Genomic DNA, 105,920 nt, shown 5'->3' with positions numbered 1-105,920 from the left:
CAATACACTCACTGCCCCACCCTGCCCCAAATTACTACTTCTGTCAGATCCTATTCATTTCAATGTAACTTGTACAACAACTAAAGAGAATGTGGAACATCTGAGGGTTCACAAGCCATTTCCAGACTTAGAGTGTTGGTCACTTTCAGTTTTCTAAAAAAGATGTTTTCAGTCTTAAAACAGGACTAGCAAACCTTGAAATGAGACTAAAATGGTTGCCGGGGGGGGGGGGAAGAGACCGTTGGGCCAATCTGTAGGAGGCTTGACTGGGAAGTAACATTTGGTCCATGCCGTCTCTATACTATTCCAGATGTATTCTGCTTAGGTTAAACATCCTTTCAAAATCTTCATGGCCTTAATACTATCTTCGGTTGCTCTGAGTTATTCTTACTGCAGGAGGTTCCTCTGCTACTTTAGGATTTTTTAGGATTCATCAGAATTTGTGTCCCTGCTCACACACCTGCCTCCACACAAAGTTCAGCTAAAACAATGAATCCGGACAAGCTTTGGGATAATAGTAGCTTATAAATATTCAGATGTAACTTTGAATGGACGGAAGTGACATACTGTAAGCAGATCTCCTTTCCTAGATTACTATGATCATGTGTAAGATATAACAGCGAGCAAGACTGCAGCCAAGAAAATCAGAAGACTGAAACTCATAAAAAACTAGAAAAGACCGTCAAGTATAAGGATGTGTCACGGGAGAGGAAGTTCAAGAATATCCATGCTATTTTCAATCACCATGTATGGATGTGCAAGTTGAGCTGTAAAGAAAGCTGACAGGACAAAAATTGATTCATTTGAAACGTGGTGCTGGAGGAGAGCTTTGCAGATACCCTGGACTGCCTGAAAGACAAACATGTAGGTCCTAGATCAATTAAAACCTGAACTATTTCTGGAGGTAAAAGTGTTGAAACTTTTGTTTGGCTACATCATGAGAAGACAGGATTCTCTGGAAAAGACAATGATGCTGGGAAAGGTGAAGGCAGCTGGAAAGGAGGAAGGCCCAATACAAGATGGAATCAGTTCTTAAGGGAATCCACAGGCTTGCATCTGCAGTAGGTGAATAGGGCTGTTGGAGACAGGATATTTTGGAGGTCACTCATTCATGGGGTTGACATAAGTTGGGGACAACTTGATTGCACATAATAACAACAAATTAATAATACTGTTGTAGCAAAAAAAATTTAGCTAGATACAAAAAGAACAACTCTAGTAAATTGGACTTTAAAAACAGCAAGGAAAAGCAGCAATACATTTGCAACTGTTTTACATTATCAGCCATCACAACATTCATCTTTCACTTTCTTCTCAGGTTTTGAGGCCTCTTTCCTTCAGCCAACATATTTGTGAACTACATATTTCATAACATTTGTATTGAGTGTATTAGTAGGTCATTTGTCTGATAAATGCTCACTGTGGGCAGTTGTTACACCAGATAAAAAGTTGTGATCATATGCTGCTGCTTACTGTGACAGATGGATGCTCCTTCCACTGTTGCTATCTTGTTCTGGATAAAATTTCTGTTCAGCAGAACAAATATGAAATATCTGACAGAATATGGATGAAACAAGATGTATTTCCTCAAAGTTGTGTAAAAAATTTTTTAACAATAATAATGTGATTATTTCATCTTTTGCATCACTTGATCTTGACTTCATCAGCAGATGCAAAATAAGATGAAAAAACCAGGCTGATTAAGAGAGGTTGTGTTAGTTTTGCTAATGTGCTACACATTTTTTGGTTCTTAAAGATCTCTGAATCAAACTTTTAACCTGCATTTCTTGTTCCTGCGAAGCATTTATGAAACTACAAGTATGAAACAGCATGTGAAGCAAGGATAAAACCCAGGCCTGTGTTGCTAGGGAACTCTTGGTTTCAGGACCCCATCCACTGGCAACCTGTGAAGCATTCATAAAGTGCTGTGGATACCTATTTAATTTAACATAAATACGTCAGCCATATACCCTACAAGTGGACCAAGTAAACTTGAAACTTAAAAGATTACAACACAAATGATTTAGCTTATAGAGAATAAAAATTTATTTGCTATAAAATCAATTTTATTCTTTTCCTTCCACCCCTTCTGTTTTTTCCCCGTAACGTTACCCTTGAGTGTCTGAACAAATTTGTCATTAGGTATTTGATCATGGGTGAGCATAATTCCAAAGTAACAAGAAGCGAGATTCAATAAATCTGACAAATTCTGAAGGGCTAAGTGAAAAAGGACTTCTGTTCCCAAGTCTCCATTCTGATTAATAACAACACTCTAGGTAGCTTGCCTTTCTGAATCTGTCTTAAGGAACATGCTTGTTGCTCTGATGTCTCAATGGCTTACCAATTCCGGTTGCTGCATAAACTTATAATGATGAAAGTGACACAAATGGAGGAAAACAATTCAAAGCTAGCATTCTGCCTTATGAAATGACAGATGGAAACTGGGAGGTGCATAATGTTGGTAACACCATAGTCGCCATTTTGGACTGGGCAAAATTATGCAATGGCAGATAGGCCAAGAGAAAATGGGATTTGTACCTTGTACCTGGCCATTGAGAAAAGGAAGGAAAATAGAGAAGACAATGCATTCTTAATGATGCTTCAAATATATCAGTAGCTCATTGCATTTGTGAGTTTTAGTCCCAGTTCCAGGTGATGTTTTCTTTTTCCCAACTCTGATGCCATTGGCTCAGCATAGCTTTCTTATATGCCACTCTTCAAGGCTACATCTTGTTGGTTCTGTGTTTCATCAATTGCCAGAAATTCATCATGTGAGCCTGTTTGGTCTTCTGGCTTCTCTTTGTGTACCAGATGCACCATTTCTTGAGATTTACTGGCTTCTCCATTCAAACCACCCACGTTTTTCTCATCTATGCCTCCTTTGCCATTGTTGATCACAAGCTTCTTCTTCTGTCCACATCTAATAAAAAGGGGGGAAAACATGGGGAAAGTCAACTATGCAGTGGCAATCTGAAGTAAATATGAAGTGAATTCCACTGATTTTATATGGAATTACAGGCGTTAAAGCTTTACTTGATTGCTAAGGGCCAGCTTTATTCATTGGGAACAAATTTGAATCAAGGGGGGGAGTTCTTAAAAATGTATGAAGAATAGGACAATTTTAACAGAATGTTTTATATAGTACTTTCTTTGGTTTATACAGCCACAATTTATGCACTGAAGAGTATTATTTGTTCATATAATTCCCTAGGAAAATTCCCTTCCACAGATGTGTGGAATCCTTTCTCTCCATGCCCTGACAACTTCATCTGATGTTTCCCCTCAGAATTTGCCTCAGTATTTTAGTTTAGAGAAATAGCAACAGCAAATCAAGTTGAGGTCTTTTCAGTTTTGATGAGAATTTCTTCAGTAGACTGCAATCCTATAGGACTCACACTACTAGTGAAAAGGTGATGCAGGGCAGGGAACTCATGGTTCAAGCAGGGAAACACATCACTTCAAAATCCTCCACCCTGCTTAGATCATAAGCTGCATCTAAGGCATATGGCTGCAGTATGAGATTGGAATGTCACCTTGCGCTTATTTTGTTCTCATTGCTTAGACCAAGAAATTCCCAATGTTTTCTCCCTGATGGAACATACTAGGGAATTTTTGGTGCATTTTTTTCATTTTTGCCCTCGCGTCTCCTTTCCTCTTCTTTGGGTAAAATAATTGTGCTTTTTTGCAGGGGGAAAAATAGTCTTTTGCACAAAATACAAGGTTGTGTTTTTCCCTAAGACAACCCTCTGCTCCTGATCCAAAAAAGTGCTCATGTTTTTGCTCTTGTGCAGAAGCAAAAAAATCCTTTGGCTATTTCTTCTTAACAAGTATATTTCAATTCATTCTTCACACTAAATTGTACTTTAATTCTAATATCATCATCAATGAGTGGATAGTGTTCTGGCCCATTGAAGCGGCTCACATCACGAAATTTGCCTGAACCAGAGGTGTGCCTATTTGTGGTTTTAAGACTACAGCAATGTTACCTGGAGAATTTAGTGGGCTGCAGTCCAATAACACTAATTTGTACATCTCTAGTTTATCTTAGTGGTTCCCAACTTCCACAGATGTTCTTGGACTAAGACACGCGGAAGCCTTCACAACTAGCTGTGCTGGCGAAGATTTCTGAGAGTTGTAGTCCAAGACCCAAGGGGCTAGGAACTAAGGTTTGACATAAGGAAGACCAAATGAAAAAAAAGGGGATGTAGAGGAAAATCAAAGGAGGAATAATCAAGGAATTAATATGCATAATTCCTGTTAGTTCTTAGTTACAGTTTAATCCATTCAAACAAGAGTGGGTGCAGGAGGTATTAAATCAAATGCCTTCAACTATGATTGTCACAGGATCACCCTCTGTTATGACCTAACAGTAGTAAGGTCATCAGATCACAGGATGCATTAGCAACAAGAATCATGTACAGTAGTTTGACCTCTGCATTCTGATCTTATCGCTTGATCTTATGATTGCTTCTCCACCCTTTTCTTTATCTTTTCATAGCTTATGCTTGGCTTTAACTTTGAGCCAAATGCCCTCAGGCTTAGTGAGATGTTTCAGAGATCAAATCAGGGGCTAAAATTTGTAAATAAAAAAAATAAAACTTCATTTGTCGAAGATGATTTTCGGCATCAGAGAGCATCCTACATACATAGATGTTCCATATACAATTGAGGGCATCAGGCTCTAAGATTATAAAGAAGCATTGCAAATATTCTCATCCTTGACAAAAAGGAGGTCTTCACTTGTCAAGACTCCCCACTGAAAAAAACAGTCAACTCCTGAATTATTTTTCCAGTGCTTTTGCATGTGAGGAAACAGATCAGTGGCTTTGTCATCATTAGCAGCATAAATAAATAAATAAATAAATAAATAAATAAATAAATAAATAAATAAATAAATAAATAAATAAATAAATCTACTTCATAGGAAAATATTGTATTTGTGATGAAAATTTGTATGTTGTATTAAAAGGGGGTACACAAAATACAGTGGTGCATGTGCAAAATATACTCTTTCTCACAAAAAAACCTTCTGCTTTTTGTACCAAAGGTGAAAAAAATAGCTTTTGTCTAAAATATAATTGTTTTTCTTCCACTCTCAGCCCCCTCCCAAAAAACCTAATCACCTCTGCCAATGGGAAGAGAACCTGGGGATTCCATCCTCACTTGCAAAGACAACATTGACATCTATATTCAACTTTGCTGACAGGTTCTCTAATGCAGTGGTCCCCAACCTTTTTGACACCACGGACTGGTTTAGTTAAAGACCATTCTCCCAAGGACCGGGGGGAGGGTACTTGTTATGATGGAGGATAGCTTTGAATTGAGCTCATAAAAGAAATGGCAAGCAGGAGCAGGAAGTGAGCTGCAATTGACGCTCCACCTCCTGTTAGATCAGCAGCACCTTAGAACATAATAGAAGTGCAGGCTCCTATTAGATTCTAATGCCACAAGCATAGCTGATCTAGCAGCAGGAGGGGGGCAAAGCTCTGCCTCCTGTCAGATCAGCAGCAGCATTAAAACCTAGTAGGAGCACGTTGACAGGAGGGAGAGCTTCATTCACCACTCACTTCCTGCTTGCCGCTCGTTTGCCCTGGCAGCCCGATTCTTCCAAGGCCACAGACCAGGGGTTGGGGAACCCTGCTCTAATGTCTATACCTGCCCTTAATAATAATTACATGCTGTTAAGTCTATTCTGATTTGCAATGAACTTTTTCAGGGTTTTCTTGATGTAGACTATTTAGAAATGGTTTACCAGTTATCTTCTTTTGGTATCACTTTAGGACTGTACAGCTTGCCCAAGGCCACAAAGGCTGGCTCTATTTGCAGGAGGCACCGTGGAGAATCAAACTTTCAATCTCCACAGCCAGGTACCAAATACAGTCATCCTAAAACCTTAGAAAATCATTTTCTTAATAGTTTCCATCTGCAGATGGAGGAGAGTGAGGACTCAACTGAAGGGACAGTGTGACTCCACCTAGCTCCCTCTCTTCATATGGAGAGACCACCTCCAATAGGAAGACACAGAGAGAGCCAGAACCTTAAATGTGTGAGAGTTTTAAGAGTGAACTGCAGTTTCCTCACTTTTGTGCCTTACAGGATGCTTTTAGCTGAGGGTGCCATAAAGTAAGGAGCTGTTCCCTTCTCTGCATTCTCTAAAGATGTCAGATCTTAGAAGATGTCAGTGAAAAGATCAACAGAAATAATTTCCTGGCATGAAGTCATGGAAAACTTGGAAAACCATTCCTTACCTCCTCCGACTGTTCACAGCAATACATACACCAAGTATCAATGCCAGTGCCAAGAGAGAAGCAACTACGATGAGCCAATCTGTGGATGCAAATGGGAGAAAAAACATGGGAAAGTGTGTTTGCTTGTCATTTGACCACACAGCTGACACAATTTCTTTAATATCCCACTTCACTTCCTCCGTTATTTTACTTCTATATGAAACAATGGAGCTTGAATACTTTATGAGGGCTGGTTTACACACAAAGTAAAACCGTATTTCCTCCTTCCCTACCTACAACTATCTTTATGGGTTATGACTATGTTCCCCTGCCCCCCAAAAAATATGTTATTAGTTGAAATTTAAGAAGCAAAGAAACACAATACTTCAGAAGAAAATACAACAAAAGTAGAAGTGTAGTAATGATATGTTTCAAAAGTAAAGGAAAAGGGGGGGAGAGAGAGAGAAAGAAAAAAGTCTGTACATAAACTTCCATAAAAGGGTTTTCAAATATCTAAAACATAGATATGTGCATACTTGTTGGTGATAACATTGTAATGCCCTCTATCCATTGAATTATGGGGGTAGGCATATACTTTTCCAATGCTGTAATGTTAATTTTCTGGCAACAGTAAAAGCACAGGGAGTCCACTTAGACAAACCAATGGCTAATCTCCAAGAATTAGGCAAGTAATTTAATAGCATGTTGCCTACAATTTTCTATATGGCTGGCTATGTATAGATAATTGTCCACATCTACCCTGATTTATATGAGGAAGGTTTCTAGCTAACACAATTATGGTCTTCCATTTACTTCCATTTGAGCGGTGAACATGTGGCACATCACAGCTCAGGCATGTATGAGAAATAGAGTGGCACGCAGTTGAGTAGCAAGATTTAGCAACTGTTCTGATATGTGAAGGAGGACTGTAATAGCCTCAGTTTGGGTGTGATGCACTTCACATGGTTTCACCCTTAAGATGACAAAATATGAACAAAGAGTATTTTGTGGGAAATAAGTATTTTAACAACAAATCAATACATGTAACTTGCTTCTGTCAGCTTCTGTGATGGGGCCTTGTTCCCTTCTCCCCTAGAACCTTCCATGTCCACCGAAAAATGTGCTCTAAAGGTTTTCCATGGCCTCAAGAAGAAGTTTTGAGACTGCACCGGGTTCCAGTATACTATAAATAGGATAACCTCTCTCCCTAATTGCCATACTGTATCCAGACAATCAAAATAATGGGGTTTGATTCCAAGTCAATATACTAAAATAATGGAATTCCTCAGATGTTTACTTTGTTTCCTGCTATTCAGGACCTAAAGATATATCCTCACACAAAGGGCCTCAGCAAATGAGACACTGGCCCTGTATCTAGAAACAGTACTCTCTCAAGTGGAGAAACTAGTGTAATTATGAAAACATATTAAAAACATAAATGTGCTTCTTTTTTAAATTATCAGTGGAATATGTCCATTAGACACAGGACTTCTCATTTCATGGATTTCATCCCCCAGAATTCACCAGGAATTTATTCAGCTTGAATTCTGGGGACTTTAGCCTAGAAATCAAAGTTCTCATAGAAATTTTATGCACAGATGACTTAGGAAGTTTCCATCAGCCATTTTGTTGTAGGAAAAGAGAAGAATTGGGTGAGAGTACCAATTCTTTGCATCAAGGAATTAGGAGACTGGTAATTCTTTGAAAGTCCTATTGGGCAGAGAGACCACCAGTTCCTTAATTCCTTACATTTCCCATGGAATTCAGCCACTCCCACCTATTTCCCCTCTATCTGCTGTGTGAGAGTCCTTAACTTAAATTCCCTGAGACAGAACTTTCTGTATGTTAAGCATGTGTTCAGAATCTGAGCTATATGTACACCCATTCCAGTGATAGTAGGAAGAAGTGCAGGCATGAACCAAGATGACTTCATGCTAGGTATAAACGGCACCATTCAAAAACCGACCTGGTATGTGAGCCTTTCGTGGCTGGCTTTTTGGGAACTCTCCTGGTAAAGGTGTGACATTCTTTCCTGTATGAGACACTCCCCCTTCACGTTCCTCAGGGTTAATACCTAAATTGAAGACATGCACTGTTTTTAGCTGTGTTATATAAATCTAAAACCCATGACCTTAAATTTTCACAGAATAGTGTATGGCATTCTGAAAGGAAATGAAGGAAGTTGCTAAGAATCATTTTCACAACTCAACCATAATCTCTTGCATAAAGATAGTAAAATGCAGCAGCACCTGGCCCCATATAAATCATAGTTCCTAGCTGAGGAGTCAACCAAGATTGAACAACTGGGTTACTTGCTTATTTTGCTCCCCTCCACAGTAGGAACTTCAGATCAGCAAACCATTTTAAAGCATTTACAGTATTTATTTTCTCTCCCCGAATATGAGACAACTATAACAGCAAGAAGGAAATGGAGCATTCATATAGTGAGATGCAGTACTAAATTCTACAAGCCCTTTGTGGATAAGGGTCCGTCTTTCATGTCCTTTGCAGATGAAGACTGTCTATATCATTTTAATTCTGAAAAGTTGAATGCAAAGAACATTACCTGTACATTTAAGTAAAATAGCTTTATGTGACATAATCAACTCATGCCCCAACATTGCAGTGAAAACAACTTTCATGGTTTTAACAACTGTTTTCAGTGTTGGTGATTCAAGTAATATCCAAAATACAGTAAGTACATCTGATATTTAAAATAGGTGCACAGATTCCACATCACTGCATGTTTTAGTCTCTATAAAGTCACTATATGAGTGCCTAGAGGTGACAGTTGAACCAACAGTGTCATTACTTACAAGCCACAGAACTCCATTTAATCAACAAATCAAAGTGGATCAGAACACACCATCCCATATTACATACTGATTGCAAAACTCAATGTGATTACAAAATTCAGAGAGAAAGTCCAGTACCATTTGAATTCAGAAAGAGTATATCGCAAGACAACATCTACAGCAGAAAGTAAAGCAGCATTTATTATTCTGTTTTTGTATTATCTTCTCCCATTAAGTTCATAATGATCATCCACAAATAAAATGTGTACAACTCACACCACTTCCATGACAGTATGTATCCAAAAGCCAAAGGTTCGTTAGCATGTTATGCTATGACAGGCATCTCTTGCTGCCCATGTGCTATGGGCAAATATTCCTTACTTAGAGTAAGGACTTAGAATTCCCAAGAGGAATAGGCCTTAGTTCTGCTCTCCACCATTATCCCACTCAACTGCTGTCTCACTCTGTCCTAAGGACTTAGTAGGTTGAAATCCAGTAGTAAGTCACAACTAAAGTAGGCCCAATTTATCAATGGGGATTTGGTGAGTTATCTCCTTTATTCTAGTGATTCAATAAGCCTACTGTAGTTGCTACTTATTACTGGACTTCAGCCAGCAGAATACCTGTACAAATGCTTCCTTTCACTTCAGCCAGTCCTTATACTCTTAGAAAGGCAGAAGGGACCCTATGGATCATCAAGTCCAGCCCTTGTCAGAGAGGCACATTGGGGAATCAAACTCCTAACCTCTGGCTCCATAGACAGATATCTAAATCCCTGAGCTATCCATCAGTTATGATGAGAGTTTTCTCCATGTACTTCCTCACTTCCACATCAGAAATATTTAACAAATATGAGTAGGTGAGTAATAAATCCAAACCCAAGAATAATAGAGAGAGCATGCTAGGAGACTGCTTTGAATGTTCCACTGGAACATCTCAGAAGGCTTTATCACTTTTGGACTAAACGGGATTGTTATCCATTCAAGAATTGACTCAATGTATCTAGTCTAGCTGGGACTAACTGTTGGATTTAGGCCAGTGTTCTGGGACCATATTTGTTTTTAATAGACTGCTCTCTTGGCTTACTTGGTTAGATCTATTTAATTAGCTACCCTTTATTTTGAATTCTTCTGCAAAATGTTTCAGAGAAAATTTTAAGCCAAATAATGACTCCACATCATACATTTTATATAGGGCATGTCAGTTAATTTCCCAAGGAATGTAAAGCTATGTGGATGTCAGCCGTTCGGTCTGTAGCCATATTTACTTGAATATTGGAAAAGTAGCCACCAAAGTGAGCAAAGGGAGAAACATTCCCAGTCCACCTGCTCCCAATTAAATGTTTGTTAAGAAATAATGATACGCCTCCTAATGCAAAAATGTTAATTAAAATAGTGTTGCAACAGCTTTGCAAGACACTGTGTAAGAGAAAGAATGCGCTCATAGTAAGAGATGTACCTAAAATCTAGTAGTTTCCATACCCTATTCCCTCAGCATTTAGAGGTATGAACAAAGCAAAGAGATAGTTGAAAGCCCTGGAACACTGAACTCTTACTGGCAGTAGAAGTCGAGGAACGTCTGTCAGAATCACTGCCAACTTCCGAAAAAACTCCAGGTACTCTATAATCTTCGGTGTTATTTACTTCACCGTTATTGCTCCCTCCTGGATGCAACCCATGCATTGGTGGATGTTGTGTTGATTCTTCACCTTTGGCTCCATCACTGGAGACCCCAACTGTTGTAATGATGATTGAACCAATTGTGAAGTGGGATATTTACAGAACCAAAACCTTTTCTACTAAATTCTTACTACACTGAAAGCTTAAAAAGAAGAAAATTGTGATGGTGTATATTGGCTGTAGTACAGATAAACTTCAGATTTTGTTATGTTCTTTAAATCAAGCTTTCCTCCAGTTGCAGAAAGGTATGGTTTACTAGAGTGTCTCCAGTAGTAATGGGCAAGAAGCAAGCTAAGGAAGTATCCTGTAGTTCAAATCTAAGCAGCACAGGAGCAAAGAATCATTTTCCTTGTTAAATTTGGCAAATGGTGACATTGTTGTGCCTGTATACACGTGGAAATATCTTAGGAGATGGACACTTGTGTGCAGCAGCTCCTATCTGTCCCATTAACTCACTCACATGCTTTAGGAAGTATTGTTAAAAGATATTACATTAAAAGCTATTGCATTTCACCTGCATTTTCATTCTTTATCTTTAAAAACTCAAAACACTGATTCAGTTGCATTCGTATTTTTGTTTTCACAAATAGTTAGTGTCACTGCTCTAATGGCTACAGATATTACTAATGCTCCAGTTATTAGATACCACTGTAGCTTGAAAAAACACTAGCAATTGATAGGAGGAAGCAGCTGTCTTATAGAGTACAACTAAACGATCTCAGCACACTGCCATCTTGAAATATAGGGTGATCTTGTCATTAATTGTGATAAAAAGGCACAAGTTAAAGGACTCTTAGAAGCATGGAACACACAAAAAAATATGCAAAGCAATACATTCATTTTGAGAAATGTTATGAGATAGTCTAATAAAGGGAAGAAATATGTGGTGGTAGAATAAAAAACTGAACATTGACAATGATAAGAAACTAAATGCAAAAATTTGATCCTTAGTGATGAAATGATTGTCTATTTATTTTATTTTAAAATATCATTATCTACATATGCCACATAAATTTCACAAGAGTCTGTAGTGGGAGTATTTGAAAGCCATTTCGGTCAAATTAATGTGAGGTTCCAATGATGCATTTACTTTTGTATTTTAGAAGGTCAGGCACACATACAGTACATGAGATTCTCAAATTTTCAGTAGCCAAAAGCCATTGGAAAGCCATGGCTATTGCATTCAAAACAGTTAGATTATTGTTGTACACTTCTTCTCATTTGTATGATGCTTCGACCACAGAAACAGAACAGTTATAACACTGGCTCAAATCCTGGTGCACAGCTATGCAAATAGCATAGCATAAGAAATCTCTGTATAAATTATCTCTTGCTTACTTAATTGCCCAGTTTGGTGTGCAACAGATATAATATCTATGGTTTTTTTAGCTTATGGAAACTCACCTTTATTTTTTTTCTTTTGTGTAACTACACAACAACACTTTATTAACCACCAAGTAATAAATTAAGTAGTGAATTCTACACACTTTAACATAAAAATATTAGTTTAGGAATCTGACTGGATAATTTCAAACCTAATATGCCATGAATTCTGTTTCCTTATTTTAGCTCTATGATGTCTTTTTCACATTATATAGTCAACTTAAATGCGTTGAGCTAAAACTTGGAAAACACAGCTTCTAGTCCCACTGTCAGTGTTCTACTGACAGTTCCTCAGTAACCTTAGATTAGCCATTTTTTCTCAAGCAGAAGCACAGTGCTGTATGATGCTCGTGAAGTCAGTGGAAGAAAGGTGACATAACTGTAATTAGCCAACCCACAAACCAACAAAGAAATCCATGTATAATGTATGTCAAGCAATAGGTTATGAAAGAATCCATATCATGGATATGGGGTGTTTGGGACTGGCCTAAACTGAGCTACTGACTTAGTGGGAGGTTCTTTGCAAACAAAAATCTCTCAAATTCAGCCTGTCATTCTGTCCAATGGAAAGAATGGCATACCCCATAGAGTATTCTTGGGATGCATGAAAATTTGTATGTACTCAAAATAAACACAGAAATTAACAATAGACAATTATTTGACCCAACAGAGAAAGGGGGAAGAAAAGATCCCACCACCATTGTACTGGATACCTGTATGATCAGTTTTATTTTTTTGATTTATTCCTCTCCGAGGAACAATTCCAGGAACTAAGACATCCGCTGGGGACTGTGTAGTGTACTGGTCCTCACTACCCCATTGACTCACTGGTTCAAGGGTTGAATCTTCTTTGGTCCCATGAAAAACCACATCTATGGCAACAGTAGAGTAATGAAAAATGATAAATTTTCAGAACTATCACCTGTGTTTAACTTTGACCCATCAGTCTCCCAGCAGAACAGGTCTAATGTGCTTGTCCAAATAGAAGACAAAATGAAAGTGTGTCACAGTCTTGCTTGAAGGGATTTGTTATAACTTTGGATGTTCTCCAAATAACTCTTCTGATTGTGCATAAGTCCCACTCTATCCATCTGCTGCTCGCTTAATTTTCTTCCCTTGCCACCTAGGATCATGGATTGACACTGAGAGTTGAAATCCCCATGACACACGTGCCACACACTTTGGACTGATAAGAGTACAATTCAAAAGCTACAAACTACCTCCCTGCTTGTTGTGACTGATCATTGACAAATTATGCCCAGCTTTCAACTTTCTCATTTTTTTACCTCCTTCTGTCTCCCATGCACCGTAAATTTGTTACAAGATTTAACCTCTATCTGTTCCATTTCAAATCACATCATTTCTAAATGTCCCTTTCAGCAAAAATCAATGTATTCTTTCAGTGGATGCTAATAATAAAGGATGAGTTAGTAAGAATGTCAAAAGGTAGAATGCAAGATACAGATTCTGAACAACCTCTTGCTTCTTTTAACATGCTCAGAAATTAATAGCCATGCCCTATAGACCAGTATTCAGTCTGCAGATATAAGGCCCTTGATCATGGTATGGGTACTAGCTTAGTTCAATAATTTGGACATTAATAAAATATATCATCAGTAAATAAAATGCATATTGAAAAGCTGTATTTTTATTTCATGTGTCAAGTTGAACTGAACACATCATTCAGAGCAATACCTGTAAATGAAAGATCATGTTCATTTTTACTATCCGTATCAACTTCCACCAGCACATCATCTCTAGAAGTATTAGTGGGATATTTTTCTTCAGGGTCCCAGCCAGGCTGATGGGTAGGAGGTAATGGCTCCTGAGTTGAGTCTTCAGGATCATTGTGTACAATAACTGTTTGATGAACCAACAATGAACTTAGGTTTGGATATTTCAAATACACGTTGGTGTCTTATCCAAACCAACCACCTCCCCTCGACTGACCACCCATTCTTTGTTTATACTTCTAAGAACTTCCTTTTAAAATAGAACCTGAACAGATTTTATGCTCAATATACGACTGTCTGTATTATTTATTTATACTGTCAAGAACTTTCTTTTTAAATAGAGCCTGTGCAGATATTGTAGACTGTATATGCTGGACTTCATTAGTTGACCAAAGGTAAGAATCCAGGAATGAAGAGAAGTGGAATTACCCTAAGAGACTCCCCCGGCCCCATATGATGAGAAACTGATTTTTCATTACTCCCTGTATGAAATATTTTCTCATCACTACTGTATCCAGTTGGTGGAATATTTTCCAGAAATATGTCATCTTCTGTGTTATTTGTGTGATAATTATCTTCTCTGCCTTGTTCTTGATGTAACATTGGATCACGCATAGCATCTTCATGTTTGGCATCATTGCTGGAACTTTGAACTGTTATAATGGGCAAATGTTTGGATATTACGTAACATTTGTACAGCCACTTCCCACATAGTACAGTTAGCAACCTTTTGAATTTTATTAATATGTTCACTTCCACTCTCTCATTCAGGTTGCTTGTCATGAAGTAATGGTCCTTTTGTAACATCTGCATGCCTGCTACTATCATTGGAGGCAATAGATGTTGCAATAATGGGTTGAATATTTTCAAGCGGTAGGTTTGAATGGTTATATATCTCAATGTTCACTAATCCCTACATGGTGTTGAATATGCTACCAATTTTCTGACATGAAACCTATGGCATATAGTTGTAGACTGAATAATCTCTGATATAGCATAAGAAGTATTAAAATTATTAAAATTCCTTTACTTAGCTGTTACTTGGTGGCTAAAATCCTATTTAGTATAAGGCAAACCATGACTTTTGATCAGTTTCTCCCCAGTAAACAAACTGTCCCTGATTTGATAACTGGGGGGTGAGGGGCATGTTCATACTAGTTTGTTGCATGCATGAATATGCCCCAAGTATCACAGCAGAGATGCTTGGTTTACTAGGAAAGAGCAGATTGAAAATCATGATTTGGCTTACACTAAATGACAGGATTTCAGCCAATGAGATGTCTTCATGATTGCTTCAGATTTCAAGAATTATTTCAGACAGGAAATCATTTCTAGATACTTTACAAGAACAGCTTTGACAATCACTATTTAAAAAAGGTAAACAAATGTTTTAAGTAGAACATTTGTTTTCATTGTCCCCTATTAAGGTACACAACATACCCTGTACGCTATTAAGGTACACTACATACCCTGTTCCGCTGAAAATAAGACCTAACCTGAAAATAAGCCCTAGTACGATTTTTCAGGATGCTCGTAATATAAGCCCTACCCCCCAAAATAAGCCCTAGTTAAGTGAAACCCCACCCTCCACCATTGTGCAGCAACCAGAAGATGACATGACGGTAAAATAAAACATCCCCTGAAAATAAACCCTAATGCATTTTTGGAGCAAAAATTAATATAAGACCCTTTCTTATTTTGGGGAAAACTCAGTATATGTTTTTTAATATTGTAATTTGTTGTGTTTTAATTGCACCATGGATGAAGACATGCCTGGCAAAATCCATCTTGCCTAGAACATTTGGTCTTTAAGTTCTCCACACTGGTACTAGCCTGATGGTGTTTGATCCATGAAAGCTTACATATTTATAATGATTTTAGTGGTCTATAAAGGTATCACCTATTTTTGCATTTGTATTTTATTTTGTATTAACCATACAGCTCCCCTTTGTTTCAAGAAAATAAAAAGTTTACAAGCATCTATATTTATTTATTTTTATTTTTCTGGCTGGTACCTGTATGTGAAGATTCCTTTTCATGATCACTTTCAGTTGGATGTATAATTCCAGGCAACAAATACTCTCCAGATGTGTTTGTGAGGTATTTTTCTTCACTATCCCATTCAGAATGTTCCCTGTGCAACACTGTGTCATGGGATGAGTCTTCGTAGTGAGTGCTACTGCTGGGAACTACTGTTGTTACAAAGATGGTTGAGTCAATGTTACATACTGTACTGTGCTTTTCCTACTGCTTTACTAATTACTGTTCTCACTGAAGGAAATGTAAGTTGACTTAGAATTACACTCATTCTCTTCTATCTGCATTCTATCTCTATATAATCTTGAAGGAAAACAATATCTAATCTAGGTAGGAAAACTGATAAACAAGTGTCCTCTCTTTTCCTTACTAGTATCCGTATTTGACGTTTAAAAAATCCCTGCTACCGAATGAACTCTAGACTAATTCACTCTCCCAGGAAGCTTATCTTCCATCCATCAAATTGTATAGCCTGTCACCCTGGAGACACAAGCCGTCATGATTATGGTTGGGGCTATATAATATGCTTTTCCTTCCTCTGTGGTCCACAACATATAAACCACCACATGGCATCATACACTAGTCAATTGCTATGGTCAGCTGCCATAGAGTCACGTGGCTCCACCTCTGGTATAGTACATCATTTTATACAGCTTTATAAAGACCTTCCCTAGATCTATTCCAAATTTGAGTGTATGTCAACAGAACTTAGCGACTGAATTTAGTTTACTATCATACTGCATTTAACACAGTTCCTATCTGAGCAAAGGCCTAAATCCAATTGTTACTGTCCAACTCCATTAAGTTAACGACCCTTCAGTAAGCCAACACCTATATGGTTTTCATTGACATAATAGGCCCAATCTGTTGGGACTAAAATTGGATTTACCCCTAATTGGATCAAAATTGTTATTGTCCATCTGTCATTGGAATGCACAGTGTTAGCAGAATGGATTCCCTCTCCCCATTCCCAAATCTGGTCTGCTGGGTGACAGGACCCTCTAGAGCAGGTGCAGGGAAGCACATGGGAGTAATGGTTTCCAGGAAAATGAAATTCCAATTTATGAGCAATATTTGGAAGAATGCAGAAAAAGTCTAATCTAAACTCGTATATGTGAAAAACAAAAAAGGTGCCATCTTTTAATGTTTACTCTCAGTCTGATAAACAATTCAATGTAAAAGATCATATCTACCTGTGCTTATACTACAGTGGCTTTCACTGCTGGAGACAAGGGTAGCCTATTTTATACCTCCCTCAATCATAAGAAACATTTTTGTCATCCATACAGTTGACTATTACAATGGCGATTGAATCTGTTTTAAAGGTTATGTTTGCATAGCCTCTCCCTTCTCATTCACTGAAATCCATTTTATTGACATTTTATGGTGCTTTATGAACACCATCAGAATTCTAGTGAAATGGCTGAGAAAGGAGAGTGTATGTACCCAGAGTAGACCTTTGGTCTAGATGGGCGGGATAGAAATCCAAGAAATAAATAAATAGATAAATAGATAAATAGATAAATGAATAAATGAATGAATGAATGAATGAATGAATGAATGAATAAACAAACAAACAAACAAACAAACAAACAAATAAATAAATAAATAAATAAATAAATAAATAAATAAATAAATAAATAAATAAATAAATAAATAAATAAATAAATAAATAAATAAATATGTGACCATGATCTAACAGAACTAACTCTTTGGATTCCCAAATTAGAATTACATCCTAAAAATACATTCTGAATGTACTAAGAACATCTGGAGAAATAAAAATACCATCCCAACATTCAATAGGAATTCTGTCTATAAAAAGAAGTACACTTTTATCATACGCCGGGTTGGCAGTAGCTGGTAGGAACTGGGAGGGGGGGTTGACAGGTTCCCCAGTCCTGATATATAGTCTAATCTATATTAACTTTAACCTTTCAGAAAGTTTATTTCATCTAACATTTTATTGATTCACTGTACATGAAGTGAGTGACTGCTGTTTTCATCTGGGTCTTGAATTTCTTTAATTGCCTGCAGATTATTGTTAACTCTTTTTTTAAAACTGTAAGCTACCAAGGGAGGTTCTGTCTTAAAGGCAGGGGAGGGGTATAAATTATTCAAAGACATTCAGGCATTTTGAAAGATGTATTATCTTTTCTTCCTTGTACCTGTATGGGATATTTCCAAATATTTGTCATCTTTGCTTTCACTTGTAGAAGCAATGCCAGGGCGAATCCCATCTCTAGATGTATTTGAAGAATGTCTGTCTTCATGGCTTCCGACAGAATGGACCCCATGGATCAACGTATTATTCGTAGAATCTTCATTGTTAGTCTCATCGGTGGCAACCACAACTGTTACAATGATGGTTGTTTAGATCAGAGGCATGATTTTACAAGCACATCTCGTACGATATAGAGTCAACTACTTCTACTAAGATCTGTATATTAAAGGAGGTTAGCCCAAGCCCTTTTGATTTGAGTGAAGCCAATATGACAACTTTTGTAGGAAATGGTATAACATGATTTGGGGATGAGCAGAATTATGTTTTTCTAGAGAGTACCTGTATAAAATGATTCATTTTTATGCTCGTTTTCAACTGGAGGAACAATTCCAGGGGCCACTTCTTTGCTAGATGTGTTTGAGAGATGGATTTCTTCACTGTCCCATTCAAGATGTGTACCATATGACACTGGGTCTTGAGTAGATTCTTCATGTTTCATCCCATCATTAGATCTCTCATCTGCTTTGATGATGAAGCATTTTGAGAATTTTATGTTTATAGAATCAGTGCCTATAATCTCTTCTGCACTTCTGTTTACACTCTTATCTTGGAAAAAGAGTGGCACTTGCTGTGTAAGCACTCTTATTTAGGTATTTATCTAACTGCTTAGATAATCAGTGCTTTCACAACCCTATTAATGCCAGCAGAAATACTTTAAGCCATCAGGTTTTGTAAATGCCAAATAATGCAGTTAAAATATATGAAAAGGACAACAACATAAAAAGAGAGAAGTGGTATATCCTAGCTTGTTTATTTCACAGAGTCCAAGCATGTTGGCTGGGTGTTTTTGAACCATTCCAATGAATAAAAATAATGGTTCTTTAATTAAATATAACTAATCCACACAAAAAGGGACATGGTGGCGCTGCGGGTTAAACTGCTGAAGCCTCTGTGCTGCAAGGTCAGAAGATCTGCAGTCGTAAGATCCCCGCCAACCTAGCGGTTTGAAAGCATGTAAAATACAAAAATGCTAGAAGATAAATAGGTACCACATTGATGGGAAGGTAAATGGTGTTCCGTGTCTAGTCACGCTGACCACGTGACCACGGAGGATTGTCTGCAGACAAATGCTAGCTCTATGGGTTGGAAACGGAGATGAGCACCGCCGCCTAGAGTTGGACACAACTGGACAAAATTGTCAAGGGGAACCTTTACTTTTACCTTTACCTAATCCACACGACCTGGCCCCATTAATGATTCCCTTTTTTATTATTGTCAGTATTTCTGAACAAAATAATATTTCTGTTTAGCTAGACAGCCCCTACTCCATTATTAAAGGAAGCTTCTGTCACATTATCCCCCCCAAAGCTGATTGGGGTTGCTAGGAGATGTCATTCAAGCCAGTAACCTCTCCAAGTGACTGCTCTCACACTAAGATGCACTTAGTGTGCTAATATCTCAACATTCAGAATATACTTTAAATTAGGTATTCATAGGCCCAAGCCACATATGTGACTGATGGAGACATGTGGATGTATTGCCAATATGTAAAACTTTTACAAAAACAGTACAAGGGAAGAGATCATCTGGTTTGAAACACTGGTGCAGAACAGGGATTATCCATTTCCTCCTGTTCATTTTCCCCCCAATAACAATCTTTTCACTCCTTCCTAACTATGTACTTAGCTCACCCTGCTAGGGAAAGCACACAAACTCTGTCCTTTACCTTCTCATCCAGCCTGCTGCCCTTAAGTGTGGCAGAGGCAATGAGAGAGTTCTAAAAAGAGTCTACCTCCCTGGTATTGATATGCACATTTCCTCTGTCTTATGAGGTGCCAAACTGAAAGTAAAAGAAATATAGCTTTCTTTTAGGATTATATTTAATTACATGAATTAATTAGCCCGACTAACAATACCTGTCTGAGAAAGCTCATTTTCACGATCACGTTCATTTGGAGAGGTAAGTATATTTACGACATCAGTGATTGTTCTGTTTGTGGTAGAACCTCCTTGACTCCTCCGTCCAGGTTTACCCGCAACTGACAATGGTTCCTCCTCTGCTTCTGCATGTCCAACACTCTCATTGGAGAATGTCACTGTTGTGGTGATGATAAATAAGGCAGGAGTAAATACCTCCCCTGCTTTGGCTTTTCAAGTCCTTGGCAGGTAATGGCTCAGAGCCAAACTCCTGAAGATGTTTTAATAGCCTCCTAGGCATTCAGATCCCCCTATTCACTTCAAATTAAGTGAATTAATTAAATTAAGGGAAACCCATGCTTGCTTCTTTTATACACAATTGTCATATCCATAGAAATGTACACAAAACCTACATCAGAGCACAGAAGAAGAAAAATTCAACTACAACTGCCAGAATCCCCTGGACAGAATGGCCAAAGGCTGGCTGGGGCATTCTGAAAGTTATAATATCCAAAAGTAACTTTTCCAAACTCTGTTCCACAGCCAAAAGCAGTGACTATATCGAAGTGAGTCTACAATTGTTGTGCAAAAGATTCTAGCCAATATTTAATCATGACTTCAACCTTTAAAAATTATTAAAATATTTTGTTAAATGGAAAATGAATGACTAATAGGCAACTAATGATGTTTGGATGAAATCAGTTAATTCTCTTCATTGACAGGTTTATATCAACCTATTATTATTATTATTATTATTATTATTATTATTATTATTATTATTATTATTATTATTATTATTATTATTATTATTATTATTATTATTGAGACTGTGTCACACCTCATCTATGAATGTCCAAAGATTGCACAAACACATTACAATGATAGGAGTGGCAAAATTAATGCACTGGTCATTATGCAAAACCTATAACTTGCCAGCCTCCAAACACCCATGGAAACATCAGGCAGAGAAGGTGTCAGAAAATGAGGAAGTCAAGATCTTGTGGGATTTCTGGATTCAAACTGACAGATACCTTGAACATAACACACCAGACAGAGTAGTAATAGAATGAAGAAATGTCTGGATCATTGACCTTGCCGTTCCCGGGGATGCCAGAGTACAAAGTACAGAGACCTGGCCATTGGAACACCTCGCCTTTGGAAGAAACATACTTCAGTGGTCCCTGTAATCATTAGGGCTATGGGACCAATATCAAGAAATTTCACACAGTAATATAAGCAGTTGCAGATCCCAAAAATCACTCCATCAGAGCTACTAAAAATGGCAATATTAGGAACAGCATACATAACTTTGCCAATATTTAACAGATACTGAGGCTTTTGGTTAAAACTTGTATCTGTTATATAATACCAGTCAATGTTTTTATAATTTTGACTGTGCCTGGTGTTAATAATAATAATAATAATAATAATAATAATAATAATAATAATAATAATAATAATAATAATAATAATAATAATAATAATAATAATAAATTCATTTTGTATACCCAAGATCTCAAGTTGTACTCATTTGTGTGCTGCAGGAAAAACCTGGCAGTTACCAAATCCATACTGCTGTTTTTCCAGAACAGTTATAAAACAACAAAATGCTTCAGAATGACCAAAGAGGAATGAGGGCAGAATTCATTTCCCTGCAAGCATTCACTCTGGCTTCAGAACAATTGATGGCAGCAGACAGCAGATGCTTTGCGTACCCATGTACGAAGCCTCCATATAGTCATCCATCCTGCTGGTCCTTCTAGTTCAGTACTGCCCAGTTTCAATGGAAGTAACCTTCCATGTTGTTAGCAGGAGTTTTTTCACCCCTTGCTATTTGCTGCCCTTTAACAGTGGATACCTCCCATTTTAATCTACCACTTTTGCTGTCTTTTTTATTCTTCTTATAAAAGGTTACCATATACAGTGGGGTCTCTACTTAAGAACGTCCCTACTTAAGAACAATCCAACTTAAGAACAGCTCCATTTGCTAAATTTTGCTTCTACTTGAGAACAGAAATCCAAGATAAGAACAGGAGAAAAAACCTTTCCTGCTCTTTTTTTAACCTTAGGTCATCTTAGGTTAAAAAAATTCTCCCCCTAGTGGTAGAGTACGTATTAACCAGCTTTGCATTAGTTCCTATGGGAACTAATGCTTCAATGTACGAACGCACCTCTACATAACAAAAAAAACAGCCAGAACGGATTAATTGGTTTTCAGTCCATTCCTATGGGAAATTTTGCTTCAACTTAAGAACGTTTCAACTTAAGAACACCATTCCAAAATGGATTAAGTTCTTAAGTAGAGGTTCCACTGTAGTTTCTATGGACAGAAAAGAGCAGATACGGATTAAATGGTTTTCAATGCATTCCTATGGGAAATGCAGATTCAACATAAGAACTTTTCAACTTGAGAACCACCTTCCAATACGGATTAAGTTCTTAAGTAGAGACCCCACTGTAAATGAATCAGGAGATGAAAAGGTTGTACTAGTATGTCTCTCAGACATTATTAGAATTGTTACCCCCTTGGAAAACAGGAGAACAGCAGAAAGTAACTCACTCTTTCCCACTATCTAGAAGGACTAAGTAGCGATGTGCCCTTTTGTCTAGAAACCTGGATCTGGAAATGAAAGCAGATAATGCAAATAAAATATAGTTCTTGTCATAATGTGATAATTCATTATGCATATTGATACCTGTATGATGAAAATCTCCTTTTCCCAGCATACTTTCTTTTTCACTTGAGGGAACAAGTCCCGTGGGCAATGTATCTGATGTGGTGGTTGCTGTAGGTACTGTGTCTCCAGTCTCCAATCCAGAGTGACCACCATCCTGCGGATGCTGATTTTGGTTTTCCTGGTTGAAGAAATCATCACTGGAGGAAGCAGCTGTTATGATGATGTTTGGAATCAGTTCCAGTATTATATTTGCTGAAGAAACCATCCAGACTGTTCTCTTTGTCTTTTTAAAACACACATGCCTTGCGGTCTCAGTTGTGTACATTACCAGGAGGAGCAGAAGGAAAGTAGATAAAAATTTGGACAGTATTGCTGCATTCACAGCCACCTATTGTCATCAGCTCAATTTGCAGAAGCTGGCTGATGACAGTGCCCCAGAGACCAGTAGCAATAACAGAAGGAAATGTAGCAGCAAGAGAGGCGGAAAAGAAGGGACAACAGCTTGCACCCTTAACTGATCTATCAAATGTCTTTGATAGATGCCAAGACTTGGTACCATCTGGATTCTCAGTAGTATCTCCAGTCCATCAACATGATCTCTTTTTGTCTTCTTTCTCAGCTTCTTTTTTTTAAATTGTGCTTCTTGGAATATTTTTTTGACTTGGTTCCAGACATGAGGCCACACGCTTCAGTTAGATAATACAGATTTGCACTTTCCTCTCGAAAGTTTATTTGGGTTGGCATTCTGTGACACAAAGGCTGTTCAACCAGTTTGAGAGATGCAGCTTTATTCAGTGCTAAAGGTGCTGCTGTTTAAATCCAAGGAAATTAAGTCAGGAAGATCGCAGAGTACCACCATCAGCCCACTACAGATATTCCATGCGAAGCCAAATCTTTTATCACCATTCACCAGAAAACATAACATATCAAAAACGATGATGATTGTCTGAGTTGCGTCTAAAAGAATGTGCTTTAGATGTAGAGAAGTACTGTCACCAACACCAGAAGACAAAACACCGCAACCAGTGAGACCACAACCAGTGAAATCGCCATTCAGTAAGAAAAGTAAGTCCCCTTCCACAAGAGAAGACAGCAATCTATTTCCATAGTAAAGAGAAGAATGTACACATCTGTACGAAGTGCAATTTAGAGTTCTTCCAGAGAGGGAAGACATTCCACCACCCTGCTTCTCCTGATTTGACCCAGTTCTTTACAAGAGTATGAGCTTGACCAGTTTTAATGGCCAGAATGTTAAGTGAAAAAGAGAAACAAACAAACAAACAAACAAAAACCACAAAGTGGATAGAGGGCGGCAGGTGGGACAATGGTCTGATGTGAGGAGGAGGAGGAAGGCTAGATACCAGGAAAGGCTAAAAGGCAACTGCTGGTGGTGGTAGTGGTACCAGAAGTAGCAGTTCCTTCACTGTCACATCAGGCAGTATTCTGCTTTTGCCAACGTTGTGGAAAGACTCTGCAGCTGAAGAGAACTGCAGGGAGATGGCATGAGCCCGTTTGCTTAGGATCTCAGCTGCTGGGGTGAGGGAAGGAGGGAAGGAGGAGGGCCTTTTAATTTAGCTTTGATATTTTAAGAAATACTGTACAGGCCTCAATCCAGTGCACCCAACCATTAGCACAACTGAACTTTCTCTACCTCATTTCCCCCTGCAGCCTTATGTGCCACACAGAAACTGGCTTTGGAGAATCCTCCCCACTGCTGGAGCAGGTTTCGGAGATGCAAGAAGGTGCATGGGGGACGGATGGTCCAACTCCCAGTTCTGCTGAAGGAAACAATTATATCAGGAAGATCACCATATCAGATACTGGAATGGCAACTTGATTTGATCTGGGTGGATATCTGTCAGTTTTCAAGTGAAACTTTCATGGACTAAGCAGACCATTGCAGTACTATTTTGAGCAAGGAAACTAGCTTTGTAAAACTGCTAAGAAGCAGTTTTAAACCTACTCCTTTAAGAGAGGGTTGGATATGGGTGACACATCCATGCAGAATTTCTGCAGATTTTAGGGAACCTCATGAGCCTGAAATACTTTGTGGCTCACTGTTGCTCATCCAAAGCTAAGTTATACTTGAGTTTTTGGTTTCATGGTTTTGGTAAATGAAGCCAAAAGAAATGCCTTTAAATATGTGGCCCTGTTTTCCTTTTTCTATTAAAAATGATCACAGTATATTATCTGCATATGTTGTATCAATACAAACTGGATAGTATTTCCAAATTTTAAGTCAATGCTAGGCTTGATATTGCAAAAATAATTATCACTGTATATTAATATAAGACAGATAGTGCTTAATTACTCATACCAGTAGTTGTTGGGTAATGTTCATCATCACTAAGAGGACCAATTCCAGGAGGCACATCCTCCTTTGTGCCATTTGTTGAGTATCTGACTTCACTGTCCTTTTCAGAGTGTACACCATGCAGAAAAGAGTCATGGGCTGAGTCTTCATTTTTGATATCCTTGCTGAGGACCACGGCTGCTGTGACAATGGTTGAATTGACATTGATTTGCATATTTGGTTATCATTTGTCTTCATTTATTTCATGATCCTAATTATCATGGGTCTTAGTTCACAACTTGTATATAACACTAACTGGAGAAAAGTCCTTCATATTGTACAGTGGTGCCTCGCAAGATGATTTTAATTTGTTCCACAAAAATCATCGTCTTGTGAAAAAATCATCTTGCGAGGTTCCCTATGCATCGGTCTAAAAAAAAAGTCTTGCGAAGCACGGTCATAGAAAAAAAATCTTTTGAGGCACCATTGTGATCGCAAAAACCAATCGTCTTGTGGGTTTTTCATCCCATGAGGCAATCGTCTAGCGAGGCACCACTGTACAGGTATTTGATTGTGCAAGCAACATGTCATGTCCTTCAGCCTTTCACATAGAGGAAGGACTTACATACGTGAGACAGCCTTCAGATAATCATGACCATCAATGGATCTCCAACACAACTCATTGTTAATTCGAATGCATTATTTTCCACTCTAAACAGTTAACATATCAGACTGAGAGCTATTAACTATCAAGCAATCAAGCATCTGTGAACCAGCTGTATCTCCTTCTTCAGGGCCTGTAAGCATTCACTCTGGCTTCAGAACAATTGATGGCAGCAGACAGCAGATGCTTTGCGTACTTTTAAATATGTCTTCTGCATCAACTATGAAATATGCTAAAAATACACCATTCTTATCAGCTGAATTTAACCCACAGCAATAGTATTGTCACCAGATTTCTGTTTTTGCACCTTCATGCAAAATGTGCTAAGATGGCCATGGATGTGCTGTGTATAGAAAGTTCTTTTGTGACAGAGATAGCTCCATATGCACACAATAAATCACATGAAAAAAAGGTGTGGCTGAGCAGAATTTTGTTACTGCTGTTAGACCTAGTCAGATAAGAGCAGAATGGCATCACCACATTAATAGCATTGCTTAGTCAAATGGTACTCATGAGTTTTAGAGAACACCACAGAATCCAAGCAACACCTTTGCACTGCATGCCCACACCTCATGAATATGAACTTTTCCACCCATGATCCAAGTTTGCCAAAAACATTGGATGGTTTTACTTCTGTGCTTTGGACATCGGTTTTATGCACAATATATAAACACTTAGGCCAGTATCCTGTTGCATTATTCCACTCACAGAATGTTCCCATTGAATGAGGGCTTGGACAGAAACAGACCGTGCATTATGAGGGTCTTTCCCTGGTGTGACCCTTAAACAAAGCATAACTCTCCACCCACATGCAAACAAGATTCTGGCCTTTCTTGGGATGATGATACATGATGGGAAAATCTTTGCCTGGTAAAATTCTGTTTTGGGCTACTAATAAAAGCACAAGAAAGAGATAAATTAGAAAGTTAGCAACCCTAAAATTAGAGCATAGAAATGTATATATACAATCACTGTAATGAAGGTATTATAGAAAACACTGCAGGAGAAAAAAGATACAATCATCTTTAGAATGTATCATTTGGATTGATTTTACTTTCTATGGGAGAGTATGGCTGAATTTCTGAATATTATTCACACGGTGTAATCACAACACAATTTCCCATGCAAGCCACTATCAGCTACAGCAAAACCAAAATAGCAAAACTGGTAACAAATGAATACAAGCACTTAGGTTTATTCTACCAAACTGCATTTTCACCATTAAGAGAAGGCAAAAGAATCAGGTTATGCAAGAACCATCATGACCAGCATCACCAGCACTAGCACCACCAGCACCAGCACCACCTAATCAATCACCAGCGCCACCTAATCAGCACCAGCACTGCAAATCAATCACCATCCTGTTGAGATGAGGCCATTGCAGAATATAAGCCTGTCTTCATCTACAAAGAGTACACAAATGAAATTATTTAGTGAAAAGTCAGATCCTGATAGTTTCAGCCTAGCTTATGGGATGAAGATGTCTTTGATCACATCCTATGTTGAGAGCTGGACAGGGTGTGTGTGTGTCCTTATTGGGTCTGGTAGACCTTTCAGTGGCCTTTAGTATCATTGATCTTGGTGTCCTTCTGGGCCATCTCCCTAGGATGGCACTTGGGAGGGGCACTGCTTTACAACGGCTGGAAGGATAAGTAGAGAAGACAGAGACGACTCTTTTCATGACTGGCTGTTGGCCTGTGGAGTTATCCATGGTTCTACTCTGTCCTCCAACCTACTTAATCTATACGTGAATACTGAGGGAAGTCATTCAAAGTTTCAGAGTTCAATAGCACCAGTTTGCAGAGGACACTCAACTCTATCTCTTCTTGCCATCTAAATCTGAGGAAGCTGTTTCATTTCGAAACCAATGTCTTGGGTCAGAAATGGACTGGATGAGGGTGACCAAATTGAAGATGAATCCAGACAAGGTAGAGAAGGTTCTGGTTGGAAAGTAGATTAGGAAATAGAATTCAACCTGTATTGAATGAGATTGCTGTCCCCATGAAAACTGATTTTCACACATTGGCTCAGTTTTGAGCCAGGGTACCCAAGTTTCAGCAGTGGGCAGGAGCATATTTGCATAGTTAAAGAGAGTGTGCCACTTATGACCATTCCTGAAGAAGTCCAATGTGATGAAAAACATCAGATACAGACATTATAAACAGTCCACAATTAGAGACTGAGAGCATGTTAATGCTGCAGAAGAGTAACTGATGCAGTCTTTTGATATTTGTAAAAATCAGACTTTAAAGGAATTCTGTGCTTAATTTACATAATACCAGAGGTGAAAGAAGATCACCTCAGATGCTCATACTAATTAAGAACTTCTCTCTTCCAGTCGGAGGCTATCTCTAGTGTTTGTTTCTGGCCTGAGTTGCACCCTATTTAGATTACTCTAATGCATTCGTTGTGTGGATGCCTTTGGAAAGTGTTTGGATTCTTTAGGAATTCAAAATGCTATGCCCAGGCTGTTGTCCAGGGCCAGTGACAAATGGCCACTACAACACCTTCATTGGCTACTGGTCTATTGCTGAATATAATACTAAGTACCAGGGATAGCCTATCATGCTTTTTACAACTTGAGCCAAGACTTTCTGAAGAATTGTGTTTCCCTGTATGAGCCTGCCCGGGTCTTGGGAACTTCAGGAGAGGTCTTGCTTTCTGTTCCAGTGCTTCAGGACATGTTTAATGTGGATACAAGAGAAGCCCTTCTTGGTGTCTTAACTCAGGCTATGGAACTCACTTCTGAGAGAGCTAGGGGGACCTTTCCTCCTCTTTGTGAGCAAAGATGTTTTACTTCAACAGGCTTTGGCTAAGATTTAAGACCTTTTGGTAGAAGATGTGGTTTTGTTGTTACTGTTTTCAAGTGGTATTCAGTTGTGTTAACTGAGCGAGTTTTAATCTGATAATCTACTTAATATTGTTCTAATACTCTAATTTACTGTGGGTTTAAGCAGGATCTCTCTCTTTTTTCAATTTAGGTTGCAAAATGCCTTCTTTCCTACATGGGAGAAAAGTGGAATGTAAAACCAATCAACCAGCCAGCATGTTTACAAAGATAAGGATCATATCCTCCACTGGTGCTCCACGTGAAAGAAACTGAAATATGGTAAAGGCAAAGTAAAGCAAAGGATTGTTATGCATAATCTCAGTGCAAATGCCTAACATGCCCCAGTGCATGGTGGATAAGCCAGGTCCAAGCTGTGCCCCCCATGCATATTGTGTAAAGCACAAAGCAGGACTCCCTCTTATCAGTACATTCAATTTCCATTTCCAGGATAAACTGATGGAATTGTCTACAATGCAAAAGCAAACACCTACCCCCAGGTTAGAACATGGTGGAAGAAAACTGACACAGCAGAACAATTCAAGTGTATTCAGTTAAACCTCTCTGCTATTTGGTTGTGCAGTATCATGTATTGTACCGGCAGTGTATCCAGAATAGCGTCATAACAATAGTAACAACTTACTATTTTTGAATTATGTATCTTATTTCTGAATCATCAACCACTTTTTGCAAACTGTCAATATTTATTGCTAAAGTTTTTAACATACATGCATATGTCTAAATCCCATCTTTTACTGAGATATACCTACTGATGGTCACTGTAACACACTGCAAACAAATATTGGAATGAGTTCTTACTGGTATTTGATGGCGGAGGTTCCTGATCACCACTGTTGTTCCATTCAAGAACTGTTTCACGATTAATCTGGCCAGACCCTTCTTCGTTATCATCATCACCATCATCACCACCACCATCATCATCATTTTCTTCAGTACTCTCATCTAGTGATTTATTGATGTAAATCATTGGTAAGCTTTTGATAACTTTATCTATTTCTCCATCATCCAAACGAATATTGCCACTGTTTTTGACTTGTCCTTTGCACTATTTCACAGTTGTTAAAGATTTTAAAAATGAGCATAGAACTTAACTTGTGGGAAGAAGATTCAATGACATTGGTGAACAAGAAAATCTGGATTGTGCCCTGTGGCTGTGGTCTAGTCTAGGAGAAGCAAGAATGTAGTTGAGCTAGAGTTGTTACACAGAAGCACAGTAATCTTCCTGCCATGTACTTGTTTTCGCTAGAGTTGTCCTCTGTGGTTGCTGCATGTCAGTGACACACAAGGTACTATGACTAGCACTGGTAATGGGCAAAAGGGAGAATTTATGAGGCATTCGGGTTATCAGGAAACCTTCCTGGTGTGCATCACAACATATTTCAGCTCCTGATGGAAAAGAAGATAGAGCTTTTTCTAATAATATTTGAAAAGTGGCTGACTTGCAGAGTGAAAGAAATGCTGTGTATCCCAGTTGATCATGTTGTATTCCTACATCATACTGTGGCTGCCAGGTTAAAATATGTACTAAGAATGTCCTATCAGAAGACTGCAACTCGTTGAGCCAACAATAAGAATAACAAATGAGTAGAAAAGAATGAGATTATTCACAAAACATCGTGCCAATAGAATTCTTTGGGGAGCCATTTTAAGAGTAAGAGCAACAAAGAATGGAACATTAATGCAGATGAATAGAAGACATGCCTAAGCCATTTTGAGAAGCCATTATAAGAGGAGGAAATATTATACATATACCTGCAGCAATATAAAATGAATGATTAGTCCAAATGAATAGAAGAGACATTACAGAGATGTCTGAGTAAGTGAGCTTCAGTCATGCAGAGCAGAGGTATAGGTACAATTGTACACAAAAGGTGATGCCTTCTGATATGCAGCAAACCAACTCTTCCCCCCTCAATTATTACAGCACCTTTTTTGCCTTCTCTAACAGAAGCACTCCTCTAACAGAAGTGGTGCTGGAGGAGACTCTTGAGAGTCCCCTGGACTGCCAAGAGAACAAATATCCATTTTGAAGGAAATCACCCCTGAGTGTTCACTGGAAGGACAGCCCCTGAAGCTGAGGCTCCAATACTTTGGCCATCTCATGAGAAGAGAAGACTCCCTGGAAAAGACCCTGTTGTTGGTAAAGGGTGAAGGCAAGAGGAGAAGGGAACGACAGAGGACGAGATGGTTGGACAGTGTCATTGAAGCTACCAACATGAATTTGACCAAACTCCGGGAGGCAGTAGAAGACAGGAGGGCCTGGTGTTCTCTGGTCCATGGGGTCACAAAGAGTCAGACACGACTGAACAACTAAACAACAGAAACAGACGCACAAAGGTGCTTCTTTTGCTCTGCTGTTTTATAAGTTCACATATGCTTTGATAAAATTCCCTGTCTGTCTTTCACTACATTTTCACTTCTTTCATAACTTATAAACACTATTTACTACTAGTCTCTACAGAAAACAGAATAAGAAAGATAATTCCTTTTCTTGCATATGTATTTGACAAGCCCTTTTAAAGGAATGCTATATTTACTGTTTTTAGAGCTTTTTTTCAATTATATTTACAATATTTTTATTTAATCTTGGTTTTAACATTAACAAATGTTTAATAGTTTGTTAAAACAGCTTTTACAGTATTTTAAAAACTGTAATCATTCTATAGTTTTAATTGTTGTGAACTACCATGTGTCCCCTAGGGAGAGAAAGGTGGCATATTAAATAAACAAACAAAGAAAGAAACAAACAAACAAATAAGATTTAATTGTCTTTAGGGTTCGTTTTATAGAAGAGAAAGGTAAACAATACCAAATGTCATGTCAAGCCCCCTATTTTTAAAACTATACTTTCCAGTTAGTCTCTTCCAAGAATATTATTGAAAGACTGACTAAGTGTATTTGGATCCTGAAGGCATTTTGTGTCTCTTCCCCTCTCCTGTAATTTCTTACTGCTAATTTGCCACTTGCTGTTTTTTTACTGTTGATTGCTGTTTTGATTTATTTTAAGAAGAATGCCATGCTTCACATGGTCTAGAAATCTTAAGCAGACATAAGTAAGCAGAAAATATTGTCCTTCTGTTGGGCACTGTAGAATGAGAATTACAATAACTTCTCTCTTGAGTCATGGGGACTCGGGTATTTTCTGAAAGCTTCATAATCTGCAGCCTCCGCCTGCAATATCACAGCTGTTGGAAGACATTTAGTTGCATGACTTGAAAATGTAAGCTTATTTCTGTACTGTATTGAGAAGAAAAGCTTCGCATAAACAGTATTTCTGAGCCTGAGAAAATTCTATTCTGCTATTTCTTCTTTTACAACTGGGTTTGTTTTGAAGAGGTTAAGGAAAGGATAATTTAAGAAACAGCACACTAATGTTACAGTAGATGTTCAGCACATACAGTGTGAAAGGGAGGTTATCTGAAAATACCAGGCTAACAAATTGAGTAAATGAATCAAGTGCCCAATCCACTGGCGAACCACGCTCTGGCAGCGCAATTAACCATTGCCTTCTTCCCTGGATAGTGCGAGATCTCTGAGTCTCGCGTGAGCGACCTGGGAAGAGACAGGGAACAAGTCACTATTTACCCCTATATTCTAGTGTGAGTTTATCTGGTCGCCTTTGGGGCCACATAGGAATTTTTGACCCGTATCCTGATTGGTTTTTTGTACACGGGGATTTTTCGCCTATCCCACACTGGAAGAGGTGTGTTGGCTTGTTGAAAGGTGAAAGCTTTTGGTCACACAGGCAGGTAGTGTGGATAGAACAGGTTTTGATGCATCCCAAAGCAATCTCAGGTAATGTATAGTTCATCTGACTTCCCAGCATTGAGGATCATGCAATTACAGTGCTTGGGGAGAAAGGTGTGCCGGGGCCACACCCAGACCAACAGCCAACAAGGAGAAGGTGGCTTGAAGTTCGGAGGTGGTCAAATTTGAGCCAGCTGGGTTCTTGCTGTCTTCACAACCATGAAAACGTAGGGGCAGGGATTTGTTTGTTAAGGGGTCCGTTGAGATCTCTGTGCTTAAACCTGATTCCACACTACGGCAGGACCCCCCTTTGCCTAAGGATGCCAACAATGATTATTCAATAAAGTGTGGCCTGTGTTTATACCACAATTCTTGTATTGCATCTTTATTCCGGGGTAAGGAGGCAATGAAAAAAAATGTCAAAACAACACCATTCAACAATGAAAAATGTTTGATAAGATAATGATTTCATGTCAGCACACTTTTGTTATAGTTCTCTGAAATGTGCAGGCATGAAGGTTTAATTAGGTCCTTTAAAAAAGGAGAAACAGAACTAGACAGTCATGACTAAAAATAATGACTAAAATAATGATAAAGCAAATAGAGGAAATCAAAGTGTAGATCTATAGAAACACCTTTTTTCTCAGCTTGATAGGAAAAATATAAGATATACTGATGAAACCAACTTATAAAGTCATTCTACTTTAGTCATGCAGTTTCTTTTCCTTTCACAAGTAACATTTATACGGCGTCATTAAAAAAAAAAGATGAACCACACCACTATTTTTAAAAAGGCATTTGGATCAACTACAAGACTGTGGAAAGCAAGAACATAGTCTTCCCACAGCTGCACATTGAAACACAACTCCTTAATGTTTTTTTCCAAAGGGAACTGTGGGAAGTGTATGCATTTGAGGCCCTGTTGATCAGAAGTCTTTACTCTAGTGGCCTTACGCCAGATAATAGTAATGGATTTGTAATAGGCTACCATAGTAACAGTTGTGCAGATGCACTGGTATTTTGAACTAAGGTGGTTATCATGTGACCACTCATTGTAAGGGTAGGGGATAGACTGATCAGCTTTTTTGCACACCAGTACAAGCACTTTAAACAACACTTGGATGTAATATGCAAACGGCCTATTTGTAAAATGCTCTGTATACCTTTGGCAGTCACATTGCTTCCTCAACTCATAGCACCACTGCTCAAACACAACAGTTGGTATGGCTGAAAGACATGGTCCTGCTACGGCAAGAAGAACACATGAAGAAAACTAACAGCAGTTTCTGCAAAAAGCAGATAGCCTATGGTGTTGATGAAAAAGGGAAGGAGCAATCACCAAAACTGTTGCAATGCATTACCCTTCCTGGATGTTGTTTTGTGCCGTTCTTCATGCTCCTTGGATGACCACCATAAAGGGAAATCTTCGGGAACTTGCTGACCTTGAGTAGCGTTGTCATGGTGTTTTCCATTATTTGATACTCCAACAGCTGTAATGATGCCAGAATAACTAATATGTTGATTATACAATGTGCTAACTCCACTAATGTGTCTTCTGTCACCAGGACAGAATCTCCATCCCCTTAATGGAGAGCAAACAGATGCCACCTGTGTTCTTGAACAGAATTTCTGTTATTGCTGTTTTGCTAAACTTTGTCAAATATGATTGAATTTAGGAGCATTCTGAGATAAGGAAAGGCCCAGAAAGAAGCAGCAGCATGAAAGGAAAAAGGCTGAATAAGACACACTGGGAATGCTGTGATATGAAGGCCAGATCATCTTGTGAGATATGTTATGTTCTCATACTGCTTCTTATGGAAGTCTAATTCGGTCACAATAAGTTAAAGGACTGCGAAGACTTGCCTTTTTTTGCTCAGTAAATGATTGTGTTGATCCATAATTGGATGAATGAAAGCAGAAATCTAGTGCTCTTCAACTGAAAGAACACAATTTGTCCCATAGTGGGATTGTCTCTCTCCTTAAAGGTGGTTCAAGGAGTTACTTTATGAGCATTTTCCAGAGCCATATACTTCTTTTCCAGTGCAGTCTTGGAGTTTTCCTTGAGGCAGCAGTGCATAGACAGAGAATAGCGCTATTATCATTTACATCACTGTAACATGGAGAGATGTAAATCTGATGGAGAGTATTCTCAATGATAAGGAGGAAAGGAGCAGCAATCCAAAGAAGGGAAGACTCTGAAAAGAGGAAATGATCAACCAAAAGAGGAAGAATTTATTCAGGGGAAAAAAGAGAGACAAAATAGTAACTTTCCATTCCAGGAAAATGGAAAAATTGAGAATGAAGATGACTAAGAAATTCATGCTGGAAATTCCATCATGGCTCCAAACAACCCATCCACAAAAGGTTGACACATTAATATTTCTTCCAAGAGTGGTTATCCTGGGTTTTCAATTTTGTGTACCCAAACTCAGTGCAAAGAATAAAACTGATTCCACATACAGATTGCACTTCACAGAAGCTATAGAATTAGAAAGTTACCTAATCCAGCTCCCTATTTCAGTGCAGCATCTACAATTCAGAATACAAAGCATGCCAGGCCTCTGATTAAATAAAGGATCTAAATCTGGTTTCAGATCCTTTCATAATGAGTTAGCAAACCCTGCATAGAAGACTTAACTATTAATTACTCATTAAGTATTTGGCATAAATATGTTCTCTAATGTAATGCAGAAAACATTTGGTAATTAGCAAGGAGTCAATGGCCAAAAGACAAGTCTTCAGCAGGAAATGTTATATTACAACACCCCCTGAATCAAGTCTGTGTGCATACACGCACACTCACAGATGCACACATGCTGCTACTGGGCTAAATAGGTCACTTAAGGTGTGGTGTGCCATTTGGCTTGACCCTTGCATCTGCAGGCAAGGATTTGGGTGATTTCAGGTCAGGAAACCACACTGCACCTCAAACAACATTATTTGTCTTGCTTACCTTTACAGGGAAAGAAAAAGAAAGAAAGAAAGAAAAAATAGCAAAAAAAAAAAAAAAAAAAAAGATCTCCCCTCCTTGTCCTCTCCTGTCCCTTCCTCCTTCTGAGAGGATGCTTTCAATTTAAAAGAAAAAAAATTAAAGGGCATAGTGTGTCAGTACTGCCCTACAAGGCTTTTTTTAAAAAAAAGTTTGTTTTTTTCTCTTCCCCCCCATGGAGGAGTGGAGGAAGAATTTAATCGCCCAGTATCATTAGGTGACTTATGCAGACAGCTTTGGTTCAATCCCAGTAATCACACATGATGGAACTGAACCAAAACAAAGCAATCCTACCTGTACCAAAAAAAAAGAACAGTGGCTCCTGACAGGGAGCCAAAAAGGTGTGGGTAAGCACAGATCAGGAATGAGGTGGTTCATGATGGCACTTACATTATGTGGTCACCAGGAAATGAAGCAAACCAACCCATCCCCAGAGCAGAGCAGACAGCAGGACAAATCCCTGTCTAGTCACACTCTCACATACAAAGCAACACGTATGGATCAACAGGATAAATTTGCACAGCAGAAGACAGGGCCTGTAAAGGCACTTAGCACAGTTCAAAAGAACCAGAATAACCCCAAGTATAGAACAGAACAGAAAAGAAGTGAACTGAAAAAACTATTTTGCCCCCCCCCCCAATACACACACAGTTTCCATATTCTGGACAACTTGAAATCATGAGGCACTTAAGTTATGATTGCTGTCTTAATGATAGTGTATAACACAGAACATAACAAAATCAAAAACATGCCTTAGATCAAAAAGCTTCAGTAATTTACTATGTAACAATTATAGCATCTTTAATTGCCCTCTCGAATACTTTTATCCCCTGTATTGAAGCAAGAGATCAAGATTAAAGGCTAGATTAGTGCTAAGTGATTTTATCAAACAATCTGTTGGTATTTATGTTCGCCTTGCCTTTTCATGAATTTAAGATTACAATTTTTCTCTTACATTTGTAATCCCCTAGACCAAGAATGCTAATATCAGATATAAATGCACACACATTTTTGCTTTTCTTCTGCAAATCCTATGTTGCAGTTAAGTGTCCAAAAAAGTCAGTAGCTCTGAAAACATTGTTGCTATCACTACGAAAAGTTGCTGGTGCATGAACTGCACTAGAATTTTTTTTTTCAAATGAAAGTCAATTGTACATCTAAGGGAGTAAAACCAATTTAAACTTGTGCTGATGTCTATGCTTTTGAACAGCAAAAATTGGTTCAGGCAATTCTGAACCCCCCATGCCATGAACGACAGCACCTTATGCCAACTTTCCCCCTCTTTTCTGAGAACTGTCTCAATTATTTAGTCTCCTAAGGAAGGAAAAAAAATGCAGGATGGCAGAAATGTATGGGGGGGGGGGGAAGGAAGCATGTTTTGTAGTTCTAATATCAATCTTTTTTCCCCCAGCATCCTCCCACTCTGCCCCAGTTTAAGCAACAGAAGCTGTTCATGGGCCAATTCTCCACCTTACATGTTGCCACAGAAACAAAGTGACCACCAACAACTATTCTGTTCCACATTTTAAATTTTCCTTAGAGTCAGCTTTAAAAAAAAAAAAAACCACACACACACAATAAAGAGACAAAGCAGGAAAAAATATTAAGCAGCAAAAACGTTTTGTTCATAAGATATTTATACTGCTGCAATACAATAGATACCTTCTAGAGATGGGCAAGAACCCCTGCTTCAACGGTTCATGCTGGTTTGTACACACAGCACCCACAGCTGCTGCACATTCCCTTCCCATGCCTCACTGGTTGGATCCCCCACTCACTAGCCACCACACACTCCTCCTCCTCCTCTTAGCTGTTTGACTCGTCTCTGGCAGAAGTACAGGCTGCCCTGCCCTGCTTCAGACAAACCTGTTCTCTTGTGGGGGGGGGGTCAAACAGCTGAAAAGGAGGAGGAGGAGGAGGAGGAGGAGGAGGAGGAGAGGAGCATGCTCTAACTATTGTGGGGATCATCGGCCAGGGAAGGCAGGGGAAGGGAATGCACAGCGCTTGTGGTGCCACGTATATGAAAGCCCATCTCAAACATCTTCCATTAACAATGCTGTTGCATTACATATGACACCCCCAAAATGCAAAACTAAATCTGAGGAAACATAAGCAGAAACACATTTCATTGAGTGAATGAATAAATTCACTTAAATTACAACCTAGGAACACTTTTATGTGTGCATAAATGAGGAAAGTGATCCTTTTCTTGTTCCTATCAACATATGTTTGGTTTTGGTTCGTAGAGTACATAAATAATAATCAAGACATATACAAACCATTTCATATGAAGAAATCCAAGAGGAATGTGGAAGCTAGAGTCCCGTCTGAAACACTTAGACCCCAGAACTCGAATGGAGATCACTCTCTCTTGCACGCTCTCTCTCATGCACACCCTTACATCCTCTATGCGTGTGAGAGAGTGCAGGCATGCAGATGTGTGTTTATAGAACATGCTGACAGATTTTATTTATCATCCATGAGGGAGAGAAAAGAGATCCTTGAGCAGCATTCTTTCAAGCACTCTGTTGTTGTTTCAACACACCGTACGGACTGGATACATAATATACATTTGCACATAGGTCTTGGAGCCTGTCCGGACTGGCATATAGTTATGGTATATGGAACCCTGATGGCATTCCTTGGTACAAAAGAAAAAAAAACCTTGTACACTTGTGGTTCGACTTAGAATGATCTACCCTTCCTTCCCCTTTAAGGGCTGTCCAACATCAAACTGGCACACGGCTATAGTATGCAATCTCTTTGGCACAATTTATTGAGATGCAAAATAGCTCTCTGCTTAGCAGTCACAGATGGGTACTTTCACCAAAATGACACTGTGGGGCAGCATTATCTGAAAAGACAACCCTGTGATGTATTAGGTAGGTTTTGGCATTGAAAGGAGGATGGAGAAACCCTTTCTCTCTTTTCATCTTCTTTTATTTTAAATATTTCCCCAACTGACTCAGTTAAATTCTAAAATCATGCCAGGTTTGATGCACTGCCATTTCAATATGTCAATGACCTTTTTAACAAAGGTCCCCACACTCCCTGAATGATATCTGAGAGAAAAGGCAAGGGAAAGGGGACTGTGTTAACTCTATTGGCTTGGCGCCACAAAGCACCATAGGCCCATCAGTTACCTCCCTTCTGTTTCCCCGACCTTCACTCCAATGTCCTCCCCTCCTGCTGCAGCAGTCCAATTTCTCCTTACTTCTGAGTAACCAAGTAAACCTTGTTTCGAATGGATCTGTAGCATGGAGAAGAAGACCCACTTTCACAGTCCCTTCACAAAGGATCAGGGAAAGAACATAATGAATAGCTAATCAGGCCACAAGGGGGTTGTTTGGTGTGGGGATGGGAGGAGCACACTAAATGGGACCTCACTTCTCCCCCACTCCCTCAACAGACCCTTTGTAGCCTGATCCACCCTGCACCGAAAATGGCCAGTCTGGACAGGTCCTTAGTTAGCATCTAGAAACATACTGAGTCCATGCAGTCATACTGAATGAAACAAAGCAGAAAATCTCTTTCACATATTGAACAAAGCTCTTTGGGGGAAAAATGATTACTTCTTTCCAGATGATTACTTTACAAAAGGATGTGCTGACGCCTGGACATTTGTCAGAACAGCACACCAGAGATATGAATATAATAGCCTGTTAATCATACCTTTCAGCACAGATTGGATAAGCACAGACAAGATTGCTTCCTGGAGTTAGTTTCAGCCCACCACTATCATTGATAGAACATCATGTGTAATCAGTGTGAATGCTCAGTGCATTAAATCCACCACTCCCTCTTTTGAGGGAGATCCACCATGCCAGTCAGATAACCTGACATAAAATCTATGCTGCTTTAAAAAAAAAAAAAAAAAAAAAGACAGGGTTTATGAGCTCACCACTTTCATGTGTAGCAACTACAAAACAGTGTGATTATATGAACCAAATCTTACTCTGTCTAATATCTACCACATACTGACTTTACTTTGTATTCAATCAGTCCAGAAACACATGACGCCCAGAGGTCATTTGAGCATTAGATAAAAGATTCATCACCACAGGAGTTGTAAATTACCAGCTGCGTTAAAAAGTGCTTTGGTAAAGTCTACACAAAATACAGATATTACAATTTACTACACTTACTAGTACTTTTGGGGTGCTGGTCTTCAGAATTACCTTCTTCATAGTTATCAGAAACTTCATCATCCCTGCCGATGAGGTATGGAATGGTACTGCTATCTGTGTAACCACAGATGAATGAGGTGAAATCTTTTGAGTTAGTGAACCACCAAGCACACTGTTTTGATGACTAATTCTTTATAAGATGTCAGTTTTTCTGTAACTTAAAATCACTCTTCTTCTCTTCCCACAACTCTTCCTCCATCCTAGGTTTCCAGGCCAATTTATGAGGTGCAGATAGAAGCTAAATTCCCTTAGGGCTTCAAAGGCACAAATCATGCAGATCTTTGTGACTGATTATTCATACTTGCAAACAAAGCCTGTGCCTGTCTCCCTGTGACTAGGTTTAAAACTAAGCAAACTAACTGGCAGTTTGTGGAAGGTGTGGAAAATATCTCTTAGGCCAATCAGATGTTCTCATCTCTACCGATGTGCTATTTGTAAGATACAGGTTGCCCTTCAGGAAGACTATGTGGATCTATTTTGGCCACATCATTATATGAATATGGCTAGAAGAACCTCGAGCTTACATGCTCCTTATAGCTTCTCTCTCACCTTAGCCAAAAAAAATACAATGCTTATGCCCAAATCCAGGCTATGGTTAGTCTTGATTACAACTTACTTCAAGCCAATTCCAAGTTGTTTAGGAAGAGAGCTCATTTAAAGTTTTGGGGGAAAAAATTTTTTTTAATCTACAAAAAGGAGAAAAAAGGAACAAAAACAAAAATAAACAGAATGTTTGTTCTTATTTCTTTTTGAAAGTCACTTTCAAAAATAGCTTAGCTACAATTATCATTCCAAGGCTCTCATAGCAGCAGTGGAATACACAGTGAGCAAAAGACCCCATCTCTGAAATCCTGTTGCTTTGTTACACATATGGAAAAATTCAGTCGCTTCTAGCTGGCAATTAACAAGTCACCACTGGGTTTCTTGAGGGGTGCACACTCTCCAGAATTCCACCAGGAACTTGTTAACTGACAACTTGAAACAATATATTGCTCTGCTATTTGTCCCCTTCATACGTAACAAAGCAAAAGAATTTCATCCAGTGATCTTATTATATGGTTAGGCTACATAATTGTGGTGGGGTGGTCTCATGTGCTTCCCCTTCTTCTCATGAATAGAGCATAAGCATTTTTGTTAATTTAAACAAAGTAAACTCTAGAATTGTGATACCTCTTAACTAGAGCTTCGAAGTAAATTTTGCTGTAACTAGGTTACATTATGGCTAAAATCTTGTTCCCTAGTATAGTAAGTCACACCAACAGGGTTTAGTCAGTTTTTGACACAAGCAGTTCATGTCTGGACATCAAGGTACCCCACTGAAAGTGCGTAGTGTGGCATCCCTCACCCTAGTCCAGAATCCAACCTTCTTTTTCTGTTGCTCTCAAGTGCTGTTTGCTTTGGACCATAACCCTGTACCTTGCAGCATTCTTTTTTTCCTAAGTAACTATTCTACTCTTGCGTGTAATGAGAAATACATGCCTCAACATCTTAACTAGCAGCAATTTGCCTCAGCAATTTACATCAGAAGGCTTAAAGTCATCATGCACACATAATAGAATTCTGGTTAACGCAGTAGGTTAACACATAGTAGGCTAACAGAGAAGAGAATTATCCCAATTTATAGTTGCTACCCTATCACGTTATTATTCTGTTAAATTCTAGTTATACCTGCAGGATGGGGATATTGGGAGACACCATGCCTGATAAAGTTGGGCTCTGTTGTTCCTCTGTCGTTCGCAGAACCACTGCCTGCACTGGTTTCATCTTCAGTAACTGGCGGTCGGTCTGTATATTTTTCCCCTTCAATATAGTGGGATCCATCAGCATTGAAAATCTCTATTGAAAAGAAGTAAAGGTTTTTATATAGCATTTAGGCTGAATATCAATGAACATTTTCAGGTCTCCTATTCAATAGAGGTACCTATTTATCAAGTGGTAACCTTAACCCACTTACAGTGGACCCTCGACTTATGGAATTAATCTGTATTGGAACGGTGGCTGCAGGTCGAAAAGTCTGTAGGTTGAGGCTCCATTGACCTACAATGCATTGAAAACCGATTAATCCATAACCGACCGTTTTTGTTCCATTTTTTTTTTCCTGGTCAGTAGGTCGATTCTAAATTTTGCAGCCAGAGAAGTCTGTAACTCGAAAAGTCTGTAAGTGGAGCCTTCTGTAAGTTGAGGGTCCACTGTATATTCAAAGCATGCTTTGGTGCTGGGATGGTAGGTTCTCCAGATGTTTTCTATGGCAACTCCCAAAAATATGACTAATAATAAGAAAGTATTGGTTGGAATCCAAAACCTCTCTGCCTTTATTTTAGTCCTACGTGAACAAGTAGCACCAAGCTCAGGAACTCTCTGCTTCTCTGGAGTGGCCATGATAATAGAAATGTCTTTTTCAGCATATTCTTCAGTAATATTTAAACTGTTATTGGATCTGCAGGCAAAAGTTTATGCTGACTACCATTTGTCCTTTCTGGATGTAACAATACACTGTCCTTAACTAAAAATAACAAGTGGACACTTCCCTTATCCTCCTCACAGCTATGAAAGAGAAGGGGGGGCATCTAGCTGAGGCTTGTTCATCCAGCACCAAATTGTAGTTTAGCATTACAGTACATCCAAAGTGGACCATTAACTTAGCTGTCAGTCCAGTTCGTATATAATGCTGAATGACAATTATAAAATCTTGCCGCAGTCTCTTCCCACAGATTCACACCCAAATAGAAATTTATGAGTAACATTCTTTTGTTCAATTGTCAGGATGGTATAGGTTACTTATGTATATGACAGTTAAATGTATGTTGTGCTAACCTAGGAAATGACCAGCCTTGTCATATAGTGGTAATCCGTGTATTCAAGGCAGCCTGAACATGTAGGAACTTTTCTGTTGTCTGAACTTCAGAACATACTGTACATATAATGGCACACTCAACTGTAATGTTTCTAACACACAGCACAACTTAGAAGGTCCTGCATCTTCAGACCTTCCTGTGATGAACCACAGGGGTTCATTTGTTTAATCATTGCAATATAGGATGTTTTTAATTAACTGAAAATGCTAGTATTATTCTAGCAGACAAAAAGAAAGCCAATGGTTACAAAAATTAGATTATTTTAACATCAAATTACAGTACACTGTGCTATCATCTATAGTAGGTTCTTCCCCTCTGAAATGTTTCCAGAATATTATATGCATCCTCTGGATATATTTTCCTCCGAGATGCTAAAAAACTGAAGGTGAATCTGGCTAAAACAGAAATATTACAGGTTGGGAAACCTGCTAACTTGAATAGGGGTTTAGATCTTACACTGAACAGAGTCACACTAATTGCTGAAGGATCAGATAATACGATGTGTGAATCTTCCTGAACTCAAAGCTGTCCTTAGACACACAGGTGACATCAATTGTCAGGATTCCTTTTTTACCCACTTAAGCTGATTCAACAGCTATGGTTATGTCTAGAGAAAGCTGACCTAACTAAATTAAGCCTTGCTCTGAGTGCATCCAGATTAGATTACTATGATATGTTCTATATAGAACTGCACTTGAAGACATCTCAGAGACTCAAACTGGTACATAAGGTGGCAGTTAGAATATATTTTAGAACTGGGCACCTCTATCATACTGTATTACCCCTATTTTCCTGTCCATTACTCTCTAGTCCCCATTCAAGTTGCCAATTTTGGCATTTAAATTTCTTAACAGTTTGGGACCATATGATGGGTACCTGATAAAGGGCATTTTTGCTGGTGGCCCCATGCTTTTGGAACTCGCTTCTGGGAAATACAAATGATCTCATCAATGCTGACTTCAAAAATACCACCACCAAGTGCACATTTATTCTAATCTGTAATTGGGGGCTTCAAAATCTTTAGCCAATTTATTTGCAAATGTGTGTGTTTAATTGTAGTTATATGCCCATATTTATGTAACCCCCTAAACAATCTGGAAGGAAAGTATGCCATGATAATAACAACAATAGCAACAATCATTACGTTGCACTCCTTATTTATCAGCATTGCCAATACATGTAGCAGATCAACAGATCAAATTTAAAAATTAGGAGTCAGGTGCTAAAAATTGCAGATGTGACTACATGTTTGCAAAATCATTGATTTTTGAATTTTAGGAAGCAAATTGTTGTTGTTGTTGATGGTGTTAGATTTCTAACAATCAGTTGTAACATCAGCATGAAGTCTCTAAAGTATACTCAGAATGTATGGCATTCACGTCTTACCTATGGTATTGTTATTATTCGGCAAAACAGAATATAACTTTATCACGGGGTCACATACTTTTTCTCTTGTTTCTAAAATGGGGAAGAAAAACAAAAATATTACTTAGTTATTTTTTTGCAAAAAAAAAAAAGCAATAGAAAAACCTGGAACTTTGGCTTCCGAAGAAAATTTGGCTTTGCAAAAGGTTTCAAATGACAATTCAACATTTCCACATAAAATTGAAATTCCCCTTGTTGGTGCAGACTCTCATAACAGCACACCACTACACTCATTCATACTAAGTATGAGCTTTTGCATTTTAAAAAGCAAAAATATATCAATAGAAATTGAGATACCTAAATCTTATAAAAGATGACAACAACTAAAGGCTAAAATGTAGGTTAAGATCCACATCTTTTCTCTCTCCTAGAAGGAACATCTACTCCCTAACTATCTTAAGGATAAGAACATTTTATTTAAAAAACTTCCCATTTTGAAAAGATCTGCCACATTCTTCTCACTAGTGAGAATAGAAAAGCATCTCTCAGTTTTTTCGACAGAATGTTTGCATTGGTGAGAATTATGTTTTGTGCAAAATTCACCCCTTTGTGCAAAACCATACAATCCATGTTGATTTCACAATCCACTCAACACTTGGCATTCTTGTTTAGATATCTGACATATAGAATAGCTTGTTTACACTTTTCTTAAAAATGAGCCATTCGTTCTCAGCTTGCTGTATGTGCTTTCCTTCTTAGAGAAAAAGGACATGTAGGCCATTTATGCAACTTTGTACAAATTACAGGGAACTTGTCTCACTCTCACCTAGAGATGAAGAATCTCACAAAGCTTTAAAATCTTTCATCAAGATGTGCAACAGGCTGACACAGACTATGAGGGTCCTCCCCCTCCTCATTTGTTTCTCTGTTTATGTGTTTTGACTTGATGGAGAGGGTAGAACCAAGGGCCACAATATATGGCCAGAGGTCACTTGACAAATTTCAAAGGCATTCAATAAACTGCTTTTAGCATATGTTGTGCTTCTCTTGTATCTTATTTATTCTGTTTCATAAAGTGAATCATATAAAGTTTTTTTTAGCAAACCAAATGAGACACTGTTGTGTGGTTATGAAATAAGCCCACAGAGAAGCACACGAACAAAACAAGACATACCTGATGAGTTAAAGCAATATGTATCATATCGGTCAGATATATTTGAAGCAAGTATGTAAATCCCAGTATTGTTTGCTGCACAGAGATGATAAGGGGTATGTCGGGGAACTACGACTTTGTCTTCTATATATCCATATCTAGGAGAAAGATAAAAAGTCAATAACATCTCAATGTTTCTAAATATTTAGCTGTTGTACACAGAACTGTTTATTATCACAGATTATCTGTGAAGTAACCATGTCTTCAACAACCATAACCTTTAACTACAGAGCAATGATCGTTCCATTTGTATTTTAAGTATATGGTTCTGCAAGTTTTATACCATACTATAGATCTGTTCTTATGTGCTTTCAAATCAGAACTGACTTATAGCAACCCTAACAGGGCTTTCAATCTAAGTGAGGTATTTAATGAGTGATTTTACCAGTTCCACCTCCACCCAAAGAATTTCCATGGCAAAGCTGAGGAATTGAACCCAGGTCTCCTGAGTCCTGGTCCATTACACTATCCACTACACCACACTGGGTACCAACCCTAAGTCTACACATGGTTTAATTTGTGCTGAATTTGTACTCTGTGTGGTTTCATAAACCAAGCAGAATACTGGTTGAACAATAGAGTGAAAGCTTGACGAGAGACTTTTTCTATATGTATAAATATGCCCTTCTATTGACCATCTTGTATCTGAACAAGTCTGGGAAAATGCATACAGAAACATTAAAAAATCTGTACATCTTAGATGGCTAAAACGATAGACACGTTGAACCACTTTTAATTTTTAAAATATGAAACAGACACTGCAGCAAATGGAAGAGATCAGAAATACAGCTTTGTATTGATCAGATATCTCTGATGTGTCTGCTTCATACACCAGACCTCAGAACAGCAGTGCCCCAAATTTCTCTCTTGCCTGAGATGGTAAAGAAGCCCTGCTATCCTGACCACTGCATGTGCCACCCGTATCCTACTCCCAACATTGTCTTGCTGCCATCTCTCTGCTGTCCACAGCACACTCCAGACCCAAAAGCTTCACTGTGAGGTTCTCCTAAAAGCCAGGCATTAGAGATAAAGTGTCCTGGAAGATAAATCAGAAAACATCTTCACCAAATTCTATCAACGCTGGACATTGGAGAGCTGGGCTCCCAACATTTGTTGTATTAGGCAAGCAAAAGTATGCATGGCACGATCCTGTCCAGCATGTAAAATATATGGCCTTTGTGAGCTGCTCCCTGAAGTAGGAGCTTCACCTTTTCTTTCAGGAAGACTAAAACTGGCTTGGGGAGATCAAAGAATAATGGAGCTGAGGAGGCCCGCCCATAAGGCCATCAAGTCCAATCCCCTGCTTAGGGTAGGAATCTAAGTTAAAGTATATTTGACATATGATGGTCTAGCTTTCTCTTTAATGTTTCCAGTGATGGATTGCTCGCTACCTCCCAAGGTAATTAGTTCCATTGTCATATTGCTCAAACAGTTTGGAAGTTTTTCCTAATATTCAGCCAAAAGCTGGCTTCCTGTAACATGGGCCCACCATTAAGTTTTCTGCACTCAAATGACTGAGAACAGATCCCGCCTCTCCTCTGTGCAACAACCATTCAAGTATCTGAAGAGTTATCTAACTGAAATCCTAGTGATCCAGCACACTCAAGTTAGGCAGCATTGGGCCAGACAAACAGTGAGATAAAGTGCAAGGCAGATTCCTGTGTTTTTTGTTAAAAAAAAGTCCAGATGTGGATTGCTCGTCTGGAAACTGTATTGGGGACTGATTCAAGCAGAGCATGGAACATCAAACTACTTGTCCTTAAGTCATGTTATTTGGAATTTTAGCGTCTGACTAGGGGGTTGTAAAAAGTGGGCTATTCTAAATTATACAAAAGATTATGCTAAACAGCTTTATGCAATCACTTTCCACCGTGCAGTTCTGTGAATCCACACTCCTTACCTTTTCCAAAAATATCAGCATAGTAAACGGATAGCACTGTTACATACAAGAATGACAGATTTCTGAAGGCGAGCCAGGGATCAAGTTATAGTATATGTGCCGAGTTGATGAAAAACACACCACCCTCCAAAAATGGCAAAGTTGTAATAAAATGCTGAAATGTAGCAATAATTTACTCATGGAATGCTATCAAAAATACTTAATGGTCCCCTTGTTATTCTGTATTAAGCACAGGATTTTTCAGCATAACACGGGACTTCATAAATCAGGCTGAAGTTTCAAAGAGGTATGCAGGTAAATAAAGATAGGTAATAAATTATGGCTGTTTTGCAATCTTATGTCAAAGGTTTAGTTCCTTCATATTTATTGGTTTCCCCTATGTTGCCTATACTGAGAAGGTTGATGAAATGTGAGTGAAGTTCCCTGCCCAACTCTTAAAGAACTCCTTCTGATCAGGCAGAGAAATCTGATATGGCCACTGTGAGGACTCTGGTTCACCTTTAAATGAAGTTGGGAAAACTATAATCCACTTTTGTGATTCATCTTCACCTTCTTCACATCACATCATGACTTTACAACATTAAATATTAGTCATGGGTGGAACATAAGACTACTTTAGCTAACACATCAGTGTTTCCTACGAGGGCTACATAGATTATGGCAATGCTGAAACTATTATTATTTTTTAATGATGTACTAAAAAGATATAACTCAGTTGGCTTTCATTCATTCATGTTTTCATTTTTATTCTGTCTGCATATTATATGTATGACTTCAGCTGCAATCCTATGAACACTTACCTCAATGAACTCAGTGAGACTTATTTCCAAGTAAACACATGTAAAATCAGGCAATGTTGTTTATCTGATTATTTCAACTGATCTTAATGATAGGCAAATAAGCAGCGCCTCCAAAGTCCACCCAATCTTGTGGGGAAAAGGGCTGTTCTAAAATGGATGACAGTGGTCCCTCTAATTCTCTGACCTCAGATAACCTGGGGCTTTAGTGGTCCTAACCAGCACTTTGAATTGGGCCATGAAAAGGAATGGCTATTGCATAGCTATTTGAACTGAATGGGTATTCAATTGCTACAATGTTAATGAAACACGATTGCATCAGTCACCCATTTATTTATTAATTTTTTACTTCTTAACTATGACAGGGAACCTCTGGCCCTCAAGATCTTTTGATCGAGAAGTCCCGTGATCTCTTACTATAGAACTTGCTGATGGGGACTCCTTGGAATCAAAGTCTAGAACATCCGGGCAGCCAAAATTTCTCACACCTGGTCTAAATCCAACAACTCAGTCCAACAAGCACCCGAAAAAACACATTTAGTACCAAATGAAGCTTTCAAGTCTTCCTCAAAGAAAAATTCCATGCAGAGCACAGTAGAGTACTCTAGTATAGATTCAATTAATGAAAAGGAACCAAAGGCAAATAACAATATGTTCTTTTTCGTAACATGTGCATTGTCAACCAAAGCCTTTGGAATGGTGCAAGAAAGAAAGAACTAAAAGGAAAATGTGAGTTCAGAGATTGAGGGTCAGAGAATGGAATTAGGGAAAGGGTGCTTAGTTTTTTGAAAGAGAAAGTATGGTGTGATGTAATGCAGAAGGAGAATGTTGATACAGAATTCAGGGAAAGGTTGAAGAAGAAACAGGTGTAACAAAGACATGAATGTTGTCACTCAGCCAACTCAGTATGCTTTATTTTTGTGCTCCAGTCTTTTAAAGGAAATATTCTGTGTCTATTTCTGTATGGGAAGTTGGTGGAATCCAGCCCTACACTTATGTATAAAGCCAAGAAGACACTTAATCCTATCCTTTGATGGGTTCCCTCATACCTTCTAGAAACTCATGGGAGAAGGAATAAGTAGGGCCATACAAGCCCAGAGGAGTAGAAGGTTGTTATTATTTTGACTTATATACCACCCCACAGTGCTAAAGTACTCTCTGGGCTGTTTACAACATAATTATGCAAACAACACTTTGCCACCCAGCAAGCTGCATACTCATTTTATTGACCTTGGAAGAATGCAAGGTTGAGTCAGACTTGAGTCAGCTTCCTGAACTGTTGAGATCAAACTCAAGCAGTGAGCAGAGACGTGTGTTTAACCACTGCACCACAGAACTAGGAAGAAGGTGGTTACCTAGTCTCATTTTCCCTTTCACTGTATCACAACCTACACTCCACTGAGCAAGTTCCTCAACCCTCTCTGTAAAGAGGGTGGAGTTGAAAAGATAGTCATGCTGAGAACGGGATTAAATATATTCTCACTAGCTTATTTATTTATTTATTTATTTATTTATTTATTTATTTATTTATTTATTTATTTAGTTAGTTAGTTAGTTAGTTAGTTAGTTAGTTAGTTAGTTAGTTAGTTAGTTAGTTAGTTAGTTAGTTATATGCCGCCCACTCTACCCAAAGGTCTCTGGGTGGCTTACAACAATTAAAATACAATAAAAATACAATTAAAAGATAAAACAATTAAAATACAATTAAAATAGATACTCTAAAAATTGCCATCAGGACTCACAGTTGATATTTCAATTAAAAGCCTTCTGGAACAGGAAGGTTTTAACCTGGTGCCAAAATGTCATCAGTGTCGGTGCCAGACAAATCTCAATTGGCAGGGCATTCCATAGTCTGGGAGCAGCTGCCGAAAAGGCCCTTTGTCTACAAGCAGTCCTTCAGATATCCAGGGCCCAAGCCATTTAGGGCTTTATATGTCAAAACAAGCACTTTGAATTGGGCCGGGGCAGCAACTGGTAACCAACGTAATTTAATCAGAATTGGCTTGATATGTCCCCTAGCGGCCCCAACACTCACCAGCCACGCAGCTCGATTACGGACGAGTTGCAGTTTCTGGACCGTCTTCAAAGGTAGCCCCACAGAGAGTGCATTGCAATAATCTATACGAGATGTTACCATCTGTGTGTAAGTGTCATGAGACTCTGCTCGTCCAGGTAGGGATGCTGCTGGTACAATTTCCACAGCTGAAGGAAGGCGCCCCTGGCCACTGAGTCCACCTGGGCTTCCAGAGTTAGACTGGGGTCCAGCAGCACACCCAGGCTGTGGACCCTGTCCCTTAGGGGGAGTATAACCCCATTCAAGGCAGGGAAATGGCTCCCCAACCTGTCCGGTGAAGCACCCACTAACAGCACTTCCATCTTGTCTGGATTGAGTTTCAGTTTATTAACCTTCATCCAGTCTATTATCAGGTCCAGACACGAGTTCAGCACTGAAACTGCCTCACCTGGATTGGTGGAAAACGAGAGGTAGAGCTGAGTGTCGTCAGCATATTGCTGACTCCTCAGCCCAAACCTCCTGACGACCTCTCCCAGTGATTTCATGTAGATGTTAAACAGCATGGGAGACAGTATTGAGCCCTGAGTAACCGCATGACATAAATGCCATGGGGCAGAGCAACTGTCCCCCAGCACCACCCTCTGGACACGGTCAGCCAGGAAGGAGCTGAACCACCGTAAAACTGTGCCCCCAACTCCCAACCCAGCCAGCCTATCCAGAAGGACACCATGGTCGATGGTGTCGAAAGCCGCTGAGAGGTCCAGGAGTATCAACAGGGTCACACTCCCCCTGTCTCTCTCCCAGCAAAGATCATCATACAGGGAGACGTAATTAAATATGTTTAATTTGGTTGTAACCTATTGTTGTTCATTTGTTTTCTTTCTTCAGTTGTTCTGTATAAAAATTTATAAAAAGGAATAATGATGCAAGTTTGGTCATTAGGGCCAGCAGAGCTATAGGGCACCTTTTAGGAATGCCTTCTGGAGTCTATGGAATTAAGACCGGCTCATGTATAGTTAGATATTTTTACCAACAGTAACTAGATAATCCAATTACTTTCTATACTAATTAATCTAATTATTTTCCATATCAATGAATATGCATTTTTACTCCTATTATACTGAAAAGAAAAAACACAGTAAAAATATCCACATTGTTTAAAGATTAAATAATAAGAACCTTCTGAAAGAATGTCTGATCTAAATGTCATGGTGGCATTTCATCAATTTGATTTTCTTCAGTGTTATGTGGATCATCAGAGAGATTACTTAATGGTACCACACACTTGTAAAGACATTTGCAGCTCATTTAATATGTTAACTAACTTTGACACACGGTACCTGAGGTCTGCAGTCTCATAAGCAAGTAAACAATTCTTTCCAGACAACAAAGTTGCCTGGCCAATGTTCAACCTACCTTGTGGCTCATGTAACTACGTAGGCAGGCAGTAAGCCTGGCAAATATTGATAGAACTTATCTGTAGAGCTGCTGATGAGAGTTGGTACAACGTTGTGACTAATAGCACAATTAGAAGTATGAGCTGGGAGTCTGGCTCAAACTTCTCATTACGTGGCCTAAAGGCAAGCCACTATACCTTCAGCCTCCCTGCCTGAGGCAATGGAGTGCTCACTGGAAGGACAGATCCTAAAGCTGAGGCTCCAGTACTTTGGCCATCTCATGAGAAGAGAAGACTCACTGGAAAAGACCCTGATGTTAGGAAAGTGTGAAGGCAAGAGGAGAAGGGGATGACAGAGAATGAGATGGTTGGACAGTGTCTTTAAAGCAACCAACATGAATTTGACACAACTCCGGGAGGCAGTGGAAGACAGGAGGGCCTGGCGTGCTCTGGTCCATGGGGTCACAAAGAGTCGGACACGACTAAATGACTAGACAACGATGATACTGATTTATTTTACAGGCTTACTCTAAAGATCCTTGAAATAATGATTGGGAACAAGTGCTCTGAATTCATGCTGTTGAGGCAATGGGCTCAACAAAGTGATATCTGGGGCAGCCCTTACAACTAGCAAGGAAATATTTAACCTCCAAACTTTCAGTGGCATCTCTTGCACTGATTGTGAAGTGCATCATATTCAAGTTCAGAAGGGTTTTCTCACAATCATTTCCATTCATTTTTATCGAATAAACATGAAATGACAGAAGGAGAGAAAAGGAAAGAGCAAGTGAGACAAAGGCTAGAAGATTAAAATCAGGAAAAAGAAAGAGCTGTCAGAAGAAAGATGTACACAGTGGAAAGAAAAGAATTAAAATTAAAAGTCGGCCTCATGTTGGAGGCTGGCCTTAATTTAAAGTTAGATCTATAATCTGAAAGGTATGAAAAAGATTACAGATTTAAGAGACTATATAAATGCATGCTGAGGTGATCAACCTTAATGAAAATGACACTAGAAATATGGAAGAAAAGAAAGCTATGCTTGGCTTTTTTTTTCTTCCTCATTTTATCCTCACATCAATGCTGAGAGGAATTTTGAAAGACTGCCTGAACATTTGTGTACTATCCAACTGGCAAATGCCCTCAGGGGCAAACTAAAACCATGAAAACCCAAAACAATCAACAAATCCCTAACCAAAACAAATAAAACTGAGTGGAGATTCACCTCCAGCCTGTGTTGTATGCAGACTTCTTACCTGCAGGTTTCAAAACCAAGGGCAAAAGCTTTCTGCATCTGCTCCAATGTTGGGATGGTACTGTTGAGGGCCTTGCAAAGCTCAACTGCGTCTTCTCTTGTGAGACTGTAGCGGCGATTTTTTTCCACATGGAAAACCCCTGCATATCTGCAGCTTATATTCAGACCTGTTCATGTGTGTGAGAGAAAGAAAATATGACATAATGAGACTGGTCAGTGCCATTTTGTTTTAAACACTGTTTCAGATTTATGGCCATGTCAAAGCTTTTCAAAGAATCAGTGAAATCACTAAATCCCTTTTTTAAGAATAGTCATTTGAAACAAGAGGAGTACTGTACATACTCATTTCTGATCACACTCTGAAATCTATCTCTGTATTTGCAAAATGATCAAATGCGCTATGCAAAAGGATCTTGGAAGCTGGAAGCCATCCAGTCATATTACTGTATTAACATATTCTGAGCTTGTTCTCATGGATGGAACATACTGGACTTAATCTCTTCTCAATAATGTATTTTATATAACTCATACCACCCACACTATGATGGCTGTTAATGCTACTGTTGCACACAAAATCAGGAAATCAGTGAAGATCAGCTCCCCACCTCAACTTCAGTCATCAGAATATCCATGATACAGTATCAAAAACCTCCAAAAGGCTTTGAATAGCATAAACCACTTAAATTACATTTAGCCTGACATTGGAAGCTAATTACATGCTCCAGTGATATGCTTCAGGCAGATGTTTGAGTGAGCCAGCAATCATACTTGTAAACAAAGCCTGTGCTCGCCTCCTGATGACAATCACCAAAAAAAGAGAAAAGAAAAGAAAAGAAAGCTAAGGCACAAGTTACCGGAGTGATGAAAAGCTCCTGCTATGGTAACTCAGACTTTTTGCCTTTCAGGAATGTTCTCCTTCTAACAGCCACTACCAGTAATAAATAGTTTGGTCTAACGTGTGAGGAAAAGGAGGTTGCTCACTTCATCCCACCACACCCCAAATATTGTGGCTAAACGTTACCTTTACTATGTACTATCCATGTTATCCATTCTACCATATGACAGAATTCCATATTGCATTATTTTTGAAGGTAGGCAGAGCATCTGCACGAAAAGTGGGTAATTGCATGTTTTGTTTTGGTTTGCTTTGGTTTTTTAAATAGCAATAATACTATCCATTGCAACTATGATGCAGCCAAGTCTCTCTCAGTGGAGCTGCCATTTTATCTTAGTAACGACAGACTTCTGTCCTCAGATCTGACTCTACTGTCACCCAATTGGAAACTTAGTGTGATCCTTCATATTACTGTCTCCACACATTTGAGACATTGGAGCTTCTTCTTCCACCCCATCACCATGCTTAGTATACTCTATAACTCATATACCCTAATGCTCCAGTGTGACAATATGAGTGATCACTAAGCTACTGTAGCCTTTGTGGGGCATTGTCTTCATTCAGAGAAAGATCTTTATTATAGCCTTTTGTTGAAAGTCAAAGTCAAACCTATCGGTAATGATGCCACCATTGGTTCTAAGCCCAGGATCCTTTTGAAATATTTAATGTTCTTCCTTTTCTCTTGTTTAAACTAAGACCAAATAGCCGACGTGGGTGTTTATGTGATAGCTAATACCAGAAAATAAAGAGATTTCAATGCACACAAAGTGCTTTTATTTTTACAAAAGATTAAACTACAAAGGTTTGGAATGTTTAAAAACCAGGATAAAGATAATTAAAATTGTAAGGTGAAAAAATGTAAAATATACTTGATATTACTTTATATGTCCTGCAACCACCCATTCACTCTTTCTATAATATTTATTTAACATTCCAATTGGAATGAATTAAAAATAATATCTACCCTAAATATCCCAAATATCTTTATACAGCTTTGCATCTACCAAATCTTTGCATCTACCAAATATAATTCTAACTTGTCAGTCTATATTCAAACCAATCTAAGCCTAACTCTCTCTAGGCCATCTCCCTCTCCTAAACACTCATTTGATATAGGCCAAAATCCTGTGGCTTAGCACAATAAATCGCACTAGAGTAAGCCCTTTGAATTGATGGGGATTTGGTGAATTACCTCCTGTGTATGTTCCACTGATTCCAATAGGCCTACTCTAGTTGTGACTCACAATGCTAAGGCCCATTTCAATCAATTGAATTTACAGAGATACAGACTGATCAAAACCCCATTGATTCAATGGATCTGCTATAGTGTGATTTACTACACTAAGTTACAGGATTTGGGCTATGGAATGTTCTACGTCTTCCCCCATGGGGCCGGGGAAAAACAGCCAAAGAAAATGTATATAGAGAGAGGTTTTCTGGTAATAATAGTAAGAGTAGTAATAGACTTATATTTTGTTCATTGCCCTTGGTGGATATAGTCCAGAAACACAGTTTATATGTTTTTTAAAAAATACATTGCATTTCACAAACAAGAGTGTAGTAGGGAATGAGGTGAAAACCTTATGTCATCCTGCCTTATCTTTTGCCTTATCTTTTGCCTTTCTCTGTTTCCTTGACAACTTAGATATATTACAAGACTGTTGCAGTGATTATATAGGATGCCAGAAAAAGGAAGTAGTTGCAGTTTAACAGCTTTTTGCCAGTAACTACAGCTTGATCAAGGGACGTGGTGGCGCAGTGGGCTAAACCGCAGAAGCCTGTGCTGCAGGGTCAGAAGACCAAGCAGTCGTAAGATCGAATCCACACGACGGAGTGAGCGTCCGTTGCTTGTCCCAGCTCCCGCCAACCTAGCGATTCGAAAGCATGCAAATGCAAGTAGATAAATAGGAACCACCTGGGTGGGAAGGTAACAGTGTTCCGTGTCTAAGTCGAACTGGCCATGTGACCACGGAAGATTGTCTTCGGACAAAACGTTGGCTCTATGGCTTGGAAACGGGGATGATCCCCGCCCCCTAGAGTCGAACACGACTGGACAAAAATTGTCAAGGGGAACCTTTAAATTTACAGGTTGATCAAGATCAGGAAGTGAATGTTTTCATAAGATGGTGTGTCATTTGCTAATGGCCACAGGGTAAGCGTCCTGTAAAGCGGCTGTTTATTATTTGTTTGGCAACCCTAAATTCAAACTCCACAATTCAGAGTTCTGGCTGGATAATCTGAAGCCCTTGAGTTCATACAGGAGGACTGGCAGTTCTCTGTCCTGAACTACTTTCCACTGCATCCGTCTATTTCTTTGTCACCTTCTGGCCCACAAAAAGACAAAACATTTGAAATGGACAACCAGGGCCGGCCCTACCATTAAGCTGGGTGAGGCAACTGCTTAAGGCTGCAGAGCAGCAGGTAGCGGATCCAACATGCCTACCAGCCCCATGATGACTGTTGATCCTCTGGAGAAGTGCTGCTACAGGAAGCTCTCTAGAACTGATTACTTCATGGATGGGGAGGAAAAAGCAGTGCTGCCACCTTTGTCATTTTGCTCCAAGCAGTGGTGCAGTGGAACCAAAGCGAACAGGATTGAAGCCCTGAAGCCTTCCAATAAGGAAAGAGTGTATCTAAGCTGATGTCCTAACTGTTTCTTGGGGGAAAATAAATTGGTCTTCCCAGAAACACGATATGATTCCCAGTTATTTTTGTTGTAATGCAAAATGATTGAGGGTAGTTTAGTCTTCAATGAGCAATTAAGAGCAATTAATGTAAATGCCCAGTGTGGTGTAGTTAGATAGGTGACAGACTCTGTAGAACAAGGTTCAAATCCCCACTTGGCCATGGAAACTCACTAGAGGAGTGGAACTGGTAAAACAGTAACAGTTATGACCCCTTCCTCCTGAAGGAGAAGAGAGAACGGGGGCTGCAGCAACACAGAGCACATGTCCTGATGACCTGGCCTCTGGAAGGCAGGTTATGCTATGTAGCTGTCATCCCTTCTGCCTCCTGGGGAAGGGAATCATCACCTTCTCCTAAGGCCGTCACTGAGTCAGAATGGCTTCCTACCCTCTTCTGCAACTTTCCCCATCCTTGGAGGACTGTGGCGGAGCTAGTAGTGTCTTCTCCTCCTACTTCACCCCCTGGATCCACCTCTGGCAGAGACAGGTCTGCCGTGTTTACTACTGCCCCCTCCTACACAGTGGTGAATGTGGGAATGTTTCTTTTTCCAGCAGAGAACGTAAGGTTTCTGTTTTCCTGAGTTCACTAGCGTGTGCATGTATGTACACATGCATACACATATGTTGGCAAGGAGACTGTTTTCTTTTCTGTGATATATATCCCACCTTTTCCCTCGACCTGGGACCCAAGGCGACTCACCAGCATTTAAATGGTTATATATAAAAACAAAGACAGTTACAAACAAAAGCAGGTAAAAAGTTGTAATGTTAAGCAGAATTAATTAAGCACATTTTAATATGAAAACAAAATTGAATTAAAAAGGAGCTTAAAAAAACCACTTCAGCTAAAAAGTACAGCACCAATCCTTTGAAATGCCCTTTCTTGGCTGCCAGTCAATTGCTGCAAGGCTGCTCCAAGAAACTGATCACTGCCTGCCAGTGAAAGAACAAGGAAGGGGGCAGAATAAACAAAGAACAACTGCAAGCAGCAGTCATTAGCAGAATCCTGGTTCATGGACACTTTCAGTTGCAAGGTACATTATGTCTAACAGTGGTGATTTTCAACTGCTTCTTTTAGGGTGGGCAACTTGTGGTCCTCCAAATGTTGTTAGCCTGTAACACGATCTAGACCACACGTCCTAGTTATGGCTGGCAACAAAGAAAGTCAAGCAGGCAAGGGCATGTACTGGCAGAAGTGGGACGGATTATAACTTGATTCCTTTCATCTCCTTGCTTTCCACTTCAGCCATAGAAGAAGAAAAAGCTTTTTTTTTTCCATTGCCAACAAAGAAATACAGTACTATGTCCCTGATCAATTCATTTGCTTAATAGGAGAGTATCATTTTCCCTAACCTATCAGGAGAGTAGTAACCTGCACTTCCATTAGGGGCATCTCTTCTAGTGCCAGGATGCAAATGCCATCATCCTCAGCAAAGCAGTTCAAGCTAGCTTTTATTTTATTTATTTATTTACATTTATATCCTGCCCAACTAATAGCTGGGCTGCTACTTTTGGCAGCTTTCAAAGCTGTGCTATCTCCATAAAAAATGCCTCTCCATGAATATACACCTGTAGCTTCATCAAATTTGTTTTTTTTTTTTTTTTGGTTTTGTTTTGGGGTTTTTTGGTCAAGTTTAGGTCGTAAAGATTCCCAAATCTTACAAATGTTTTTGATCATTCTTAATATGGCCCTTCCAGCTGGATAGTTCAGTGGTTGAAGTGTCTGGCTGCAGAGTCAGATGATAGGAGCTTGATTCCCCATTATGCCTCCTGGAGAAGAGCCAGCCTCTGTAAGCATGGGCAAGCTGCGTATTCCCAGAAGAATGGTAAACCACTAGTGAGTGCTCTCTTAGAAAACCCTTGAAAGGGCTGCCATGAGCCAGAATTTTCATTGCACAGAATTATTATTATTATTATTATTATTATTATTATTATTATTATTATTATTATTATTATTATTATTATTATTATTATTATTATTATTATTGTTCCATGTATGAAAGGGAAGACAGGCATATATCAGAAGTAACTAGAAGTCTTGCGCCCTCTTGCCTCATCTGGCCTGCCATTAAGTTATTCCTTTCAGCAGTATCATCTCATTCACATAAAAGTCCTCTTAACACTAGCATTTGAAAATATTTAACTAGTCACTGTTTCCAAATTAGGAAATAGGTTGCCCCATACCAGCTACTATGGGAAACAGGAATTTCCCATGGACACCCCACCCCTATCCTGTGAGCTTTTCCCTAGTATTTCAAACAGTGCCACCTACATTTATGTGTGAAGTTCCATAACGTAGTTTAAATTATCTCTGCAAAGACTAGAACATCCTGTCTGCTTGAACTGGCAAGCCCTTGCAGCTAATTTAAATAATGATGTTACGAGCCCCCAGAACACCAGACGGTGAACCGCTGCTACAAAAATGTCTGCTTGTATGAACCTCGTACTTGGCAACATAAAGAACAAAATGAAAAGAAGAGAAGCATCCGGCTCTGCTAATTAAATTAAACACAACCACACCTTTCTGGGGCAAAGTGAATTTACTGCAATTTTTAAATAATCTGACAAACTCACAACATGACAAATCATGCGTGTATTGCTTGGGATAATAATGCAAGAAAGGTGGCCATTCTGCATATACCAAGTAGAAGGTAGTAGTAGCTAGATCATTCCTTTTCTAGGGTATATATTTTCTTTTTAATATATATATATATATATATATATATATATATATATATATATATATATATATATATATATATATATATATATATATATATATATATATATATATATATATATATATATATATATATATATATATATATATATATATATATATATATATATATATATATATATATATATATATATATATATATATATATATATATATATATATATATATATATATATATATATATATATATATATATATATCTCCTTTACTCTAATGAATTCAGGATGACATACATAGTTCTCACCCTCACACCAACCCTGTAAAGTAGGACAAAGTGAAAGGCTGTGTGACTATCCTAGGGTCTCCAGTGATATTCATGCCTGAGTGTGTGCGCGCGCGTGTGTGTGTGGGCATATGTGTGTGTGTGTGTGTGTGTGTGTGTGTGTTTGTGTGTGTGTGTGTGTGTGTGTGTGTGTGTGTGTGAGAGAGAGAGAGAGAGAGAGAGAGAGAGAGAGAGAGAGAAATCTCTTCAAGGCTTCCCTATAAATCTTAAAGCATTTGTTCCTAAATATTTCCAATGCAGTTTTACAATTTAACCTTTGCTTTCCAAGATCACCATATTTCTCTATATTATATTCAACCATGGCTGCAGTCTTATGTAAATTATCAGGTTATATGTCCTACTGAACTTCATGGGAATTACTTCACAGTAAAAATTCCTAGGCACAGTGATTGTGTAGTAAGTGGTTCTGTTTCTCTTTTCAATCCAATGTCTGCTCCATAAAACATGAGTGCTATCTTGGCTGTGTTTCTTGGTAGATAATGGTGATAATGGGCTAGACCAAATTGGATGTCTAGGAGAACTGTTTCTCTCTTCACTTCTGCAAGAAGAAAGCATTTTCAAATCCTACTAGATTTAGTTTAGGCTCATCATGTAGGTATATTATACTACAAACCCCACCTGGAACTTAGACTGCTCTTACATCCTACATAAGATGTTATCATTGTCAATAGTACTTTATGCTACTCTGGATAGAACATTGCATGCAGCCTGCAGACAAATACATCGCTCCTGAACAACAGCCTCAGGATGCAATAGATTTATAGATTTACGCACCAGGTAAGTGAACTACATTTTAGGTTCTCAGATTATGACAGCTTTCAATGAGAGGAGAGAGAGAGAGAGACCAACACCCAATCCTATGGTGGAGTGATGTCGTTTTGTTAATGCTACAGGACCTCTTCAACGTGACATGGTTAGAACCTCAGTATATCTCAGCTTGGCTCTGGTTCTGGGCAATTGCTCTACGAGTAGATTTCAAGTGTAGTGGGGGAGATTTGAGAACTGCAACAATAGGGGAGGGCAGATGAGAAGATTTTCAAGGAGTGAGTGAATTATTCTCCCAACAAGAATCCATGTTTTAACTCACATCCTAGACCATTGGTTAAAGTTACTGACTCAAAGCCTGAGGAAAAGGAGATCTCAGACATGGAGAGCAAGCACAGCTATTTCCCCACCCCACCCATTTAAATGGTGTCCTTGTTGCAGATCCAACAGGCACGACCGACATGGATCTCCAAAGGGCTGGTTTCATCCCTTTCACCCTGAGTCTTTGCTCTGTCCTTTAGAGCTGGCAAGCAGTAGCACGGCAATGTTATGTTCCTGACACCATGTGATGTTCCACCACTGAAAGCCAATATTGTTTAATAATGGCTCCTAAGAGAGGCAAAAATTGCACAACGTACTATAATTGTCCTAATCATTAATCTCACCCAGACCATGAGACTTTGGTGATTCAATGTGAAGTCATGAAATGCCCCTGAGCATGTTTCAGATTTTAATGAGCATGGAAATGTTTAACCCACCAGCACAAGCCTTCTCCTTCTCCCTTCCTGTCTTCTTTTTCCTACTCCCTCTGCCCTGGATTTAATACCCTCTAAAGCAGAATCCATGGAATTTCTGATTTAGCTATATAGGCTGTAGCACTAATAAAAATGGGGAAGGGAAATTGGGCAAACAGAATTTGTAATTGCCCTTCAATGAATGGATTGGGGCTACCAATGTACTTACTATCAGGATAAGGAGACACAACCTGGCCTGAGTTAAATTGCCCCGTGGTAGATCTATTGTGCTCCCCCCCACCCCAAGCAGATAATTTTCTCTCTGGATACAGAAGCACCAGATGGAGACTGAAAGATTTAAATAAGAAGAAATACTGCAATACTGTACACTGAAGCCACTCACAATGAAGGAATAATAGGATGGTGCTCTGTGGCCACAGCATCAACCCCCTATACTTCATTATATCCATTCCTTTCCGAACTCAGTTCAGCTCCAGTAGTTCAGCTGAGCTCTTGTCTTTTCACTGTCAGGGTTCAGCTTCATTTTCCACTACAATACACCAGAAACTCAACATCAAAAAAACTAAGATCATGGCCACTGGTCCCATCACCTCCTGGGAAATAGAAGGGGAAGATATGGAGGCAGTGACAGATTTTATTTTCCTGGGCTCCATGATCACTGCAGATGGAGACAGCAGCCACGAAATTAAAAGATGCCTGCTTCTTGGGAGGAAAGCGATGACAAGTCTTGACAGCATCTTAAAAAGCAGAGACATCACCTTGCCAACAAAAGTCCGAATAGTCAAAGCTATGGTTTTCCCTGTCGTGATGTATGGAAGTGAGAGCTGGACCATAAAGAAAGCAGACCGCCGAAGAATGGATGCCTTTGAATTGTGGTGCTGGAGGAGGCTCTTGAGAGTCCCCTGGACTGCAAGGAGAACAAACCTATCAATTCTAAAGGAAATCAACCCTGAGTGCTCACTGGAAGGACAGATCCTGAAGCTGAGGCTCCAGCACTTTGGCCATCTCATGAGAAGAGAGGACTCCCTGGAAAAGACCTTAATGTTGGGAAAGTGCGAAGGCAAGAGGAGAAGGGGACGACAGAGGATGAGATGGTTGAACAGTGTCTGCGAAGCAACCAACATGAATTTGACCCAACTCCGGGAGGCAGTGGAAGATAGGAGGTCCTGGCGTGCTCTGGTCCATGGGGTCACGAAGAGTCGGACACGACTAAACGACGACGACACCAGTAATATAGATTATAAAGCAAAGTCCTTGCTCTTCACACATTGCCCTCACACTTCTGATGCCTCTTGGAAACCTCTGTGGGTGGAAGCCAGGAAAAGCCGGAGGTGAGATGGAGAATTACCAGCAAGCTGCCTCGCCTATGCAAGAATCTTCCCTTCCTTTCGCTGCAGCTGTTTGGAAAACCCCTCTCCTGGCAGAACCACAGTGTAATTAGGGCTTTGTTTTTGCCTCATCTCTTTAATAAAGGAGCTGAAAGGGTAAGTTAGCTTGGGAAAAAATGGCTGCTGGGGTCATGATTAAGCACACCCACAGATTCTCTTGTCTTTTCTCTAGAAAAACGTCTTCAAAAAGTTTCTTTCTGAGCAGAGACACAGAGCTCTTCATTATTTCTGTGTCTACCACAAACTAATCAAAAATGTTGCTCAGTCATTTGCTCTGGCATTTTCTTTATTGTTATTTCTTTTTAAGTGCCTCTCCACTGCCCTGTTTTACAGTGTTCTGCCACTGGTTTTAAAGCTACTGCCTTTATTATTGCAATGTCCTGTATCCCCTTCATGTAGGAAAACCATGTCTGCCTCTTGTAAGCCATTGCCGTATTGTCATGGTCAGACCACTTCATGGTCAAGTTTAGTCTATTAGCTTCTTCTTCTCTCTGCAAGGGTGGGTGATCTATTAAGATTATCTGCCCCTCCGAGACTAATAGATCCGGATGGTTTCCTGAATGCTCTAGGGCAGGGGTCTCAAACATGCAGCCCGGGGGCCATTTGTGGCCAGCCGGATGATAGTTTGTGGCCCCCGCCTTGCCTGCCCCCAAAGCGCCCACGTGTCCTCTGCTGTCAAGAGTCAAAAAAAGCCTCACCTCGCCCGCCGGCTCTCTCCCAAGACAGTACCTCTTGCACCCTCCATCCAGAACTGCAACCTGCCAGCCAGCCCGCCTGTCTGCCAGCTGGCAGGCTGCAGTTCCGGATGGAGGGTGCAAGAGGTGCTGTCTTGAGGGAGAGCCGGCGAGCAAGGTGTGCTGCTGGCCCTTTTCCCCGAGCTGCTGCCACGCAATGCCTGAGAGTGGAGCTCACTCCCGGCCCATCCTCGAAAAGCTCTTCCACGCGGCCAACAGCAGCTGCCGCCGCTGCCACCTCTTCCAGGGAAGTGGCTCTGTGGCTCTCTTTCTCTCTTGGCACCCCCAGCACCAGCTCAGCCAGCGGCCATCTTAGCACCCAGCAGTGCTTCCTCCTCCTTCTCCTCATCCTGCTTCAGCCACCTCAGCTCTGGAGGCTGCCTGGGCTCGCCTCGCAAAGTTTGCTCCTCTGTCATGGTGGGTGTAGCTGCTGCTGCTAAGTGCACCTTTTTTTGAAGGGGGCCCTCAGAGGAAGGTTGCCGGACCTCCTTGTGTGTGTGTGCATGCGTGCGCATGCGTGCACCTGTGGGGGGGCCCATCCTGTTCTGTTTAATTTTGCAGGTACCGATGGGGGCTTTTCTCCTTTGGCAAGGCGATTCTTTGAGGGTTTAAAAAAATTATGTTGTGCCCTCCTCCCCCCCACTAGGCGGTCGCCGGTGCTCCCTTCATTCTCCACTTCTTCGTCCTGATGCTGGTGGTGGTGGTGGTAGTGAAGAAGGAGCCAGAGGGGGTCGTGGCTGGCGACAGTGGCTTGCATGCCCCTCCTCCTCCTCGGAGCCCCAGCTGGGCTAAGGAAACTCCTGGGCAGCTTCCTCGGGCTCTTGCTCCGCTTGGCGGAAAATCTGATGTAGCCCAGCCTCACCCAGACTCTACCTCCAATGGCCCCTAGGTAAATTGAGTTTGAGATCCCTGCTCTAGGGGATTATCTGTCTGATATGGTCGGCACTCCTGTCAAAGCTCAGGTCACCCTATGGAATAGGGAGATGACCTGGGTGGTTGACACGACTATGCCTAAGCGCCCTCTCCTTGCATGCAGAGCCCAGACAGCTCCTTCATAGACATCTGAAATGCAGGCAATGAAGTGAGAGGGGAGACGGATGAAGAGCAGGTGGAGGAAACGCCACTGGGAATCCAATCAAACACGACTTCGAGCCCATTATCGGGTCTATTTTGTGGCAATATGGCAGGCGAAACAGCAATATTTCTCCAGCCCTATTGCTTCCTCAGATGTCATCCAGAAGAGCTGTTTTGGGTGGTCTGGGATCTTCTTCAAACAGGAAATCTTTTGAAGGTCTCGGACTGCTCATCAGCTCACTGTGATGAGTTTGCCATTCATTTTGAAGAGTAAACTGCTCAGATTTGCAGTGGGTTAGACTCCACCATTACTACAGAGTCATAAGATGTGTCCAGTATACCGTGCTTAGGTCAAGTATTAATGGATGAGTTTCAATTGTTTAGACCTGATGATGTGAACAGGGTACTTGGATCTGTCCATCCTACCGCCATTCTGCTCAACCATTGCCCATCTTGGCTAACTGGAAGATTAGGGGGTTCGCACCTGCGTCCAGGAGGCCGTGAACACCTCTTTGAGAGAGGGAGTGGTCCCTACCACCTTGAAAGATGTGGTAATTTGGCTACTTCAACAAAAAGCCTAACCTGGACCCAAGGCTGGTGGTTAACTACCGACCAGTGGTGAACCTCCCTTATTTGGACAAGGTGTTTGAGTGGGTTGTGGCCAGGCAACTCCAGGCACTGCTGGATGAAATGGATTTTTTTGATCCATTTCAATCGGGTTTCAGGCCGGATTTTTGTATGGAGACTGCCTTGGTTGCCCTGTACGATGACCTTAAGGAGATAAGAGGGATGGCTTGTAGACAAAGGGCCTTTTCGGCAGCTGCCCCCAGATTATGGAACACCATCCCAACTGAGATTCGGCTGGTGCCGACGCTGTTCCAGAAGGCTTTTAATTGAAATAATATCAACTCTTGAGTCCTGATGGCAACTTTTAGAGTATATATTTTAATTGTATTGTAATTGTTTTATCTTTTTATTGTAGTTAAATTGTTGTAAGCCGCCCAGAGACCTTTGGGTAGTGTGGGCGGCATATACGTTAAATAAATAAATAAATAAATAAATAAATAAATAAATAAATAAATAAATAAATAAATAAATAAATAAATAAATAAATAAATAAATAAATAAATAAATAACAGTTTCGAGTTCATCACGAATATGATAGTATAACACCACAACTTCACTTCAATATAGTAGATTCTGGAAACACTTTGGATTTCAAGGATAGGCCAGTGATACTTCACCACCCAGAGGATGCCTATGTTTGGAGGCTCCTTTCATGTCACAACTGCATGCCAATTCAATGCAGGTACACATAGGGGAAGTGACATATTCAAGTGGTGTCCTATGACAAAATAGTGCAGTGTTAAAAACAGAGCCCCAGCTGTTCCCATTCCATTTCCTCTGTCTGGGCTTTCCTGCTCCTCACAAATGGTCAGAATCCCAAGGGTACTGGGCATGCTCAAGGCTCATTTGAGGTATCCTCTCTTCTTTTTGAACCCTTCCCCCACTTTAGATTTTCAAAATATCTTGTCAACATGAAGCAAGTATGATCTATCCCAAAGGCTAGGTGGTACTATTCCAGTATGACCTCTTCAAACTGATGGTTCTTTCTACTTTCTATCAGCCACAATCTGCTTGTTTGTCTAGCACCACGTAGGCATTCAAAAAAGGTTTCATGTTACAGCACGAGTAGGGTGAGAATCCTAACCCTGTCCCTTTGCCTGTTGCTCTTTCCCCAGGAAGAGAATTTGTCTGAAGAGGAAAGCTCTTGAGGAGTCATTCCATGCAGTTGGAGACCCTGAAAACACAGGGTTCCCAGTTCTGTGGAGAGAGTTCCCACATGCAGAAGATTGTCCCTTCTTCAGTCTATCCTTCTTGAGAAAGAAACAGGGACAAGCAGAGGTGGGACTTGAACTCTATCCCTACTCATGTTTTCAAATTACTCTTTTCTTAAATACCTTTATAGGGGGTCAGTCTGCCTTCTCATTCCACCCACTCCATTCTTTTCCCTTCTCTCACATTTTTATCAGCTTGCTTCCTCTTGCTCATTCAACATTCTGCACCACTGACTCAAATCATAAGGAGACTTGAGCCTTTGTCACTGTTCTTATTGTTGAGTTTTTACCTACTCCCTCACTAAAGATTTTGTTTTGTTTTGTTTTTGAACTCCTATGAACCATCAGATTACCTCAGCTCTTTTGACTTGTCCCTCTTGCACTCAGGTGGTGTGGTTTGTTCTATATAAGTACAAAGATGCATTAGTATGTATGACCTAAAGATTTGAGTCCTATTGGGATATGTGGTGTACCGACAATGTGTGATGGAACACACTCACTCTCCCTGAATGGAAGGGGAAATTGTTTAGGTAATTGCCAAGGGGTCTTCAAAAACAGAAGTGGAAAGTTCAGCGCAGAAGAATCTCTCTTTCCTCTGCTAACATAACAGCACAGGGCTAATCATTCACAGCAGCCTGGCTTTGCAACCATTACATAAAATACATATATGTAAACATTCCTCCAGAGTTGCTTCTCTGTGAAAAATGCTGAGTGTTAATAATATAATAACGGAGATTATTTTCTCCATGGCATTTTCTTTTCTTCTTTCTTTTCTTTTCTTTTTTTTTAAAGTACAGTATCCAGCAGCACGTTTTCAAACTAATTGTGCCATATAATTAGAAGACTCAGAGGTACATCAAAGTAACTGTAGCTGAAAAGAATTTACAAAACTGTTGCTTTACTTCATGGAAAAAATGCACAGCAAACCCGTATTTAAACATAAGCAAATGCAGTTTGTTGCCATGGGAACCAGGAAGTGCTCCTCTACTTAGGGATTTTCCTTTCTGGTTAGTGCGGTTCAAAGCAGAAGGGCTGAGTTGCTGGCAGGAGAAGAAAAGCAGAGCCTGCAAGCTTTAGATAATATTTGGGGTTTTATGGTATAGAATACCATTTTTCTGCATGTTTGAGGTGAATTCACATTGAAATTGCTGTGCTATATATATATATATATATATATATTACCTTGTCCTTGAATCTAAATATAAACAGGTATTTCACTGATCAGGACTTCATTTATATATATCCTAATCAGTGAAATCCTAATCAGTGAAATACCTGCTTATATTTAGATTCAGGGACAAGATAATATAGCACAGCAATTTCAATGTGAATTGGAATTACACACACACACACACACACACACACACACACACACACACACACACACACACACACACACACACACACACACACACATCCCTTCTGGAAACACGACTAGGATGCAATGGGCTCGCATAGTTTGTTTCTTTTCTGGAGAAAATGCTAAATCCCTTCAGGTTTTCTCCTTGGTTCCCAAGTCAAAATAAGCTGAGCTTGGTAAATTTAATTTCTGGAATGCAATACAACTCCCACAATCCCCCAGCTGGCATGGCCACCGGACACAGGGGGCAGGTAAAGGTAAAGGTAAAGGTAAAGGTTCCCCTTGACAATTTTTGTCCAGTCATGTTCAACTCTAGGGGGCGGTGCTCATCCCCGTTTCCAAGCCATAGAGCCAGCGTTTTGTCCGAAGACAATCTTCCGTGGTCACATGGCCAGTGCCACTTAGACACGGAACGCTTTTACCGTCCCACCAAGGTGATCCCTATTGATCTACTCGCATTTGCATGCTTTCGAACCGCTAGGTTGGCTGGAGCTGGGACAAGCGACGGTACTCACTCCGTCGCGTGGATTCGATCTTACGACTGCTGGTCTTCTGACCCTGCAGCACAGAGGCTTCTGCGGTTTAACCCGCAGCACCACCACATCCCAGATTTGGCAGAGGTGCCCCCAAATAACTTTTCTATGCTCTGAATTTAGGCAGATTGTTATGTATCTGCTGCATTATGCAGGTGGAGGACACAGGTGGAGATATAACACAATATCAGCAAATAGAAATATCTTTTTTTTTCCACTGCGGGGTTTTCGATGCAGAAAAAGGCATCCCACCCGTCCCTGAAATTAATTAAACATCTGCCCTGATGTCTCGCCCTGACAGGCACAAAGGGGGCAAATGCCTCCTGGAAAATGATTCTCCCTGTTCACTACTAATCATAAAAATGATCCAGTGCCAGTGATGATTTTAATAGTGATGGTTTTAATAGACTGGGTGCTACTAAGCACACTAGTGCAAATGTAGGCTTGCAGCCATGCAGGCTCCATTGAAGTGCCAAAGGACAAGCTATTTTAAAAAGTATTTATAACACCCACGCCACTACTTTTCTTAAACACCTTGTTCTTGAGCATGGGTTCAGGTGCTCGTAGATGCGCATTAAGCATGAAGGAAATCAGATTAGTTGCCATTACTACATCTTTGTCTTAGTGATTAACTGGGGTGAGGCACAAAGACCATGCAGCACTGCCTGGAATTTTGCAGCACCCAGAGGAACCATGTGGTTTATGCCACCTGGAGAATTTGGGGTCTGTAAGTGTAACCCAATAAAATAAAATTTCTAAGTTCCAATATAAAGATTACTTTTAAAACTTCTGCAATGTGCAGTCAAGTTGAAACATTTGCAAAATATATGATGTATGAAAACTCTCTCAGATCCATCTTGGATTAGTGTTTACCTCTCCCCTCTCACACACACCTTTAATCTGGCTTCACTTAGGGACAGAAATATGCCAGATGGTTTAATGTAATCATGGTCAGGAGGCAAGACATCAGATATAACACAGAGAAAGTCTACCACAGCTGAGATGGCAATCCCCTGCACCCTTATCTGGGAGTAAGCCTCTTTGAACTCACTGAGGCTAATTTTCATATGCATTTGCAAAGAATCCTGCTGTACATCTCATCATAATGGATTTTTTTGTTATTTTAAGTGAATTGGATTAAGATACTTAATGTTTCAGTCCCAGTGACTGCCAAATCCAGAGTTACAGAAAGCCATGTGGATCCATTTGTTTACTTTCTCTTAATATGTGAGCAGATTAACAAATTGCCCAGTGTATCACCAAGTTTATTTGCTACAGTTTAACTAGCATCAACCAGAAAAAGATAATACACTTTTGTCCAGGTTGTTTGTGAACCAAGATGGGGGAGGGGCCTGCTTCATCTCAAAATTTATTCCAGAAGCTAGATTCTCAGGATTTCATCACACTGCAATTCCCAGCATTGTTCAGCATTACCAGTGCTAGCAACGGCTGATGAGATCCGCAGTGCAACAATATCTAGAGGACTATATTTTGGACACAAGAGCCAGAAGTATGTTCTGCCACATTGCCCTGCTTACTGACTGGTTTAGGCTCCATAATAAAATGGGGACGAGATAAAAGTAGTTCAGCAGATGGACCTAGGCATCCAATATTACTGGCCTTTTGGAAAATAAGTTTCTGAGTGTACTCATTTCTTGTTTCTCTGTACTATAATGTTGACCAATCAGTTGTCTCTGACAGACAAGACAACATGCACCAAGATTCCCTCTCCTTATGCTTCTCCTTGATTGATGGTTGCTCAAAAGAAGCAGGTCAATGAGCAACGGAAGCAAATGTGAACAGCAACTGGACTTACAGGTGGCACCCGGGATGGTCATACAACCCCTGGTCCACTGTGGGCCTCAGCAGATGCTTGATAATGCCAATCCCGATGCTCTGAGAGGAACCCATCTTACTACCATAAAATGTTACAGCATGGGATTCAGCTCATTATACTGTCATCACTTTATTAAAATTAACATCTATACACATGTGCATGAGCTCATTTAGCAGATGGGGAGATATCAAAATACAAAATTCCACATTGTCCCCAACTATCTACAATATGTTCCCCATCAAAAGGTAATTAAACTCCCCCTTATTTTCAGTAAAGTATTCTACGTAAAAACTTGATAGCCCTATGTATGTAAACTGTGAAGCCCAACTTAGGGTGTGACTGCACAGCGAGAAAAATACAAACTGATTCCCTGTGAAGTTGCACCTGGGAAGCTGGGTTTCCCCAGGTAAATTCACTTTAACTGGCCACACAGGGAGAATGAAGGAAATTGGCAAACAGGTTTGTTTGCAGCTCATTAGCATAGCTCTCCTGCAGCCCTCCTGATGTGCAAGAGATGTCGCTATGGGAGAACTACTTTATTCAGCTATAAACAAGAGCTGAGTGGCCATTTCCTCCTCTTATTCTCTGTCTATCCTTTGTTCTCTAGGTGCCCTAGAATAAGAGCGCTGGCATCTTTAAAAAAAACAAATCAGGATCATTTGCAAAGATCCAGCTCTCCCAGTATTTTAACACCACTTCCCCCAGGTCACTGCACCATCACCTTCATCCTGGCACCTAATAATCTTAACTCTGCCCGATGCTTTGCTAAAACATGAGGGCAAAAGGTTGGAGATTGTGTCCTGGCTGAGGGAGTGAGGGAGATGAGGAGTAAGGTACTTGAAGGTGCTCCCCAACCTGCCAACCATCAGTGCTCCTGCACACACTTTTTGTGTCAGTTCAAGTGATCACACTACTGGAACCAATGCAAATGGATTTGCTATCAAAAAGTAGAAGCCCCAGCAGCAGAGGAGAAAAAAAGATAGTGTGTGAAACTGGAGTCCAAGCTGATTCCCACTGACTTTTACATCAATGAAAAATAATACAAATCAGATTGTTCTAAACCTGGAGCATTGTCTGCATTATATGTCAATGTAGTTGCACCCTTACATTTAAGAATATAACTTGGACTTCACAAGTACTTCTGTCTATGTTCTGCAGGAATTAAAATAAGTTATCCCAATATTATTTTAAATTGTATATTTCCAAGGACTGTAATGCTTCCATCAGATTGGAGTGAACATTTGGCACATCCCAAAAGGCAGTGGGGACACTTTAAGTCTTTTATTACAATATATTTTCTCTTATAGAAACCATAATTTTCCTTTTAAACCCACTGTTTTAGGAGGAAGGCAGAATTTCCCAACTATAAGACAAGCTAGGTTGTGATTAATACAGAAGCATATTGAAGTTACAGCACTCCAATGTTTAAATATTTATGATAATTATGGCACTGCAGAAATCATACTAACACCACAGCCATATTGGTTGGCACCCAAGATTTACAGTGGGTCTCTACTTAAGAACTTAATCCGTATTGGAAGGTGGTTCTCAAGTGGAAAAGTTCTTATGTAGAATCTGCATTTCCCATAGGAATGCATTGAAAACCATTTAATCCGTATCTGCTCTTTTCCGTCCATAGAAACTAATGGGAAGCTGCTATTCCGCCTTCTGCCATTAGAGGGGGATATTTTTTCTTTTTTTCTTAGGTCAGGGAACAGTGTTAAAAGCACTTCTGACGAAGCTAATTTTGAAGCAATGGACTGAAAACCAATTAATCCGTTCTGGCTGTTTTTTTGTTATGTAGAGGTGCGTTTGTACATTGAAGCATTAGTTCCCATAGGAACTAATGCAAAGCTGGTTAATACGTACTCTACCACTAGGGGGAGAATTTTTTTTAACCTAAGATGACCTAAGGTTAAAAAAAGAGCAGGAAAGGTTTTTTTTCCTGTTCTTATCTAGGATTTCTGTTCTCAAGTAGAAGCAAAATTTAGCAAACGGAGCTGTTCTTAAGTAGAATTGTTCTTAAGTAGGGACGTTCTTAAGTAGAGACCCCACTGTAGACAGCTGTTTCACTGGGTAACGTGTACATGCAACTCTGTGCAATGAAACAATAATAGAGATAATATGAAAATGCACCCATCAAAAACTCATTTGGGTTAATTTTATTAACAGCCAGTGTCTCACTGTTTGTGATTTCTTCCCTTCCCAATAAGAACTCAGCTGGGATCCATAGTGAAACCTTAAATGATGCATCATACAACTACCTGAGGTGCAACTACTTCTACTTCTTACTCACTGTGGATTGTACAGGCTGAGGACTGTTATGCCATCAAGATGACCTTTCAGTATTTCCCAACTAAGAATTGAAAACAACACAGTATTGTGATTTTCCTTTCCTTTCCTTTGTGCTTGCTACAATATTGATGTATATCAACAAGACCTTAATATGTGAAGTGTTTAAGCGAACTAAGATACAGCCTATCTGGGGCTTTTAATGCAGAGGTCGCTAACACTACCTTACAGATTTGGAAAGTAAATGTCATCTTGCAGATGAAGGCTGGATAACAGTGATTCGCGCAAAGGCATCCAGTAAACTTACATGAGTTTCCAGTAGGCAACAATCAATTCTCGCTCTACTAAAATCCACTAGTCAGAGATCTGTGTGAGTTTTCATGAAATCACCAAGAAGAGCATATGTCAGTGTAGTGCAATGGTGAGAATGCCAGACTAGGAAGACCAAGTTCAAATTTACACTCAATCATTAACCTCTCCAGAGGTGCCTTGGTGACATCATTGATCTCTCAGCTTAACATACATCACTGGGTTGTAACGAGGATAAAAAGGGAAGGCTATATATGCCACTTTGAGTTTGTTGGAGGAAATAAGGATTAAATGTCATAAATGCATTAAACAAATGTCAGGATTATCCCTATATTTTCAGTCACATGGACTAAATAGCAGGATAACAATGTATGGGCTTTCACATAGGGTTGCTGAGTTGTTTTTAAACGTAAGGATCCTATGCCTTTCATGATTATCAAGAATGATCAGTCTTGTCCCATCACCAATCCTCCACCCTGTAGTAGCTGATTTTTCTCCCTGTCATGTATTTGATCTGTTAGAGGCAGCAAGTAAGTAAGAAAGTAAATATGCATTTCACCCAAAGCAACAATATGAAAACAGCTTGCGTGGACTGTTTTAAATCTGCCAAATTGCTTGACAGAACTGATACTTCCCAACAATTGATACCTTTATTTTGCTTCCTCGACACAGTTGCAAAGTAAACATCCCCATGCTAACAGATATTCATTCAGTGTCTTTCACAAGTTGCTGTACTGACAGGGAGCAGTTTCCACTTGACTTCCTCCTACAAGGACACAGTAATATTCCATGTGGGAAGAGACACTGATGTGGGTCTCTTCTGTCTGGCTGGCAGTGGTGCTTCTCTTCTTCCTGCTAGGTATGAATCAGAAAGGAAGAAACCTACATGGCTGACTTCACCATGTGGATCCAGCTTCACTAATGTTACCAGATAATATAGTAAGAAGTCAAAGGGAAGCAACTCCTGGGCCTCTGCAGCAGCATGGGAAGGGATAGCAAATCCTAAACTTGAACCCAGACATCTCAGGTTCATCACCATTTCATACCTTTAACTGCCAGACCCATTGCTGGATATGCAAAGCATTCTGGGACATGCCTTCAGTGCCCAGTGTCTGGTTGCTGACTAGGCCTGTTTAGGCCAGTCATTTCCTCATGAGTGTGGACTTGAAGATGCACACCAGATCCCCACATTTCTACACTAGATAAATACTGTAACTTGCTAGAGTGAACAACTTTTTTATTCCAGGAAAACTTTCCTCCTATTGGTAACTTTCATGTTGAGGAGCCCATGACAAACTTTTATAGGATCCTGTATTTCTCTGGAACAGAGTTATAAAGCCAGATTTTTTTTTTCATTGAGAGACAGAGGGCCTTTTCCATATCAATTTACCTATCTTCTGCATTGCAGGATACTCATGGCAGGTGAAAAAAGCCACACACACATTGCTATCAGATTCTGTACTCTACATGAACTGGAAGTGCACCAAAAACCAGTCATAATCCATACAACTGCACACTGCAAAGGGGGATCCAGAGCAAAGGGCTAGCAATGATTTCTAGTGACATTTGTCCAACATGATTGGACTTTTAAGTCCAATAGACTCCTGGTGTACTCCAAAAAGTGGAATCTATGTTCTTCCACTAAAGGGACAGTTGAATGGGAGGGAGAATTTCAAACTCTGGTAGTCCTCTGTACAATGTGTCAGGGGATCGTCTGGAGCACATTTCTGAGAAGTGTGAAGAGACTGCAGGTAGGGGACAAGTAGAGAAGAAGGTCTTCCTGTGCAAGGATCTGAACTGGATTTTACTCAGTGTTTTCTAGATACAATCTGGTAACAACTTTTCTCAGTTGTGGTTTGTGGGTATAATACAGAGAAAGTATGACTCTTAACTTGTGACGTGAAGCAGTTATTCCGGAAAAACATTGACAGTACTTTAGTAAGCTTAGAACTGCAGAGCTAGAAGGGACTTTATAGATAATCAAATCTAGCCCCTCTCAAGAAGGCACAGTACTTATTACACACCTATTCATTACATAAAAAACAATACAATTTAGAAAACAGATTATTAAATATGTACCCAAATGTCGCCTGAGTAGCTCAGAGTGGTGTACACAGTTCTGCTTCCTCCCTTTTTATGTCTACCAAAGCTGCATGAAAAGACTAAGAGAGTGAGAGAAAGCAACGGACTCAACTTCGGCCAGTGAGTTCCATGGCCATCTACAAATGTGAACTAAGATCTCCTCAATCCTAGTTCAACAGCCTTACCCTTATGTTACATTTTCTGACAGTGCAGTGACCATGTGATCTTACCATGTGATTCTCACTACCACCACCCATTGCTCTGTGGGTAGACAGCTACAGGGCTTCATCTGGTACTTTGTATGGCAACATTAAGGCAGCCTCCTTAACAAGTAACAGCGAGCCAAGCAAACAGATCCACTGTGAAGGTACAAGTAAGAACACGAGTTTTCTTTCACTTCCTTCGCAGCAGCTGCCTTTCTTTCTCTTTTTTTTTTCAAAATGCTGCTAATGGGACTTTTAAATATGCTTTATTTGCATGACAACTGTTGCTCTGGTAAACATACCAAGATAGTCTATATAGTGTCAAAATGCTTACTAAACTTTCTTCCTGGCTATGGTAAATATTATGTGATTTACAAAAGCTTCACCCAAAAATAGAACAAGGATTTTGAAACCACATCAGAATATGGGGCAGCTGTGTAGTTCCAGCAGATGCTGTGATGGAAAACTGAAGAGTTTCAGCCATGAAATCATAGCTGCTGATTTAGACAATGATCAGGCATGGCCTCTTGAGACAGAGAGGTCATTAAGAGCCTAGTCAGCCATCAATATCCAAACTAGAAAGTACTTCACAGCACAAATAGAAAACGTCTGGTGTAATCCCAAAGCTGCTATGCCAGAGAGGTCGTGGATTTTCATCTTTTTTGGCACCCTTCTATGAAGCTGAAGCCACTTTTGGGAAATGTGAGCTGAATGAGTATTGAAATTTATTCAAAAACAATTGTTTTGGATTTTATTTTATTTCCCAGAATAACTATTGTTTGTGGTCTTGAGCCAGAGGAAAATCCATGAATAATCATATTAAACCATAAGAGATTATTCAGTCAGAAAAGTCAGTTTGGTAGCTATGTGATCAACTAAAACAGCCCCCCTTTAATTCAAAATCCCCATTGTTCACAGGCACAGTTGACCAAGCAGCTTTGAGCTTTGAGGCCTTCATGAAATGTCTAAGCAACTTTCAACTCCAGTAAATAAAAATAAAAATGCAACTTTCATTTACATTCACATATGTAACTTATTTTCATTTGATGTGGATGAAGCCACCAGACAAGGACTATTCTGCTTCTAAACTGTATTAAATGGGAAGTTTATTAGAGTAGAAAAAGCAGAGAGTAACTAAACATGTGTGTGTACACATGTGCATGCGCACGCGCACACGCACACACACACACATTCACCACATACTGAATGCTAAACCATCTGTTTAGTGATTTCCAAGTCACTAAAACCTCTTGTAATAAGAAACAATGGGGCAAGGGGAGACAAGTATAAGAAGCCTTTTAAACATCTTGAGTGCCAGCCAGTTAATATAAACACACATGATGTTCGCTAGCAACCTTGACTAAAAGAATGTTAACAAATTAAGACTTATGCCTAAAAAGGTAAAGAACAGATCAAGCTCTAGGAACAAGTGATAGCAGAAGAATGGGATTTAAAAATAAAAGTGGATTAAACAAATTCATATAAGAATTTATGGTGCCTCTACTGGCTTGATGAGTTGCCTGTTCAAAAAGAAACCTTTCCCAAAAGGCCACTCTGCATGTTTATGTCCAGAGGGCATGGAAACAAGGAGGAGAAAAAGAAAGTAGAGAACAGATTATGTACAAGTGAAAGTTTGCTCAGGATATAATAACCAAACCACAGAATGACCCATTCATGAATGGACTTTGAGCCTATATGCTGCATTCCCTGGTATCACAAACTATTGTTTGCCATTTCTTCTGAAAAAGGCAATATCAGTAAGTTTGACTACTCAGTCATTCAAATTCTGGATATATTGTGCATGTAAAAAGTGGGGAGTACCTTATTTTGAACTTAGATTTTCCACAGCATGCAATCGTGTGGGTGTCTGCAGTTAGAAATTTATCTTAGTCGTAGACATCATCCCTCAACACATGGCAGGCAATGAATATGACCATGGATGAGGTTGCATAGCTTGCATTTTCATCCTTGCTCCCTTCTGCCTCATGTACATAAACTGAAAAGGCCTGAACATTGTAGCTTGCTTCCAAACCAGAACAGGTAGATCAATCTAAGATACAATTTTAGTCTGGTATAAAGGCAAAGTATGGTTTAGCTAATTCAGACATTCCAGCAAGCAAACTGTGTTTCACATCAATAAAGAAGTGAGGGGGAGCCTAAAGCATATTAGAAAAGGGTTAAAGCATGCAACAGCTCAACGCTTATGACATGAACTGGGGAACCCACTACATTCTATTCTCATGATAGGCAGAGCAAAAGTGAGCAACAAGGTATGGTTCTCCTATGTATACGAGGGAGTGCTGATAAGTAGTGAGCCTTTCCCAGAAAAAAAAAATGAGCTAGGAGGCTATAAATTTCAGGGTGTATTGGCCAATTTGTCTGCATTCAATGGTGCAAAAATCAGCTACCTATGATTTTTATTTATCTTTCATGTTCAGGTCCAAAGTGAACATGGCAGCAACTCCAGAAAAGTTCAGTGTGGAAGAGCATAGGACCACAATCAAGTTCCTGTTGTAGATCAAAGCTAGGAAACATTACTATTACATGTTGATTCAGGGATTCTGGGAGTTGTAGTCCAAAAATTTGGTTTTCCAAGGTGATATAGATTTGCTGACAAAATCCCCTTTGGTACAATGACTGGTATAGTTCTTCAGCCCCATTACTTTTCAGTAGTTACCACTGGCTTTTCTCACAGAAGGTAAGTACAACAGGAAAAAAATAATATATTTTGGCCTTGTCACAACAATACTCCTGGCTACGAGTCTATAAACTTCTGTCTACAATTCAAAAGTACTTGCTGCCCTCTGTGAGATACATTACCGTAATCCATGATATGGCTGAAGTGGGAACAAAATCAGGGAATGTATGTATTAGATCCTCTTCAGATTTTATGTGATGTGTTTGTGATCACTACACCAGCATCTACTGTGAAAAACACACAGAGTGCAGGGAGCAACTGTTTATTGTGCACTTGAGGACCTGTGGTGGCTGCTCTACAGAATTCCTTGATTCTTACTCAAACACATCTGAAAAACTAGAAATTCTAAAATAAAGGCTATTTTTCCTCACCTGTAGTGTGACGCTGTTCAAAACTCTGTCCTGGCAATTATACTGTTCAGATGGACAGATCATTTAAAATCATCTATTCAAAATACACATAAGGTTTACAGATCACACTGAGGCTTCAAAAGGAAAAGTGTAAATAAAATGTCCAGGTCTGTCTAGGGCCATTGGAATCACAGAGGCAGAGAACAAACTAAAATCAATATAATCTTTTTCTCAGGATATTTGAAATCCAGATGTAACTCATATTTGCAGTTCCGGGAAAGCACTTGGCTAAGATGGGCATAAACTAGCTTTATACAGATGGTTTACAAAGATAGGAGGAAGAAGTCAGAATTATGGTGGCTAGCTTCTTCAATTTACACACTCATTCCTCGTAATCCAGGAATGATCCTCTAGTTGAGGACACATACAGATGCTACAATGCATTTTGTGTAGTACATTGTATTTAAATGGAGCTTTTAAATACACGTGGGACCCTCTGAAGTTCAACATGTGGATGTTCAGGATGCTGATGGGGTAGTATATCTAATTGAATGCACATGGATGAATCCTGTCTCCTAAGTAGATAATATAGGCTTTGCTGCCTATGGAAATCTTTAAAAGCCAAAAATTCCCATGTTCCAAAACTTGATTGATTAAGATTAATTTGACATGGCAAGCAGGAATAAAAGCAAAAATGTTAACAGAAAATGATCTAAACAAAGCATATAAAAGAAACTTGGGTCTGAAACCAACTAGACACATCGACTAGGCTTGCAAAGGAGGGAGACATTGAAGTGAAGGTGGAACTTAGCAGAAAAATTGCTTGCCGGGGGGGGGGGCATATCAACACAAACAGCAGGGGCTGAAACTGATCGGAAACATTTTGACTAGATCCCACTTCTAGGTTTGTGAAGGAGGGAGACACAAATGTACACAGAGAGAGAGAGAGAGAGAGAAAGAGAGAGAGAGAGAGAGAGGAGGTTTAAGGCACATCAGTGGGTGGCAAACCCCATAGACATAATTTACACTGACAGAGGCATTTATGTATGTATGTTAAAATGACTGAAAATATATTTATTTTACAAGCTATTTAAAATAAACAACCCTCTTGCAGCCAAGTACAGTGGACCCTCGACTTACAGACGGCTCGACTTACAGACTTTTCGAGTTACAGACTTCTCTGGCTGCAAAATTTAGATTCGACTTGCAGCCAGAGAATCAACTTACAGACCAGAAAAAAACCAAAATGGAATAAAAATAGAATAAAAACCACTGGTTATGGGATTAATCGGTTTTCAGTGCATTGTAGGTCAATGGAGATTCGACTTACAGACTTTTCGACTGCAGCCACCATTCCAATACGGATTAATTCCTTAAGTAGAGGGTCCACTGTAAGATTCCAACCAAAAAACATGATTCTCAGGCAAAATAAAAAATAAAAAAAAATCTCTGCGTCCACGTGCATCATGAAGTCACAGTTTTCAAAAATCAATTTCAAACTTGCTAAACCTGATTGAAATCCAGAGGGGTTTTTTCCCCGCATGTACATAACTGCACTCTTATTTAGGTTATTTATTGTATTTTTTTATTTCCACACTCTTACAATGAAACTCATGTTTTTGATGGTTGTTACACTTTCCTCCCTTCCCGTGGCCTCTGGCAATATCTTTGTAGATCTGACTCAAGTTTTACCAGCACATTTGAATCTGTCTCAGTGTTGGTTATACACCCATTGGCTTTTCCATGTTTCTGAAAGATAATGATGTCAGTACCTAGTTCTTAACTCCGGCAACTATGCATGGTGGGGCACAACCTTTGATCTAGGTTTGTAGGAATATTCTGCCATATAGGAAACTGGTTTTGGAGCTGCAAGAGGTCTCAAGTTACTGTTGGATAGAGTGCTTGCAACTGGTCAATTGTAATTAAATGGGATTGACATACAGAGGAGGGTGGTACTCTAAACCGGCATCAAGATGTAGGTTATTGATTTGAGCATCACTGGGTATTACGCTGAATACACGATGTCGACTCAGTGCAGTAAAACTATGCCAGTTTTAGCCGGACATTACTTTGTCTGTGGAACTGCAACATATAAGATGTTGCCAAGACAGTGGAAGGGAAGGTGCTACATAGCAGCTCTATTTCCTGCTCCTAAAGCAGTGGTCCCCAACCTTGGGCCTCCAGATGTTCTTAGACTTCAACTCCCAGAAATCCTGGCCAGCAGAGATGGTGGTGAAGCCTTCTGGGAGTTGTAGTCTAAGAACATCTGGAGGCCCAAGGTTGGGGACCACTGTCCTAAAGTAATGCAAACATTGCCCTCTGGAATGCTTATTCGCAACCAGAGAGACATTAGTGAAACTCAGAGATTCTTCAGAACTTTACTTCCCGGTTTGGGAGTTGGCTGTGTCATAAGAGAAATCCATAAGGTAGCTGCAGTCATGGAGCAAGTAGAAAATGAAACAACTGCAGCTTCATTGCAAGATGACTTACATTATACTCATAGATGGCTTTAGGGGACGGATTAGCTCTAGACATGGCATATGCATCCCTGACAATTCTGAGGGAACTGTCAATCATCTGGACAATCATCTGGACAGAGACTCGTGAAACGTTAGGAAGAACAACCTTCAGAACACGGCCAAAGAGCCCGAACAACCCACAACAACCATGAGGTAGAAATTAATTAAATAAAAATAAATATATAAATACATTTTGCACATACAGTTATGCACTGAAACTTTTCTTTTACAAAGAAGTCACTTCATTAATGATTAATATAGAGCACAGAAATAGCATGGAATTACTGCTAAACCTTTGCCCTTACCCCTGCCCTTCTTTAAATCACACCCCAACCCTGTTTTTTGCTCCTACAAACCCTAAAAAGCTACTTTCTTTTCTCTCAATACTCTTAGGAAGAGCTCTCTCTCTCTTTCTCTCTCTCTCTCTCTCTGTGTGTGTGTGTTTTCTACAGCAAACTGCTCCTTAGTGCTATGATGATTATGATGCTAATGAATGTCCCATTCCTAAGAGTAGGGGTGCATATCGTTTTGATCTGAGGACAGCATCCATTGCTGCTGGAGGATGATTGGAGCTACACATGCAAACACACACACACACACACACACTCATAACTGAAAACATATTTCTCCCCCCTTCTCAGTGAACAGGGATACAGACACCTCCTCCCACATGAGGCAAAGTGAGTGAAAAACCACACTAAGTGGGAGTGGCCAGGGACCTCACACAGATCTGGAGACATCCTTCTTTAGGGTGTCTACTTCTGTAGGTGAGCTTCTATATGCAATACTGATTACAAAATGCTAGAACGCAAAAAAAAAAAAATCCCATCACAACATAAATCACATAAAGACATCACGGAAGGACAGAAAATGAAAGAGGTATAAAACGAAATATGAGAACATTCAAAGAACCCCTAAAATAGGGTGCTCTGGGCACATAACCAGAGAGTTGCTGGGTCACTACATCTGTTGCCTAATCTTGTCTTCTTCCTATGCCCAAGTAAAGGAGCAAAGACATTTTGTCAGATTTTAAGCCAAGAGGTTTGCTTGAATCAATCAGGCATTTAATCAAAGATTGGGCCTCTTTTGTGGTGGCACCTACATGCTGAACATTAAAACCATCACATCAGGGCAGCAGCTAACGGGCGGTGTGGCACAGAAACAAAGCAGTTTGTAGGTGCTAGGGGCAAGATAAATTTAAGCCTTTGGGTCCATACCCAGTGGACTGTCTGACTCAGAAGTAAAAGAGTAAAGTACTAGTGTCAATTATAATCTCTGTCTTGTGGGAAAAGTGCTGGAACACGGTGTGAGAGGGGACTAGTGGAATCAGCTACTAAATGTTGGTTTCACTGAAGTATAAATGAGCAAACTGAAGCATATGAGACAACTGCAGCAAATCATATCCCAGGGTCCCTCACACCTCTGTCGTTTGCAGCACACTCCTATAGCAACACCCGCTTGTTGAGAGGGACAGACAAAAATACCCATTGCAAATCAGAATTGTGGTGTAGTACAACTGTATGTATAAATAATAATAAAATTACGAAAACAGCACATGCTTCCCTCCCATCCCTTGCCTGTATTTGCTAACATATATAACCCTGGAAATAGCCACCCACGGAACACCCTGCCACAATAGAAAAATAAAAAACCTCTTAATCAGTCAAATTTAAGAACCATCTTTGCAATGACAATAGTATATGCCATATCACTGAAAAACCATAAACAGCTACCTATACTTTGAAAGGGGAAAGCAATGGCTTTGAGAAAAGAGCTCTATTGAGCCACTGTGACATGGAGAAAAGGAGGAGTACAGATTCTGTGGCCCTTGAGATGCTGTTTGGCTACTACTACTCCAATCACTTTTGATCATCCTGGAGTCTAGCAACAGGAGGTTCCCCAGACTTGGCATAAATCTCAGCAGAAAAAATGAATTAAATCTATTCCAGGAGAAGGGAATCTATAACAACAGAACATTCAGACACTATTTTTCTCTCTCACACACACACATACACACATATACCAAAATTTTACAAAAATAGGACAAACAGTAAAAAGATAAAGGTATAAGTAAAAAAAGATAAGGGCAAAGGAAAATAAATACCAGTTTGGGGGTGAAAGAGAATGGAAATGGCTGAATTAAAAATGCACAAGGGAAACAGGTCCTGGCAGAAAGACAGCGAAGAAGGACAGAAGATGCTAAACCAAAAGCAACAGCATGACTGATCTACATGGACATACATAATTAAATTCAAAATTTATATAATTAGATTCAAAATTAATGCTCATATAAAGAGGCAGTTACAGACATGTGACCCAAGATGAAAGATTCCTAGTGATATACAATGCCCAGAGCATAAATAGCCAAGTAAATGAAAATTAGATCACCAACATACATAAAGCACAGATGATCCAGACCTTTCTTTGTACGTATGCAAAACAACTGTGGCTTCTACATTCTGAAATATATGGGTTCAGCAATGTACATTGTGCTTCTGTTTTTTTAGTTTGGCTTTTTTAGTCTTTCCTCTCTCTTTTTCTGAATCTAGAACAAGTAATGTGATGGTCTTGACAGGTGTTTGGAACTCTGTGACAAGCTTTTAAGAGAAAATGGGGACATTCCTTAGCAACCACAGAAAAGATTTCTTTGAAACAGGAATAGAACCTCCAAAATATTTAGTGTAGCTCCACTAAGGAAAGCGTTTCATGGCTGAAGAGAGACTGGAACAGGCGTGTGAGTTTATCTGTGCTGGGAATTTGCCAGATGAGACTCATATTTTACACTGATTCAGTTCTCAACCATGTCTGCTTAACTCCCAGAAGTTCATTTGATAAATGCCCTGGAAACTTTCTGACTAAATTGGGTCAGTGAATAAAGTAGCCAGGTGGAGTCAATAGGAAAAAAATGATAATAATAAGCAGCATTCTTATGAAAGGCAGCTAACAATTAATTTGTCTGGTGCTGCTAAGAAGTCAGTTAGAGATGGTTAGCAATTAGGCAGCCCTTTATTTTCCAAACCCTATCCAAGCAAACGAAGAAAATAAAATTAAAATCAGTATATAAAAAGAAACTCCCAGAAGTCTTTGTGCTAGAAGTGGACACCAGCAAAACATCTGTAAAATTTCTGTGGAGTCACAATTTCGCTTCCAGTTAATATGAAACAGAACTGACAGGAAGCAACCAATCAGACTCTCATCAGAGAAAATGACCCATCACATGACTGCAGTGCTGGACCAGTTACAGAGGTGTGTTGTTACCTTTTCTGAGATATGAGGAAAATAAACTATAGAAAATATATTCTACAAACGTTACTGTTGGATATACAGTATGATTGTATTTGGATCATAAACAGACTGCTCATGAGCTGCAGCTGCTCCACAGCATTGTTGCTTTTTAGCTACTTGGAAAAAAGTTGGCTTCCACACTAAGTATTAGTTCCCCCCCTTGGAATTAGCGTTCATTTGTTCGCTCAGTTGTTACAGGCATGCAAATGACATCACTGGCATCCTACTGTATTTTTCTTTTTTCCTGTGTTGTCCTCCCCCACCCCCGAGCTATGGAGAAGAACAGTTCCAGAGTTAGTAAGAAGAACTGGCAAAGCCTTCTTGTGGCAACTTGACTGCTGCCGTGTCAGCACCTCCTCCCTTGACCCTTGACCGGCCTGGCTAATCAAAGGGGCCAGGCCTTTGCAGTAATTAATGGGTCTCCCTAGAAGGGCAGGGTCCCCCTTGCCCTCAAGGAAGCATTCATTAGGCCCATTAGGAAGAAATCGAGCTTGGCGGTGGACAATATTGGCAGTTATAGGTCTGTTGCCAATGTTTGCTTCCTTAGCAAAGTTTGTAGAGAGGGATGGTGGCCAATCAGCTTCAGGCTGGCGGGTGAAGCTCTGCCATTTCCTGGTTGCATGGTCAATGGGTTTTCTTCCCACATTACTTTTCAAGGGTATTTAGTCGGCAGCCTGCTAAGGTGCAAGAAAAGTGAGAGCTACACCAGATTCTTTGGCTAGCAGCCTGTGGAGGCAGCAGCTGATTAAACAAGGCTCCTTACAGAGTCCAAGACTAATTTAAATGCATATATATTTAAAACAAAATATGTTTTCACTTTCTGTGGATGAACTTGACAGAGCTGAGCTGCAGTGTAAATCAAGAAACAAATGTACAAGTATTCGCGAAGGCTTTCATGGCCGGGATCTAATAATGGTTGTTGAAGGTTGTTTTTCCTGACGTTTCGCCAGTCTCTGTGGCCGGCATCTTCAGAGGACGGCACACCTTCAGAACACAGCCAAAGAGCCTGAAAAACCCACAACAACCAAATGTACAAGTAGTTGACAATAAAGTGACCAATATCAACAATGCCAGTACTGTATGTGAGGAGGCTACAATCCTAAAAGCCTTTGCAGAGGACTTTGTCCATGCTACCAGTTGAAATATACATCGTAGCAAAGATACTGATCTTCTTCTTCTTCTAAAGCTGGTCCTCTAGCTCAGTAATAGCACACATTTTGCTTTGCCATTTTTGTATAGATACCAAAGAACAGTGCTGGAGAATACAGCATTATGTTATGACAGCTGGCATTGCCATTTGACATTCAGGGCCCTGCAGTTGCAGTCTAGTGTAGAGGCAACCTCATGCGGACATGAAAGGAAAGGGGGGGGGGACATGTAATAAATGTGAACGTTTATACTCAAGAGCAGACAATGTAAGTTGATACAATTCTGGAATCAGGAGCAACCGCACAAGCTCAAAGATACACCATTTGCGGGTAGCCTAGTGTCAACTCTACTAACCCTCAGCCATCTTGTTAGAAATGAATTCTAAGATAGAAAGATATGAAAATAAGAAAATGAAAACAAATATGGTCTGAAGATGATGACACTGTTTCAACAAAACAAAAATATTCAGGCTTGTAATGAATTTTGAGGACAAGAAATTCAACATTGATATAAATTGAATTTTTCCTAACCTTTACACATGTGTAGCATATGTATCCCCTTCATGGATTGCTCCCTTGTTGTGGTGAAGGGGCTTGAGTAATTCAGAGAAGCTATGGGCTATGCCGTGCAGGGACACCGAAGACGGACAGGTCATAGTGGAGAGTTCTGACTAAACGCGATCCACCTGGAGCAGGAACTGGCAAGCCATGCCAGTATCTTTGCCAAGAAAACTCCATGGACAGAAACAAAAGGCTAAAAGTAAAAGGAAAGTCTCATGCTGCAAAGAAAAATACTGCATAGGAACCTGGAATGTGAGATCTATGAACCTTGGTAAGGTAGATGTGGTCGAACAGAAGCTGGCAAGAATAAACATTGATATCCTGGGTGTCAGTGAACTAAAATGGACGGGAATGGGTGAATTCAGTTCAGACGATTATCATATCTACTATTGTGGGCAAGAATCCCATAGAAGAAATGGATTAGCCCTCATAATCAACAAAAGAGTGGGAAAAGCTGTACTCGCGTACAATCTCAAAAAATGATAGAATGATTTCAATACGAATCCAAGGCAGACCTTTCAACATCACAGTAATTCAAGTTTATGCACCAACAATCGATGCGGAAGAGGCTGAAATTGACCAATTCTATGAAGGCACACAACACCTTCTAGAACTGACACCAAAGATAGATGTTCTTGTCATTATAGGGGATTGGAATGCTAAAGTAGGGAATCAAGAGATAAAAGGAACAACAGGTAAGTTTGGCCTCAGAGTTCCAAACGAAGCACGGCAAAAGCTAATAGAGTTTTGTCAAGAGAACAAGCTGGTCATCACAAACACTCTTTTCCAACAACACAAGAGGCAACTCTACACATGGAAATCACCAGATGGGCAATATCGAAATCAGATTGATTATATTCTCTGCAGCCAAAGATGGAGAAGCTCTGTACAGTCAGCAAAAACAAGACCTGGAGCTGATTGTGGCTCTGATCATCAGCTTCTCATAGAAAATTCAAGCTTAAACTGAAGAGTGTTGGAAAAACCACTGGGCTCCTCAGGTAGAATCTAAACCAAATCCCCTATGAACACACACTGGAAGTGAAGAACAGATTTAAGGAACTAGATTTGGTGGACAAAGTGCCTGAAGAACTTTGGATAGAGGCTCGTAACATTGTACAGGAGGCAGCAACAAAAACCATCCCAAAGAAAAGGAAATGCAAGAAAGCAAAGTGGCTGTCCAACGAGGCCTTACAAATAGCAGAGAAGAGAAGGGAAACAAAATGCAAGGGAGATAGGGAAAGCTACAGAGAATTGAATGCAGATTTCCAAAGAATAGCAAGGAGAGACAAGAGGGCCTTCTTAAATGAACAATGCAAAGAAATAGAGGAAAATAATAGAAAGGGAAAAACCAGAGATCTCTTCAAGAAAATTAGAAATATTAAAGGAACATTTTGTGCAAAGATGGAAATGATAAAGGACAAAAATGGGAGGGACCTAACAGAAGCAGAAGACATCAAGAAGAGGTGGCAAGAATACACAGAGGAATTATACCAGAAAGATCTGGATGTCCTGGACAACCCAGTTAGTGTGGTTGCTGGCCTTGAGCCAGACATCCTGGAGAGTGTAGTCAAGTGGGCCTTAGAAAGCCTGGCTAACAACAAAGCCAGTGGAGGTGATGGCATTCCAGTTGAACTATTTAAAATCTTAAAAGATGATGCTGTTAAGGTGCTATAGTCACCTGGATTATAGAGGAAGCCAGAGAGTTCCAGAAAAACATCTACATCTGCTTCATTGACTACACAAAAGCCTTTGACTGTGACGACCACAACAAACTATGGCAAGTCCTTAAAGAAATGGGAGTGCCTGACAACCTCATCTATCTCCTAAAAATCCATATGTGGGACAGGAAGAAACAGTTAGAACTGGATATGGAACAACTGATTGGTTCAAAATTGGGAAAGGAGTACGACAAGGCTTACTTTACTTATATGCAGAATACATCATGTGAAAGGCAGGACTGGATGAATCCCAAACCAGAATTAAGATTGCTGGAAGAAATATCAACAACCTCAGATATGCAGATGATACCACTCTGATGGCAGAAAATGAGGAGGAATTAAATAACCTCTTAATGAGGGTGAAAGAGGAGCGTGCAAAAGCTCAACATCAAAAAAAAAAAAACAAAACACCTATGGCCAGTGGTCCCATCACCTCCTGGCAAATAGAAGGGGAAGATATGGAGGCAGTGACTGATTTTACTTTCTTGGGCTCCATGATCACTGCAGATGGTGACAGCAGCCATGAAATTAAAACACTTTCTTGAGAGGAAAGCAATGAGAAACGTAGACAGTGTCTTAAAAAGCAAAGACATCACCTTGCCAACAAAGATCCGCATAGTCAAAGCTATGGTTTTTCCAGTAGCGATGTATGGAAGTGAGAGCTGGACCATAATGAAGGCTGACCGCCAAAGAATTGATGCTTTTGAATTGTGGTGCTGTAAGTGACTCTTGAGAGTCCCCTGGACTGCAGAGAGAACAAACCTATCCATTTTAAAGGAAATCAACCCTCAATGCTCACTGGAAGGACAGATCCTGAAGGACAGATCCTGGCCAATACTTTGACCATCTCATAAGAAGAGAAGACTCCCTGTAAAAGACCCTGATGTTGGGAAAGAGTGAAGGCAAGAGGAGATGGGGACAACCGAGGATGAGATGGATGGACAGTGTCACTGAAGCTACCAACATGAATTTGACCCAACTCCGGGAGGCAGTGGAAGACAGGAGGGCCTGGCATGCTCTGGTCCATGGTGTCACAAAGAGTCGGACACGACTTAACGACTAAACAACAAAGTATATGCATGTGTGCACACACTCATATGCATGCACATACAGAGAGAACTTCTTTACCACTGAAACTACTGTAAAATACCAGCTTTCAAGTTCCCATATGGATGGAACTGGGTGGAACTCTAACCTGTACATATGGGAATTAGGATAGGGAATATCAGTCTCTATAAGTGGCTTCCTGTACAAAGCCTCTGAACTGTCTAAACTATTTTAGGTGGTAAGATCAGAGATGGCTCTGATGCTCCTGGAAACAGGTAAAGGGTGTTACTTGGCTGGTTCAGAGATGGAGGTGCAGATACAGGTGGGATAGGCAAAAAAGACATGACAATCTAATATATGGTATGGCAAGATGAAGGAAGACAGAGCTGTAAAGTGACCCAGGATTGAGGATAGTAAGTAAAAATCATCGGAGTAATTGGCACAAAATAAATTACTCATTCAAATTGGCAACAATCACTTGTGGTTGGGATTGTTTCTTCTTTCATTTCATTTCTTCTCCTTGTGTTCCTTTCTGTCATTTTCCAAGTAAACACTTCCCTTTGACTTTTCTAACTCATTATGGTTTCTACCCAAATTCGAATGTTTGATACATGATGTCATAGAAAAAGCACTTAGCTCTTGAAAGAAACAAAACCCCATTTGAATCTTCTGAAGGATAGATTAGAAGCATTTTTACAATTATCATCATTATTAGTTTTAATTATAAGGGACCCAAAGCAGCTCACAACATTAAAATTCACACAATTTAAAAACACTATTAGTTAAATATTAAAAGATAAATTAAACAATATACGGTATGATTTGAATATTAAATTAAAAGATTAAAACATCAAAACAGGATTAAGGTTATTTGCTATGTATTTGAAAGGGGATGGATGTGCCTACATCACACTTCTAAGTCATGGGGAGTCATGGGAAGCCTGCATGTCACCAGCTTCAGGCCATGCTTGTTCTTTTCTGCCCCCATCAGCATCACAGATTGTGCCATTGCTCAGAAGAACCAGGATGATCAGCAAATCAAGATTTCCACTGCTAGCACAGTAAAAAAAAAGTGTGACTGGATTTTAAGTGCTACATCTATTAATGGTTTGTTTTGTTCTTGCAACATTTCCAACAAGGAGGCCTGGGGTTATGTTCTTTTATTTTGAAGAGGTAATATAGATCCTTCAGACTAGGCCTGGGCAGACTTTAGATTCGTGGGATTGTGTGTGTGTGTGTGTGTGTGTGTGTGTGTGTGTGTGTGTGTGTGTGTGTGTGTGTGTGTGTGTGTGTGTGTGTGTGTGTGTGTGTGTGTGTGTGTGTGTGTGTGTGTGTGTAAAAGAGAAAGAGAGACGGAGACAGAGTGTGTGTGTATATATGTGTGTGTTTAGTAGTACCCTAAGATCAGTGACAGAGGCACTGGAAAGAGAAAACCAGAAACCAGGCCTTCTCAGCAGTTGTCCCTCATCTGTGGAACAATTTCTCACCCAAAATTCACCTGGTCCCTTCACTGGGAATTTTTAAACTTATCCTTGAAAACATGGCACTTTAGACAGGTCTTCCTGGAGATCACATCATCATAGCACATCATCATAGCACAGTGCTTATATCATCAGTCCCACCATCTTGCCTTTTAAAATGAGTTTTAATTATTTTGATGTTGTTCTTGTATGTGGATTATTATGCTTAATTATGGTTATGTATTGTTTCATTGCACTGTGAACAGCTCAGAGTGGCTTTGGGAGCCAGTAGGCATCCTTCAGTCTCGAGAAACTATGGTAACATGCTCTGAATAGAGGACTTGGAACAGCGTTTAGTGTGGCTGAGAAGGCCAATTCGAGAGTAACAATCCCTTCCACACTGAAACAAATACAGTCTGTCCCCTGTCCAGCTCCCTGATTTTGCAGGTTTCGGGACTGCCTCTCTGCCTCAGCCTGCTGGACAAGGGTATCTTCAAATTGGGAGAGGCCATGCTGCACCTCCTGCCTCCAGGCTGAATGCTCTGATGTCAATGTTTCCCATCTGTTGAGATCCATTCCTAAGGCCTTCAGATCCTGCTTGCAGATATCCTTGTATCGCAGCTGTGGTCTCCCTCTGGGGCACTTTACCTGCACTAATTCTCCATGCAGGAGATCTTTTGGAATCTGATGGTCAGCCATTCTCACAACATGCCCAAGCAAACATAGACATCACTGTTTCAGTAATGTACACATGCTAAAAATTCCAGCTCATTCTAGGACTACTCTATTTGGAATGTTGTCCTGCCAGGTGATACCAAAAATGTGTCAGAGACAATGCATATGGAACATGTTCAACTTCCTCTCCTGCCATGCGCTAAGGGTCCAGGACTCACTGCCGTACAAGAGTGTGCTCAGGACACAGGCTCTATAGACCTGGATCTTGGTATATGTTGTCAGCTTCTTATTATGCCATATTCTCATTGTGAGTCTAGAGAACATGGTAGCTGTTTTGCCAATGCGTTTATCCAAACCGGATGGATGGTATAAAACTTGAATGAATGAATGAATGAATGAATGAATGAATGAATGAATGAATGAATGAATGAATGAATGAATGAATGAATAGCACCTAGTAGAACCGGGTACAAAACTGAAGAATTCTGAGCCTATGGATTGCTTTTAAGTACCAGAAGTGCAATGGAACTCAGTGTATTTCCATCTGCTCTCTGTGTATGAGCTTCACTTACAGCTTATTTATGTGGATAGCATTCTTACATTTATTCTAACATTTTATCCACACATCCTTAGGGGTAAATTCTATTAAATCAGGAGCCTTGACATCTTTGAAGACACGGAGAGGACTGCATTAATAGACTTCCATATCACTGTTCTTTTCCATCCCTCCTTCTCAGAACCCATTGTATTTTAAAATATTTCTGTAATTATTGCTAGTATTTCCCAAGAAGGAGCACAGTCCAATCCACAGTCATATGAAATATAATTGCAGTGAGAGAATTAACCATGCACTTGACTTTCCCACAAAAATTAATGTCACCTCAAAGAGCTTATCATTGGCTGCCTAATGGCCAGTGACATTTCAACTTAATACTTTCTGAAAACAATGGAATGTGACATAAAGTAATTTACAACAGGTGGGCTCAGGATCAAAGAGCATGGATCTCCTTGAAAACAGACCTCTGTTCTACGAATTTGTTAATGAAAACTTCGCAAAGGGTTAAGGACTTTCCAAATCATGAGGAAAAAATAGTTCTGCTTTTCTTCTATATCGAGTAGATATTCCCTTATGTACAATTGCCAACATCAAGCATACTCACAAATGTGTTATAGAAAGGGGTGTAAGGCAGGTTATATAAACATTCTTTAAATGTAATTATAATTAGCTGGAATTTTGATAAAGAAAATTCTTGAAAATACCCTTCTCTCCTTTTGTTCTCTGATTGTTCCATTCTTCTTCTCTATTTAATTCCTATCCAAACATCCCTCTCAAGCTGTGGGTGGGGTCATCCAAAGCAGGAGCTGGAAAAATCACAGCCAGCTGCTACTGATGCTGGAGCAGATGCAACCCAACAGGAGTGTCTGTTTGTGGTTGGAAGATTAGGGAACTGACAAGCTGTCAGCTTTGGCATTACCCTCTTTGCAACTGAGAGTCGTTCTCCAGCATCAAATGTAAAACATGTCTTGTTTGGTGTGTGAAAATCTCATGCAACTACAACATAGAGGTCATGCAGTTTGGGATAAATCCTGAAACTGGTAAACCATAACCAGCAAAGTCCACTTAAAAGGCAGAAGGGCAGACTGTGTGAAATGGGCATTTGCAATTGTAATTTACACCTATCTATAATATCCATGTAAGTTGCATACCGTTTTTTGTATGCAGCTTCTATAAAGCAAATATATATCATCTGAAACAAGTCAAATCTGCTCGGAAGATTCTACTGGGTACCCTGCAATGCTCTGAATTGCTAAAGTCCATTTCAGTGTAAACTTTCACACCAACTAGGGAAATATGGTGCAGTGGAGCTACCATCATAGTGGTCAAATCCCACACTGATAGCACCCAGAGAGAGGAGAAGAAATACAAAGTGAGGGGAAATGTATTCTCGAAGGTTTTCACGGCCGGGATCTGATGGACGTCAGGAAGAACAACCTTCAGAACACGGCCAAAGAACCCGAAATACCCACAACAACCATGAGGGAAAATTGTCACTCTTAAGAATAGCTCTCTTGCTCATCCCAACTATAGAACAGAACATGAACCTTTATATATAATTTTATTGAAAGCAAATAAGATGAAGCATACTGCAAATCTTTGCTTTTGTTTTTCTTTCTTTTTTTTTTTTTTGCTTGAACATTCACAGTTCTAATCAAAAGAAAGGAATGGGAAACCACTTCTACTTTCTCCTTATAAAGAAAACTTTATTTTAATTCAAAATCCAGTTGACATCATGTATTTATTATTAACCAATCTATTTTAAATTATATTGTAATTGATTTCATCTGCTAGCTAAAAACTGCTTTCCCAAGACATTGCCCCAAATGTTGAGTAATTTAAAACCTATTTTATAACACTATTTTAATATCTCAATATAAAGTACCTCAGGAAAAATCAAGTATTTTCCCCCACTTGGATCTGCTTATCCTCCTATGAGGAGCCAAATCATACATCTGTCTGTCTGTTCCCTTGCTGCAAACTCTATGACCTGGTGTGAGGCTATCCCAAACTGTAATATTGTCCTGTCTGAATACTGAATATGATTACCAGTGTTACTGATTAATGAGAAAATGCAGTCTGTCTTAGAACTCAATTACCAAGGGGTGAAAAACCTATTTTGAATTAGGTTTAGCGTGCTTGGAATCAATTTTTAAAATTCCAACTACATGACACACAGGAAAGAGATTTTTCTTTATTTTTTTCTTTTTCTTTGTTTTTCCCTAGGAAAAACAGTTTTGTTGTTGTTGTTGGAGAGCAAGGCATTTACTTGGCCACAAGAGAGGCATTTATTTTAAGGTGCTTGTGAAATCGGTTTATTTTGAATCGTTTTGGCATACATGAATGCTTCGGTCAATGTAAATTTTGTATGTGGGGTTTGTCAAGTAATGGATGCAAACATCATGAGTTTTGAGCTGCAAGAAAACCTTGCAGTCCAATCTGAAAAAGGTGTCCTAGTTGCTAATTCCCCTTTCTTCCTCTACCCCTCCACCGTGTGTGTGTGTGTGTGTGTGTGTGTGTGTGTGTGTGTGTGTGTGTGTGTGTGTGTGTGTGTGTGTGTGTGTGTGTGTGTGTGTGTGTGTGTGTGTGTGTTTCCATGTGCATGTATCGGACTGCACGGAAGCCTGTTGTAATTTTTTCTATCTGTCATACTGAACTAGTGTTATACCAAACTGGAATAAATAAAAAAATATATAAAAATATTAAAAATAACTCTACAGCAGCCCCGGCTAGCGGTTGTGACTCTGGTATCTATTTCACAAAGAACAAGCCTCTCTGATAATTCTGAGTAGACAACATTTTGAAACCACCATATCTACATCATTATTAACCTGTAGAGTTTCAAGCTGACGTTTGAAGCAAACCAAGTGTAATGCCTCAAATTTTGTTTTTGAACTGATGAATGATTGAAAGTATTTCTGGTTTTTTGTGGGGGGTGTGCATATTAGACACTAAGAATCATTCTTCACTCCATTTGAACTTGGATCTACACAGTTTTCAGAGATCTCCGAGCTATTATTATGAGTGAGAATTTTAAATATAAAATAGAGAAAGCTATGGATCATAAGATGCTAACAGGGAAAGGGTGGAGCAGGAAATATCCTATAAGTTCCCTTCTTATGATAGCATACTTTAGAGCACTGGTTCTTAACCTTGGGTTACTCAGGAGTTTTGGACTGCAACTCCCAGAAGCCTTCACCACCAGCAGCTGTCCTGACTGGGGTTTCTGGGAGTTGCAGTTCAAAAGCATCAGAGTAACAAAGGTTAAGAACCACTGCTTTAGAGTGAAATAACTCTACTATGGGTACTCATCAAGTGATTAATAACATTCATTAAAAAATTGGATTCACAGTCTACAATGCTGGAGACATCTGCTTTCATTTTGATTCTCTCTCTATATATATATCTCCTTTAAACAATCAATAGGCTAAAAAAGCAAATAACATTTTAACAATCAAAAGGCCTTGATAAAAATAGAAACCTCACATATTTCAGATATTTTTTATCACTGAGATTTGCTTCTTCTCCTCACTATGCATTCCCCCCTGATATTTGTTCTTTCAAAGAGCACAGACAATAAGGCTACCCTGGTATTTGTCATTGTCCAAATACAGCAGCTGCTTTGCCTCTGATTTGTTTGTTGAACTACAACCATGTTCTCATTAGAAGAAGAGGAGAATCTTAATGAGGAAGAGATTTGGAATCTCTAAGAGCAATGTTGTTATTTACAAAGGCCTTTTCATTTCTACTGTTTCCAACTTTAATCTCATTATGGTGATCCACACAATACATCCTGAAATATTGTGGTAGGTGGGAGTAAAGTGGCAGCCTGGGCCAGGAATCTCTTTTTCACTTTGACAGCCTTATGTTGGATCTGAAGTCTATAATTTCCTCGGGAGGGTGCAACATTCTCTCTAATTTTCATCCCTTCTGCATGGGAGCCTCACCCCGTGTGGGTGGGTGGAGGGGTTTCATCATAAACCTGGAAGTAAATGGGCATCAACCCCAGCTGCTGCTGCACAGCACTGATGGAGCTCTGCATGCACATGCATGCAATGCAGAGGGAACATTGGGAGGGTGCCGATCAGGGTTAGGCACTCAATTCATGGGACTCACTGTCATGTTGGACTTACGTTGCACTGCTGACTCAACTCGAGCTTGACTCGAGGGTGTTTTTTCTTTCAATGACTGGGGACTTGACTCATTACTCAGAACCCACCCACCCTTCCTTCTTTTTTTCTGGGGAAAAATCTTCTTGTTAATAAAGACTGGAACATGCGGCTTGGAACTTGGGACTTGGTACCAAAGATTCGAACTCAGACTTGGGACTTGGTACCAAAGACTTGGACTAGAACTTGGGATTCGATCCCGTTCCCCCTGGTCTCCATCTTCTTTGGCATCAGCCTTCAAAATCAACAATCAATCTTTGCAGAATGCCTTTGTGATTGAGGAAGCTGCAGTCCATCTGATAACACAGATATATGTCACTTCAGGATAAGCTAATCTGGGTCAAATTGTATCTTCTGAGCAATTTTCTTGCTAATCCGATTCTCAAAGAACACAATACTCACAACTTGCCCCTCCTTTAAACACCGACTTTTCAAAATGTTACTGCCTACTTTTACTAATATCTGCCAATGTCACCTCAGCTCCCATTACTCAGCCCATATTTTTATGCTACTCTTTGAAAAGGAAAGACCAATTAACTCGTTTTCGACCCTTCTTTTGCTGACAATCCATGGGTTTTCTTTTCTCCACCCACCCATCCACCCTCTCCCTCTCTAGCATTGAACCGAGGCCAAGAAATTACAGTTGCAGCTGTAGTGACATCACATGTCTTGCTTGGGTTGTCTTCTTACTGTACTCTCATTCATATGGCCCAGAGGGTTTTCTCTGGACAGGGACTGTGATTCTGCCTGTTGTGGAAACCCAAAAACAACTATGATGCTTTGCATAATCAGGATTTATTTTGATGATCATGTTACAAATTCCTTCCCTCCTCGATAGCTTTACACATTGAGACAGATGTACTGAAGATTGGCTTGCCAAAATTACAATTGGAAGAACTGGCCCCTCAGCTAATCTCTTACGGCCACACTATACCTTACAGACAGACCTGCATTACAGTTGAAATCACACTGGTGATCCAGTGATGCGACTCCAACAGGCTTTTGGGTCCGAGAAATCAGATTTGCAAACAAAGAACATGTTTATGTCCTGAAGGTCAGTCACAAAACAAGCTAATTTGCAAGCTACGGTAGGTGAGATAAACTCCTGCAGTGACCATCACACACTATCAGACCTTCAAGAATCCCCTCTTCTAATGACAGATTATGTGTAACATATAGTTCAGGTTTTAGACCAGAATAAAAGGGGCATTTCCTAAGTCTTTTTGGTCAGCGTCCCACCACCAGTTCTACCAACCTTTTTGTATATATTTAAGGCATTTCTGTATTATTCCATAACACTATAAACAAAGACAAGAAATCAAATAATAACATTCTACAAACAATTGAAACTGCATGAAAACAGCAGGAAAGATAAAACTGCTTAGACCCAGAGCAGATGAAAAGCTTAAAAAAATATTTTGAAATGATACCAAAATATTATCAAGCAAGCTTCTTTGGGAAGGATGTTTCAGGAGCCCTGACTGAGGTAGAAAGTGCCAAGTTTGTGGACATCCCCCCTCCAAAGTCTAGAATGCCCTTCCCAGCTATGGTTGCCTGACGCTGGTCATGATAATTTTCTAGTGCTGATGAGGAACGTATTGTGAGCGGTCACTACTTGCCATTTACAATACCTCATCTTGTTGGCACAACACTAGAAAAGCTTTCAGAAAACCAGTTTTAGTCCTGTGTTGAAATGCACGGAGACCTGACATCCTTTGGGCATCCTAATCCTAAACCATAAAGGATGTTAAAGTTTGAAACAGCACTTTGAATTGGACCCAGAAATAGACATGTGTGATTCTAAAAGGAAACGTATACCAGCTGCTGAGTTTTCCCCCCAAACATAATTCAGAAGTATTTTTTCAGTTAAACATTATTCAAAGCCACTTTGAAACTTTTCTGAACAGCACATGAAGATAAACAAAGGCTATTCTAGTGATTCTACCTAAATAACATATTCTTTGCACTTCCGTGTCTGGTACATCTTGAAGCCCACGCTGTTTGGTAGGCACAAAAAAAGAATCCTTTTTAAAAAGACAGACAGAGCCTCGTTCTTTTCCAGAATTAACGCTTTTGATTTCATCATCCCAGCACCATGCCTTCAACGTACAGATTTTTTCTCTTTTTTCTTTTCTTTTCTTTTCTTTTCGTCTCTTCCTAGTTCTTGGCATTCCCAAGACTCCTGTTAACAGACCCTAAAGCAATTTGTAGGTACTTAAATAAATCAGAATATTGCTTTCCACTCTTCAGTATGCCATGAGATGAGGGGGAGGGGGAGATTTAAAGCTTAATTTTTATATACTATCACCACCAGCATGACTGCTTCTTTGCTGCTTTAAATAATACCTGATGGAGGAAGAACAAGAGGGTGAGGCAGCCCATTACTGTACAATCCTGGGGTAGCAAGCAATGTTGTCACCAAGTCTGCCAATGTAGCTTGGGCTCCTTCAACCAATTTCAGGAAAGATGCTGGAACAGCCAAGTTGCAACTGGACCTCTGCTACAACAGCTTCACTGACTGCTGATCCATTTCAAAATGCTGGCTATGAATGATAAAAACCTAAAAGGCTTGATACCAGGCTATTTAAAGGACTGTATCTCTCTTTATGAGACTTCTTGGCTCTTAATATCTTAAAGAATGGCCTTCCCTCAAGCCCACTGCCCACTCAGGGATGTTTGGTGGAGACAAACAAGAGGGCCTTCTCTGTGACTGCTCCCATGTTGTAGAATGCCCTCCGCCAGGTGGGCCCCAACCCTCTTGTCCTCCTGGTGATAGATGAAGAGCATACCTGTCAGGCAGGCTTTTAATAGATAACAGAGCAGTGATGAGTTTAGGTGCTGCATATTAGTTTATGTATGCCTTAATTTGCTTTTATCATGTTTTAAAACAGTTCTGTTTTTTTAAATCTTTCATTAATATGTTTAATTATTTTATTATGTTTTTAACTACTAATTAGTGAATCACCTTGGGTCCCTTAATTCAGAGAAAAAAAATCAAATCAGATCAGCTCCTATAAAACTAAATGTAACTTAGAAATTGGCTATCAGAAAAGATCTAGAATAAATAAATGATATTTATGATGATTCAACATCTGTCTCAAAATTATAGCATTTAGTGCTAGTGAACTTCGATAGCTGGGACATTAAGTTCAAATCACAATAGTGCTCTCTCTTTCTTGATGGTTTCATACAATCTCATTGTCTGTCAACCAAGGCCAAACGAAAATAATGATAACGTACATCACACTGCTATTATCCTAGATCAGAAAGGACCTTAGCTTTGAAATATCTGGCATCACTAAGTAGAGTTAGAGAAACTCTGGAGACACACTGCCAGACAGTACAGACAAGACTCAGCTTGGTGGACTTGTAGTCTGATTGTTAAGGCACTATCTTGTACTCTTCAGAAATTTCAAAAGCATTTCATACCTTGTCACATCTTAATTCTATTTGTATTCCATCAACGTACAACAAGACAGAATGGAGCCAAAGATATACAGGTTACAACCAGAAAAAGTGGCATGCCTAAGGTTTCCTAGCAGTCTTCTTGAATAATCAGCCCATTTGTTCTCAAATTCCACTGAGCCCTGCCCAATAGTCTATGGGCTACAGTTCCAGAAAACCATATCCCACTGTACTGGGCGCCATAAACGTTGAAGAACAATATGCCCAATTTTCTGTAGAAATGCTTGTTTAGATGCACTTAGACAGAATGTAGATGGTTTCTTATGAGAGTTCAAAGTGGTTTTAAAAAGACTTCCCATCCCACAGATTTGTCCGTGGATGTTGTCCTTTTGTTCTAATGCACTGGTCCTGATCAAATAGCTCCTGCAGGGTTTTGAAAGAACACAAACCCACACAACACAGTTTACTAGAGTCAGAAGAGGGATAGATGTGCACACCACAAACAGCAGTCTTTTAATCTTGCTCCCCTGGAAAAACTATGTTCTCTCTCCAGCTTTGGCAGTGAGGGATTTGCAGCTAGAAAGCCATTTGTGACTACAAAGTACGAACGGAATGCTCTGCATACCGACTGAAATATACTGTAGCCATAATATAATACCTTGCTAAGCCTTTAAAGAAAGTTTCCTGGGAGACATATGGAGAGCTTAACATATTTTTTTCCAGTCCATACTGAGGACTAGATTATGTGTTTCCTTCCTTCTTTCCAACCAGAAACATTTCATGCCCGGCGTAATTGCAGGCTGTGCTTATTTATAGAAGATTTGGTAGTTCATAAAAGAAAATATTAGCTGAGCAAGGGATAACTACATAAGAAGGATAATTATTCTACAGGGTACATCCATACATTATACCTATCACAAAATTTCAACCACACCTCAGATATCTCACGCAGAGCAAGAACACCACCATATGCACAGAAAACACATTCTCAGGTATAGTCTTTGTTTTGTTTTATTTTTAACTTAAATAGACAACAATCACTGGAACACTATTTCCAAATCCATTACTGGAAACGTTTCTAATGATTCTGAAACGTGTTTGGAACTGTGCACTGTGACACACCCATTGACAAATCTGAAAAGCTGCAAGCATTTTCCAGTTTATTTCTTGATACCCAAATAAATACAAAAGTATTGAGAAGGCAATGACTATGAAAAAGTGTTTTGTTAGCCTCCCAGGAACTGGTTGGCGAGGGGGAAATAAGGGTGAAAGAATAATAGATTCTCTTTAAAGCAGCTCAAGGCAATTTCTCTTAACAATGCGTCTCTGTTACAGCACAATTCTCTACAAGTACTCGAGGTTCTGTATCACTCCAAACTTTAAGAGCATTTTGTCATTTTGGGCAGGGGCATGTGATTCTCTGAAAGACATGAACTGCTTTCATTCCCAAACAAGCATTTTATTTCATTATTCATGGACAAACTTTGAAAAATTAGCACAGGAAAAGGAGCTACCTACGCTTACCAGTCTGGCTTAAATTTTTGCCTTCCGCTGTTCTCTGTCTCCCTCAAATGAAAACACTTAAATGCTAGCAAGCAAGCCCTGCAAACTTTTCTCTCAATTAAAAACCTCAAGGTTTAGTTCCTGTTATGGAGAAAAAGCTAGTTATGGTTTCTGCATCTCTTGTATATGCAACAGCTTCTCTTCCAGCATGGGTGAACACAAGAATACAGCTATTGTTAAGTCAGAAGATTGTTGTCCCCCCTCCCCGCTCCAGCCCTCTGCTTCACAGAACTAAGGGAGTAAAAATAAATACATAAACGTGGTTCCCACAACTGCCGAATACAGACCAGATGTTCTGAATCTCTGTCATGTCCAGGAATATACGGTTAACTTTAATTATTAGCTTTCCACCTTCAGTTTCTCTCAACCTCTGTACTAAGCACCCTTCGCGTCATGTACGCACACAGCACTTCTAAAAACAATGCACAGGTTCCAGTCCAGTGCCCTTGTCATTAAAGAAACAAACAGTAAAAAGTCAATGAAATGAAAAATTCTAGCCATTCAAAGAACTGGCAGGCTGAGGGAAGTTTTGTTATCTGAGACATACTAAGTTAATCAGCCAAGTATCAGAGATTTCATTCATCGGTCACTTACCTATCTGGGCTAAACAAAGCGGCAACAAGTAAAATCCAACAGCTGCACAAAGCCAGAACTTGGCCATCGTTTCTTCTGCGAGTTAATGTGGAAAAGGTAAGGAGTTCCTCTCCAAGCCTAGACAAAGGAGGGGGCAGAGGGGAGGAAAAGGTCCCCGGTCTTGTTAAAGTCTGCACAGCCAGCCAGCGTCTGAAGTTTGCTGCAGTTTTTATTCCAATTCAAAGTAACCAAAGTAGTGACATAACGCAGGGAGGGGAGCAGAATGAAAAGTCACACCCATGTTGAAACAAAAGTGACTAGGCAAAAAAAAGAGGAGGAGAGAAAACTACTACTTATGAGTAAGCACAGTTTCCACCAGCAGCATTTCTTGGAGGCTCCCAGTGGCTTTTAGTTTCTCATCGCCATGAACTCAGAAGTCTTAATGGGACAGCTGTGGCTGGATGTGGTGTACAGCCCCTCATGGTTGGGGGAAAGAGGGAGGGAGGGAGTGGGTAGAGCTCATGGCTTCTCCAAAATCTATTCAGAAGCACAATTTTTAAGCAATTTTTTTAGCCACCCGTCAGCGGAGAGCACAAACAAGCATTGACATTTCTCTGTGGCTCTGCCAGTATTCTCCTTCTGATCCAATCACTTCTGCACCAGACATCATAAATCCATTTATGTTTCTCTTCAGTTGTGCAACGTCATCCACTAAGAGCGTATTGTACATTTCACAGATGTGGAGAGAGGCAGGAGGGGGAGAGAAAGTGTTTCTTCATTACTCTTTTTGTGGTTCACAGCTAAAATCTGAAATGGAAATCTATACATACAACTCATGATGAAATGGACATGCTCCAGATGTGAATGCATTCACATATTTTTCTTCATTAAGTTGTGTCGTTATCAGCTTTCAATAATTTTCTTGAAATGCAAAAAGAGTAAGTCACGCAGGTTCTATCTCCACGCTGCACACATTCATGTAATGCCTTAAGCTATGCTCAAGCCAGGTATGGCTCATGACAGGAGACCCCTTGTACCCTCATGAGGTACCCCCACTCAATACACAGGTAGCCTGTGGCTCAAGCTAACATCAATTGACCATAACAGCAAAATAAAAACTGAAAATTTCTTTAAAATGCTGTTAAGACAGCTGAGAGACAACAGTTTGGCTGAGACAAACTGCATTCAATGTAGTTCTCTTTCCCCAGGCTGGCCCTGCCATTTGGCTGACTGAAGCAGCAGCATTTGGCAGCAAACAATTTTTTGCTATTGTGATGAAGCAGTGTATTTGTCATCATCATCATCATCATCATCATTACGTTTCTACTGCCATATACCTAATGAGCATGGCCAGCTCTATGTATTTGCAGGTGGAATCCTTTTTCCTCAGGCAGCAAAAAGTCTTGTGCTGCCAAAAAAAATCAACTGGAGATTCAGGACACGTTCACATGTTTTTTTATATCTATGGGGAAAAAATCGATAACCATGAAGTGACAAATCTGTGTTGGATGTGCAGTTTCTTTGTTTGCTTGTTTGATTTTAAATACCAGCACCTGGAAGAAAGCCTGAACCATTTAATCACTACCCATGATATTTTCCAGTTAAAATTCCCAAGAAGAATCATGTGGGCAATACACAGGATTCAGATCATCTCGAGTAAGATAATAATTTTGTTCTTAAACAGTAGGATATTGGGTGTGACCCACTCTATGTCCTAATTAGAGCACACTGTTGTTGGTCCTGATCCACCCTGTACCCTTTTGGAAATAATCCAACTTGGTTCTTGTCTGGATTGAGGTTAGAATGTATTTGTTTCTGCATCTCAAGGCAAACTGATTCCTTTGAATGGGGAATCAAAAGTAGCAAAGGCAGATCATGCCAATTTGTGCAATTGCCTTCATTATTCATTGCTTCATGGGGGCAACTTTGTGCTTTGTGACTCGTCAACTTTTGACAACTCATGAAGCGGGACGACTCACCAAAATGGCGAGTCATCCCCATCTGTAGTCTGGAGACATGATTGGCCAGTCCATCACCTTTACCCTCACCTTCTTTAGCAAGGCAGTGGTCATTTTGGAGGTGTATTTGGGGTCATTATCATGTTGGAATACTGCCCTGCAGTCTAGTCTCCAAAGGGAGGGGATCATGCTCTGCTTCAGTATGTCACAGTACATTGGCACTCATGGTTTCCTCAATGAACTGTAGTTCCCCAGCACCAGCAGCACTCATGCAGCCCCAGACCATGACACTCCCACCACCATGCTTGACTGTAGGCACAACACATTTGTCTTTGTACTCCTCATCTGGTTGCCACCACACACACTGGACACAATCGGAACCAAATAAGTTTATCTTGGTCTCATCGGACCACAGGACATGGTTCCAGAAATCCATGTCCTTAGTCTGCTTGTCTGCAGCAAACTTTCTTGTGCATCATCTTTAGAAGAGGCTTCCATCTGGGATGACAGCCCTGGAGACCAATTTGATGCAGTGTGCGGCGTATGGTCCGAACACTGACAGGTTGACCCCACACCCCTTCAACCTCTGCAGCAATGCTGGCAGCACTCATCCGTCTATTTCCCAAAGCCAAACTCTGGATATGATGCAGAGCATGGGCACTCAGCTTCTTTGGTCAACCATGGCGAGGCCTGTTCTGAGTGGACCCTGTCCTGTTAAACCGCTGTATGGTCTTGGCCATTGTGCTGCAGCTCAGTTTCAGGGTTTTGGCAATCTTCTTATAGCTTGAGAGGCCATCTTTATGTAGAGCAACAATTCATTTTTTCAGATCCTCAGATAGTTCATTACCATGAGGTGCCATGTGGAACTTCCAGTGACTAGTCTGAGAGAGTGAGAGCGATAACACCTGCTCCCCATTCACACCTGAGACTTGTGACACTAATAGGTCTCATGACATCAGGGAGGGAAAACAGCTACTAGAGCCCAATTTGGACAGTGTCACTTAAGGATGTACTCACTTTTCTTGCCAGCGGTTTAGACAGTAATGGCTGTGTGTTGCGTTCTTTCGAGGGTGGATTCATGCTGTTTTAGCAGCCATTTTTTTGTATCCTCCAAATTTTTGTGCCCTGGGTAAAAGTTCTGGTCAGTCTGCCCTATTTAAGGCTGGTGTCTAGTTGCACCCTTAGAGACTGCTTTTCCTTGATGCCCTGTAATGATCTTTAAAAAGGGCTGAGCATACTTTGTCAACAAACTGCAATAAAATATAAAAGTAGACTTATTCAATGATATCTGATTAAAACTCAGTTTTCAAAAACTGAACGAAAATTTGAACAATCTATAGATTGGCTTGTTGAACTGTAATTTATGCAAAAATCACTTTTCATCCTTGTTTTTTCTAATAAAACTGTAGAAAATTGCACATTTTAACTCTCTTTGCTCTCTCTCTCACCTCCTTTAATCATTACAATCATGTTCATTCTCTTTTTGGTTCACTTTTTTGTTTCCATCTTTCATATTCTCTTCAAACAATTTCTTCAAATTGTTTTCTTTCTGCTTCTTTGGCCCCCTTTTTTAACTCTGCTCTTCCCTCCCCCATTTTGCTCTTTTGTCCCACATTGCTCATCTGGTACCTTTTTTAACGGCCAACCCAAAATTACATCCTACATTCCTCACCACATCCTTTTTCTTTTCCTGATTCTACAAAGGTAATGCATATTTGTCCAGCTCCTTTAAATACCGTATTTAAATGCTTGCTTAAAACATATCTTCAGTCCTATACACTGCTTCTCCTCTTCTATACTTTTCTGTTTCCATTTCTAAAAGACATGAATATCTTAGCTCCTGAATACTCTGTGGCAAGATACCTATATCTCCTACAGATGGAAGAGCCAGCCTGGACATCATAGATAAATAACACCTTATTAAACACTGCGATCATTAGTATTTACGAGACATGATCCAGGTGGATTGTCATGACTCAGCACTCACATGATTATCAAATCAGGAAAGTAGCCAGTGCTTATCCCCCAGTGACCATCCACATAAGAAAGAAGGCTAATTTGTAAAATATGGGAGGTGGGCAATATTCCTCATCCAGCAATTAATTAATTAATGTAGTCTCATTTATAAGCCGCCTTTTCCCCCTGTAAGTGGACTCAAAGCAGCTCACAAAGTTGAAACAAGTAAAATTAAAACACAATAAATAACATATTAAAAACCAAATTAAGCTATTATAATAATCAATAAACAATCAAACATTTTTGACACTGAAGGAATTTCCTTTACTAATGATAACCTGTAACACATATTGTTTGGCCTAGAGATTTCCTTTGAATACTTGATTTAATTAAATTCGTTAGAGGAGAGGTGAAGCAGTAACAATCAGCCTAGATTGCTTTTATTGAAGGAAACTAATTGGGAAACAAAGGTCTCTTTTAGCTGTAGCGACAATAATCTTGCCATGATTGAAAAGGACAAGGATATTAATAACTAACATGCCAGATATGGGGTTTCTTTTTCACAGATGAATAACATTCCAAAACTTTGACCCCCTCTAGCAATTATAAAATGTGACAGTGTGCATAGACAACTCTGTCCGGTGACACCTTACAGCATTCGGTTTGCACTAATTAATGGGATTCTGAACATTCAAATTTAAATTTAAGGTTCGTGCTTATTGACACAACCATTTTAATGAGTGTTTATCTATGACTCTTACTACATGCTTGGAGAAAAAAAAATCTATAGCTGCAAAAAAGTAAAAACAAAAAAGAAAGAGGAAAAAGAAGAGGGGGAAAAGCAGGAGACACTGCTCTCTTATATTATGTATACCTTTGTTGTAGCACATAGATGGAACTCCACAGCTTACTTCTAAAATACATGTTCTGAAAAGTGTTCTAACTCTGAATTGTAGATATACCATTGAGAATAGGAATCATAGAATTGTGCATAGGAATGTCTCCAAGGATTGCTTGACTCACCCTTTGTCTCTGCAGGGGAAGCATCTCTGAGAGCCAGTCTTCTGATCACTATTTAAAAACCTCAAATGAAAGAGAATTCACCATCCTCCAGTGTAGACTATTCCATGTAGAAAATTTCATATTGTCAGGGACTTGTTATGCCTCACTGAAATACACTTTCCAGTAATTTCAAGCCATCTGTTTTGATCCTATCTTTGAAGTTGTGGCATGCAAACTTGCTCTTATACCTGACAGCCATTCAAATAATGGAAGATGGTTATCATACCACTTCTCAATCTTTCCTTCTCCAGGCTATACACACACATCTACATCCACTGTTCCTCACAGGGCTTGGTTTCCAGATCTTTTACCATATTGGTCCTTCTCTTCTAGACATGTTCTAGCTTGTCATTATTCTTCAGAACTGAGCACTGTACACCACTTAAAATCTTAGCAAAGCAACCTAGACTGGTAATGTTATACCTCCTGATCTGGACACTAGACTTTGGTTCGGCAGCCTAGAGTTGTGTTTGCTCCCCACTAGAGATGGGCATGAAGTGCCTTTCAAGCTTCAGTGTGGTTGAGCAGATCACTGAGGAGGAGGGGTTGGGAAGGGGCGTCCAGGGAGTGAGTGCCCGCAGGAGGAGGCAGGGTGGGGAATGGGGGGGGGGCTGCACAACACCAGTGGGCCGAATTCACCAAGCTGCAATGAAGTATGGTTCATGCCCATCTCTACTCCCACCCCTCATTCCACTCTCTGAATGTGCTGTTGAATCATGTTTAGCTTGTGGTCCACTGAGTCTGCAAGATTAGCTTTATATAGCCTAAAATTGCCAAAGCAGTTGTCATCCATCCTATACTTCTGCATCTGATTTCTCCTGCTTACATGCAGAACCTGACATTTTATATTGCTGAACTCTGTTTGTTTGTTTTGACCTAGTTCTCCAATCTGTTAAGGTCATCCTGAATCCTGGTCTTCTGAAATCGGTCTTCTGAAATTTTACTTGCTCTACTCTCCAGTCCCATGCCATCTGCTAGTTTAATGAGTATTCCTCTTCTCCTTCATTCAACTGATTTATAAACAAGACCATCATGTAACCGTATAACACCTCACTTTACACTTTTTTTCATGACAATGGGGAAAAACTGCTGAGCACTACAAATCCACAGTCCATCCATCAACTATCAAATGTAACATTGTCTAGCTCATGTTTCACCAACTTGCCTGCAACAATACCTGTGGTGATCACCCTGCTTTGGTTCATGTAGGAGGTTGTTTGCATATACCAACGGGAGCTGTTGGGAGGCGGAG

The 105,920-nt window shown here is 39.8% G+C and overlaps 1 protein-coding gene across 12 annotated transcripts; it reads right to left on the bottom strand.

The window, feature by feature from the left end:
- Window positions 1–2,022: 2,022 nt before the first annotated feature.
- On the bottom strand, window positions 2,023–105,629 carry CD44 (CD44 molecule (IN blood group)). 12 transcript variants are annotated; one of them, XM_078383442.1, is made up of 21 exons: window positions 99,714–105,629; window positions 52,195–52,360; window positions 44,796–44,932; window positions 43,643–43,714; window positions 41,070–41,237; window positions 39,360–39,455; window positions 33,587–33,715; window positions 29,277–29,420; window positions 24,991–25,167; window positions 22,692–22,883; window positions 19,995–20,174; window positions 18,418–18,600; window positions 18,023–18,208; window positions 15,833–16,009; window positions 14,304–14,470; window positions 13,780–13,948; window positions 12,798–12,956; window positions 10,578–10,757; window positions 8,194–8,301; window positions 6,249–6,327; window positions 2,023–2,920 (listed from the first exon to the last, which is right to left on the bottom strand). In XM_078383442.1, exons 1-21 carry the CDS (start codon window positions 99,778–99,780, stop codon window positions 2,704–2,706), a joined length of 3,153 nt encoding a protein of 1,050 aa, XP_078239568.1. In that variant the 5' UTR covers window positions 99,781–105,629; the 3' UTR covers window positions 2,023–2,703. The 12 variants fall into 12 exon arrangements, 10 of the variants coding, with proteins under 10 accessions (XP_078239568.1, XP_078239571.1, XP_078239574.1 ...); XM_078383445.1 differs by having other exon boundaries at window positions 18,418–18,597; XM_078383448.1 differs by having other exon boundaries at window positions 24,991–25,164.
- Between the last annotated feature and the right edge of the window lie 291 nt (window positions 105,630–105,920).

Source organism: Pogona vitticeps, chromosome 1 (genome assembly GCF_051106095.1).
Source record: "Pogona vitticeps strain Pit_001003342236 chromosome 1, PviZW2.1, whole genome shotgun sequence".
In the NCBI taxonomy this organism is placed as follows: Eukaryota; Metazoa; Chordata; class Lepidosauria; order Squamata; family Agamidae; genus Pogona; species Pogona vitticeps.
Note: the sequence above shows the minus strand (reverse complement) of the source record. Positions and strands in the feature narration are given on the sequence as shown.

Coding starts and splice junctions, on each gene's coding strand:
- CD44 (XM_078383442.1), bottom strand. CDS start 99,780: ATGGCCAAGTTCTGGCTTTGTGCAGCTGTTGGATTTTACTTGTTGCCG. Junction 29,421..33,586: donor CAAAACAACATCCAGGAAGG/GTAATGCATTGC, acceptor ATAAATCACTAG/ATGAGAGTACTGAAGAAAAT. Junction 18,601..19,994: donor AAATGAGCTTTCTCAGACAG/GTATTGTTAGTC, acceptor TCATCATCAAAG/CAGATGAGAGATCTAATGAT.